Source organism: Rhinatrema bivittatum, chromosome 11 (genome assembly GCF_901001135.1).
Source record: "Rhinatrema bivittatum chromosome 11, aRhiBiv1.1, whole genome shotgun sequence".
Classification (NCBI taxonomy): domain Eukaryota; kingdom Metazoa; phylum Chordata; class Amphibia; order Gymnophiona; family Rhinatrematidae; genus Rhinatrema; species Rhinatrema bivittatum.
Genome location: NC_042625.1, coordinates 91,759,303 through 91,903,481, shown reverse-complemented (window position 1 = coordinate 91,903,481; position 144,179 = coordinate 91,759,303).

Below are 144,179 nucleotides of genomic sequence, written 5' to 3'. Positions count from 1 at the left end.
CTACCCCATGGTTTTTAAAAATCAGAAAGTCATTGTGTTAAGAAAAGCTCCATTCAGACTCCGCCCCCTCTCCCAGGATGCCTCTCTCCAAAGCGCTCATACAGGTCTCATGCCCACTTTTATCCGCATATCGGGCATGCAATTTTATAAAAGTACATTTCATACTGTGCGTGTGCTGATGTAATTTGCAGAGAATTGTAGGTTAGGGGAATACACATTTATCAAATCAAATGAAAAATAAAATACATTTCTACGGGTCAAGGAGTGTTTCAGACACGGAACTCACCGTTTCCGAACTTGCCCACCTGGTAAGCAGGCATGTAAGTTTTACCTGGACTGAGTGGAGGTGCTGCTGGGAGCAGAGCTGGGGAGGGCTTTGAACCATAAACGCATGTTCGTGCATTTGAAAAAGCATGCGGGTCACGTTTCAGGTTTAACTTGTGAGGACAGATTGGGTGGGATAGTTTTCAATAAAGCGACTTATGTGCGTATGTTTGCTTTGAGAACTGGTGCATCTTATGCTACATTTCCTGACTTTTATATGCACAAGGTTACAGAATGACCCTATTAATGGCTCTGTCCAGCACTGCATACATCTGCTGTTACACAAATGATGATCTCTTGTTTTCCCACCTGAAAGTATTTTTGGTATCTTTTAAGTTTTCTGCAAGCGATAACCGTTCCATAGGAGAATCCTTCCAGTTCGTCGTACTTCTCTTCTGCGTGCCATTTCCTTTCCCCACTCCTCCCCAGCCCAGCGAGGCGGCTGCTGTCCGGGTCTGCCGTGCACCAGCGGCGCAGCTCTGGTCACCCCGCCGAATCCGGGAGCCGCACGCGCCCTGGCTCGGCGCCTGGCCCATCTCCTTAAAGACCACGTCTGCAGCTGTAAAGTTCGGCTTGTCCCAGCCTCTGGAAAAAACAATCCAGGCATTTTCGGCTGCGGCTGTTTTCATAGAGAGCTTTGTTGCAAGGTGCAATTAGCCAGGGTGCGAAAAAAAATATTCCCATCTTGATTTTAAATAGGACAGGACAGGGGCGATAAAATTACCGGCAAATCACCTGGTAAACAAGTAATGCAAGTAGACGGGCACCTACCAGTCAGACTGCTTCGCTGTATCCCAGTCCCATAAATGCATTTACAGTCATTATCTCTTCAACTTAATTCCTCCCGCTATGCTTTTTCTTTCATTTCGGTTTCCTTTTTCCCTAGACACAACAATAACTTTTTCCAGACTAATTGAAAACATTCTGACTTTCTTTTCCCTGGAGCCCTGTACGTAGAACTCTCTCCTTCCTGCCTAATTGAATTCTATGTTGTGTTTATGATGTATTTTTAAGAACCTCCTAAATACAAACTCAATTTTTCTCTGATCGTTAATTTTGAATTTCATCTCAATTGTACAGCGTTTGTATCTGCCCTTTTTTTTGGGGGGGGGGAGGGGATGGATGAGGGGGGAGCGGTAATTGTAATAAAATCCAATCACTTCTTAATATCCGTGGAGACGTCATAAGGAGCTACAAGAACGGAGAAATGAGAACTCAGCCGTGGTAATAATCGCTGACTGATGGAAACAATAAAACCATTAATGGGCGTCTCGTGGTTCCGGAAGATGTGCCACACTACCTCCTAACAGTCCCTGGCACCGCCAAACAGGAAGCCGTCCAAAGGTTGGGAGCAGGCTGGGATCTGTGCTTCTGATCGGTGACGCCTTGGCTGGCTGGCTGGCTGGGCCCCCCCGTGACTTTAGCCACAGTCCTGCGTTGGCCCTGCTGCATGCGGGCAGACATCGGGTTTTTTTTTTGCTCATCTTGGGGAAACCAGAGCTTGCCTGGCGTGTCTCTTGCAGCCATGGCTCCCCCCGTTGCGCTCGCCGGCACCGCCAAAGGAAAGGAGAACTACAAGCGCATGAAATGGATGCGGTGGGGAGAAAACCAGGACTGAGCCAGCCCCGTCGTACAGCAAAATGAAAAAAAAAAAAAAAGGATTCAGCTGGCAACCCTGTGTAGTTGTTGGGTACTTGCCAGGTTCTTGTAGCCTGGATCGGCCACTGTTGGAAACAGGATGCTGGGCTTGATGGACCCTTGGTCTGACCCAGTATGGCATGTTCTTATGTTCTTATGTTCTTAGTTATCCAGGCTGTCTGTAGAAATGATTCTCTAGCTCCCTGATCGCCTTGACGGGGTGGGCCTGAGAATGCGTTCAGTTGCCCGACAGCGCTACGATGAGACAATCTCAGTAGCCCTTACATCACTTCACCTCTGCAGGTTTTTAAGGCCTTCCCTGTGGATTGCGCCTATGTGCCAGCAGGACTGGGAAATAAAACAGGAAACTGAGGAAAATAATTATTAATATTACATAGCTGACCTGATCTAGTTCATTTCCTCCCCTCATTAATACCTGTCAGCGTTTTCAAGAGAGGGGGGGTAGGTAACGGATCTGCTGTTTTTTCCTTGAACGACAGTGGAAAATCACAACAGCACTTCCCATCCAAAACAACAAAAACGTTCGTTTTCGCTTCACTTCTGTGTTTTAGCCTGCACTATCTCGTTTTAGCCTGCAGTAAATGGTGTGCACCGAAAGGATTTAGCGTGTGCTAAAACACAAAAAACAAAAGACTGAAAAAAAAAGGAGTAAACACAATGGAAAACTAAATGAAGCATCAGTATTTCCTATGCCTACAACTAGTAACTTTTCTCTGAATCACAGCCTTGGTCTTCCACCTCCTGCTTTTGGGGATTCTGTTATTTAAGTTATTTTTGATTTATTTTTTCCATTTAGCTCAGGCCTTTCTCATTGGTAGCTCAAGGTGAGTTACATTCAGGCGCTGGAGATAATTCCCTGACCCCCCGAGCGTACCGGAGGCAAGGGAGCCTGAAGTGACTCACCCAAGGTCAGAAGGGACACCAGCACGATTTGAGCCCTGGCTTCCCTGCTGAGGGTTGGTTGGTTTGTTGTTTTTTTTACAAGGTCTCACGTCATTTGCTTACTTGATGATTTCAACCAATGAGCGACATCCCCCCCTCCATGATCCCTCACGAAAATCTTAAAATAAAATGTGTACTTAAGTCAGTGCCAGGAATGGGGATATGGTATCACTCAGGAGCAATCTTGCAAAGTATCTACGCTTGGACCGTCAGGCTCTCAGTGTAAACTCCCTAGAGCAGAAAGCTATGTCATGCAAATGTCCATCATAAAAATCAATCGTTCTTTTGCAAAGTGGTCAATATTTATTTGGCTTTAGCATTCTTTAATTCAATGCATCAATTAAAGCTAGTGTAATGTCTAATTTGGTCCCCTGCTCCTGTTTCTATTTGTCGTTACCTCATCTGTTTGACATCAGTCATGTCTTTAAGTCTCTGCTCTTTCGTCCCCTTGCATAACTCAAGGACGGGCGTAATTGACGTGAAAGTTTTTAGAAATTAATTTCACCGCCTATGTCACTAGCGGAAAGTGCAAGTCCTCAGAATCATTTATAACTTCACGGTGATTGGTCCTGACAAAACAATACCTTAAAAACTCACGAAAGTAAATTATGGTCCAGGCAAATGGCTGAGCGGTAGCTGAGCCCAACACTTGGAACACAGCCAAGCACAAACAAAGTAATGTGCTTTTGATATTAATAAGAGAGATGATATTGATCGCTTAGCCAGTGTCACTTCTACACTCGGGCAAGGAGATTGCTTGAGGCATTTAGCCCACCGAAAGGCACTTTCCATACAGGCCCATTTAATTTTGTGAGCCTTTAATTATATGAAATGGAACCCAGTTAAAGGGCCAGATTCCCATCTCACTCAACTTAGATGTGGGCTGTGATTTAGGAAGCTGTCAAAAATGTGTGTAACTCAATTCCTAGATTTCAAAATGCAGTTGTCTTCTTAAATGTTGATTTCATCTCTGTGATATCTGGCTCAGCGCCCACTGCGCATCTGTTGCTACATGAACTCAAATTACAAGATCGTATTTTTCAAACGTCTTGAAGCTAATGCGTCTACTTTTTACATGGAATAAAAGCAGTAGCTTGGAAGGCAAGGCCAACTTTTGCTCATGCTAAGAGGCATCAGAAGGCAGGTTAGAAAAATGATATGTCATAAAAAAACACTGTTATTTTCAATTCTCCCCTTCTTTCTTCAAAGAGGCTGTCAAAGGTGATTCTCTCAAGTCTAGCAAGTAAATAGATTAATTTGCCTCATATTTATTCATAAATGGTAGATGGCACCAAGTCTTTTCTCAGGGCAGTTCCTGGAAGGACACTTAATATTTCATTGACATATCTTAATTTTGTCAGAGTGGGGGAACGGGATTGATCCAAAACATGAGTCTGATAGCTCATGAATGGTTCAAGATGCTAGCATTTTGGTCTACTCGGGCAATGGCAGACTCTTCATAGCCCGGAAAGTTTGCATGTTAAAACATTTCTTAGCTTTTTACAGGTAAAGTCAATTATGCATATAAAGCACAGGTTTAGGCACATAAATGGCTTCTTATAAAATTGTCTGGAGTTTGTGTGCATAAAAATATGCACAGAACCCAATTATGGGGTCGATTTTAAGACTTGCGTGTGCGTCCATGTGCACGCTGTTCCCGGCACACGCATGTGGATGCACCAATTTTGTAACATGCACGCACTGGCGTACATTGACGCAAACGGGTCTCCCCCAGTTCCCTCCCAGTCCGCTCCAATTAAGGAGCGGACTGGAAGGGAACTTTCCTGTCCCTTCCTACCTCTTCCCCTCTCCTCCCTGACCCCTAACTCCTACCTAACTCCATTTTTAAAATTTTTTTACCTTGCTGTTCTTCTGGAGCAGCAGTAGATTCCCCATGCCGGCTGGCGCGTTCTTCCCCAGGACAACGTGGAATGGTGCTGTCCTGGCCCATTCCCCTCCCCGCCCAGACCCCGCTGCCCGGCCCACCCCTTCTGAGAGGCCCGGCACTTGTGCGAATATCAGTGGTTACACGCGTGGCCAGGCCCTTTAGAAAATGTGCACAGCAGGCGCAGGGCCCGGCCACACGCGTAACCGCTGGTATTTGCATGTGTGGCCCTTTGAAAATCAACCCGTATATGTATACTTATACGCGCACAAAAGATAGGTGTTCCGGGGATGACGTTGGCCTAGCCAGTCTGCCCAGCCATCCAATTAATTTAGCATTATAATTCCCCATCACTTCCTTAGAGATTCCCTCTATTTATCCCATGCTTTCTTGAATTCAGATACTGTTTTTGTCTCCACCACTTCTACTGGGAGGCTGCTCCATGTATCCACCACCTTCTCTGTAAAGAAATATTTCCTAAAATTGCTCGAGTCTACTCCATTTCAACCTCATTGCATGACCCCTCAATCTAAAGCCTCCTTTCCGTTGAAAAAGGCTCACCTCCAGTGCATGGAAACCTTTGAGATATCTGAAAGCCTCTATCACATCTCCCCTATCTCGCCTTTCCTCTAGGGTGTACATGTTTAGATATTTAACTCTGTCCCCATATGCTGTGGAATGAACACCACTGACCATGTTAGTAGCCTCCCTTCAGGACTGACTCCATCCTGTTTATATCCTTCTGAAGGTGCGGTCTCCAGCATTGTACACAGTATTCCAAGTGAGGTCTCACCAGGGACCTATACAGGGGCAATATCACTTCCCTTTTTCTGCTGACCATTCCTTTTCTAAGATGGATGTCATCATATAATATTCGACTGAAGTACTGATAACTCTAATCAACGTTTGATTGAAGAACCAGTTGCTCAAGTTAGTAAGAACATAAGAACATACGAAAATGCCATACTGGGTCAGACCAAGGGTCCATCTAGCCCAGCATCCTGCTTCCAACAGTGGCCAATCCAGGCCATAAGAACCTGGCAAGTACCCAAAAACTAAGTCTATTCCATGTTACCATTGCTAATGGTAACATTGGTAACAATGGTAACATTGCTAATAGTCTTCAATATTCAAAGATTGTGAGGAAGGTTGCATAGATATTCATACTCTCACAACTTTATCTGTTGCATCAGCATGGCTCTTTCAATATCTAAAATATTATTTTTACATCATTATTAAAGCCTTGAATATTCTACTTTTACCAAAGTGGTAAGAAGAACTGCACCTTACCGGCAAAATCCTGTGTTCCTTTATGTATAATTTGATGAGTCATTTTACATGCAATACAAACCAAGTTGTGTATGCTATCATCTGCCCATGCAAATTGGTATATATTGGACAGACCAAACGGAATATTAAGATTTGTATTAGTGAACTTTTAAGTTGTATTTGAACTGGACATATGTGAGCACAAGTAGTCACACATTGGGTTGAAAATAAACATACCATTGATGATTTGATGTTTTTTGTTATTTATCATGTGACAGCGCATTGAGGCGGGGACATATCGCTTCAACTTATCCAGAGGGAACAACAGTTCATTTTTAGTTGGAAGGCCATTGAACCTCATGGAGGTTAAATGGAGTAATCTGTTATGATATTATGTGCACATCAAGTCACAATTAAAGTAGTATTTATTTATTACTATACCATTTTTTATTTCATGGTCTAATTGTTTAATGTTAACAAGGGGCTTAGTCCTCAATCAGGTTATCTTTACAAACATTCGGTCACTCTAGAGTATATAAATATTCCATGCATTTTGATGCGCTGTATATATAAAGCATCTCAGTTCTCAGTCAGGTAGAGTTCAATAGCCATGTTGATTTTGTAGATTCAACTGTTTAGTGGAAAAGACATATATGCAGTTTTCAATTAGGACCTCAAGTACAAATTTACATGTAGAGATAGTTTTGGTAATTTGATAGGATGCACACACAAATTAATTCATGCTTGCATCAGATACTGTGTGTTGAACGTATGGGTGATAAGGAGATATTTTGACTATTATGTGCATGTAAACATTTTGAGTAGATAGATGTGCTATATACATAAGGTTTTATAGTTCTCTTTCAGTTAGTATGTGATAGCCTGGTGAGCGAGTAGGCGGGATTTAGATGCCACTCGGATTTGATAGATTGTCATTATTGATCGCGACTTTCGGTTGTCCTTTTAAAACGCTGATATGTTGTTTGTGTATGCATAGCATTTTTATGCAACATAACATTGAGTTTCACCCACTGTTCGTTAATGTATACCTGAGACAAGGTTAGTATATGGGTATTGTGTATTTAAAATTTAATGCAGATTTTCATACTTATTTAATAGTCAAATATACCCAGTTATTTATTTATTTACAGATTATGATATTGGAGCGTGGCAGATTGCTATGAGTGTGAATGGTTTATGAGGCATTGCAGGATTTTGCCAGTAAGGTGTAATTCATCTTATCACTTTGTTAAAAGTAGAATATCCAAGGGTTTAATAATGATGTAAAAAATAATTTTTTAGATATTAAAAGAGCCAAGCCAAGATAAAGTTGTGAGAGTATGAATATCTATGTAACCTTCCTCACAATTCTTGAATACTGAGGAGTAACTTGAGCAACTGGTTCTTCAATCAAATGTTGATTTGAGTAATCGGCGCTTCAATCGATGGTGACATCCATTCTTAGAATAGGGGCTTATGATCATTCCCATTTTCGCGATTTTAAATAGTGGTTTATATGTATACATGCGATATACATACAAACACGTAGGTTTGATTTTCAAAGCTACATGCACTGGCTGTGCCCCAGTTTTTGCGGCCGGCAGAAAGTGCATAAGCACTTTCAACCCACGGACCCTACAGGCAGCTCTCGAAAGGGAAACTACCTGGCTGGCTAGTTAGCAGCTTCCCTCTTAAAACCTGCCACAAGACATGTGGGTGAAAAGTACCCGTGCACATTTACAACAAGGCGGGCTATTCAAAATTGCACCCCCTCTCCTCTAAAAGGAGGATATTTTCCAAGCAGAGACAGCAGGGGTTAACATTACTGAGGATGGATGCACTGTAGTGAGAAAAGGTTTACGCAGAGCGAAATGAAATGTGCCAATTAATACTAATAGGGAAACATCCTGCGTATAAAGTTGGTAGCAGTTAGAGGCTTTTCCAGCTGTGAAAGATACAACAGGTGCCCACATCCTTTCAAAGGAAGAGCTGCAGTTCGCAGACTTTTCTGTCCCGTGTTGGCAAATTTATTCTAGGTGAGAGAGAACGTGACAGATGCTGTGTTTGTTGTGGTTGTGCTGTGGTACAGTTTTGAATTGTGTTTTGGATTTCGTTACGTGCAGAACACTCGTTTCCTGATGTGGCTACAACTTGTTCTGTTTTTTTGTTTGTTTTTTTTAAGTAAAGCAGTGCAGTTGTTGCGTTAGCCCGCTTGAAGGCACAGAAATGAAAACTCAATAAAGAAAAGAAAAAATATTATCTATATAATAAATAGATATATCTGACACGCTCCAATATCATAATCTACAAATAGATAAATAACTGGTTATATCTGACTATTAAATAAGTATGAAAATCTGCATTGAATTTTAGATACACAATACCCATATACTAACCTCGTCTCAGATATACATTAACAAAGTCAATTTTAAATAGGCCTTACGCACACTGCGCACATTTTACCACAGGCCCAGCCTCGCGGGTAAACCCCGGCACGCGCCGAAGTGCCGGGCCTCTCCAAAGGGGCAGATTGGGAGGGGGCAGGGTCTGGGCGGAGCGGCGGGCCGGGACAGTGCCATTCGATGCTGTCCAGAGGAGCAGTAAGTATCAAAATAAAAAATTTGGGGATAGTTAGGTTAGGTTTAGGGGCTGGGGAGGAGAGGAGAGGAGGAGGGGGGAGGAAGGTTAGGTAGGGGGATAGGGAACTGGGGAAAAGGCTGATCATGTCACCATGCGCAATTGGAAAATTCCCCCTCCCCCCCCCCCGCACACGCGAGTCACGGGCTGCCCACACACACACGCGCGCGGATTTTAGAATCCCGCGTGCATGTGCGCGCAACCATTGGACTTTATAACGTGCACGCGCATGTTATAAAATCGGTGCGCGCCGGGAACCGTGCGCTCGCTGCTTTTCAAATCGACCCCTGTGGGTCTGGGGTCATTTTTTCAGATGAAAAAAATATAAAACTTTTTGGTTTTGTATCATTTTGGGGGTTTAATGCAAACGCCACAAATCAAGAAAGCCTAAGAAGAAAAGGAGGCAAACGTTATTGACGGGGCCCACTGCTAAGTTCAGGGTGGGGAAGCGAAATGGAGTTAGCGTGTGGGCGAAGAGGCACAGCGCAGGGCTCATGGAAACCCAACCGAATAATTTTGTGACCACCCCCACGGATCACTTGCATGCACCCTTTTCCAACGGCTTTTATTCCTCAAAATCCACATTTCCAGAGGCATTTTGCCTTCAGAGCCCGAGGACCCCAAGGGAATGAGTTCATTCCATGTGCTTGAACCCCTGGTGGACGCGAGCACTACGCTGCATCACTCATCTTGCTGCAGTACGGGGTGATCATTGCACTACCGTTTCTGTTTGTCGTGTGAGCTTGTTGGATTTTAAACAGCAGGTTTGTGGCTGTTTTATTTTTTTGTCTGACTTTTACAGTCGATTTGATTACTGCTCTCGATATATTGTTGTTTTTACACTTTGATGTCATATTGCCTTTGTGTTTTATTGTGCAATTCTTGTTGTTTTATTACTGCTTTCCCCTTTTGGGTCACCTTTTACATTTTATTATTATTTTGTCTTTCTTTTCTGTATGTGCCAGGTTGTCCCTCGCTGGGAGGGCTTTTGTAAGCCGGAGAATAACAAATTTAATAAAATGAAATCTCCTCTGCATTGGTTTCTCCAGCCTCAGCCTCCTCTACCCTGATATATCTATCATTTCTCTTCCAACGAAACCTCAAATCACTTAAGTTTTTGACTGCATTAAAAAAAAAAAAGAAATTATCTCAATCGCTTGTTATTTCTATAAGCAACAAGAGTCATAATTATGAAACGGAAATTGGAAAATGTGCAGAGATTTTCTCAAGACTAGCGGAATAAGATTTCCTTTCAGCTTCACCGTGAAGGAATAACTGCAATTTTGCATACTCACGTCCTAAAAACGAGGAAGCAGCTGGCAGGCAGTCGGAAGACAGGAGCAGTTTAGAAGCAAACAGTTTTTCACGTGACATGATTTGTGTTTTTTAAACAGTGCATTGTCCTTCGATAAACACCAGGGAGGAGGCATCATGCTGGCAGCCGTGCCATGAAAAGGAATCTCGGGTTATAGAAAGAAGCAGGATCACAGGACAGGGTTCCTGATCCCAGCTTTGCCACTGACTGCAGGTCCCTGGCCCCGTGGCTCAACACCAGACTGGCTCTGGCACCTGTACTGCGGACGCACACGCGTGGACAAAGAGTAGCACTGAGGGGAGTAAAGGAGAGGGGGTGTGACCACACTGCACACCATCCACGTTGTAACGAAGTAAGAAATACAACAGATTACCGACTTCGAGGACTCGGATCAAAAGAAGCAAACACTCAATAAGGTATTATTCTAAAGGGAAATCTCAGCTCCACAGCAAACCATTCGCCACCTCGGTAGGTAGTCGTCATATTTTAGCACTGGGAGCCACACCGTACATACAAAGCATTTCACTCCCAAGCACAGGATGGGGAAAGTCCTTTTTGGTGCATCTGGTCCCACATATACAAGCCCCTCCTTACAAGGACACATTGTGTGTTTATAAGATATTGAGGACATTTTCAAAGGGGTTCCGCACAGCACACACACATGTAAGTAGCATGTATTCACACTGATCTATTTTATAAACATGCATGTAAGAGGCACGTATTCACGATGCTATTTTATAAACATGCGTGTAAGTAGCAAATATTCACACGGTGCTATTTTATAAACATGTGTAAGTAGCACGTATTCACACGATACTATTTTATTCGCATATAAGTAGCACATATTCACACGATGCTAATTTATAAACATGCGTGAAAGTAGCACGTATCCACAGGATGCTATTTTATAAACACGCGTGTAAGTAGCTCGGATCCACAGGATGTTATTTTATAAACACGCGAGTAAATAGCACGTATCCACAGGATGCTATTTTATAAACACGCGAGTAAGTAGAACGTATCCACTGGATGCTATTTTATAAACACGCGTGTAAGTAGCACGTATCCACAGGATGCTATTTTATAAACACGCGTGTAAGCAGCACGGATCCACAGGAAGCTATTTTATAAACACGCGAGTGAATAGCACGTATCCACAGGATGCTATTTTATAAACACATGAGTAAGTAGCACGTATCCACTGGATGCTATTTTATAAACACGTGTGTAAGTAGCACGTATTCACAGGATGCTATTTTATACACACGTCTAAGTAGTACGTATTCACAGGATGCTATTTAATAAACACGTGAGTAGCATGTATCACACAATGCTATTTTATAAACACACATGTAAGTAGCACGTATCCACAGGATGCTATTTTATACACACGTCTAAGTAGCACGTATTCACAGGATGCTATTTAATAAACACCTGTGTAGCATGTATCACACAATGCTATTTTATAAACACGCATGTAAGTAGCACGTATCCACAGGATGCTATTTTATAAACACGTGTGTAAGTAGCACGCACTCACACTGTGCTATTTTATAAACATTCACAGAATGTGCCAGTTTTTTGGTTTTGCATGAACATTTTACAAAACAGGGGAATTCCGGGGCAGGGTGAAGAAGAATGTGCAAATGTTGCTGTTTATGAGAGAGACGCATACAAGTGATTGAACTTGTCCGTACACTTTTACATCTGCTAGCACAAGTGAAATCGGACTTGTCTGCAGTTTTTGGGTGGGAGGCCTGGGTTCAGGGTGTCGTGCTGGAGGGCCTAGGTGAACCGGAGCTGGACTGGAAGAAATGGCAGAGGGATCAGTGAACTGGTGATTACAAATGGTGTTTGTGCATTCTTTATAAAATGCCTAACTCCACATATAAATCAGGGTTATACGTTATATTTATTTACATGCCTAAAATATACATCTGTATGTTTGTAATATAGGTCAAGTATGCATTTCCTTGCATTAGAAATATTGGTGTGCATTGAAACATATGCACATAGTTTTAGAGCTGCACAGCTGATAAAATACTGGGATACATCTCTCTGCGCATCCCCCTCTGTACGCAAAAGCTGTACCGCAAATACTTTTGAAAGTTAAGCTCCCTGTGTAGTCAGTAAAGATTCTTTGCAGCTTGCAATAGCTTTTAGTGCAGCAAGACAAGAATTATCTAACCACATTAGGGCCTGATTCAAAAATGGATGTTTTCCTGTTCTGTGCCAGTCTTTCCCAAATGAGGCTCATTTCAATAATAATGCATAGTTTATCATAGTCTGACCCGTGCATTCAGCGCTCAGAAACTTCTCGCAGCTCTCCCACAGCTGCCTCCGGAAAAGGGGGAAAATATCTATTTGTTTTCCTTAAAGAAAGGAATTTCCTGGGAAACAATTTAAATTCACCAATGATTTTTCTTTATCCCTGCTTATTATTGAAAACCAATTATAACCCTCCTCGGCACAGGTCGTCCGTTAACACTGCTCTTTTCTGCTACACTGGACATTTCCTCCGAAAGAAAGGGTTAACTTGCTTCACCGTATTAAATATTTACATAGAAATGTCCGGGAAGGTGTGTGCAAATTATGAATAATACACAACAGTGTTGGTCTCAGTTAGAGCTAAGAGACCCAAACTGTATCATCATAATACATTATTCACATATAATGCTTCTACTCTCCTCCATTAGTGTTACTATAAAAAGCCCCTGAGTGCCAAACTCGAATTTGGAACGTTTGTAATAAATGAGAGATGAGAAAGGTAGCAGGGGGAGCGCGTGTATGTGTAGTTAAACAAGCATAAAGCGGAACTCAGCTTCATTCTTTTCCCGCTAGGTGCATTCAGGACACGCACAGGCCATTTGACACCATCGCAAGATTTCTTAGAAGCATCACGGAGGGACTTGGGTTCGATTCCTGAACTGGGTCTGCAGTTCCCTGGGTCAGCCGGGGCTGGGGGGTCGCTGTGGAGAACAGCGTTCGCAACCTCCCGGCGGTGGGGGCAAGGGAGAGGAAGCCCCCATCGTTGTGCAAGGGGGACACCTAGTGGCCAGGCTCATGATGGCAGGGTTCCAGAAGGGGGCTCTGGTGCCCGGCCCCTGGCCCAGGGCTGTCACTGCAGTGACATTGGGCAGGGAGAGGGGAGAATATAAAAAAAGAGTCAGAAATATCCCCCCCGGTAAATTGTGAATGAAAGCTCATGGTAGCAGATGCCAGCCCTGGTTCTGACTGAGCTGGAGCCTGAAAGGAGCAGGTAGATAAGAAAAAAAATCCCAATAATCATGAAAGAGATTTGTTAACTCAACTTACAGGACTTGATTCAGGCTCCTCCAGAGATCGCAAGTGTCAGCTCACCCAAGGTATTTATGGTAGACGCCAATCTTGTATCTGATGGTGTCCAACAAGGAGTTAATTTCATCATGGCCTGCATTTGCACACAAATATTGGAACATGCAACCCTGGAATCAAAGAAGGTTTCATGTCAGAAAAGCAAACAAAGAACATGGACCACCAAGAAAGCTCCCTTACAATGACCTTAACTGATGCTCAAGGACTTAAGTATTTCCCTGACAAACGAGATGCTTTCGGCCTTGTGACACATGAATGGTGACGAACCCTCCACATGATGATGACATCAGCAAGCGTGTTTCCAATAGATTCAGGTTAAACGAAAGAGAACTGTACTACAAACTAAAAGTTAACAAGCAAAAAGGGCTTTATTTAGGGCTTAGAGTAACAAGGTGAATGGCTCACCAATGAGAGGTTGGAGGAGGCATCAGAACATCTGGATGTGGCAACCAGTAGACATGTCAGAAACAGAAACATGTTCATCGGGAAGGTGGAGGAAGTGGTAGACTTCCTACAGTCAAGCCTTAGGCTCCACCCTCCACTAGTGGATTAATCTTCTATGGCGCAACCAAGCTAGGAAAGGGCCACCCATGTTTGAGGGTTAGGTTTAGTTTTCAACAGCTCGAGAAGAGGCGGGATCAGGTAGCGTAAGTAGCGTTTACTTAAGTCAGGACTCACACATTGCATTTACAGCACAGAACACTGAACTCCTGCAGGCCCGAGGCCACCAAAGGCAGTCCCTGGACACCCATAAGGAGCTCTATTTCTTTACAGAAATCTGCGGCTCTGTAGCCGTCAGTGCTGTTTTCTTTCTGAGTCTTCAGTGGGACACCAGCACTGCAAAGTTTGTGAAACAGCCATGCTCGTAATTTAAATAAGATGACAGCGTGTGAATGCGACTCTTTAGGTTTGGGTATATGGGCATGCATGGTATGAAACAGCCCTGGTGCGCGTGCCTGCGCTCCTAATCTTACGAATGAGCGCGCACAGCCATGTAACGTCGGCTCCGAGCTGCCCAAGTGAGGGGATTTTATAACAGGCATGTGTCCGTGCCATGACCAGTTTCACCAGTTCATCCATCAGTTCACCCAGTCTACAACTAGGCCCTCCACACTTCCCTGTTTCTTTAGCTTGCACCCCCACCCCAGTTACCCCAAACACCTCAGAGATGCCTGGAAATAGTTTTATTGAGACTTACATTTCCTCCATAGCAGAAGTAATTTTATGCTCAAATATTCCTGGGCGCACACCCAGGTGTGTAGATACTTGTGCACACATCTCTTGGCCCCGCCCCAGAATGCCCACACCCTGCCTCCATCCCACCCATATTCCACTTTTGTTTCCCCTGATGCGTGATATTCGCACACTGGGACTTGTGTGCACGTGTGGGTGGCTTATAAAATAGGATGGACACGCATATGCTGTATGTGTGCACATCTCCTGATTTTGGCACATGCCTGGCTTTTAAAAGTCACCTTTAAATTATTTTGTTTGTACACTAGGAATGTGTATTCGTGTGCATTTGTTCCTAACGTTTCTACCCACGTACCTCACCGACTTTCTAGTACACACGGGGAAATGGAGAGTATGTTTATCTCATTAATAAAAATACACACACCATCTGTTTTCCCGTGTGTACTAGAAAGCCAGCATGTACGTGGGTACCCGCTGAAATGAAAGAAATGCATGCACATCCCTATTGTACATCCCAGGTTAAAGTGTAAGACTTATGGTCCAGTTTCTTGGATTTCAATCAGAACTTTTTTACACTTTTTACACCTCTCTCTGAGCACACTCAGACTGAACTGGTTAATAGTAATTAGCAATGACCCTCAACCTCTTAGAACCAGTCCTACAGAATCAGCACTAAAAGTAGTGCCAAGATCATCAAAGATGGTCTAGTGTATGCACTGGTGTTAAGGTTTCTTATTGGGCAGAAGTTTGTGGAAACATCTGGACACTTTCATGTAATGCGACGGGACCTCTGATGAACATCTGCACATCCCCTGTGAGCACCCACACCTCTTCTTACCGGTCTGCATTGCATCTTTGTGTTCTAACCACTGAGGGTATAATGCCGACCCCATTCGGTTCAGTGTAGATGAACGAGATCCTCCAGGGGATCTCAGCGCTATTTATAATATTTCTGATTAAAGGAGGCGCTGGCTTCCTTGCGTGGTAACAGGAAAAAGGGTAAATAATCAAGCACAGGAGGTAAATGCACGGTGAAAATGGGGACGAAAAGCCACCAAAAGGCACGTTTTGTGCCTTAGCTGCTTTGCCTTGGTTGTGTTTGTTTCCAGTGTTGGCTTCTTTTGTGGTTTATTTTGCGTTGTTTGTTATCAAAAGATTTTGAATTACCCCTGATACAGGCAATTTGCCAAATATGGCCACATCGGGTTATTTCTAGGAGCTCTGGTTTATTTGTCTAATTTTACTGCTTTTTTACATTATTTTTCATTGCACTGCTAAATTGCCTGTTTTTAGATGCCACCTCCTTTCTGCTGGCTTCCTCTCTTATACCATTGCCACTGCACCATTGCCTGGCATTATTCCCACTCAGTGCATAGGTGCCAGTCAAAAATGGGTTTAAAGGGGCAGCCTGCAAACTACGGCAAGCATCGTTCTGCCTGCCAAAAATAACCTACTGTTTTCAAACAGATCACCTTTCATTACTTACGATAACATCTATAAACAGATACATTTCTGCTCCACCACCTGTGTTTTATTAGCCATATAAAACCATCCCAACCAGCATTCGCACATCGTGAATCAGAGACATGCAATACATTGTTCAGGCATGTGGGAAGGGCCTCTGTTCAGAAGAGCAGAACAATGAAAGGAGATGGTGTTTGGGATCTTCAGGGAGGAGGCCACCAAGAGTAAGATACTCTAGCACAAGGAGGTCCCATTGGTGCTGTCCATGGCTGACCCAACTGGAAAAATACCCAACTGAAAAGACCTATACCATGCAGACTCTGAAGGGCTCTTTGCCAAAGGCTGTTGCCAGAGAAATAAAATTAATTTGAAAGAAACAAGCAAAGACCATAGACTTCTAGGGCTATAAATTTTAAAAGATGCAAGCTTTTAGGGTTACTTAGGTTCTTTCCCCAGGCAATTAGCAACTTCCATCTCTAAATATTCCTTGGCCAAGGCACCATCACTACCCAACTCTTGTGTTGGTTTTCATTTGAATAACCGGGAATAAAAGGTTAATAAACATCTTTAACTTTATTTGAAATTTGTTAATCTCTTACGCTGACGTACTAAGTGATGTACAAAAATACAAACATAAATTTTAGAACAATACAATACAGATAGGACAAAACAAAAAAACAATAAAATATAATAAAATAAATAAGTAAAAAATAAGTTCTACACACCAGAGATTTGCTTAAAATAAACTTATTTAAATAGCTGTATTTAAAGAATTATACAATCTTCCTGCAATCTATAGAAAGAAAGGTCGGTCACACTAAAAATGCTTAAAAAATAGGCTTGTTTATAAAGAAATGTTTTTAATCAACTTTTAAAATTCTTCTCATGATCTGCCAATCAGAGCACCTCAGGAAGCAGGTTCCAAAGAGTAGGAGCTGTCTCTACCAATCTGGTCTGCATAACACATGGTAAGTCCAGAAATCCTCTTTGGGAGGATTGCAGAGATCCTGTAGGACACTAAATACGTAATCAGGCATTGTTCCACAGTGAATCATTTGGAGCTGATCAATTTAAAAACAGTCTGACCAATTTTATCCCGGATACGTTGACCAATGGGTAAACAGGATGTAAGTGAAACAAGTTAGGCAGATGTGTCTGAGGTTATCCATTTGGGAGATCAAGATCATGGGCTAGATGTACTTAGCTTTTTTTGCCATAGGCATACAATGGAAGAAATCCTTTATAGCTTCTCAGCTGGAGATCTCCATATGTGCTAATAAAATACCCTGACCAGACTCCTAGAGGGTTTTGGGCCTTGTCAGAGTTCAGCATCATGAGCTTAATTAACAAGAATGGGATGCTCTCCCACCAAATCAACCGTCGTGAATTCATGGATATCTGAATGAACGTCCACGGACCAAGAATGTCGCACGGAATGGATTTGCCAAGGACTGTGCAGTTTGATTTGGATAAAGAATCATCTCTGTCAGTCTCTAAGCACTGCCATCCAGTGGAGGCACTTTTGAAAGGCGACACAGTTCGGAGAGAGCAGTGCCTCATTACCACGCCTCCAACTCCCAGTCCAGCAGCTTTTGCCAAGACACCCAGCTACTCAACGAGCTCACAAAGAGACACTCGGTGGATATTTGCTCCTGATTCTGGTGCATTATCCTCACAGTGGTTAAGTTGTTATGCCGACCTGTTTTGATTCTGAGTCAGCGCTTCCCTTATGCCTCGAGCCACGGTTTAGAATTGCTGACTCAGCTCTCTTGCGTGCCCTCTTCTTCCCTGGATAACATTTCTGAAACAGCACAACTTCATGTCCTTGCTTGTTAGAACAAGTTTTTGTGCTTTTTTTTCCATTTCTCATAGTCTCTGAAGACAAATAAATAAAAAATGCCATATGTGATTCAATAATTCAGACTCCTGAAGGTTTTCTTCTTTGGAAACTTACCATAAATGCCTTATTTTTCCTAAAAGTTGCTCATAAGAACATAAGAATTGCCATACTGAGTCAGACCAAGGTCCACTGAGCCCAGCATCTTGTCTCCGAAAGTGGCCAAGCCAGGTCACAAGTACCCGACAGATCGCAAAGAATAGATCTATTTCTTGTTGATTTCCCAGAGTCCACCTGGCTAATAATCTGTTATGGACTTTTCCTCCAGGAACTTGTCCAAATCCCTTTTAAACCTCACTATGCTAAATGCCTTGATCACATCCTCCAGCAACAAATTCCCCAGCTTGATTATATAATGAATGAAAAAAAATACTTCCTACAATTTGCTTTAAATCTTCTACCTGTTAGTTTCTGGGAGTGATCCCTAGTTTGGGTACTATTTGAAAGGGTAAATAACTAGAGTTGTGCACATATATTTTTTTTTCTAATTTTCTTGTCTTGGTTTGCATTTGAAAACAGAAAAAAATAAAAATAGAAAATAATGTCAGCTCAACCTCCCTCCCATCGCAAATAAAATAAGCAAAACAAAACATAGAAACCCCTCCTGGACCCTCCCTTGATTCCCTCCCAGTCTCCCCAAATCTTCATATTTATCTATTTGTCATTGTTTTATATTCCGCAGTCTCCGAAACGAAATTGAAGCAGAGTACAATGTTGCTTGCCCCAAGTCTTCTTTCTTCACGGGGCAGGAGTGAGCACTGCTCACTCCTGCCCTGCTGGCGTGTTACAATTGTAAATGGCACCAGCAGACTGAGGCCGAAGCCCAAGATCCATGCCTTCCACACAAGAAAATGGCACTGGCCCTATAAATATATATATATATATATTTTAATTTATATTGCACTTTTTAATCAATATTTAATAAAGAGCTAGCAATTTCTCATGTGCCGAGATAACATACAGCACTACAAATAGTGTTTGCAACGTCAAACATGGGACAGCACAGGGAAAAGTAGCCTGGATGTTTCTGTTTATGCTACTGTCACTAGGGATGTGCATTGGTTTCATATGTTTCGGCCGTACCTCGCGGACTTTACAGTAAACGGGTAAAAACAGACGGTATGCGTGTAGTTTTAATAATGAGTTATGCGCATATTTTCCATTTTTTTACCGGTGAACTATAAAGTCCACGGGGTAGGCGGATATCACCACAATAGATGTAACGAATGCACATCCCTAACCGTGGCCGTCATAGTACAAGAACATAAGAACATAAGAAATTGCCATACTGGGTCAGACCAAGGGTCCATCAAGCCCAGCATCCTGTTTCCAACAGAGGCCAATCCAGGCCATAAGAACCTGGCAAGTACCCAAAAACCAAGTCTATTCCAAAAACTAAGTCTACAAGGGCAGCATTTGAAGTCCTTGCCTAGGTTGTCACCCCCTGCTTGTTCAGTCCTAATCCACAGCATTTGCATTGTAGCACAGCTTATGGTGGCAGCTAAGGACCCCGTGGCCCCTCCGGTCATCTACCTCTCTCGCCCCCTTGCATCGGGTCCCAAGCTTGTCTGGCTTCTGTCTCATTTTTGGCTGCTATTTCCTCTGCAGGCAGTGATTCTGGGCATCCACCGCCAGCCTCCTTTCGCCCCCTCCCCTCCCCCACACTAAAGAAATATTTCTTTGATTCCCTGTGAACCTCCCTCCTTCCTGCCGCCTAAAATCTTCCTGATATCTGAATGTTTCTGACATCCTCCTTTCTCGTCTCTAGAGAAGACCTTCTGGGTTCCCTAGGTCCCTCTGCATAGGGCTTTGCTTGCAGGTCCTGCACCCTTTTTTTTTTGGCAGCCCCCCTCTGTGTGTACTGGTGGTCTCCACCTGAAATGAAATTCATGTTATCTTCCTCTTCGTTCTCGCAGCCACACTCGCTATGGGAAGGGACAAGCCTTCGGGCTGCTGTGATGCCAAGGATTTCCTACCGCAGGATCTACCATCGATCTGATCTGCTGCTGGTGCACTCTTATATTGCCCCCTTATATTGCCCTTGCACTATTAATAAACAGCTGCCACAGCAATACAGATGCAGCTGCTAGCAGGCGTGAAACAACGCACGCAAAAGTCACCCTCTCGAGCGAAGCCGTTGTGTTCTTCGCAGGGGGACATCTTCGTAAGAAACCCGCAATGCCACGGGATGACAAAACAGCCGGGCACGAGTGGCCAGGCCTGCCCTCTGTTGTTTGAAAGGGGTCCCAGCATGTCACCGTGGGGGGCAATATTCAAACTGTCCACGAGGACACCTGCACGTGATACCAGTAATCTCTGTGCTAATTCTCAAAACTTGGAAAGTTGCTTCGGGGCCAAGGTCCTCACGGTCCCTTACACCTGCGACCCGTGCAGATGGAATTTTGCTGGAAAAGCTTGCGCGCGGAGTTGAAAAGCGCGATCCGCGTGTGCACCTTCCTCCGCTGGGGATGCCTCCTCTAAACGCGGCTACAGCCACCTGCACTAAGGAATGTCTGTGCTTTCAGCCCCATGAAGGGCGGGCAATGAACAGGCAGCTGATTTATGTTGATAAAATGCTTTTTACCCTCAGAAATTGCTTTCACATTTGTCTTCCCCATGAAGAAATTCTTACAGGACTTCTCCTATGATTTCTGCCACATCCTCTTCTCTCCCCCCCCCTCCCTCCCCCCGTGCCACCTGGGGGCGGATGTAGTCACAAAAGTGTCACTTATGACCTCATGCTGTGACATAACAGCCAACGGAGACCCAATCAGAGGCAGTAAATGTGTGGCAGCCTAGAGAGACTCGGAGCCCTCTCAGACACCGAACGGCCAATTTTCCACTGAGGGTTGTATGAGCTGAGAAAGGAGGGACAGCCCTTTAAGACCGACTTGGAAGTATTGGACTGGACAAAAGGAAGAAAACAGAAAGAATTTCTTCTAGAGCCGGGGAAACATTTTGACAACTTAATTTTTTTTTTTTTGGATAGTCTCTAATAAATCTCATTGCCTTATATAAAATCATTGTTAATTTCCTAGTTTTATCATTTTTGGTTCTATAGTGGAAACTAATTTTATACGTTTCTGCACTGTGGCTTATTTAAATGTGACCCCCTGCCCCATAAGTTCAAGCGCCTCTCTTGCCGGATGGTTGTGCATTTCTACCTTTAAGTCAGTAGGAAAGCTGGCGGCTCTCCCAGGAGCGTGTGGCAACAGTGTCAAGGCTGCATTTGTTCCAAGAAAAAAAATACTTGTTCAACGAGCCAAAAACCCTTGATGAGTGACCAACAGGGGCGTATCCAGCCTGGCAGGGGATGAAGGGCGGGCAGCTCTCCTGCTCAGCAAGCACCGGGAACGAGGATGGATTCCATGGGCCGCGCTGTGGCTTAAATATCAGGGATTATCAAGCGGCACCTGAACCCTCCCCTCAGGTCAGGGGCTATAAATATCTTCAGAACGGGAAGGACTGGTGGGGAGAGGGGAACCCTCACGATCCATTTTCCAAACGTCTTCCTTTCCGTGAACTGCAAAACCCTACAAATGTGTTCACCGTTAACTCTTTATGATGTTCCCAATAAGGCGATTTTACAGATCCCATCCAAAACAGGGGAATGCCTCCTCTACATGCAGTTAAAAGCTGCGCACGTTGCGGACAACACATGTCCTTTCAGCCATGCTGAAGCAGAGCCATTTTCACACAGATTTCTATTTACCCACATAAAGGACTTTGAAACTTGTCCTCTCTACCTTGTGCTAAAATTGTTTTAGTATGTAGTCGCTAAAAATGATTGCGTTCATGCTAGAATGTCACTTAACATGCAATTCCCTCTATCTTTTAGCGCACCTGGTAAAATTGCCCCTCAATAGAGCGCACGTGCTATTAATGTGCAAGCTAACTCAAAGGTTTAGGGCCTCCAAGCTATGATGTTTTATTTAGATAAACCTTTTAGGATAATTCTGTTGGAGGATTGACAGCAAGAGGTCCATCCTCCAGACCAGACAAGCAGGGGTTAATGTTCCCCGGCGGGAAGGAAAGGGTTACCTAGATAGGATGCAACCCATCCTCCTGCACGCGCATTGTGTCTGCTCACACTGGCACACTCCCCGAGCATGCCTATAATATTTATGGTTTCCCAGGTAAAGGGCCTTTCAGGCTGGCATGGAGCGTGCTGAGTCGCTTCTGCCTCTCGGTAAACATTTCCCCCCGGAGGTAGAGGGGGGGTCCCAAGCTGCACACGCCCAGTTCTGACCCTGAGCAACTAGATTGGGCCAGGCCGGCACCAGAATGAAGAAAATCCCAAAAATTCAAGAAAGAAAGGGCACAGCCTCAGGGAGAAGCAGCTTTGCCTATTATTATTACTATTTTAGCATTTAAGCATCCCGGCCTTCAACGTCCTCCAAAGGCTGCGATGTGGGTCCTGCATGAAGGAAGAGCTTAGGACACGATTAACAGGGTAGGGTTTGAAGTAAAAACGAGCAACTCTGGCTTCCCAGGTTCTGAAGAGGTTCCCTCATGCCCCGGTGGACATCCAGAGCTGGCAAGGGCCGGGCCTATCAGTTCCTTAACCATTTCCAGTGGCCTAACAGATTTAATTTAGACCACTCTGAAGGAAATTACTCACCTTTTTATAAACAGAGAACATCTCCTCTAGTGTTTCTAAATCCCATTTAAAGGCGGAGTTTAAAAGCCCGCCGTGCGCGCAACAATCGGGGGTTGTGCGAATAGGTTGGGCTCGCCCGCGCCAGGTGGATTTCATAAAGGGGCGGGGCGTGGACGTGATATGGGCGGAGCGAGAATCTGAGATGCACTCGTAAATACCAGCGGCGCGCGCCGAGGCTCCCCTGCTGCGTAACTTTACTTCTGCTATGGATGACGTGTAAGTTAGAAAATAAAGAAACATCGGCAGGATCTGTGGGGTTTTAATGGTCGGGGATAACTGGGGGGGAGTGATGGTTTGGAGGACCTCTCTCTTAATTGGGTGAGCTGGGGACGATCTAACTAACCTGGGAACAGCATCAGTGTACACATATATGCGCGCAGGTTCTAAAACAGCCGCGTCCCTGGGCGCGGGCCGACGCACACGAGCACCCGCATGCCAGTCTGAAAGTTACCACCCCTGTGAGTGTACTACATTGTGTATTATTTAAGAAAATTTATGTAAACCTTGGCAAAGAAGACCCAATGGAAAGCAGTGTTACAGCCTTACTTATGTCTATATAGACATAGTTCTCTTTATACATAGAGGGGCCGATTTTAAATTTTGCGCACACGGGGTACATTTGTGCTCGCTACCTGGCGCACACAAATGTACACCCGATTTTATAACATGCACACGCTGCCGCGCGCATGTTATAAAATCCGGGGTTGGCGCGTACAAGGGGGTGCACACTTGTGCACCTTGCACGCGCCGAGCCCTAGGGGAGGCCCAATGGCTTTCCCCGTTCCCTCCAAGGCCGCTCCGAAATCGGAGCGGCCTTGGAGGGAACTTTTTTTTTGGTCCCCCCCCCACCTTTTCCTCCCTTCCCCTATCTAACCCACCCCCCAGCCCTACCTAAATCTCCCCCCTACCTTGTTTTATAGAGAGTTACGCCTGCCTCTGGCAGGTGTAACTTGTGCGCGCCGGCTCACTGCCGGCGCACCAGGCCCCAATAGAGGCCACTGTGTCGGGGCACTTGGCCACACCCCCCAGACTGCAGCCACGCCACAGCCACGCCCCCGGGGGCCGCCGTCATGCTCCAGACGCGCCCCCGGACCGCCCATTTTTCGAAGCCCCGGGACATATGCGCGTCCCGGGACCTGCGCGAGCCGCCGAGCCTATGCAAAATAGGCTCGGCGCGCGCAGGGGTAGGTTTTCGGGGGTTACACGCATAACCCTTTGAAAATCTACCCCACAATTTTTAAATAGAAGTCATCTGGAATTTATATGCTAAGGGCTGTGTTTTCTTTAAACTTGAAACCTTGCGTTCTGCAAGAATTACTTTACACAAAACTTCTAACGTGGCTGAAAAACCTGAGCGTGTAAAACATAAGCGAGCCCTAGCTAGTGCCGAAGAAAGGTCTGGTGCCAGAGAATCTAACCTTGGAACAGAACGCACCCGGGTGCCCTGCTGTCAGTCATTCATGGGGACTGTTACCGGGGAGGTCCACTCAACTAGGGAATAGATTAATGCCCAAGCAGCTTCGAGGCTGGTGAAAGAGAGGTGGTGGTTATTTAGCCCTTCCATGGCCTTACAGCTTAAATCACTAATCCTGCCCTTTTTCCAAAAGTTAATTGCTCCAAGTGGCTTACAAATCAAAGGAAGACACTTGCCTCTCTTGTTCTATTGCAAGACCCTGAACACACAATACATACATCCACAAAAATATGCATAGGATTATTCTAATTCTTACAAGCAGAAATTATGAGGGCCTTCAGATTGAATAAACGAGTGCTATCATTTCACCTGGCTCACCATTCAAGGGTAACTTTCACATCGGTTTGCTGCCAGCCACTCCAAGAGGATCTCCTTCCACTTCTATTTGGCTTTTTTTCCGAAGACTCTGCAAACGATGGCACCTGGTAATAGGAGAGGGTTTTTTCTTTTTAAGTTTTAATTGCTTCTGCTTCATTTTGGGGAACTCTGGATCCCTTTCTCTGCTTAGAAAACCTTTCCTATTTTTTTTTAGTGATTTAGAAACCAGAAGAGTTACTAAGGAACCCGACGGTCATTATCTCAAATAATGAGACTTTTAAATGCAAAATCAATGTTTCTTGTAATGAAAATAGATTTCTCAGCTCCTGGAGGGCTCTCTGTGCAAATCTTTCCTGGCACTGCAAAAAATATTTAAAAAAAAATATGGCTGCTTATTTTTATCGCAATGACAACTTTTTTTTTTTTTAATAGAGGGAGAAGAAATATAACGTACAAACTTCTTGGGGTTTTTTGGGGGGTTATTTTGCAAAGAGATTTTCAGTCTCATCAGCCATATCCGATTGAATCTGAGACATTCAAAATCATTTTACTCTCTGTAGGGGGAAGATTGATGGGGTTTCTTCCAATTGCTACCACGTATAATGCTGGTCTCTTCTCATTTGCACATCCAAAAGTTACGGCAGACATTTCCCCCAAGAAACATTTAACGCACTATTTGTGCAACTGTGAAAGGGATCGTTCTGATACACCACCTTGAGATTTGGGTCGCTGTTAAATTAAAGATGCCCCTCCCATCTTATTCCCACTCCCCACCTAGGAATTTAAAAAGAAAGGCCCAGGGCAAGTCACTGGGAACAGGACGGAGGTCCCAAATTGAAGGAATACTTTTTGATGCCTGCTGCTGGTTCCTTCTCCCGCCCTCCCCTGCCCCCAATAACCTTGGCCCATTTTTAATTAAGAAACTGCCGGAGAGACTTGGACACCGGCACCAGTTGAATCCTGCAGTATCTGGGGTGGCTTTTCCCATTGTGCAATCCCACAGCACATCTCTTCTCCCCAAAGAGGCTGGCGTGAAATCTTCCAGGAGACGCCATGCGACCGAGGTTTTGCTTGCCTGCCCCCGTTCCATGCCGACCTCAGTACACCAGGGATGTTTCAGTGGTACCCGCATACCTCGTGGACTTTATAGTATACAGGTAAAAATGGACAGTATGGGGTAGGTTTTCCAAAAATAAGCCCGCGCACACATGGACGCGCGATTTAATAACATGTGCGCGCTGGTGGGCACATGTAATAAAATTCCAGGTCGGCGCGCACACAAGGGGGGGGTTATAATTTTGCAGATTTCCACGGTGACGCATCAGGGCCTTCCCCAGTTCCCTCCCAGTCCGCTCCAATTAAGAAGCGGACTGGGAGGGAACTTCCCAACCCCCTACCCTAACCTCCCTTCCCCGTCCCCTATCTCTAGCCTAGCCCCCTCCCCCCCATTTTTGTAACTAACCTTTTGCTCCTGCAAATATTTTTTGCCCTCCCAGAAAATGCCCCCGGCCTGCCCCTTTCACGAAGGCCCGCACTGGCCTTTACATGCGTGGCCGGGCCTTTTTGAAAATAAGCTCGGTGTGCGCTAGGCCCGGCACGCGTGTAAAGGCCGGATTTTACCCACGTGGCCTTTTTAAAATCCGCCCTTCTGTGCATAACTTGTTAATACAAATAAAAGCATATTATCTGCTTTTACCCGTATTTTATAGTCAGCGAGGTGCACGCCTGGATACCGCTGAAAAGGATGTAATGAATGCACATCCCTAGAGCATAGCACTGGAGTCTGAGCCCCAGTCACAAATTTTCTGGCATATCCCTGGCTTTTTTTGGGGTGTGATACGCTATGCAAAAGAAATGAGAGAACGATAAAAAAAAAAATCACTTTAGTTCTGAAGAGGTTAGGGCTGTTCAGCTTGGAGAAGAGACGGCTGAGGGGGGATATGATAGAGGTCTTTAAGATCATGAGAGGTCTTGAACAAGTAGATGTGACTCGGTTATTTTCACTTTCGAATAATAGAAGGACTAGGGGGCATTCCATGAAGTTAGCAAATAGCACATTTAAGACTAATCGGAGAAAATTCTTTTTCACTCAACGCACAATAAAGCTCTGGAATTTGTTGCCAGAGGATGTGGTTAGTGCAGTTAGTGTAGCTGGGTTCAAAAAAAGGTTTGGATAAGTTCTTGGAGGAGAAGTCCATTAATGGCTATTAATCAATTTTACTTAGGGAATAGCCACTGCTATTAATTGCATCAGTAACATGGGATCTTCTTAGTGTTTGGGTAATTGCCAAGTTCTTGTGGCCTGGTTTTGGCCTCTGTTGGAAACAGGATGCTGGGCTTGATGGACCCTTGGTCTGACCCAGCATGGCATGTTCTTATGTAGAGATTAGAGGATTCCTTGATTAGACAAATGTTAGTCAAGGTAAACAGCGTGGAAAAGTTATTTTTCACATACATAGAAAATGAATGGTCAATACCTGATCAGCCTCGATAGGCAGGACACTCACAGACTCTGAAATCTTGTACCGAATCAAGCCATCTGCAGCCATGCTGTATAATTAAAGCAATGCTCATTTAATTATCTGGTTAAATGCTGAAACACAGCATATGGTGGCAGATAAAGACCATAAGACCAGATTTATTTTTGGCACTGGCTTTGGCTAGGGGTTTTACACAGAAAAACACTCTTTTCGTTTCATTTTTTTAAAATTGGTTTTTCATTTCGTTTGATGTTTATTCGTTTTGTTCATTAGAAACGAAATAAACACTGAACCGAAAAGAAAATAATTAAGAAAAAAAAAAAAGAAAGGGAAAGGAAAGGCTCTTGCCTGCTGAAACCCCCCAGCATGACAGACATTTATCATTTTTTAAATGTCCACAGTGCTGGGTTGTTTTTTCTTTTTTTTAATTTCCAAAACTAAATTAAATTATGCTCACCCCACCCCAAATTGTGGTAGGGGTTTTGTTTTTTTTCCATTTCGTTTTCTAACTAAACAAAACAAGGTTTTTCATTGCGGTTTTCACTTAGGCCTAGATTTTCTAACGTACTGCGGCGGCATGACTCGCGCAGTACAGGTGAGCGGGGGGCGGGCCTGCAATCGCATCCAATAGCACCATCGTAAAAGGTGGTGTTACTGGGCGCGAAATTGAAAGCGAAAAGGCTCCTTATCTTTTCACTGTCCACGCTGTCTTCGCGGCATCCACCCCAACTCCTCCTCTTCCGGGGCAGACGCCGCCCCGATTCCGCCCCTTTTTAGCTGTCGCGTGCGAAACGTCCCTTTTCGCGTGCGCTAACTTTAGAAAATGACCCCCTTAGTTATTAAACAAATGCATATCCCTAGCTTTGGCTATGCTACTAGAAACTGAAAACTGCATGGCAGTGAATGGACCATACAACATGTGACACAAGCCAGTTTTCTTGTAGGCTTGTTGTTGGAGACAAGGTGTTGGTCAAGATGGACCTTTGATATGACCCAGCTGGACAATTCTTCTGCGTGCGTTTGCACTATGATAGAAACTGCTCAGGTAATGTTAGTGGTAACTTTAAATTTCCAATTGTAAGTTGACCAAGTTGTAGGTGATACAATTCTGCCCCACCTTCTAGAACGGTGTGCCCTTCATCAGGTCACTGGCCTGATAAAGGGAACTGCAGCTCTCAAAAGCTAATCAGAAATGTATTACATTTTTCCAAAAGGAAGGTCTCGTCTACAACTTGTCTGACTTTATTTCTATGTACTAACACAGCAACCACAGTACTTTATGCAATTATAAATTGCAGTAAAATGATTGTAGTATAACACTTCATCTAGACCACTTCCATACTTGTGTAATTAACATATCCATGCATATTCTAGTAACAAAATATATGCAGTTATCCAGTTGTTCATTCTGCACTGTATCAGCATATACACAATTCTTGCCAATTCATCTCTCTTAGCCTCTTGGGAGTTCCTGTGCACCACTGATTGAATTTAATATGTTTTCAATTTTTCTGAGCTTCACGCTGACGCCGCTCTTCCTGGACTGTATGGAGACCACATTTTCTGTGCTGTGGATGTCAGCCTTGTTCTCCTGTGTCGCCCCACTCTGAAGGTGGCTGGAGAAATGGTGTGTAAAATCACGGACTGTGAGAGACGTGGATGAGCAATGTGGCCTTTAACCTCTGTGTTGTTTTTTTTCTCGTCTATTTACTTATAGCTTGCATTAATGTGGTCCTCTTGACTATTTCTTTTTGCAACCATTCTAATGAAAACATGAACATGTTGGGGGTCCCAGCATGCCAGGCCATGATGGCTGACCCTTGTTTACGGGCTGTGACGCAGCGGCATAAGACTTGTAAATTGATGAAACAAAAATTTAGAACAGTTCAATGGGATCTGACCCACCGAGCCAGATGGGCACAACCTGACTTAAAGGCAGGATATAAATAAATAAATTGCATCCCTCTGCTGCTGCAGCCCTGGTAGTACACAACGGCCTGCTGCATGCAGAATTCTATGAACATAAGCCCAGCAAGTGCATTAAAAGTTGTCATGGCTGCTACTTAATTCCCATAGCTAGGCTTATTTTATTAAATTGCTCAAAATGTCTCAGGTTCACCTTGGGAATCATTTGCCTGCAGATGGAAACAGCGGCTAACATTACTATAGGTTCTCGGGTTGCAGGAATTCCCAGATGCAAGAGAGCAGGATGCCAGCATCTGACACAGAAAGCAGTGATGAAATTTACCGGCCAGTTCAAAAAAAATTCACTATGTCCCTTACTGAATCGGTGTTGAATTTTGCAGTTATACACATGTACAGACTTAGCTCCTGTGGGTTTAAGGGTTCAAAGAACAAATCCTAGTTGAATGCTAGAAATTAAAGAACCCATGAAGACACTTTTAATTCAAATCTTGGTGGCTAGATTGGATAGGCGACTGGAAGTCACTCTCACCTGTAATTCTTCCAATTCTTCCTTGCTCTCTTGTCCCGAATTGCATCACCCTGTTTTTTGTAACTTCCTCCTATACTTTTGGTTATCCCCCTGTTATGCTGTAAACCGGGATATTTATCTTGAGCATCGGTGTATTAAAAGATTCTCAATAAATAAATAATTCCTAATTACTGGTCTTGTACCCTATGACAGCATGCTTTCAGTCAAAAAGGAAAATACTGTGAAAAAAAAAAAGAAAAATCTTCAAAGAGCAGAGCATGTGTAAGCAGAGGAATTCTTTGCCTAACTGCAGCCCATGATGGGGTTGTCTCAGGGCCCAGGATACACTTCTCAGCAAAATTAGCTTTCACCATCTAAACTTCCACAGCAAAACAGACTGCAACTGGTGCACGTGTGCCGAGGTTTTGCGCTCGATGATAAAACCCTGAAAAAATGTTAGTATTTTACTGCTGTTCTGTTTGCTCGGTGCTTCTTTTTCTCTTTAATTAGTTTGTCTTCTGCCACAAAGGACAAACTTTGTGTGCCCTTGAAGGGAATGGACCTTCTGGTGCTGGCTGATCGATCCGTACAGGGGATCTGTGCATAGGCTGCCTTGTTTCCGTAGAAAAGGAAAACGAGCCAGCCGCCCGGGCGCATGTCAAAAAGAAAGACGACATGGAAAAATCCGGCAAAATCCCTGGCACCTGGCTTTCCCACCCCGCGACCCCAGTTCCCCCCCGTGCAGCAGGCGGCAGAATCTGCCGTGGCTTGTTGGAACGTTTTGCCAGCCTGGCAAAATCGGTGGCAGATTTCTTGCCGGCTGTGGGCAGATGTCTGCTGCAACACGATACTGTTCGCTGGAAATCCCCACCCTCCTCTGCCCCCCCCCCCCCCCCCCCCCCCCCGAAAAAGCCCGAAACGGACACATTTCACCCGCGAGCCCTGGAAAGGTCTTTGGATTCACGCAGAATCCGACCGCGCTCTGAATTAGCTCTGGATCCACAGAGAGGTCACTACCAGAAGCCCGCTGGGCGAGTAAGATAACCAGGGATATTCAGCTGCCCTTATCTGCACAAACGCTGTACGAGTAAATTTAGGGCAGACGTTTGTCCATACTAAATATTGTGCTACTTGGCTAAATGTAAAAGCCCCTCCCGGGAACATCCTGAACCGACCCCCCCCCCCCCCCCCCGACGTTTCTTGCTGAGCTAAATTTGTGCGGGATAGAGAATTCTGAATAGCGACTTCAGCCCAGGCCTCGCACACAGGCTGTCAGGGAAGAGGTCTGGATGGAAAGCAGCAGGCGAGATCTATCCAGGCCTATTTCTCAACTCCGACTCTGACGTGGTATCTTTCAAAGATTAAATTTAGTACAGTACTTTTCTTAAAAGCCGCACTCTCCCATGATAAGGGCAAGGGGGCTCCCTTTTGCTTTCTAATTGGAAAATGCAATCATACGATTTCGTTGCATTCCTTCCATACAAAAATATTTATCCCCACTGAAAATACTGGGCTATTTTTTTATTGATTAACAAGCAGCAGTATTTACACTGGAGGGAAACTAAACTGCCTCTGTTTTCTTTTCTTTTTTTTTTTAATAAAGGAAAATATTCAAAAGTGATTCCACATTTACATATATATTTGTACTTACACTTAAAGAATGATCCTTGTGCTCGCCCTTCATTTGCTGAAATGATTCGCTTTCTTTAAAGTTCAGTCACTGCCGTGACAGTCCCCTGCCTCCTTCCACAGCCTGGCAGGCTTGCAGAACGTAAGGTGGAAAACCAAGGAAGAGAACGACCGGTCTGCCCAGAATGAGATTCTTCATCTTTTCTGCTCTACCACCTCGGTTTCATGAGCACCCAAATTCCCATCTCCCCGCCAACCACAGGCCCGCCCTTCCTCTCAGCCTTGCTCTTCCCCTGCTCTACATAACTGTCCCAAGCATGCCCCGCTCCTTCACTTCTTCTACCTTTACCCGCGTGCTCTGTCTTTCCCCGAGTGGTTTACTGTGTTTGTTCATTCGCATCTGCCCTGGGCAGAGAGCAGGGTTTCCCCCCTCCCAACTCAGCCCAAGGTAGCAGCAACGCCTTGGCTCCTTCAGGAACACGACTGATGTGGGCCCTGAGTCCAGTTGCACAGCTGTTGCACAGTACAGCACATGCACGGGAAGCCTGTACTGCTGCTGCCTGTGCTGTACCTGTTCTGTGGTACAGCAAAGTGTGTGTGTGTGTGTGTGTGAGAGAGGGATGCTTGCACAGCTGTTGCCCATGCCCAGATGTTCTGCAATGCCTGGGATGCCTTCTCGCTCTGGGAGATGAGAGTGCTGCCCTTGTACAAGGAATCACATCAGTCAGCGCTGCCACCGGGCCACTGGATCATTCTCTGATGAGCCAAAACGTCACTGAATTTTGGCCTGAATTTCCTGGGAACTTTTCTTATCAAGCTAGATCCCCGCAAGCTGTCTAAGTGATGTGTGGGCGTTGCCATCCTGTTCATCATCAGACCAACTCTCTGACACACCTGAAGTGGGCACATAGCATGGGCAGCTGCGGAATGACCTCGAGGGAGGAGAAATGACAAGAGCAATGACCCAAAGGAGCAGGAGCAGAATGTAAGATGTATACTTATAATAATAAATAAATAATCAGAGAGCCAGTCCGGGGGCAAGTGCTGCACACTGCCATTCAGAAGACCTGGGTTCAATAACCGGGTCCGGTCTTTCGCTCCCCAGACTGGCCGGAGTCGGGACTGCTGCGGAGGCAGCGCTCACGGCCCCCAGAGGGAGAGCGTAGCGACCATTGCCCGTCAGCAGCAGCCAGCAACTGGGTCTCGGGGTCCGCGTTAATTGCGTGCCGGAAGGAATTGCATTTTATGGAAACCCCCCCCCGACTGAGGACTGCTGCCGAAATGAGTTTGGGAAAGGATATAAAACAGGATGAACCCTTCTCAGCCCAGGGAAGCTGCCAAGGAAGGCTCGACAAACCCAAGAAGAAAAAAACTTATTAAAAAAAATACATCATCCCTGAAAAACAAAAGTCAGACCGGAGACCAAGAGAAGGCTGATGGTATTTGTTGCTACAGGCACTCCGGGTAAGACCCTCCTCAAAGGAAGCAAAGCCAACGCTGCTTCTGGCTGTAAATTCCGCACAGGCCTCGCGTGCAGCAGCTCCCCGTGCGCGCGATTCAGCCCAGGCCTCGCGTGCAGCAGCTCCCCGTGCGCGCGATTCAGCCCAGGCCTCGCGTGCAGCAGCTCCCCGTGCGCGCGCGCCCTCTCCTTGCAAGGCGAGATTAGAAGGGCTTTGAATAAGGCATGCAATCACGCCGCTTCACGCAGCAAATTGCAGCCCATTCTGACATCCATCCTGCTGGGTTAATTCTCGGCCCAACTCTGCCCCGCTCTTCCCAGACACAATGAGGGGTGATTTGACACTGAAAAGGGCAAAAATGTGTAAATTGCTAGGAAAATCTTTCCCCCCGCCTTCCGCAGGGCATCTTCCAAGCTCAGGCTCAGCTAAGAAAGGACACGAAATGAATGAGGCTGTCGATTCAATACAGAAAACAGCCTGCTTCAGGTTTTCAGATCAGGTCTTTGTGATGATCCGCAGAAAACCCCCAATTTCTATATCTGTTTGAATGATGATAAAGCTGCACACCACACACACAAATCCCTACGAACACGCCGCCTCCTGTACCCCCTCCTCTTCATCGAGTTTTGGACTGGGAAACTTAGTGGCATCTCCCAGGACCCCGACCGAATTTATGTACTTAACGCCCACTTCTATTCCGCCTTTACAGAGGAAAAAACAGTGCTCAAAGCGGACACAATGCAAAAATTAGAATAAAGACTGCCATGAGCAATATGAATAACAGTCAGCACATCAAACACCCCAAACCAAAATACAGTCTCCGTGCGATAAAATTGAAAGCACCAAGCATACGCCCCCCCCCCCAAAAAAAAACAGTCAAAGACCAATGAGTAATCAATGCAAGTGAAATGCCATGAAAACCAAATAAACTTCTCGTTTCTCTGATCCCGCAACAGAGTTTGGAAAAAGAAAGAATCTGGGAGGTCTTCCCCTTTTCGAGGCTGAAATAGCAAGCCTGAGCCTGCAATAAGGAGCGAGGAAACTGTCACCACGAGGGTCATTGCTAAAGACACCAAAAAAACTAGTGACGTCATAAAAGCGGGCCGCCATGGCGGCCGGGGCCCCCCCACTGCCCATCTGATTCATGTCCGGTCCGTGTTTAAGAAAACAAATGTCCCCAACGCCAGCCACATGGGTTCCATAAAACAACTTGGTAATGGGATTTCCAAACAAGCTGCCTTCAGAGCAAGCTGCCCTCTCCTCTCCCTCCCTCCACCCCCAACTCTCACCGACAGAAGATTAAAATGCAAATGGATTCGGGGGCCACGTTCCTCGTAAACAACGGTGTTCGTTTAACCTGTGACCCCGCCGCTTAACCAGCCAGCCTGGCAATTTGTACTCTGCTCGCCGCATCCCTGTCGCTCTAGAGGGGCAACCCGGGGCAGAGAACACTAAATTAAAAAGGGGGTGACCGTCCGTGACACTCGCTTAATCGAGTCAAGGAGATTTTATGGTCATCATACTGCCTGGTTTTCAGACAGCTCACCTTGACACATCCATTACCCTCACTGGAAAATCTCTAATGAAGGAGTTTCTGCTGTACAGAACTTATCAGACCAAAAAAAAAAAAAAGCTTGATATGTATTCTTTAACCAAGGGAAAAAGATAAAAGACGCCTTGTCCGGTGCACTAGGACTTGATCTGAGGCTGGAAGGGAGTGAGGGCAAGCGAAATGTAAGGGCGGTGGATGAGTACTCCCAATGCAGATAATGGAGGTAAAAATGGAGCTTGGATTTCCAGGAGGCAGGGACCGGACAGAGAGGAATCCCCAGTGGAGGGGGCAGCAAGGGAGGAGCTGGAGATCAAAGGGAGCCTGAGGTAATGTCATGGGCAAAGAAAAGGGGCAAATCACATAAAAAATGGGTAAAACCTCTGTCCCCTCCCACGCCAATAAAGCATTACCCATCGTTGTGAACTGCGTGGAGACCTCATAAATGTGCGAGATTGAATTAATCCCACAGGATTCAGTATCAGGCAGTCACAGGCAGATATTAAAAAGATCAGAACAGAAATAATCTGTGACAAACTATGGCCGGACCTGACCTCGTTTCAACAGAAAAATCTGCCTCTGATCAAGTCTAGAAACGATGGAAAGCAGGCATCCTCTTTCTCTCTGAAAACTGCCCAAGGAAAAAGCACCCGCAGAGACCTGTACCTGCGTTTCCAGCCAAAGCAATGCAAGGGGTTCTGAAAATCCGAAACTATGCACCTCCCCCAGCCTAACACCTGTCCCACCCAGCTTACAGGGTGGGAAATTTGGCCCAAGCAGACCCTGGAAAGCGATAAAGGCACCAGTCTCAGTCTGCTGGCATCGCTTAGAATTGCAGCACTCACAAGGCAGGGACAACCACAGGCATGGCTCCTGTCCTAGGAAGAAAGGGGATACAGGGGTGGCTCCAGAAATGTTTGTGCGGGGGACGCAGCAGAGGCACAGAGAATTTCTTAGTGACAACTGCCTTTTCCTCCAACCAATCAGTCAGACTGGGGGGGGGGGGGGGGGAGAGGAGGACCAGCTCCTTGCCCCGCCACCTCCGCTCTGGAGCCACATCTGCTTGGGCTAAGCAGATCCAGGAAGGCTGTACTGGGGGATAAGAGGATGGCTGGGACAGGCTTGTGGCTTTTTGTAATCTTTTTTTTTAACTTTTATCTTTTATTCACATGAATCGCCTAAATAAAACTAGGCGATGTACAAATAAAACATACATAAAAATGCTGATTATATATAATGTAAATCTTTCAATAAAAAATATGGACAAATGAGGACCTGATAGAAAGTGCTTGCAACAGTGCCATAACTTAATAAAAGGCTTGCTTAAACACTCATGTTTTTAATAGCGTCTTGAACGTCTTAAGACTGTCTGCTAGTTGCAATGCCTCTGGAAAGGTGTTCCACATAACAGGGGCGGCAACAGAGAAAACACAGTCCCTCGTGCTGCACAGCCTGGCGTGGGCTGGTGAAGGTACGTCAAGGAGGCCTCTGCGAGTAGTGGAGTTGTTGAGTGGGGCAATACAGATGTAACAATACATTGCACCAAGAGGTGACGGAGTCTGAAATCAGTTTATAGGCAGTAACAGCAACCTTGTACTTAATTAGTTCGATAATAGGTAACCAAAGTAACTCTATCAGCTCTGGTGTAATGTGATCCTGTCTTTTCTGCCGGAAATGAGTCGAGCGACAGCATTTAGCAATAATTGCAAGAGTTTTAGAGTTACTGCAAGTAAGCCCAAAAGAACAGAGTTACAGTAGTGAACAGTAGGGAGAATGCATGCTTGGACTGCAGTCCAAAAATCGGACTATTCCAATAGGTGTTTGAGACCACACAGGACTCGAACTTTGAAGAAACCAGACTTTATGATGTTTTTGACATGAGAGCAAAACGATAGCAAAGGATCAATTAGCATGCCAAGATTCCAAAGAGTTAAGTGGAAATGAAGTGTTTTCAGTAACAATAGAGGAATGTGAAATCTTGGAATGGGTGTGTTGGATTAAAACACATTGAGTCTTAGAGATATTTATAGATAGTTTGTTAAAAAACAGCCATCTTTTAATGGTGGATAGGCACAGGTTAACCAACTCCACAGTATCATTCCAAGAAGGGTGGACGCATACAAAAAATTGTATATCATCTGCATAGAGTTTGTCCCCCTTGCACAGGGTTGCCAGAACTTTACATAGAGGTGCAAAGTAGATGTTAAAAAGGATAGCTGAAAGAACCAACCCTTGAGGCAAACCAGTAGAGATTTCAGACCAGTGTATTTATGATTGTAGTCGACATGTTGAAGTCCATCTGAAGAAAAGGAACGAAACCACTGAAGGACTAGACCAGAGATACTGCATTCACGTAGGCGGTGAAGCTTGATGAGTGATCAACTGTATCAAAGGTTGCTGTGATGTCAAGTGAATCTAAGATATAAGTATTACCTGAATCAGAGACAGTAGGAGGAGTTCTGCACCGAGTGACTTCCTGGAACCAAACTAATGGGGATCAAGTCTCAATGAAATCAGTTAATTGGATCAGGACCACTCTTTCAATCAGTTTGGCTAGGAAAGGAAATGAGGAAATTGGCCGATAGTTATTTAAATCTGATAGATCAAGACTGGGTTTTTTCAAGACAGGTTTGACAATAGTTTTCTTTAGAGAATTAGGAAAGACTTCTTTAGATAAGGAAAGATTGACCAAAATTTTGAGGGAGGTTTATTACTGAATCTTTAATACTCTTCAAGATGGCAATACTACAAGGATTATGGGTGCAGTAAGCAGGATTCAGCTTGGAAATCGCTTGGCTGAGTTCTAACGTTGATGTTGAATCAAATTCATTCCAGGAGAGATCAGGTTCGATACTAGAAGATGCAAACCAATTTGGTACTGAAGGAAAACAAGCAGTAATTTTTGTCAGCTTTGTTCTTGAAATGATTCAAAAAATCATTGCAATGAAAACCACTAGAAGAAACAGTTAATGTGCCCATGGAGTGAGCTGAATTATTAGTCAGGTATTTAGCTATCTTAAAAAGTTGTTTTGAGTTGTAACCAATGTCATGATTCATCTGAAGGTGGCCTGATTTTTTTTTAAAAAAGAAAACAAACAAAAACAAATGACTTCTGTTTTTGTTTTAAAAATGAAATGGGGAATAATGTATCATTTTGTTTCCAATGAATGTACATCCCCACAAGACTGGGATGAGGGCAGAGACAACGCAGCAACAGATGAGATGCAAGTCCTTCACTGAAGGCATTGAGTTTGAAGGTGTGGTGAGGAGGCAGCCTCTTCTCACCAAAACGTGCAGGCCCCCTCCAGGCTTTCCAACTGTGATCTCTGGCTCTCTAAGGTAGATGTGCCCAGAGCAGATGCAGAGGAAGTGGTGGGAGTCAATTTTGTGGATAAACCACATGGTGGTGGTGTTGGTTGCCTGACGACTGTTCGCCAGCACATGGCAATGGTCATTGCGGTTAATAGTCTACCAAAGACCACAGTAGGTGTTCTAAGGCATGAGCTTGAACAGGGTCTGGACCTCAAAGTCCTTTTTGTGCTCCCCAATTCTTTTAATTTGAATGTGGAGCTCCTTTCTTGAAGCTTTGAGGCCCTAACAGACTGTGCCATCTAGACACTACTGGCCCAAAACTATAGGGGGGGGGGGGGGGGGGCGGGCATCTGGTCAGATTGAGTGTGTGCTTTTGAATCAGGGTAGGCAAATTCCATCTTGGGTTGCCACCTTCCTTGTTCTATTCTTTCTCCAACCATGGCCTCTTACTTTGCTCTTTCAGGACCCTTACTGATACTGAAGTCATATGGACAGAAACACACAGTCATACCTGTTCTGTCCTCTCTTGGAATTCTCTTCTCTCTGGGGGTCCAGTAGCTCTCCTACTTCTTCCCACAACACTAGCAAGAAACCTTCTGTGCCAGGCTTACTCTGTTGCATTTCTGAAGCAAGGAAGTGGAGCCATGAGGGAAGTACTGTTTATGACCTGTTAGGGGCATATATGTTATTTGGTGCTGTTTCACAGTGATCAGATGGCAAGTGTTGAAATGCTGTAGTTTTTGGGTTAACATTCATGCTACTAAGATGTCTATGCTATTGAAGCTTTTTTGTGCTTTCAGCTAAAATTTAGTGCATAGCCAATTAGGTGACATTTTAGCATGTTCATTACCATTTTTACCTATGTGCATGCTACACCTTTTTTTAGCATAAGTTTTAGTACACTGGTCCCAGTCTATACCATGTTATATACTTTATTTACATCCCTATTTAGGCCACCAGGAATGCCCCTAAGCATTATGGGATGAATGAACTTCCATTACTCATAAATCCATAGTGCTTTATTAGATATTAATGACCCTTTCAATCTTACTGATTTTTCCTCCAGAACAGACCTTAGGCACACTGGCAGTATCTGTGTGCGTGGGAATCTTGCATTGTTACTGCCTGTCCTGTACTGGGGCACTGTGTGTTTGTGTGGAGGTTGCACTATCAAGGGGCTCCAAGCAGGTGCCTTTTAACCATATCGAGATTCAAATGAAGGTTGTACACAGAGTTCAGCCAGTCTGAATTAAAAAAAAATCCCTGAGGGGTAGGGAGGGTTTTCACCTAGGATCTCAGGGAAAAATTGGTACCAGGCTGAATTTTATTTATTTATTTTAAAGCATTTATTACTCACCCTTCCCTTGATCAGGGTAGGGTACAGTATCACATTTATAATTAACATAAAATAATCACAAATAAAATGTCAAATAAAACGCAAGTAAAAGTTACATAGCAAATTATAAGAACACATTAAAACATCATAAAAAAATCATAAAAACAAATAAAAAAATAAAACAGAATAAGAAAATAGCATCACATTAGCCTTCATAGCCGCGCGTATCTTATAAAATCTGGGGTCGGCGCGCGCAAGGGGGTGCACATTTGTGCAACTTGCGTGCGCTGAGCTCTACGCGCGCTGCCCGTTCCCTCCAAGGCCGCTCCGAAATCGGAGCGGCCTCGGAAGGAACTTTCCTTCCGCCTCCCCCCACCTTCCCCTCCCTTCCCCTTTCTAACCCACTCCCCAGCCCTACCTAAATCCCCTACTAACCTTTATCCATGAAGTTACGCCTGCCTCCGGGCAGTCGTAACTTACGCGCGCTGGCTGTCTGCTGCCGCGGCAGGCCCTAACACAGGCCGCTGTGTGGGGGCACTCGGCCACGCTCCCGGACCACCCCCATGCCCCCGAACACGCCCCAAGCTGACACCACGCCCCCTGGCCACGCCCCGACCGCCCCTTTTTGCAAGCCCCGGGACTTACGCGCGCCACCGAGCTTATGCAAAATAGGCTCGGCATGCGCAGGGTTTTTTTTTTAAGGGTTACGGCATAACTTATACGCGTAACCCTTTTAAAATCCGGCCCATGATATTCGGTGCTAATTTGTTTTGGTTTAGCCAGTTTTGCGTGTCAGACACACAATTTATCAAAAACTGCTCTGTGTGTGTGCCCAAGTTGTTTTGATTGGGAAGAAAAATTGGATGTCATCAGCGTAAATTTTATAGTGTATCCGAGGTTACCCAATATTCGGCAAAGTGGAGTCATATAGATGTTAAATAGCGTGACTGATAAGGCAGAACCTTGGGGTAACCGAAGTCCACAGAATACCAAGATGAGAAGTGGGAATCGACTTTAACCTGTACAGATCTATTGGAAAGATATGATGTAAACAATGATAATACACATCCAGAAAACCTAAAGCCTTTAGGCAGGTCAAGCGTATATTGTGATCAACTTATATTTACATTTATTAAAATTTACAAATCGCCTAGCACAAAACGCCTAGGCGATGAGCAACGAAACATACATAATCATGATAATCAACAATAAATTAACAGACAAATTCAAATAATAAAATAAATAAAATAAAATCAATTGTATCAAAGGCTGCCGAGACATCAAGAAAGACAAGGATGTAAGATGTATCATGGTCAAAGCCTCGTCCAATGGTGACAAAGTTGGATAAAAGAAGAAGTTCAGTAGTATGGTGTCTATGGAAGCCGAATTGATACTGATCTAAAACTTTCTTAGAATCAACAAACGTAATCAATTGCTCCAAGACTGCAGTTTTGAGAATTTTTTGCCAAATAGGGTAAAGAGGAAATAGGATGATAATTGGACAATTAAAGTGGGGTCAACATTGAATTTTTTAAGAGTAGGACGAACTATGGCCCTTTTGAGGGGATCTGGTATAACGCCTTCCTTGAAGGAGGCATTAATAAACCATGAAATGAAACAGGTGGGTTCCGTTTTTATTGATTTTAATAATGTTGTAGTGCAGAGATTTAATGGACATGAAGATGGAGTTCATATTTGTGACAAATTTAATTATATCTGACTCGGATATCTCGTGGAATTCAGCCCAAGTTGAGCTATCAGGTTTGTATTCATCATTAATTTTATTAGCAGGTGCAATGATTGAGTTTCTAACATTACTGATTTTATCGATAAAGAAATTTGCAAAGGTTTTGGCAATATTTATCCTAGGAGAAGTAAATGGCAGAACTGAAAAGTTAAGTTTAATGATCTGATTAATAGAGTGAAATAACTCACCAGGTTTGTTGAATGACATTGTTAATTTTGAATAAATATATGCCTTCTTAACTTTCAGAATATCAACTTGGTATGTTTGTAAAGGGTTAACTTCGAAGGATTTGGTTGGTGACGCCATTTGCGCTCTATTTTCCTTAAATTACATCTTTGTTTTTGGAGTGTTGGTAAACCATGGAGCAGTATGTTGTCGTTTCTTTTTAAATTCCTTGACCAGTATTAATTTGTCAAGAGTAGATAATAAAGCATTATCCCATATTGATAATAACTCATTTGGAGAGAATTCTGTGTCGTTCTCTAATTGTGATATAAGCTCAGAGGCAAAATCTTGAGAGTCAATAAATCCACATTTTCTAATTAATGGTTGACTATGAGTGGCAAATGCTGGTCTAAAGTTAGCAAAAATTGAGATAGAAACAAGAGAATGATCATGCCATGGTACTGTTTTGGTTGAAAACTGTGTCAGACACAGAAAAGCTAGATTTAATCACAAAACATAAATCAAGAGTGTAGCCCTTTATGTGAGTTGGAGAGGATATAATCTAATCCAAACCACTGGATGAAAAGGTGTCAAGAAATGTGCATATAGCATGAGTTAGCGTTGTTACACAAATGTGGAGATTAAAGTCCCAAGAACTATGGACTTGGATAGATTCAATTTAAGATTAATTAACGCTTCAAAGATAAGGGAAGAGTTATAATTAAGAAGCCGGGGAGGGGGAGCAGTAAATAAGACAGATGTTAATAAAATCAGATTTTAAACAAAGTAACATATTGATTAGGCATCAAGATATTATATTCTGTGAATTTTAAATGTTTCTTAAAAAATACTGCTAATCCCTCACCTCTATACAGCTGTCTCAATTTAAATACGTAGGAGTAATTTGGAGGGCAGCACCGATTCAAAATGGGAGTGTCGTAATCTTTAAGCCAAATTTCAATTATACACAAACAATCAGGAGCGGAAGTTGTAAGAAGGTCATGAATTACAGCATATTTTTTGAACATTGATTGAATATTGATTAACAGGATCAAGACAGAAGATGATACTATCAATGCAGAAGTAGTTGATAGCAAAACATTCTTTAATGCATTACGACTAGGAGTTGGCCACCACGGGTGTAATATTTTAGGTGAGTTATACCGATCTTGACCCATAATAACAGGAATTTTGGACATCTCAGTACAAGGGTCTGAACCTGGAAGGATAGTCGAACAATAGCAATGAGCTAAAATAAAAGTCAAAGCAGGATGCACGATACGACGGCGCACACGAAAGGGTGCAAAAAGGGGCAGCCCCTTTGTTGTGCCCCTTCGTGTGCGCAATGAAGGCGTGCACCCCTCTGGTGGCCTCGGGATTCAGGCAGTTCCAGCAAAGCCGCTGAGATGGCTGACAGTGACTGATGTTAAGTCCAGCTGATGGCAGGAAGCAGGACAGCGACAACGCCCAAAGTTCGACACTCCTCCGGCGTCCAGCCCTGGGTTAAATGCCTGTCACCCAAAGATGACGTCAAGTGGGTGGAGCTATTGACACCAAATAGTCTGCACATCCCTACTCACCCAAATTAACTGCTATCACGAACTATTAGATTTCCCTTTTGCATGAGGCATCCATGAGACCATGAGGAAATCCCATCCCTGTGGCCAAGAAAAAAAGCATGCAAAGGCCTTGTAGGTAATTTCCTAAAACCCTACAGATCCAGTTTATATTTGGATTGAAAATCCAATTCCCCATGCTTGTGGAAGGGGGAGGGGGTCTTAATTTAATAAAATGACACTCAGCTGGTACAAACATCCCTCTAGAAAGCAAGTCTTGTACAAAAAGTCAGGAGTGACCCTTGCAACATCTTTGGGATGACTGGCCCCGCTTTTGACTGACTGTGGGCGGTGATGAAGTTGGATGATCTTCGGTAGCCTACGTTCCATTCCATGGGCTGTGTCTGTTCTCTCTTATTCCCTGCTTGGGATAGTCAAAGCTGGCCCCCAGTGGTTGTAGCCTTTGATGCTCCTATCATTAATCTGTCCTAGGACTTCAGCTCTAAAGATTTGCTGCATGTTCCACTTTTGCTGTGTTCAGCGATGGATGTATAACAACGTGACTTCAAGTTAACTGGGGGACTGAGCTGATATCGCTGGAGCAGATGCAAAATTTCAGTACTTTTATAATGGACCCCTGGCTTATCAATTGCTTTCTATCAGTCTTTGTCTATAAGGAAAGCTTTTGATAAATCAGAACGACATCTGCAAAACTAATGTCCCTTTAAAAATAGACTTTTTTTTTGTACTTTTAAGTACATTTCTTTTCTGCTGGAAAAAAAACTCAGGAATTGGTCTTGGCATATAATTTGCTATTTTAGTTTGAATTAAGCTACTGTATGAAAGCTAAAGCAGAAAGCTTTTCCATTTCAGATGCATTTTAATGTACATTTCAATACACGGTTTGCCCACATTTAAAGTCTTTTTCAGGGCCACTTATGCTGAGTGGATTCTGTTCCCATCATATGCACTGTACTTTCTCTGTTACATAACTGAGCAAAGTTTATGTGGAATTGTTGGTAAAAAAAAACACCTTAAAGGTAACATTAACCATTCATTACCATGTTTGCTTATCTTTCTACCTCCTCAATTCAAGATATCATGTGATGTGTCCAAAGATGGGCGTGAATCCATAAGTCATTATCTTCTGAAGGGCGGAGCTTATATGGTAGGGGTATGCACAGAAAAAAATATTTCAGTTCATTTTGTTTTTTATGGTTTTCTTCATTTTGTTTATTCTCATTTTGTTTTTGCCATTTTAGTGCCTGTCTGGAGCTCACTGACTCTCGGGCCGATTCAGTAAAGTCTGTGGGAGAGCGGGCGAACACCCGCTCTCCCGGCGCGCGCACAGGCCACTCACTTGTGCACGCGATTCAGTATTTAAATTAGATCCGGCGGTAGAAACGGGCAAAAGAAGGCGCTAGGGACACTAGTGCATCTCTAGTGCCTCCTTTTGCCCCGGAGCGGCGGCTGTCAGCGGGTTTGACAGCCGACGCTCAATTTTGCCGGCGTCAGTTCTCGAGCCCGCTGACAGCCACAGGCTCGGAAATCGGACACTGGCAAAATTGAGCATCCAGTTTTCAACCCGACAGCCGCCGGCTGACTTCAAAAATTTTTTTTCTTTTTTTTTTTTAACTTTTTTTACCCTTCGGGACCTCCGACTTAATATCGCCATGATATTAAGTTGGAGGGTGCACAGAAAAGCAGTTTTTACTGCTTTTCTGTGCACTTTCCTGGTGCCCGAAGAAATTAGCGCCTATCTTTGGGTAGGCGCTAATTTCTGAAAGTAAAATGTGTGGCTTGGCTGCACATTTTACTTACTGAATTGCGCGCAAATACCTAATAGGGCCATCAACATGCATGTTGCATGTTGAGGTTGCTATTAGGTTCGGCGGGTTGGACGCGTGTTTTCCGCCCCTTACTGAATAAGGGGTAAAGGAAAACATGCGTCCAATGGCTGGTTAACAGTGCGCTCTGTCGGAGCACACTATACTGTATCGGCCCGTCTGTGAGCCGAAGTGACTGCCACTAAAAAATATGACCTTCCAGGTCAGGTACTTCACAGAAGTCTAAAGGCTCAAAGGAAACTTTCATCAACTGAATCAATACCATGCTGAGTTCCCATGACTCAGGAGAAGGCTTGATGGGAGACCAAGTCAAGCAAGCCCTGCATGAAATGATCAACTAAAGGCTAAACAGAGATGGATTTACCTTCCATGTGGTGGTGCACGGACATGAACCCTAACTAAGTTGGTCTTAAGGCCTGACTCAGATAGATGTGGAAGGATATCAAGCAATATTTGAGTGGCACAGGAGAAAGAATCTAGGACCTTTCCCTCATACCAGTAGGCAAACCTCTTCCACTTTGAACTACAGGACTTCCCCATTGAGTCCTTCCTAGAAGCCAGAAGAACACAAGACACATCTTCAGGAAGATCTAGAGATCTTAATTGACGAATGTTGAGGAGTTCCCCCACCTGACTGGATGCCTGATGGAAGAGTAGCCTAACGGTTAGAGCAGTGTGCTGTGAACCAGGGAAGTCAAAGTTATAGGATGATCGTACAGCAAACTATGGCCCTTTTCTGGAACATCTGCAGGAAGACGTATGCTCCCTTTCTACCCCCAGGCCAAATTGGTAGTGGCAATTTTTTAGGAAGAGCCAGATAGGAAAATCCAGGAATATTGGAAAATGAGACATTTCTGTTCAGAAGAGATGCAAACAGATCTATCACAGGTATGTCCCACTCACAGAAAATCTGGTTTGCTCTCCTCCTGTCCAAAACCAACTCTTCTCAGTTGATTTATTTATTTACAATCTTTTATAAACTACATATAAACAGACCCTTTTGCCAAGTGGTGTACATCAGAAACTTCTCCTTGGCACCTGACTTAGGTCCCTCCTGGTTGAGGAGGGCAGATCTGAAGTTGCACTGGAGAGGGTCTGAAGCATCGGACTGTGGTCTTTATTCTGAGGCACTGCTTACTTGACCTTATTTCCAACGAGATTCTCCTCATTGCAAGGCATGTCAACAAATCTTTCTTGAACATCCAGTCAGAGGTCTGAGGCCTGCAGCACCAATACCCACTACAGAGACTCTCGATGCCACTCGAAAACAACAGAGGTCAAGCACACTCCATACTCTGGACCATCAGTGCTGCTTCTGAAGATGCTGATATTTTTCAAAATGTCCCGCATATACTGGCTCATGAAGACCCTGACTGGGCACTATGCGGGCATTGAGTATCGCTCCCTGAAAACCGAGCCCAGGCCCGACTGATAGGCCAGGGGTGTGGACCTGGACATCATCTGGCTGGCAGACAAGGCCTCAGAGAGGAGAGCACTTGTTTGTTGGGGCTTAGACTTCGATGAACTCCTGTGCTCTGGCGAAGCTTCCTCCCCCAGAGACTGGAGACTATCGTCAGTGCAGCGGTATCAAATGTCGACTCCCTTCTAGGAATTGGTATTAGGGTTTTTTCAATGGACGTCCGTCTGCAGAGTGACCGGTGTCATTGGTGCACCAATATTCTGCATCTTTCAGTCTAAGGCTTCCTGGATTTTCCTATCTGGCTCTTCCTCAAAAATTGCCACTACCAATTTGGCCTGGGGGTAGAAAGGGAGTATATGTCTTCTTGGGATACCAGAGGTATATCCAGTGGCTGACTCCTGGATCTTCAGAGACTGATGAAATTCGTGGGATTGAACAGAAGATAAGCACTTCTCCCTGCAGGAGTGTTTTGGGGGATTCAAGTCTGTCACCAGAATGTTCCTGCTCTGAGCATTGTGCATTGATGGAAACTGATGCCAATGATTTTTGGACTTTACCTGTTGCACCTTTATTGGTACTCTGGAGGCTGAACCTTTCACTTTCCTCAGATGGGAACAGTCTGATGACATGAGGCTCCCTGGTAGTGTCAGGCACTCAATATTGAGAGGGATGGTTGCCACTCTAATGTTGGTGCACAGCCAGGGGTCGGTGCAGCTCCTAGCTCCTTCAATATTGATGCCTCCGATGCTGATGGGCCAGATTAATGAATCCTGAAGTGCTTTTCCATGCGGTCAAGCCAGGAACAGCATCCTCTAGGGGTCATAGTCACACTGACGGAACACCTGTGACTTCATGGTCCCAGGCAACAGTCATATCTATCATGGGGATCCATGACAGACATGATCCTCTCACCTGAGGGCACTGGTCAAAGCCTCAGGCTTTCTTCTTCTTCTGAGGCCCTGGGTGAAAAATTAATGCAGCAGAATCAATTGACTCAATGTCAGGAAAAAACCACAACTAATGCTGCCTAAGTGCACCAAGTGGCCACTGAAAAGAAAGAAAAACTTACAAATACACAAAAAAACTACTTAGGTGACTAAAAGGTGAAGAAAGGGGCTCAACAAAGATGGATTCCTACACTTTTAAGAAGAAAATAATTACCTAACAACAGGGGAGAAGACCCGCAACCAATGTGCTCCATGGAAAAAATATGACAGAAGAGGTCCCCGCATGGACACAAGATAGTACAGTAGGATGCAGATGCCCAGTAGGTTGTGCTTAAAAAATTCAGAAATAAAATTTCTGTGCTGGGTGCCATTTGATGATGTCACTCATGTGTGAGGACTGCAGTCCTACATGTCAGAGAAAAGCTGGTTCCGACTTAACTGGAAGCTCATAGGAGCAGGAGAAAAACAGCCAGGCAAAAAAAAAGAGAGAGAGAGAGAATTTTCAAGGGTCACTATAGCAAAGGTTAAGAGCCCTTCAACGCATGACAAGTGAACATCAGAGAGTGTTGAGTCCTGGAAGCTGCATCAACAGAGAAGCCTCAGGAACAGGGAAAGCTTCATCCTCATGTCAAGACATACATGTGCATAGAATGGTCAACCATCCCTCGTTGAGGTAGTGTCCATTTAAGTAAAAAAGAAAAAAAAAGAATTCATCATGTTGAAAGCATTTCAGTGGTGCTTTATTTATTTATTTATTATTTATTTATTTATTTATTTAGGGTTTTTTTATACCGACATTCTCGATATACATATCAAATCAAGTCGGTTTCCATAGAACAAAACTGTCGCCGGTGAGGCGTTACATTAAACAATAAACAGAGTATTTAACAAAAAACCGTGCGGCGTTACATTAAACAATAATTAGAGAATTGAACAAAAGAACATAAGTCAATAAATATTAAATGTTGAATATAAAACTATAGAAATATAAGACGTGTCACCTCTTCCCATTCTACACATTCTTACATGCATTAGAAGGTTTGGCCCCATTCGTATCATTTGCCATTCTGAGAGGATCTATCCCTGCCTCCCAACCTGCCCCGATTCCTGCCCACCCCTTTCCAGAAATGAGGCATTTCACAGACTTTTGCACTTATTTGGATATCAAGAAAGACCCAGAAAATCTATAGAGAAGGTAAAAGTAAACCCTCCCCTGCCTTCCAAAAAAAGACTAGTCGGCCACTGTCCAATCATATGTTTAGAACCAAGATACAGCCAATCAGATTCCTTCCAGAGGACATGAGCACTTCATCCAACTTAGTCTAACTACTTCATCATATTGGAACGATTTAACCAAAGCTTCACAAGCAGAGGTAATGAATTCAGCGTTATTTTTCTGTTCAAGGTGGAAGCTTTTTCTTCTGCACAATAGCTAGTATTTGCATAAAAATATAAAGTATAATGAAAAAGCGAGTAATCTGAAATATCCCTTGGGTGTTTGAGGGGAACACAATCCTACAGCACTTACAATAGAGTCGTGAGTTGTTTTTTTTTTTCCAGGTACAGGTAAACGTCGTTTAGCTTAACTTTTTTCTTAAAAAGAAAAAAAAAAACATTCCTGAAGCTTTAATGGCGTGTTATGGGCTTGCATGAAGAATGCTGACTTTCACAGAGTCCCAACTAGCTGCAAAGATGAGGTGAAAACGCATTCTAAAAAGTATTCTCTTGAAAAAAAAAAGAAAGTGTCTTATAGCTCTAGAAATGATTTCTAGTCTAGGTTTAGAAAATGCTGTTTTAGAACCGCAGCATGATACGATGGTTATGGACTGGCCCGTTTTCTCCAGCGGCACAGGAGACCTAATAATAATTAATAATAATTACTTATTTTTGTGGTGCTACAATGGTGATCAGCATATAGGTAGGATAAGTTCCTGAGCTCGTGTCTCCTGCCACATATGGACCGGGCATGTTCTGTGCACAGAGAGCCCCATGCAGAGGGATGGAGAGGTGGGGGGGGGGGGGGGGGGAGAAAAATGGGGGCGCACACACCAGCCTGAGAGCAAAACTAAAACGTTAAGTTGTGGAGCTGACCCGGGCTCTCCAGAGCAAATTGAGAACAGGGAGAAACAGGCACATACTGTACAAACATCATAACAAACAATACTGATAAGCATCCACTACATCCCAATAAACATCTGCAGCATTTTACTCCTTTAGACCTCTATATGAGAGAAGAGCATGAAACCCAGAGAATTCAGAATAAAGGGAAATCAATTAATTAATTACATAATTACAGGAAAACCGGTCAGACCAGAGGCCAAACCTTTGAATTCCCCGGTCAGATCTTAGAAGCCGTGTTGTTAACGACCATCCCTCAGGAGTTAGACCACAAGTCCAGAAACGCTTGAGTCTGGTCATAAAATATGTAATCCTCATCGTTAAACCTAACGCAATATTTTACATGGAAATCAAAGAAAGAAGGCTGCCCTCTGGGACAGAGCTTCCTGACATTTTGCAGTGAAGGCCTTATGACTCTGTTGTGTCCCTTTAGAAAAGCCAGGAAATACATAAATAATTTTTATGTCCCCAGAACGGTGCATCTTCAAATCTGAAGCATAATCTTAACACCCAACTTCAATCCAGCTCAAGAGCAAAGGTAGCAACTAACGTGGCCTTAGATGTCATCAGCTCTTGAGAGTTCACCAGAAACTCGCTACATCTCCCACCCGTGTAACTGCTAAAATGCTTTTCTGATGTGCTGTACCCCAGCTTAGCTGAATTTCTTGTTCAGTAGGGCAGGTAATCAATCAATAAATAAAACAGAGGCATCTTGATTTAAGGAATCCCGCACTTGTGTCACCTTGGAGATGCATGCATTACATTAAAGACCCGAGACAAAGTTGGCATAGCTTCTTTCAGTATTTTCAACATCTCCTGGAGATATCGCTGCCGCATATCAACTGGGGGCACAAGGGGGCACCTATAGAATTTGGTAAAACACAGATTAAGCCGCCATCTAGAATTTTCAAAACCCTCCATTTGATGGTGAGTTGCTTCCTTATCCCTAGCATCACAGACCTGTAACCCACAGACTCTCTCCTTCTCCTTCCCGTTATCTCCCCTGGGGTACCCATGTTTTTACCAGAGAAAACCCTCAAGCATGTGATCCATTTTATTCTTCAAGATTTGCTTTAAGGTGACCATAGCAATCCACTGTCACTAGCACTGCCTTAATAAGTCCATTTTACAAGAATCCAGGATTCACCTTCCTGCATGTCCTAGGTCCCCCCGAATCCAGAGACCTACATGCATCCTCCACACACTGCGACCAACTCACCACCTCCTCTCCTTCAAGGATCTCAGTCCCTCCATGCTAAGCCACAGACACTGCAGCGCCTACAGCAGCCACCACCTCTGGCAGAGTGTGACCTATTGATCATTTCCCAGACAAGGGGGGGGGGGGGAAACTCCCAGCTCCAGGCTCAGTGTCACTTCTGACAATGATGGATTTTGGTTTCTACTGCCCCTAGGCACTGTTGCTGCTGTCACCCTTTCTCCCCACAACCTCCCTGCTCTGGACAGGAGGGCAGGGATTGCATTAGGCAGAAGAGCAGCTTTTCTTTCCAGCATCCACCCCTCCCCTCCTGTTTTCTGCACGTTGCCTGGGAGGGGCTGGAAGAGGAAGCAGAGGGCTGTTCTCCACTAAGTGAGATTCAGAGCAATTGGGAGGCAGTACATCTTCATCCCGCCTGATGCCAAACCCCCCCCCCCCCCGCCCCCCCCCAGTATTTCACTGCCCAAGGCAGAAGCTTATGAGTAAATCCAAGCCTGACGTCCGAATCACGGGAGGTGACCGTTCCAACACGTTCCTTTTACTTGTTATTGTTTTACCTTTTTTACTCATTTTTTTATATTTTTCATACTTGTGTACATTTTTATTTGTATGTTTTTTATTTTATGCTTTTAATGTTTACTTGTATACATTTATAAATGTCTTATTTATTTAATTGATTTATTTACATTCCACTTTTAGGCACTTCAAAGCATATTACATTCAGGTACTGTAGGCATCTGTAAACCACTTTGAAACTTTGACAGGCGGTATAAAAATGTTTTACATAAATAAACAGCAAGCCCCTTCAGCAGAGCAAGGCCCGCTTTCTCTGCCACTGAATGTAGCCTGGGAAAGCCTGCGGGGCAGGCAGCACCTATGGAGGATAGGAGCAAACCTTCCCCTTTCTCATTCACATGACGGCAAAAGCCAAAGGCAGCTTCCTGGCACCTCTCTCTCTGCAATTGCAAAGTTTGGCACCTCACGTCCGAATCAAATTCCATCTTGATCTTTCCTAATTTTAGAAATCAGAATAAGCCACTAAAGCCAATGGTCAAAGGATGGACTGACTGCCAGGTGCTAATGTCTGAGAAAATATTTGTAAATGTACCTTGCTAAATGTTTGTAAACTGATACGACGGTATAGAAAACCAAATAAACCATAAACCATATTCAAAGGAAAGTTCTGCACCCAACTTCAGCTGAAAATTTGCCAAAGAGTTGGGTTGAAAATTCACCTAATTTTAGGCCCCTCTTCTGCTATGTTTGCGCTTACATTTAGGATTCAGAGCTAAATTACTTCCTATAACTCCTGCCCAATTAAAGAAATCAAGCACCTAAGTTTAAGTGCCCAACAGGAAGATTTTCATTTAGGAAGACGTAGGTGCCTAACTCCTTAAAGTCATGATCTCTTGTGTATCAGCCCCAGTATGTTTAATGGCAGATGCTCAGTTGTGATTTAGCTGTAATAAGGCTGTTCCTGCACCCCTGTCCACATTCGTGCATGGCGTTCATCCAGCGATGGCTGCATATGCGCTTCAGTTGCAGCGCGCACTGCAACATGCCATCCATGCCAAGTGCAAGCCAAATTATTGTTACATACTGCTGTTGACCCGCAAGCAGTCATATTTCTCACTAACGCGTGAAACCAGGACCCAGGCCCTGGTTTTACTCGGGCGGCCTACCCTTCCGGCCTCCTGTCTGAGATTCTGCTGAGCACCATTAATAGAGAAAGCAGAGAAAGGTTTCAGCTTCCTGCTTCCTTTCTCGTTCTGCTCAAAGACGCTTTCCCTGCAGCCCGAGATCCTGGCGACGTTGGAGGAATGTGGGCGGCCAGGCTCCTGCGTGGAGCCCCACGAGGCTTGCACTCCTTAGGTTCTCGCTGGGTGTGCAGGAAGCCTCGGGGTTATTCCCCCTCCCACACAAGGATCACGGCGGGATCTCGCAGTGCACCTGTGGTGTCGGCCGCTGGAAAAGGATCGGGCGGCCTCGGACAATTTCTTCCCACGCCAGCGGCTCCTGAAAGCACGGGCGTTTGTGAGGTTGACTGGGCCCTGGGGGTTATCTGTGCTTGGAAACAGCGCGTGCTGCTCGCTTTTCGGGGAACACTGGTCAGCCGCACACCCCCACCCACTTCCTAGACTTGAGACATTTTTGCAGTAAAAGAAAGCAAAGAGAAAGTAAACACTACAGGAGGGGAGCAGAAAAAGGTAAATAGGGCTTCAGAGCTTGCAGGAAATGTCCTGATATGAAATAAAAGGCGGTAAACGCTTTGAAAAAAAATGCCTGCTTTTAACCCCCCTTCCCCCTCCCCAAATAACACAGGAGAAAGTAATGACACCATGACCCCAGAAACAGAGCCCCAAAGCCTTATAGGACCTGGATTCCCCCCAGGGCCTAGAGTTTTAGGCTTAGGGCAGAAGAGGGGGCGAAAGAATAAAAGTAAAATATGGGCGGAAAGCAGAGGCACTAATGCTGTGATGGGTCTAATTCCGAGCCTTTGTTGCTGCTAATTATCCCAGACAAGGCGCTTTATTGACCCGTATCTTCTTATCGACATTAGAATGCGCCAGCCGCGGTTGTTGTTTTAAACGCACTCATTAGCCCCACAAATCAGCCCCCGTTGACAGAGCACTTCTGAATTAAGCATCAGGCCGCAGCCATTGGGCAAAAACCAATTTAGAGTGCCATTAGCAACGCCCGCGAAGGTTACAGGCATCAAAAATTGTTCAGCTGTAATTATTCTTAATGGATACAAGGAATAAACTGACGCAGGACAGACTTTTCATTAGCTCTCAATCATGGCTGATGGCTTGGAGAAATGCACGGTGCGCCGGCTTTAGGGGGGAGAAATAATGCTATTCCAACACCTTTTACAGGGAAATGCTCTCCATAAAACTTCAGTTTTAATGACTTTAATTTGATCTAATTAAAAAACAAAAAAAAAACATTCTGACTTTGTTGTTGAAGCCCTTATGGCATATTTTTCTCTCTCCACCTTTGTATAATTTAACCCCTTGCTGAACCTGAAGCGCTCCTTAGGATGCAGGCAAATCTTCAGTCGTTTTTGTTTTTTTTTGGTGAGCATCCAGCAGGTGAGGATTTCAGGGATTCTTCCACAGGGAACAAGGCTTTCTCTTACCGGTCAAAGCCTCCAGGCACGGCCATGCAGCCTCCACTGACTCCAATAGCAGCCACCGGCACAGCCACCACTCCTGTGTCAGGGTCGGTGCTTTCATGAGGCAAGCTAGGTGGTTGCCTAGAGTGTCAACGTTTTGAGGGAGGTAAAATCTCACCAGCAAGAGAATTAGGGGCCTAAAATGAGGTGAATTTTCAACCCAACACTTTGGCAAATTTTCAGCTGAAGCTGGGTGCTGTGCTAGAGCCACTGCCACCAGTAAGAGAGGACGGGCGCTGTGCTGGAGCCGCTGCCACCAGTAAGAGAGGACGGGCGTTGTGCTGGAGCCGCTGCCACCAGTAAGAGAGGACGGGCGTTGTGCTGGAGCAGCTGCCACCAGTAAGAGAGGACGGGCGTTGTGCTGGAGCCGCTGCCACCAGTAAGAGAGGACGGGCGTTGTGCTGGAGCCGCTGCCACCAGTAAGAGAGGACGGGCGTTGTGCTGGAGCCTCTGCCACCAGTAAGAGAGGACGGGCGCTGTGCTGGAGCAGCTGCCACCAGTAAGAGAGGACGGGCGTTGTGCTGGAGCAGCTGCCACCAGTAAGAGAGGACGGGCGTTGTGCTGGAGCCGCTGCCACCAGTAAGAGAGGACGGGCGTTGTGCTGGAGCCGCTGCCACCAGTAAGACAAGACGGGCGTTGTGCTGGAGCAGCTGCCACCACTAAGAGAGGACGGGCGTTGTGCTGGAGCCGCTGCCACCAGTAAGAGAGGACGGGCGCTGTGCTGGAGCAGCTGCCACCAGTAAGAGAGGACGGGCGTTGTGCTGGAGCAGCTGCCACCAGTAAGAGAGGACGGGCGCTGTGCTGGAGCCGCTGCCACCAGTAAGAGAGGACGGGCGCTGTGCTGGAGCCGCTGCCACCAGTAAGAGAGGACGGGCGCTGTGCTGGAGCCGCTGCCACCAGTAAGAGAGGACGGGCGTTGTGCTGGAGCCGCTGCCACCAGTAAGAGAGGACGGGCGCTGTGCTGGAGCAGCTGCCACCAGTAAGAGAGGACGGGCGTTGTGCTGGAGCAGCTGCCACCAGTAAGAGAGGACGGGCGTTGTGCTGGAGCAGCTGCCACCAGTAAGAGAGGACGGGCGTTGTGCTAGAGCCGCTGCCACCAGTAAGAGAGGACGGGCGTTGTGCTGGAGCCGCTGCCACCAGTAAGAGAGGACGGGCGTTGTGCTGGAGCAGCTGCCACCAGTAAGAGAGGACGGGCGTTGTGCTGGAGCAGCTGCCACCAGTAAGAGAGGACGGGCGTTGTGCTGGAGCCGCTGCCACCAGTAAGAGAGGACGGGCGTTGTGCTGGAGCCGCTGCCACCAGTAAGAGAGGACGGGCGTTGTGCTGGAGCCACTGCCACCAGTAAGAGAGGACGGGCGTTGTGCTGGAGCAGCTGCCACCAGTAAGAGAGGACGGGCGTTGTGCTGGAGCAGCTGCCACCAGTAAGAGAGGACGGGCGCTGTGCTGGAGCAGCTGCCACCAGTAAGAGAGGACGGGCGCTGTGCTGGAGCAGCTGCCACCAGTAAGAGAGGACGGGCGTTGTGCTGGAGCAGCTGCCACCAGTAAGAGAGGACGGGCGTTGTGCTGGAGCAGCTGCCACCAGTAAGAGAGGACGGGCGCTTGCTGGAGCCGCTGCCACCAGTAAGAGAGGACGGGCGTTGTGCTGGAGCCGCTGCCACCAGTAAGAGAGGACGGGCGTTGTGCTGGAGCAGCTGCCACCAGTAAGAGAGGACGGGCGTTGTGCTGGAGCCGCTGCCACCAGTAAGAGAGGACGGGCGTTGTGCTGGAGCAGCTGCCACCAGTAAGAGAGGACGGGCGCTGTGCTGGAGCAGCTGCCACCAGTAAGAGAGGACGGGCGTTGTGCTGGAGCCGCTGCCACCAGTAAGAGAGGACGGGCGTTGTGCTGGAGCAGCTGCCACCAGTAAGAGAGGACGGGCGTTGTGCTGGAGCAGCTGCCACCAGTAAGAGAGGACGGGCGTTGTGCTGGAGCAGCTGCCACCAGTAAGAGAGGACGGGCGTTGTGCTGGAGCCGCTGCCACCAGTAAGAGAGGACGGGCGCTATGCTGGAGCCGCTGCCACCAGTAAGAGAGGACGGGCGTTGTGCTGGAGCCGCTGCCACCAGTAAGAGAGGACGGGCGCTGTGCTGGAGCAGCTGCCACCAGTAAGAGAGGACGGGCGTTGTGCTGGAGCAGCTGCCACCAGTAAGAGAGGACGGGCGCTGTGCTGGAGCAGCTGCCACCAGTAAGAGAGGACGGGCGTTGTGCTGGAGCAGCTGCCACCAGTAAGAGAGGACGGGCGCTGTGCTAGAGCCACTGCCACCAGTAAGAGAGGACGGGCGTTGTGCTGGAGCCGCTGCCACCAGTAAGAGAGGACGGGCGTTGTGCTGGAGCAGCTGCCACCAGTAAGAGAGGACGGGCGCTGTGCTGGAGCAGCTGCCACCAGTAAGAGAGGACGGGCGTTGTGCTGGAGCAGCTGCCACCAGTAAGAGAGGACGGGCGCTGTGCTGGAGCAGCTGCCACCAGTAAGAGAGGACGGGCGTTGTGCTGGAGCAGCTGCCACCAGTAAGAGAGGACGGGCGTTGTGCTGGAGCCGCTGCCACCAGTAAGAGAGGACGGGCGCTGTGCTGGAGCAGCTGCCACCAGTAAGAGAGGACGGGCGCTGTGCTGGAGCAGCTGCCACCAGTAAGAGAGGACGGGCGTTGTGCTGGAGCAGCTGCCACCAGTAAGAGAGGACGGGCGTTGTGCTGGAGCCGCTGCCACCAGTAAGAGAGGACGGGCGCTGTGCTGGAGCCGCTGCCACCAGTAAGAGAGGACGGGCGCTGTGCTGGAGCCGCTGCCACCAGTAAGAGAGGACGGGCGCTGTGCTGGAGCCGCTGCCACCAGTAAGAGAGGACGGGCGTTGTGCTGGAGCCGCTGCCACCAGTAAGAGAGGACGGGCGCTGTGCTGGAGCAGCTGCCACCAGTAAGAGAGGACGGGCGTTGTGCTGGAGCAGCTGCCACCAGTAAGAGAGGACGGGCGTTGTGCTGGAGCAGCTGCCACCAGTAAGAGAGGACGGGCGTTGTGCTAGAGCCGCTGCCACCAGTAAGAGAGGACGGGCGTTGTGCTGGAGCCGCTGCCACCAGTAAGAGAGGACGGGCGTTGTGCTGGAGCAGCTGCCACCAGTAAGAGAGGACGGGCGTTGTGCTGGAGCAGCTGCCACCAGTAAGAGAGGACGGGCGTTGTGCTGGAGCCGCTGCCACCAGTAAGAGAGGACGGGCGTTGTGCTGGAGCCGCTGCCACCAGTAAGAGAGGACGGGCGTTGTGCTAGAGCCGCTGCCACCAGTAAGAGAGGACGGGCGTTGTGCTGGAGCCGCTGCCACCAGTAAGAGAGGACGGGCGCTGTGCTGGAGCCGCTGCCACCAGTAAGAGAGGACGGGCGCTGTGCTGGAGCCGCTGCCACCAGTAAGAGAGGACGGGCGCTGTGCTGGAGCCACTGCCACCAGTAAGAGAGGACGGGCGTTGTGCTGGAGCAGCTGCCACCAGTAAGAGAGGACGGGCGTTGTGCTGGAGCCGCTGCCACCAGTAAGAGAGGACGGGCGTTGTGCTGGAGCCGCTGCCACCAGTAAGAGAGGACGGGAGCTTGCTGGAGCCGCTGCCACCAGTAAGAGAGGACGGGCGCTGTGCTGGAGCCGCTGCCACCAGTAAGAGAGGACGGGCGCTGTGCTGGAGCAGCTGCCACCAGTAAGAGAGGACGGGCGTTGTGCTGGAGCCGCTGCCACCAGTAAGAGAGGACGGGCGCTGTGCTGGAGCAGCTGCCACCAGTAAGAGAGGACGGGCGTTGTGCTGGAGCCGCTGCCACCAGTAAGACAGGACGGGCGTTGTGCTGGAGCAGCTGCCACCAGTAAGAGAGGACGGGCATTGTGCTGGAGCAGCTGCCACCAGTAAGAGAGGACGGGCGTTGTGCTGGAGCCACTGCCACCAGTAAGACAGGACGGGCGTTGTGCTGGAGCCACTGCCACCAGTAAGAGAGGACGGGCGCTTGCTGGAGCCGCTGCCACCAGTAAGAGAGGACGGGCGTTGTGCTGGAGCAGCTGCCACCAGTAAGAGAGGACGGGCGTTGTGCTGGAGCCACTGCCACCAGTAAGACAGGACGGGCGTTGTGCTGGAGCCACTGCCACCAGTAAGAGAGGACGGGCGTTGTGCTGGAGCCGCTGCCACCAGTAAGAGAGGACGGGCGTTGTGCTGGAGCAGCTGCCACCAGTAAGAGAGGACGGGCGTTGTGCTGGAGCCGCTGCCACCAGTAAGAGAGGACGGGCGTTGTGCTGGAGCCGCTGCTACCAGTAAGACAGGACGGGCGTTGTGCTGGAGCAGCTGCCACCAGTAAGAGAGGACGGGCGCTGTGCTGGAGCAGCTGCCACCAGTAAGAGAGGACGGGCGCTGTGCTGGAGCCGCTGCCACCAGTAAGAGAGGACGGGCGCTGTGCTGGAGCAGCTGCCACCAGTAAGAGAGGACGGGCGTTGTGCTGGAGCAGCTGCCACCAGTAAGAGAGGACGGGCGTTGTGCTGGAGCCGCTGCCACCAGTAAGACAGGACGGGCGTTGTGCTGGAGCCGCTGCCACCAGTAAGAGAGGACGGGCGTTGTGCTGGAGCCGCTGCCACCAGTAAGACAGGACGGGCGTTGTGCTGGAGCAGCTGCCACCAGTAAGAGAGGACGGGCGCTGTGCTGGAGCAGCTGCCACCAGTAAGAGAGGACGGGCGTTGTGCTGGAGCCGCTGCCACCAGTAAGAGAGGACGGGCGTTGTGCTGGAGCCGCTGCCACCAGTAAGAGAGGACGGGCGTTGTGCTGGAGCCGCTGCCACCAGTAAGAGAGGACGGGCGCTGTGCTGGAGCCGCTGCCACCAGTAAGAGAGGACGGGCGTTGTGCTGGAGCAGCTGCCACCAGTAAGAGAGGACGGGCGCTGTGCTGGAGCCGCTGCCACCAGTAAGAGAGGACGGGCGTTGTGCTGGAGCCGCTGCCACCAGTAAGAGAGGACGGGCGTTGTGCTGGAGCCGCTGCCACCAGTAAGAGAGGATGGGCGCTTGCTGGAGCCGCTGCCACCAGTAAGAGAGGACGGGCGTTGTGCTGGAGCCACTGCCACCAGTAAGAGAGGACAGGCGTTGTGCTGGAGCCTCTGCCACCAGTAAGAGAGGACGGGCGTTGTGCTGGAGCCGCTGCCACCAGTAAGAGAGGACGGGCGTTGTGCTGGAGCCGCTGCCACCAGTAAGAGAGGACGGGCGTTGTGCTGGAGCCGCTGCCACCAGTAAGAGAGGACGGGCGTTGTGCTGGAGCAGCTGCCACCAGTAAGAGAGGACGGGCGTTGTGCTGGAGCCGCTGCCACCAGTAAGAGAGGACGGGAGCTTGCTGGAGCCGCTGCCACCAGTAAGAGAGGACGGGCGCTTGCTGGAGCCGCTGCCACCAGTAAGAGAGGACGGGCGCTGTGCTGGAGCCGCTGCCACCAGTAAGAGAGGACGGGCGCTGTGCTGGAGCAGCTGCCACCAGTAAGAGAGGACGGGCGTTGTGCTGGAGCCGCTGCCACCAGTAAGAGAGGACGGGCGCTGTGCTGGAGCAGCTGCCACCAGTAAGAGAGGACGGGCGTTGTGCTGGAGCCGCTGCCACCAGTAAGACAGGACGGGCCTTGTGCTGGAGCAGCTGCCACCAGTAAGACAGGACGGGCGTTGTGCTGGAGCAGCTGCCACCAGTAAGAGAGGACGGGTATTGTGCTGGAGCAGCTGCCACCAGTAAGAGAGGACGGGCGTTGTGCTGGAGCCACTGCCACCAGTAAGACAGGACGGGCGTTGTGCTGGAGCCACTGCCACCAGTAAGAGAGGACGGGCGCTTGCTGGAGCCGCTGCCACCAGTAAGAGAGGACGGGCGTTGTGCTGGAGCAGCTGCCACCAGTAAGAGAGGACGGGCGTTGTGCTGGAGCCACTGCCACCAGTAAGACAGGACGGGCGTTGTGCTGGAGCCACTGCCACCAGTAAGAGAGGACGGGCGTTGTGCTGGAGCAGCTGCCACCAGTAAGAGAGGACGGGCGTTGTGCTGGAGCCGCTGCCACCAGTAAGAGAGGACGGGCGTTGTGCTGGAGCCGCTGCTACCAGTAAGACAGGACGGGCGTTGTGCTGGAGCAGCTGCCACCAGTAAGAGAGGACGGGCGTTGTGCTGGAGCAGCTGCCACCAGTAAGAGAGGACGGGCGTTGTGCTGGAGCCGCTGCCACCAGTAAGACAGGACGGGCGTTGTGCTGGAGCAGCTGCCACCAGTAAGACAGGACGGGCGTTGTGCTGGAGCAGCTGCCACCAGTAAGAGAGGACGGGCGTTGTGCTGGAGCCGCTGCCACCAGTAAGACAGGACGGGCGTTGTGCTGGAGCCACTGCCACCAGTAAGAGAGGACGGGCGTTGTGCTGGAGCAGCTGCCATTAGGGGAGTTGCTTGGACTGAAGGTTCGCCTAGGGTGCTAAATTCTCTTGCACTGACCCAAGCACACCTGCCTTACCTCGTAAGCTAAGCCACTTTCAGAAGGGCTGGCAAGGTGGAGAAAGGAGAGTCTATCTCACAGACTAAAGTGGGGATGAGCTGCAGAATATCTACCTACCCTGGGCTTTACATTAAAATGGGAGGGGAAAACAAAGAGCATAAGCTATGGAGCTTTTGAAGCTTTCTGAAATTTCACAATGAAACTGATTTCAGAAGGGCACCCTCAATGGTCGTACTCTGGTGTGTGTACACACACATTACATATGTACATGTTCACACACATGTATGTATTTGTACAGTATTCACTATGCAGTTTTTGACTAAACACAGATAAATGTATTTCAATGTTTTAGTTTTTCTTCTGCATTTTATGTCTCCTCTCAGAAAAATAAACGGAAAACTCAATGTAGATCAGGGCCAGTGAAGGAAGCGACTGCAGGAGAGCTTCTGCGGAAACAGGGAACAGAAGATGTGCTGGCGGCTGGGAGGAGGACGAGCTCTGCGTTACAGGCAGTAGCTTTGCACTTTATCCACATGCACTCAATGGTTCCACCAACCTATTTTGAAGAAGTTCACATGCATCTGTTCTGCCACCCCCACCGATGTCAGCAAGGATAGGAAGGACTGGGGACAGGAACAGATCACCGCCCTGGATGGGTGGGGCTGGGGGTCAGTAACAGAGAGATGAGAAGTGATCAGTATCCTAGACGGATGGGGATCACTGTCCTGGGTGGGTAGGGTTGTAAAATCCATCTACAACACAGTGGGTGACTAGGAAAAAAAAACAAACCAGATACCAAAACAGTAGGACCAATGCGTGTTCAGAACCAATGCACACGGGTAAAACCCCCAGCACCTCAGTACTGCATCCTGTACCGAGCTGGTGCACGGATACTGCAGATTATAAAAAATAAGTAATAACGACCTCAAGGTAATGACAGAAGGAAATTCACATCTAAATCAAAGCTCTTAGGAATTTTGGCCTGACATCCTAATAACGTTAGATTTATTATTCTTAATGAACTTCTCAGGGAAATTAAGCAATTCCTGCTGGTTTGTTCAACATAATCAAAAGTTTTCTTCTAAGTATGGAAATCTTTCTTCCCTACGGCCTTTTTATTTGTCACATCTGGACCACGTGCATGGCTCTAGCCATGGGTGAGCAGAAAACGTTCTTAATGTTATCTAATAAAGCGCAGAGCAGCGGATACAAAAAATAATGAACCTATAGTCACAAACTGAGCCAGTGAAAGGTAAGGCTCGGTGCAGGGAGCAGCCCAGCCTGCCCTGCTGTGTCCAGGACCCGGCCTCCATTTCCCTAGGTTTGATGGGTGGCAGATGTTACGGGGGGCCGTATCCACAGGAGAGGGGAGTCATGGTCGTTTTGCAGTGGTCGACGTTAGCCAGGCCCCAGAAAAAGAGTCCTGGGCTTTGGCACCGAGGACGGTCACTGATATGTCCGGGCTCAGATGGGGAGCTTGCGAACGGGGGCGGGGAAACAAATGTAGGCTCACAGAGCTATGGCCCAAAAGAGGTCAGATCTGACTGAGCTGGGGGTCCAAAGGTGCCTGAGGAAAGTGCCAGACTGAAAACAGAGAAAGGAAAGAAGCAATGAAAGAGAGATATAAAATCAAAATTGAATTTTGACTTTGCTGATCGTCTCCGTAGGGACAATGGAACGCCTTTGTTTGGAATATACAAAATCCACATCCTATCGAAAAACATCTGGGCTGAAAATCTTTTATCAAGCCTTTTTTTTTTTTTTTTATTAGCTGTATTATGCAGTGTGTGACTGGATCAGGCATACATTTTCTTAAATTCCTGGGGATCCTGGCAGTAATGAACAGCTACAGTTTCCTTATCTTCATCAAAGTGCTCACGCGCCATTACTCTTCTCTCACCTTCACGTCTCCGTCCAAGACGGCAGCTCTCGCCCCTCCCCTCCCCCTTCCCCCGATTCAGGACCAATATCACCACAAATTAACCAAGGCAGACAGGCAGCAGCCAAGAGGCTACGGAAAGATGGGCCAGAGATGTCTGATAAGGCAAGCTAAATACATTTGAATTTCCAGTCTACTAAGTCATGGGGCTTCCAGGCAGGGGATTATTAACCCCTTCTGAATCTTGCAGTGTGCCAGTCAACAGTAATTCTTAAATGATGCGCCAAGTTTTATATTTCTAAGTGTGAAGTACCGTTCCTCGCTGCCTGGAAGTGGCTGCCCCATAGAGCACTGTATATATAAGTATAAGAGTGTGTTTTTTTTGTATCATCTTCTCATATCCATACATGGTTGTGCGGTACAGGACAAAGCAGATTCTTGCTCATGGAAAACATTGCCACATCCTTGTTTCCTATGTGAAATTCTATCCTGAGATGCACAGCTAAAAAAAAAAACCCCTGCTTTCATATTTTTTTCCCTGCAATGGTGTCTGCCATTGCTCTAACCTTTTCGAGTTAGTCTAAAAACGCAAAGCTGATTCTTGAGAATGAAGAGGCTGCAAATTTCCAAGAACACAGAACAGGTACAGCGTGGGCAGCAACAGTGCAAGCTCTCCTCAGACCGGAACCAGAGAGTAGGAATAAATGGTCAATTTTCTCAGTGGAAAAGGGTAAACAGTGGAGTGCCTCAGGGATCTGTACTTGGACCGGTGCTTTTCAATATATTTATAAATGATCTGGAAAGGAATACAACAAGTAAGGTAATCAAATTTGTGGATGATACAAAATTATTCAGAGTAGTTAAATCACAAGTGGATTGTGATACATTACAGGAGGACCTTGCAAGACTGGAAGATTGGGCATCCAAATGGCAGATGAAATTTAATGTGGACAAGTGCAAGGTGATGCATATAGGGAAAAATAACCCTTGCTGTAGTTACACGATGTTAGGTTTCATATTAGGAGCTACCACCTAGGAAAAAGATCTGGGCATCGTAGTGGATAATACTTTAAAATCATCGGCTCAGTGTGCTGCAGCAGTCAAAAAAGCAAACAGAATGTTAGGAATTATTAGGAAGGGAATAGTTAATAAAACAGAAAATGTCATAATGCCTCTATATCGCTCCATGGTGAGACCACACCTTGAATACTGTGTACAATTCTGGTCGCTGCATCTCAAAAAATATATAGTTGCGATGGAGAAGGTACAGAGAAGGGCAACCAAAATGATAAAGGGGATGGAGGGCCGTTCAGCTTGGAGAAGAGACGGCTGAGGGGGGATATGATAGAGGTCTTTAAGATCACGAAAGGTCTTGAACGAGTAGATGTGAATCAGTTATTTACACTTTTGAATAATAGAAGGACTAGGGGGCATTCCATGAATTAGCAAGTAGCACATTTAAGACTAATCGGAGAAAATTCTTTTTCACTCAACGCACAATAAAGTTCTGGTATTTGTTGCCAGAGGATGTGGTTAGTGCAGTTAGTGTAGCTGGGTTCAAAAAAGGTTTGGATAATTTCTTGGAGGAGAAGTCCATTAACAACTATTAATCAAGTTTAAGAACATAAGAACATGCCATACTGGGTCAGACCAAGGGTCCATCAAGCCCAGCATCCTGTTTCCAACAGTGGCCAATCCAGGCCATAAGAACCTGGCAAGTACCCAAAAAGTAAGTCTATTCCATGTTACCGTTGCTAGTAATAGCAGTGGCTATTCTCTAAGTCAAGTTAATTAATTGCAGGTAATGGACTTCTCCTCCAAGAACTTATCCAATCCTTTTTTAAACACAGCTATACTAACTGCACTAACCACATCCTCTGGCAACAAATTCCAGAGTTTAATTGTGCGTTGAGTGAAAAAGAACTTTCTCCGATTAGTTTTAGTTTAGCCACTGCTATTAATTGCATCAGTAGCATGGGATCTTCTTGGTGTTTGGGTACTTGCCAGGTTCTTGTGGCCTGGTTTTTGGCCTCTGTTGGAAACAGGATGCTGGGCGTGATGGACCCTTGGTCTGACCCAGCATGGCAATTTCTTATGTTCCTATGTTCTTAAACATACACACAAACTTCCCCGCCACGGAACAGGCACAGCACAGGCCTGGAGATGGGTTCTATCCATACCGCCCCACCAAGTGCAATGTCAAACAGCCTAATGGGGCATGCGTAGCGTAGAAGGGAGGCATTTAATGTGTTTATTAGTGGCTTGCATACAACTCTGACAGTGTATTTGGCAATGTATGTGGTGGGGGGATCACACAAAAAATATAGGGTACCACTCTAATAGTTGCTGTAGGCCAGGACAGGACAGGCAGTGGAAATGAGTCCTCAGGTCTGAAAGGCTAAGGATCTGCAAGATGCTAGCACAGGGAGGTTATCCCAGTCCATCTGCATGAGGTTAGCAGAACAGAGATGGGTGGAGAGATTGACACAGTGGGGTCTGGTTTGTGATGATGTTTGGCTGGTTACGCCCTCAACTCTGATGAAAACTTGGGAATCGTGATATTCAAATCTATTTTTTTAACAACAGTAAACAAAGTTGCCTTTCCTTCTTAGAGACCTTATGTGGTCTTGGACACCTTACCAGCATCATACTTGGCCCAATAAAATGTATCAGATCCTTAAAAGGGACACGTTTCTCCAAGTACTGCTAGAAGTGGAAGATACTGCAAATCAGGGCATGACCTGTCAGCCGGAAAGAAATATCTGGAGATGGTACCTGTGAGATCTCAAAAGCTCATGCATATTATCGCCTTTGGATAATTCTTATTTTGCTTCACTTTAAAAGTTTCACAGGTTGGGAAGAATTTGTTCCACTTCCCTGCTTTGACTATGTTTTGTGTCAAGATCCTTCGATTAGGATTGGCCATCTGCAATCACAAAACAAAGTAATGGCATCATCCGGAATCTGAAGGTCACAATCAAGGATCATGTTAGGTTGGGACCATGATCAGAAGAAAAAAAAAAGACAAATGCTTATTTAAAGCAAACCTATCACAAAGCGTGGCCCTCTGGAACTGTGGGCTGCGAATGGTGGTAAGTCTTCCTCCAGAGGGGTCTGAGGAGTTAAGAGGCATGAGTGGATTCAGCTGGTGTGTGGGAGACAGTGTCAAAGCAGCTTGACAGAGAGCCTGCCCTATAAAAATTGGCTTTTAAGTGGGATTTAAGGATGGAGAAACCTGCGTTAAAGTACAACCATCCCAACAGCATACAATTAGAAAGAGGAAATAAAAAACGCAGAGCTCAAAGTCAATGGATCACAGCTCCATTGACCCCCGGTGTTAATCATTTTGAAAATTAGTTTTCTATGGAAAAATCTATAGGCTAATTAACTCAATGGCATTTATAATGGGTTTAATATAGGGCCTCTCTGAAAATACTGAATTGTTGCTACTTAAAATTCCATCTCATTAAAAGGTAGCGGGATAGCAGTATTTCCTTTATCTTGCCAAGTGCTCCCTACAGCAGCTTAAAGGTGTAGCTGCCGGGGCCACCCAAGAAGAAGGACTTGATGAGCATCCACCAATCGTTCACCTGAGTCGAAGTTTATAGAGCGTCGGCATTGTGGGGAAATCGTCGCCCAGGCCTTAAATTCAGCCCCTGCTTGCAGATGCACTACTCCTAACATCCCTCCAGACTTGAACAGGTGTCAGCATGCCTGGGGAGGGTTTTCCTCCCCCTCGGAGGTTTGAAATCTGACTATATGGAGAGAATACTTGCACGTGGTAAAGATGCGTACAGAAGGAATTAATGTGGATTTATTCATGGTTGCCGAAGTTCAGTGGAAAACAATTTGAAGCAAGTTTCTGCCCCTCCATGATGGATTTTGCCCCTGACTTCACTTATTATTTTTTTTATTTTTTTATAAAAAATTGAGGCAGATATTAGTTACCACTGGCAATGCAAATCCATGAAAATTCCACAGGAGCTGCAAAACGGATCATGATGCAGGATTCCCCCTGCCCCCCAGCCCCCCTCCACACATACACACACACACACACACACTACCCCATTCCAGAACTGAGGCAGCACGGACAGTGGCAATGCAAGCTTCCTTCCCCCTCCCCTACCCCAGCACAGAAAAGGTACTGCTGCTACCACTTCTCACTTCTCTAGTGCTACTCAACATATGCAGCACTGTACAAAAAAGAAACACATAAGACACAGTCCCTTCTCGGTAGAGCTTACAATCTAATCAAGTCAAACATACTGAGCAAAAGACACTTTGTAAATGCACTTCACAGATTTAAGTGGGCTTTTGAAAATTAGTACAGTATATGCCGTTGAATTGTCCCTAGGACATTCATGTGTGAGGGCACTTTACTCTGGAAAATGGCTTTTGACAGTATGTTGCATGTACACTGTAACTCCTTTTAAAATTATGTCCTTTGGAAATTTTATTAACGTACAGGACAGGCAGAGGCAGTGCACGTTTTACACACACACACACACACACACACACACAGCCTCAGCACGGAACAGGTACATCCAAGCAATGGCAATGCAAGCTCTCTTCCAGCCCCGTCACACACACACACATGCACTGTCCCAGCAAAGACAGCAGCAGTGCAAGCTTTCCACATGGACACATAAGCCAGGGTTGCAAAAAGAAATTAGATGCCACGGTCTTTTCCAAAAACTTTATTGAGGTGGAGACGTCTAAAATGTTACAGCCCGACTCTGGCCGAGTTTCGCCGTTATCAAAACGGCTGCCTCAGGGGCTACAAGTAAATCATACACAACAATAAATAATTAATAAATAAATAACTTAAAAACATAAATATTGATATACAAAAATCGTAAAAAACATTTCTCATTAAAATAACTAGTGGTTATATAAAATCGTATTACAATGGTGACATTTGGACAAATAAATTGTTTAAATCTTGCAATATTGAAAGTTGTTCTTTGAATTGATTAAATTTGGCAGTTCAAATCTGCCCATAGTGAAAAATTTTTTTCTAAGAATTCTTTCTTTAGATTTAAATAATCTAAAACAATTAGTTTAACAATCTTTACCTTTAATGCTTATGGACAATTTTCAATATTGCGAGATTTTAGATCGCCTGCCTTCTTGTTTTTTGGGACCTTCCACATAAGCCAGGGTGCCACAGTGGTGCCTTTTTGAAATGGCACTTGTGCACGCCTCTAAAGTGGGAGAAGGCTCCTCCTCAGTCCGGGCATTTGGCACCTTCAAAATTTGGTGTCCTAGTCAACTGCCTATGTTGCCTGTGCCTAAATTCAGGCCTGGCAGCAACAGTGCAAGCTTCCCCTCACAGAGAACACGACGTGCCTGGTGATTGTTCTGCAGGGACCACTTCCAGATCCAGCCCGTTCAGCACTTCTCCTCTCTGCCCAGAAGGATTCCATCATTTGCGCCAAATATGATGGGGGATCTAGGCGACATAGTGGATAACGCATTTAAATCATCGGCCCAGTGTGCTGTGACGATCAAAAAAGCAAACAGAATGTTAGGAATTATTAGGAAGGGAATAGTTAATAAAACGGAAAATGTCATAATGCCTCTGTATCGCTCCTTGGTGAGACCGCACCTTGAATACTGTGTACAATTCTGGTCACCGCATCTCAAAAAGGATATAGTTGCGATGGAGAAGGTACAGAGAAGGGCGAGCAAAATGATAAGGTACATGGAACAGCTCCCCTATGGGGAAAGGCTAAAGAGGTTAGGGCTGTTCAGTTTGGAGAAGAGACGACTGAGGGGGGATATGATAGAAGTCTACAAAATCATGAAAGGACTTGAACAGGTTGATGTAAATCAGTTATTTACTCTCTCACATAACAGAAGGACCAGGGGGCACTCCATGAAGTTAGCAAGTAGCTCATTTAAAACAAATCAAAGAAAATTATTTTTCACTCAGTGCATAGTTAAGCTCTGGAATTCATTGCCAGAGGATGTGGTTACAGCAGTTAGTGTAACTGGCTATCAAAAAGGTTTGCATAAGTTCGGATAAATCCATAAACTGCTATTACGGTAATTAATAAGCAATAGTAGCTTGTGATCTATCTAATGTTTGGGTAATTGCCAGATACTTGTGACTTGGATTGGCCACTGTTGGAAACAGGATACTGGGCTTGATGGACCCTTGGTCTGACCCAATATGGCAAGCCTTATGTTCTTATATTCTTAACTGACCTACAACCACCAACATTTCAGAGTGGTCATTAGACTGGATCTTGAGCTTAACTTGAATCTGGAGGTGAACTCCCCCTTTCCATTTGAAAAATTAGAGCAAAAGCAAAACCTTTTCCACCTCAGGCTCTCTGCTTTCTATTTACAACAAACCGAGAGTTGTAGAAAGAGAAAAGAAAGGCTAATGTATCATTAGAATAGGTGCTGCACAAATGATCTCCATGCTAAATATTTTTTTTTATTTTACACTGGAACTTCTTGCTTCAGCAGACTGTTTCCTGAAAGCCATTAATGTGTCAGATCACGGCAGCACCTGACATACAGACAGGCCTGAGAGAGAGCGCCTCCGCCAGGGCCGTAAATCCTCCCTGCGAGCCCCAGTTTCCAGATTTCGCCAGATTCAGAGAAGAAATTCTCAGGACGGCCCTTTTGTCGCACATTTTTCACAAATTAAAACACAAAACTGTCTTTAAACATCTTTAACGAGCCATTAAGACTCGGCAATAATCTGGGAGCCGGGGAAAGGGAAGGAGGAAGGAAAATGGTCCCTTAATGGGTTATGGCATATGTTGCGAACGCAGCTAGCACCCCCATGTTTGAGTGGCTAATTTGAAGCTGCGAAGAAGGTTCCTGCTTTTCAGTCTCTTTCCTGAAAGTGTTGCTCAGATGCAAAAGGCAACGGGCAGAGATAAGGCCTTAGCCCTTTACATTGCCGTTGTGAGGCTGACTGACTGCAGATTAAGGGTGCACATGAAAAACAATTTTGTTTCCTGATGTTACGTCGTTTAAGCTTTATGACATTCCCATTGATCTTTTTTTTCTTGTGTACATCGCGTCATTCATTTCGTTCTGTTTCAGCAAGTGCTAGGTTTTTTACAGTGCGTGGTTTTGTTTTGGTTTTTTTAAGATGTGCATACTTTACTAACAGTATGAGCCAAAACAGTCTAGGATGCATTGGAAATCTTTACAGGTGCTAAAATGAAGTAAATTCATGAATGAAATTGTTCGTTTTTGAGTCGTTTCAGATAGAAAACAAGACAAAACGAAATAACTAAAATTGTTGGTGTTTTCATGTCTTTATAAAAGGTCTGGAAGTGTGTTAATCTCTTAGAAAAATGTTTTTCCTCATCCTCAGGTTCGCCAAACCCTGTAAAAAAAAAAAAAAACAATTCCATAGGCTGTAAACTCAATATACATTTTTTTTTTTAAGGGGGGTGGGATGGGCGCTGGCCCAGTGTGTCAGCAGCAGCGCTGTGCACTGCCATGCGGAAGATCCGAGTTCAATCTATGAACTAATTTGAGTAAAAGGCGCAGGAGCCAGAAGAGCGCATCTCTCTCTGTAAATTATTTGTGGTTTGGGAGCGGTGGGGGAGGGGGGTTATTACTGATTTATTTTTTTTTGTATGTGACTGATGAGCGGCCTACTTTACACACACTCAGAGTATCGCCCCAGTCACAGACCTTGGTGTGCAACCTTCGCCCCTCCCATGATGTAACAGCAGGGGTGCCAAAACACTCAGGGGTGGGGGGGAGAGGAGGAGGATAGGAAAAAAAAGGACAAGAAAACCGCCTTTGTTCAGTGCAGGCAATACAAGGTCACGTTGCCATGGCAGCGGCAGCCATTTCCTCTAGTGCGGCCTAGTGGAGCAACTTTACCCATGGCCAATTCCCTGGGAAGCCAACTCCAGACTTCAGGTTTGTATGCCTGAGGTGAGAGGTCAACGAGAGCAAAACAATAGCCCCGTCCAAAGAAAAAGAAAACAATGATATAGGGTAATCTTAATCCTGGTTTACCAATTGCAGTTGGGAAGCTGAGGCAGAGTGGGGGGGTGGAGATGGGGTTTTGCGGGGTTTCTCTTCCACGCACGTTAACTCTTCTTCTAATTGTTCATCGGCAGTGAATTGCAGGAAGAGAAAAATGACAAAATATCAGGGAGAACTTAAGAGCAGATGAAAGAAGAGGGGGAAAAAAAAATCAATTTAACAGATGGAAAGAGAAAGGGAAGGGAGAGGGGAAATATTGTAGACTTCCCAAGAAAAAATCTCCCTCTCTCTCTCACACCTTCTGATTACTTTCTTTTCGAATTATTAAATAATTATCCGGTATCCTGTAAGGCACCTTTCTGAAACCCAGAGTCAAACTACGAACCTGTTGAATTGGGCTAGGCCTCGGTTCACCCGCATACTTCAGCTCGTTGCCTCTTTTAATCGGGGCACGGCCTCTGAATGGGATACTTGTAGACCAAGCAGGGGGCAAGGGGGGGGCCTGTCATGAAGTCTGTGTGAATGTCTGTCCCATCGTCTCCTACATCCATTTTATAAAAGCTCCAGCCGGCAATCTTTGGGGGGGGGCGTTTCTCTTTGATGATGGGGAATTTGAGCCCCTGAAACGCTTACGAAGGAAGAGCGCGGGGACGCGTTCAGAGGGCACGCGCCGACTGGCCAGTCCAACAAGTACCCTTTCTGTGTGTGTGGCTAAACGTTCAGGGCGCACACGGTCATAACCACACAAATGGGAAGTGGGAAAACACTGCTTTACAGAAATACGTTATTTTTATTCTCGTGTGGGACTTTCAGGGGGCAATTTAGATTACAGTCCCTTAGGTCTGTCCAGTTGCACCTTTCGCCGCAGATCCTCTTTGATCTCTGGTCTTGTTTCTCCCTCGCCCTTACCGTCTGCATTTGTCCAAAGCACCCCTGAATCCTGTCAACAGTTCTGGACGCTGCCACCTCTGCTGGTAGATGATGGCAAATGCCCATCACTCTCTCGGTAAAGTATTCTCTCTGAGCCTTCCTCCAGATCAATGGCCCCTTCCTCCTTCAGCTTGTTTCTCTATCTATTATGTCTTAAACTGCCAATTAATTAAAAAAAAACCAAAACTATGAGCATGCAACAAAGCTGCCTAGTCTCACAAGTTTAATTCAATCTAAGTGCAGCAATCAGAAGTCTTGGACTGGGCTACTTTCACCCACTTTTTATAGTTCAAGGAAACGCATGAGTGAAAGGTTCAGATAATGCACATGAAAAAATGTCACTCCCTGTTCCTACGGCCGTTTATTTTGACATCATCCAGCACTGCACATGGAGAGTCACAAAACAAAATGCAGACTGAGGCTTGCCCTTTCTTTGCCCACAAATGCCCACTTGTTCACTTTGCGTGCCCTAATTACAGCCGAAGCACGAGTCTCTTCAATAGAACTTACTGGATAGGTTTATGGATCTATCCCAGGCTTGCTCATCACAGATTGCATCTTAAAATATCTTTTTTTTTTATTTGCTTTTAATTTCCAAGTTGCAAGCTAGTCCCTGCATGGGCTTGTACGGACACAACATATCTCAGAAAAGACTGCTCATAACGCAGCTGAAAAGCAATTGAAACCCATCATTCAGATTTACTGATTTATGAGTTACAAGGGCCTGTGAATCCAGATGAACAAAACAAGCACATTTTGTCACTCAAAAATTGAAATTCACATGTTGTCTGTGGGTTTTGTGAAGGAAGCAAAAGATTCTTGTCATAGGCAGTATTAGTAAATTAAAACTTCTAGTCTGCAGAAACCTGGTTTTTTTTTTTTACATGTCTAGTATGCATAATATGGGAATAGATGGCATTTAGTAGAAGCAATGCAGGAATCAATTTTTAATGTCTAGGTTAAAAGAGCAAAAATTATTTTTTTTCTGAGTCCTCCCGGTGGACTGTTGTGTCTATAATTGAAATAATAGTCTGAATATAACTGAAATGGGTTAATCAGTTGCCAGCAAAAAGGATTGAATGAAAAAGGTACTTTATTAGCCTGATGTGGAAAAATAGCTCGCTCAACACACATCTTCATCACATAAAATGTTAAGTACGAGCACACATTCATAAATTAATTCCATTTTCATGGGTAGCATGCCAGGAACTCACGAGCCATGGGCTGGTCCATGAAGACAACCTATATGTATGAAGCAGCCATGGTTGCAACCCTAACAACAGTGGTCCAGCTGTGTCAGGCTTCTGGGAAGGCTAGATGAACCTGCAAGGAGCGGCCATGGTTATAACCCTATCAACAGCAGCACAGCGGCATCAGGTTTCCAGGAAGGCGGGAGTAAACCGCATGCAGCAGCCATGGTCAATGAGCATGGGGCAGCCACATGTTTGGACTACAGCCTCACTAGATTTGGGAGTAGTTTGCATTGTTACGAAACTCTGGGAGAGGGTCTGGGTGTTGGATTAAGTATGGCTTGTGAGAATGTGGGGAAACAGCCTACAAGCAGGAGGTTGAGAGAGGCCAGAATTGAAATATGGCTGGCATTGATATAGAGGGCAGGAATATGGCTGAGAGGCTGGGGTAAAAGACATGGGGGGCAGAGGGAGCTGCTGTTGGTTTATGCTCATTTATCCAAAGTGGGTAGAAAACTACAGAGAAAGACAACTGGGCAGACTGGAAGGACCAATGTTTCTTTTGCATATCGAACCCCAGTAATCTCCCTTCTTCACCCTTTTCATCTCCAAGTTCTGCATCTGTCCCAAGAATGCTTGGACTCTACTGGGAAGCAATTCCAGGCAGCAGGAAAAAAAAACATTTCAGGCAGTGGCGGAGTCCTATTCTGTCGCACATGAAACCGAAAATCAGTAAAAGAAAGTTTACCGTAAAGGATCTCCCCCAGCACCACCCCTGCCTGCAGCACTGCCCTGGGAAAGCCCAGATTCCTCCATTACTGGACGTTAAACAGGGCCAAACCTGGTTAACATCTGGACGGGGGACCACCGGCACCGTGGTCCAGAGAAACCACTGCCGAGAATGTCACAGGCGCCATGGTGGCGGGGCCAGCATCACCCGAATCTGTGACCGACAGGGAATCCACTGCTCCCCTGCCAGCGCTTAATCCCAAATGTCCTAAGAAGAACGCCGATGTCTGCCTCAAAAGTCTTCTAGTGTCATTGCTCTGTCCGTCCGCCCCTGTATCTTTGCTTTTATTACCGCAAAACAAGCACGTAAAAGCGAATGCATTGAATTCTTTCTTTAAAAGTGCTGCCATGTACTCAGCACTGTACATTCGCCTACACAGCAGGAGCATCGGATGCCGGTTTGGCCGACACGTTTGGTAAAAGTGTTGCGTGCATTGGCTGTCGGCTGCTTGAAGCATTTTCTCAAAGGCTTCAAAACTCCATTGGGTCAAACTATAAAAAAAAAAAAAAAAAGAAAGATAATTGATGTCAGTCTGGGGCCAGATTTCTGCTCCTGCCTCTTCTGCTTTCAGTCGCCGAGCCCGCCAGATGTGCAGGAGTCAGCAGGAAGAGTTTATTGATTAGCCATCAGTAACACTGTTTCACCCACGTGGGCCCACTGTTATTGATCAGGTGGGACTTCACTCGTGCAGTTCAATGTGCGCCTCTTGGCTTTGTCTGCAAAACTGGAACAATTTAATGAGTGGCCTAGTGAGGGTTGGGTGTGCGGTGGGGGCTGCCAAAGAGAGATGAAAAAGTCTCCACGACAAAGAGTTAAGGGGCAGCTGGGCTTAATTCCTAGACTGGGGGAAAACAGAGATAATCCACTAATCCAACACAGAGAGGCAAGGAGCATGTTTGCCACCCAAGCTGGACTGAAGCCCATTTGCACATAAATAAGGAGTCGCCATTGCCTTTGACAGATAAGGTCATGGGGTTATGTGGCTGGGGATTGGTTGAGGAGAGTTCTTTTATTTGCCCTCCCTCGCACCCATTGGCTGACACCTTGCTGTTGCTGATGCTGTACTGAAAGGCCGGGTTTCAGCCAGATTTCCTAGCAATTTGAGAGCACATGCAAAGCGGCATTAAAATCAACTTAATGCAACAGAATTGAGTAAGGTAATTCCGACAGCGCCTCTTGCATGCACCTCGCAGCACCGTTAGGGGACTGTGGAGTCTCTGATGACTTCTTTACGAAGATCAGCCTTCTGAAAAGGGAGCCTTTGGTGTTACAGGTCACTCTGGGTTGTTTACATGGGACCACTGTGCTACTCGCGGCTCGTCTTTGCTTGCTTTTCTGGTGAAAGGGGGGGGGGGGTGGGGGGAGGCATCTGATAATCCCGCAGATTTTGCACAAGGAAAAAGGAATGCTGAACTCAATTGCGCCGATGCCATCGGGTGGCACAGAATCTAATGGTTCCCATGTAGGGATGTTCACAGTCTCCTTGCTCTTACAGTACAAGAACAAAATACCTAAACCCCAAAGCAGGGGACGTAGCAAGCAGCCTCAGCAGATAGTACCAGAACCCCCATCAAACCACAGCAAGAATGAAATCGTATGTCGAGCAGCCAACAACCAACTGCTCACAATTTCCTGGGACATTCCCATCTGCAAACACATGAAGTCATGTTCTCTTCCTGTCCGGTTTTAATGCTAAATGTTAAAACCACAATCCGGTGATGCACCAGGCACCCATGCCACTAAAAGACATTTACTAAAAATGATAATCTGGAAGCCTGATGTAGACACAGGTCCTTCAAAGAAACCAGAGTGAAAACGGGCCAACTCCCAAACTCTGACACTGGTTTTGGGATGTTACTTCCTAGGGGGAAAAGATTGAAAGAAAATGACGTCACAATGGCTGTGAACAAAGGGATTCCCCCAAAGGCTGGGAATGCCATCGCCACAACATGCCTAGCCCCGGCTGGCCCAGGGAGCAGAAACCTAACCTGGGAATTACACCCAGGTCTTCCTGCTGGCACTGAGCCACCAGCTCGGCCATTAGCTCAGACTTAAAAAAAAAAAAAGGCACATTCAAATCCTGCCTCAAATCTCACCTTTTTGAGGTTGCTTTTAAGTCTTAAGCCCTGACTGTCCCTGATCATAGCCTTGCGGATTGTAATCATGTTTGCTGTAATAAATAAAGTTCCAGAGCCTCTCAGTTTTCTTGACTAGATAGTAAGCTCCACGTAGAAGGAACAATTTCTTAGGTGCATAATTGCGGCGTTGTATGTGTTTAGCAGCACTAAAAGAGGTAAAAATAAAAAAAAATGGTTGCAGGAACAACTTTGGAAGTGAAATGCTAAGAAAAAAAAAAAGGAAAAAAAAAAATTAACTCTGAAGCCAGAAAGTCGAGCTTGGCTCCTTTACGTGATTGCGATGTTTAATTAGAATCTGCAAGTAGGATAATTAGCATGCACCTGTCTGAGATTGCACTTCTTACAGATGATTATTCACCGTACTAATTTTCATGATTGTAGGGAATTGCGGGTTAGTTAAATTTATATTCCCTTATAGGATAAGTACAGGACTATCAGATCAACCCAATCAGGCAGAGAAACACTCTGCACGCATTATCCCTCTGCCACAATATTTTCACCAGGAAACGACAAGCCTAAAATTTCAAGGTGCTTTTGCTTGAGGGGGATATTTTTTTCTCCTATTTAATCAAAGTTACTTCCTAAAAGGTACTGTAATTAAAAGAACTATACCCAAACCAGAATAGGATATGGATTTGGGTTACACTTGGATCTTTTTCCTGAGAGGTTCAAATTCACCAGGATGCCATTATATTAATATCTACTAACATGCAGAAACAACATTTGGAATGGGAGTGGTAAACTGGCTGAACATTTGATGTTATTGATCTTTAGTAAATCAGTGCCTTCACACTATTACTGGTGAAGTGTGTGCTCCTAAAACAAATCAGTGCTTCTCAATGTTACTTGGCAGTGTGTGTTCCTGAGATAAATCAGTGTCTCTCAGTCTAGTTACTGGTGCAGTGTGTGCTTCTGGGATAAACCAGTGCCTCTCAGTCTAGTTACTAGTGCAATGTGTGTTCCTGAGATAAATCAATGCCTCTCAGTATAGTTACTGGTGCAGTGTGTGTTCCTGAGCTAAATCAGTGCATCTCAGTATAGTTACTAGTGCAATGTGTGTTCCTGAGATAAATCAATGCCTCTCAGTATAGTTACTAGTGCAATGTGTGTTCCTGAGATAAATCAGTGCCTCTCAGTCTAGTTACTGGTGCAGTGTGTGTTCCTGAGATAAACCAGTGCCTCTCAGTCTAGTTACTAGTGCAATGTGTCTTCCTGAGATAAATCAATGCCTCTCAGTATAGTTACTGGTGCAGTGTGTGCTCCTGAGATAAATCAGTGCCTCTCAGTATAGTTACTAGGGCAGTGTGTGTTCCTGAGATAAAACAGTGCCTCTCAGTCTAGTTACTAGTGCAGTGTGTCCTACTGAGATAAATCAATGCCTCTCAGTCTAGTTACTGGTGCAGTGTGTGCTTCTGAGATAAATCAGTGCCTCTCAGTCTAGTTACTGGTGCAGTGTTTGCTCCTGAGATAAATCAGTGGCTCTCAATGTAGTTACTGGTGCAATATGTGCTCCTGAGATAAATCAGTGGCTCTCAGTGTTTCTTGTGCAGTGTGTGCTCCTATGATAAATTAGTGCCTTCTTAATATTACTGGTGCAGTGCATGTTCCTTTGGTAAATCAATGCCTCTCTGTGTTACTGGTGTAATGAACATTCCTATGATAATTCAGCACATTTCAGTGTTAGTGATGCATACACCTTCCTGTGATAAATCAGCCCCTTCTCAGTGTTACTGGTGCAATGCATATTCCTGTGATAAATCAGTGCTTTCTCAGTGTTACTGGTGTAGTGTGTGCTCCTGTGGTAAATCAGCTCCTTCTCAAAGTTACTGGTTCAGTGTGCCCCTGTGATAAATCAGCCCCTTCTCAGTGTTACTGGTGAGTGCATATTCCTGTGATAAATCAGCTCCTTTTCAGTGTTACTGGTGCAGTGTGTGCTCCTGTGATAAATCAGCTCCTTCTCAGTGTTACTGGCGCATTGCATATTCCTGTGATAAATCAGCCCCTTCTTAGGGTTACTGGTGCAGCGTGTACTCCTGTGATAAATCAGCCCCTTCTCAGTGCTACTGGTACAGTGCACATTCCTGTGATAAATCAGTGCTTTCTCAGAGTTACTGCTGCAGTGTGAGTTCCTGTGATAAATCAGTGCTTTCTCTGTGTTACTGGTGCAATGTGAGTTCCTGTGATAAATCAGTGCTTTCTCGGTGTTACTGGTGCAGTGTGTGTTCTTGTGATAAATCAGTGCTTTCTCAGTGTTACTGTGCAGTGTGAGTTCCTGTGATAAATCAGTGCTTTCTCAGTGTTACTGTGCAGTGTGAGTTCCTGTGATAAATCAGTGCTTTCTCAGAGTTACTGTGCAGTGTGTATTCCTGTGATAAATCAGTGCTCTCTCAGAGTTACTGGTGCAGTGTGTGTTCCTGTGATAAATCAGTGCTTTCTCAGAGTTACTGTGCAGTGTGAGTTCCTGTGATAAATCAGTGCTTTCTCAGAGTTACTGGTGCAGTGTGTGTTCCTGTGATAAATCAGTGCTTTCTCAGTGTTACTGTGCAGTGTGAGTTCCTGTGATAAATCAGTGCTTTCTCAGAGTTACTGTGCAGTGTGTATTCCTGTGATAAATCAGTGCTTTCTCAGTGTTACTGTGCAGTGTGAGTTCCTGTGATAAATCAGTGCTCTCTCAGAGTTACTGGTGCAGTGTGTGTTCCTGTGATAAATCAGTGCTTTCTCAGTGTTACTGTGCAGTGTGAGTTCCTGTGATAAATCAGTGCTCTCTCAGAGTTACTGGTGCAGTGCACATTCCTGTCATAAATCAGTGCTTTCTCAGAGTTACTGTGCAGTGTGTGTTCTTGTGATAAATCAGTGCTTTCTCAGTGTTACTGTGCAGTGTGAGTTCCTGTGATAAATCAGTGCTTTCTCAGTGTTACTGGTGCAGCGTGTACTCCTGTGATAAATCAGCCCCTTTTCAGTACTACTGGTACAGTGCACATTCCTGTGATAAATCAGTGCTTTCTTAGAGTTACTGTGCAGTGTGTGCTCCTGTGATAAATCAGTGCTTTCTCAGTGTTACTGGTGCAGCGTGTACTCCTGTGATAAATCAGCCCCTTTTCAGTACTACTGGTACAGTGCATATTCCTGTGATAAATCAGTGCTTTCTCAGTGTTACTGTGCAGTGTGTGTTCCTGTGATAAATCAGTGCTTTCTCAGAGTTACTGCTGCAGTGTGAGTTCCTGTGATAAATCAGTGCTTTCTCGGTGTTACTGGTGCAATGTGAGTTCCTGTGATAAATCAGTGCTTTCTCGGTGTTACTGGTGCAGTGTGTGTTCTTGTGATAAATCAGTGCTTTCTCAGAGTTACTGTGCAGTGTGTATTCCTGTGATAAATCAGTGCTTTCTCAGTGTTACTGGTGCAGCGTGTACTCCTGTGATAAATCAGCCCCTTTTCAGTACTACTGGTACAGTGCATATTCCTGTGATAAATCAGTGCTTTCTCAGTGTTACTGTGCAGTGTGTGTTCCTGTGATAAATCAGTGCTTTCTCAGAGTTACTGGTGCAGTGTGTGTTCTTGTGATAAATCAGTGCTTTCTCAGTGTTACCGGTGCAGCATGTGCTCCTGTGATAAATCAGTGCTTTCTTAGAGTTACTGTGCAGTGTGTGCTCCTGTGATAAATCAGCCCCTTTTCAGTACTACTGGTACAGTGCACATTCCTATGATAAATCAGTGCTTTCTCAGTGTTACTGTGCAGTGTGAGTTCCTGTGATAAATCAGTGCTTTCTCAGAGTTACTGGTGCAGTGTGAGTTCCTGTGATAAATCAGTGCTTTCTCAGTGTTACTGTGCAGTGTGAGTTCCTGTGATAAATCAGTGCTTTCTCAGTGTTACTGTGCAGTGTGAGTTCCTGTGATAAATCAGTGCTTTCTCAGAGTTACTGGTGCAGTGTGAGTTCCTGTGATAAATCAGTGCTTTCTCAGAGTTACTGGTGCAGTGTGTGTTCCTGTGATAAATCAGTGCTTTCTCAGTGTTACTGTGCAGTGTGAGTTCCTGTGATAAATCAGTGCTTTCTCAGTGTTACTGTGCAGTGTGAGTTCCTGTGATAAATCAGTGCTTTCTCAGTGTTACTGTGCAGTGTGAGTTCCTGTGATAAATCAGTGCTTTCTCAGAGTTACTGTGCAGTGTGAGTTCCTGTGATAAATCAGTGCTTTCTCAGAGTTACTGGTGCAGTGTGTGTTCCTGTGATAAATCAGTGCTTTCTCAGAGTTACTGGTGCAGTGTGTGTTCCTGTGATAAATCAGTGCTTTCTCAGAGTTACTGGTGCAGTGTGTGTTTCTGTGATAAATCAGTGCTTTCTCAGTGTTACTGTGCAGTGTGAGTTCCTGTGATAAATCAGTGCTTTCTCAGTGTTACTGTGCAGTGTGAGTTCCTGTGATAAATCAGTGCTTTCTCAGAGTTACTGTGCAGTGTGTATTCCTGTGATAAATCAGTGCTTTCTCAGAGTTACTGTGCAGTGTGTGTTTCTGTGATAAATCAGTGCTTTCTCAGAGTTACTGTGCAGTGTGAGTTCCTGTGATAAATCAGTGCTTTCTCAGAGTTACTGTGCAGTGTGTGTTTCTGTGATAAATCAGTGCTTTCTCAGTGTTACCGGTGCAGTGTGTGTTCCTGTGATAAATCAGTGCTTTCTCAGTGTTACTGTGCAGTGTGAGTTCCTGTGATAAATAAGTGCTTTCTCAGAGTTACTGTGCAGTGTGAGTTCCTGTGATAAATCAGTGCTTTCTCAGAGTTACTGTGCAGTGTGTGTTTCTGTGATAAATCAGTGCTTTCTCAGTGTTACCGGTGCAGTGTGTGTTCCTGTGATAAATCAGTGCTTTCTCAGTGTTACTGTGCAGTGTGAGTTCCTGTGATAAATCAGTGCTTTCTCAGAGTTACTGTGCAGTGTGTATTCCTGTGATAAATCAGTGCTTTCTCAGAGTTACTGTGCAGTGTGTGTTTCTGTGATAAATCAGTGCTTTCTCAGAGTTACTGTGCAGTGTGAGTTCCTGTGATAAATCAGTGCTTTCTCAGAGTTACTGGTGCAGTGTGTGTTCCTGTGATAAATCAGTGCTTTCTCAGAGTTACTGGTGCAGTGTGTGTTCCTGTGATAAATTAGTGCTTTCTCAGAGTTACTGGTGCAGTGTGTGTTCCTGTGATAAATCAGTGCTTTCTCAGTGTTACTGTGCAGTGTGAGTTCCTGTGATAAATCAGTGCTTTCTCAGTGTTACTGTGCAGTGTGAGTTCCTGTGATAAATCAGTGCTTTCTCAGAGTTACTGTGCAGTGTGTATTCCTGTGATAAATCAGTGCTTTCTCAGAGTTACTGTGCAGTGTGTGTTTCTGTGATAAATCAGTGCTTTCTCAGTGTTACCGGTGCAGCGTGTGCTCCTGTGATAAATCAGTGCCTCTCAGTGTTATTGATGCAGTTTCTGCTTCTTTGGAAAATTGGTGCCTTTTCAGTGTTATTGATGCAGTGTGCATTCATAGATATAGATTGCTAAATAAGTGCTATGCTGGGCCACAAATAATGAAATTGGTTGATCCCAAAGTAAATACACTTATGCCTTCAGAACAGTAAGAGAGTAAGACATAAACTTATTGACAAATCACAGATGACAGCAGGGCCGGCTTTATCTCTTCGGGACCCCTAGACGCTGGAGCCGATGGTTGGGGTTCCCATCGAAAGATGCGGAAACCAGGGGTAGGGGATGGAAATTCCCCCAAGATAGGCCACACTGAAAGAACACCTTCGTCTATGTCCAAGCAGCCCTCAGTGCTCGATCTATGCCTCGCGGCTTCTCCTTAAGTAAAAGTGCTACCAAGATGAAGGCGGAGGTAGGAAACGCAGGCCTGGCTACTAGGACTCCTCGTCTCCTTTTTGCTTTGGATGCTTTTCTTTCTAGAATGAAAATAATTCTCAAAGTAATGCTTCTAATCCGTAGAACATAAAATCTGCAGTGATATTCCCCCTCAAACTCCCTTTATCTTCTGAGCAGATCTAGGCCAGCACGGTCAGAGGTCTCCCTGCAGTCAGGAAATCTTTTATGCTAGCTCTCGCTGCTCTGGGCTACTCTTCATGGCACAAAGCTAATTTAATGTGGCATTTGTATCCTGCCCTAAACCAGGGTGTTTTACCTAAAATTACATACAGATAGAATAAATCCCTGCCCCACAGAGCTTACTATCTGAGAGGGGGCTGGGGGTAATCCGAGAGAAGATAAAATGACTTCTCCAAGCTCATGATAAATGGAATGGAACTCAGGCCTCCTGGATCCCCGGTCCTTACGCTAACCACAAGCCCACCCACCTGCTCCTTAATTGCCCTCGATTCGGTGACAGGGCAGAGGTAGTTAATAAATTAGTGCTAGGTGGATGGCAATGCCCAACTGAAGAAAGAGGCCCCAGAAGCAGAGGTAGAAAAAACATAGGGGCAGGTGGAAGGTTGGGCAGGTGTGAGTATGACCAAGGCAGGACTTTGGGTATCATGATGGAGCCTTAAACTGGCCTAAGCTGGCTGTAGTTCACGATTGTTCCTTGGGGGTGAACACAAGACCTGCTGAGAACAAAAGGTCCTCAGCCACTGGCTTAATAGCTCTCATCAGCCTCTTGTTCCCTGCCAAGTTTGCAATCTAACCTGCCTAAGTAAAATGCTATATGTCATCCATAGTGGGTATCCAAAATGCATATCCTTGCTTGTTGTCTATTTAATTATACAACACATCTTCATGGGGATTTCTGGCAGAAGCTTGGATTTTTCCTTTGTACTCCTATTATGCTTAAATCTACATCCATTCCAACTTTCAAACTTAGGTTTATCTGTATATCCTTGATCTGCCCTTGGGAAAGGGAACTTCTTCACACAATACTCCTTCCTGTGATAACCTACAGGCAGTAGGATCTCATGCAGGTTCGGACACTGGACAGGTGGACATAGATGGAGAGGCACATATGGATATGGATCAACCATTGTACGGATCAGAAAACATCCTGCACTTATGGATACGAACAACTGCCTCCTCACTGGTATATTGTGAGTCCGGCTAATTACAATAGATGGAAAACAGTGGGCCGGCTGTTCGTGGCTGTGCAAAATGCATGACCCCACCACATGCTAACCGGCGGGGTATCCACAAAACTAACTGGAAATGCATGGATTAGAAGCTTCAATCCCTGAAACACCCATAGGATTGCATGTGCTATTGTGGAGTTTGTAACACACTGTACACACACATTTAAAATTGCCGTTTGTATCTCAGTATCACGCGACAGAATTATGAGAGGGTACGACAGTGCTGAGATACTGAAGGAATGATGTCTTGGGTGTTATTGGTTGCCGGTTTTAAATAAATAAAGCTGCTGTACCTGTACATGCAAAACTAAGTGACTCTTCTATATGAAGAAGGACGCTCTTAAAATATACCATGCCATGTCTGACCATGTCTGACCATGTCCATTTAACAATGCTATCCATTGTTAAATGGACATTTTTTTCTCTTTTTTGGACTGGGTCCCAGCAGTGTGTCTAATATTTTCTGTTTAGAGTGGCTAAATGTTCCAGGCATCTCCTCTTTCACATTAATCACACAACAGAATTAGAATATTCCAACTTTCCCTACAATTTTCAGGGATGGTCCTCGCCGACAGGGGAGGGAGAGACCTCCCATCTTCCACCTGCTTCCAAGGCAGAGATGTGAGACAATTTTCCCTCCACTAACTCAAAGAAAAAATTGTGAAAATTACTTGCAAACAACATGCCACGCTACTGCTCTTAGTAAACCTTTTCCCCCATTCTGTGCTTATGGCGGAAAAAAACAAAACGTAGAAGCAGATTACCTAAATTCTTTGAACTGTTGAAAATCTGTAATTTTTTTTTATATATTAAGACCAATCAGGTATACTCAACATTTAAATAAAGACTTCATCAGAGTCCGATATGAGCAGGATTGTAGCTGATATCAATTATTCTGGTTAAATTGAAGTCAAACGTTTGGAAAATCCTAGTCTGGATTGGAAGCAGGCCAGAGAAGGGGTTTTCCCAAGCTTTAGCTTCTATAGATTTCATGTCACTGCATAGACTTTTGCTGAGTGGTGCTAAAATGAGAGGCAAATTTGAATTACAAGTCCCTGTGTGCAATGGCCAGGCTCAGCCCGGCACTGATGGCCTCCTGGAACCGTCTTGTAATCCTTATCTATATAGACTGCAAAGCTGCGTCTTTCTGGCGAGAGACACAGGTTTCATCAAACGGCAAAAAAAAACACAAGTGTCACTTTCATGGCGTGAGGAAGATTTCCAGCTGTGCTGAATATGATTCATTCAGTGCGATCTCTTCAATTATTGCCATTGTTTGTTTGAGTGTCTACAAGTTCAAACATCCTGCAATTTAAAATCTGATGGGTTCTTTTTTTTTTCACAAGGATTGTCACTGACGTGGGGCAGAAGAAAACCTTTTGAAACAGGGGACCCTTTTGTTGCAAACCTAACTCGTGAGATTGCGATTCCATTCTTTCAACTGATTTTTTTTGACCTGGCAGTGTCCTCCTCCTTTGAGGACGCTGGCCTGAGTTCCAGCTCAGTCAGAACTAGCCGTGGCTGAGCTACGGCACTATGAGAGCTACATATTATTTCCCCTACGTTTCTACCTGCCACCTTCCCCTAGTCCCGTCACTCCATTGACAGCCCTTGACTAGGGGGCCACAATCTACGGCTCCGTTCAGAACCTGGTATGCATCCAGCCTGCGTCTGGCCACTAGGTGTCACCATTGTGCAATGATGTGGCCCATTCTCCCAAAAAGGCTGCCTCCACAGCTTCCCCAGCTAGCCCAAGTTACAAGAAGCTAGGTCTCAGAGCCGCACTTACATCTTCCTGGGGGGGGGGGGGGTTTTAGTGCTTGTTTCCTAGCTCCCGTCCAAAGACCTCATTTTTAAAATAAATCAGTCCTGCAGAATTGACCAGAGACTGTTTAATATCAGTGCCACAGGATATAACCTGAAGCCTGAGATACTCACACATCTAGTGAATGGTTAAAAAGTATCTCACTGAAAGGCAGGACACCAGGCACACTTTGTGTTAAAACACATTCATTATTGGGTATTCTTACCTCGCCAGACAACCCTGTAGCCACTTACGACCAGAAAGAATCAGGTTGGACGTTACCCACGGGAAGTGGGTTTGCCGAGATCGGTCTCGGGGTCCCATCATGGAAAATGTCACCGCGCTGTGGAACAAATGCATCATTCAGCACAGCTGGCAACTTCTGCTAGGGAGAGACCCAGGTCAAAATTGGAATAGCAGAAGGATAGGGGAGCAGCTCAAGACTTGATGCTCATTAACAGAGCCTGCTCAATGTTCAGTATTTAAACAGAAGGGGTGGGGGGAGGGTGCAGATCAAGACTTGACGACATCAGCGTGGAAGGCGTCGGAACTATTTCCAGACCCTTGTTACTGGATCAAAAACTTACTAACCATAAAATATGACTAAATTAAGAAAAATAGTCGGTGGTGGCTATTAGTGCATGGTAACATCTCTTTTCACTGTCAATACTCAATCGGACTACAGATTTATTGCTTATGTAAATGCCATTAACTACAAGGCACATTGATTTATCTCTTAGATAATTAGTAAACTTCAATAATTACAAAGAAGCCTTTTAGCTACCAGTTGATATTTAATTAACACACAATAAGTGTCTTATTAAATCTAGATTAAATACCTATTGTAGTCACTTTATTACGTGGTTATCTGCTCTCCCCTCTCATTTCCTTCACTGCTCAGTCACAGATGCAATCTGTGTAATCTGAAGTGGAAGACTGGCCTTGTTTTATCTCAATGGATAACCCAGCTGCAAGATTTGGTACAGAATATTCTTTTCTCAGCTCCTTTTGTGGATTTTACTAAAAAAAAAGACAGGGGTTGCTTTTCAGAAGGCATTCGACAAAGTCCCTCATGAGAGGCTTCTAAGAAAACTAAAAAGTCATGGGATAGGAGGCGATGTCCTTTCGTGGATTACAAACTGGTTAAAAGACAGGAAACAGAGTAGGATTAAATGGTCAATTTTCACAGTGGAAAAAGGTAAACAGTGGAGTGCCTCAGGGATCTCTACTAGGACTGGTGCTTTTTAATATATTTATAAATAATATGGAAAGGGGCATGACAAGGGAGGTGCTTACATTTGCGGATGATACAAAATTATGCAGAGTAGTTAAATCTCGAGCGGATTGTTATAAACTGCAGGAGGACCTTGTGAGACTGGAAGATTGGGTGTCCAAATGGCAGATGAAATTTAATGTGGACATGTGCAAGGTATATCTCAAGAAAGATATAGTTGCGATGGAGAAGGTACAGAGAAGGACGACCAAAATGATAAAGGGGATGGAACTGCTCCCCAATGAGGAAAGACTAAAGAGGTTAGGGATGTTCAGCTTGGAGAAGAGACGGCTGAGGGGGGATATGAGAGAGGTCTTTAAGATCATGAGAGATCTAGAACGGGTAAATGTGAATCGGTTGTTTACTATTTCGGACAATAGAAGGGCTAGGGGGCACTTCATGAAGTTAGCATGTAGCACATTTAAAACTAATCAGAGAAAATTATTTTTCAAGCATAATTAATCTCTGGAATTTGTTGCCAGAGGATGTGGTTATGACAGTTAGTGTAACTGGGTTTAAAAAAAGTGGATAAGTTCCTAGAGCAGAAGTCCATAAACTGCTATTAATCAATAATGATTAGTAGCTTGAGATCTGTTCATTTAATGTTTGGGTACTTGCCAGGTACTTGTGACTTGGTTGGCCACAGGATACTGGGTTTGATGGACCCTGGGTCTGACCCAGTATGGCATATCTTATGTTCTTATGACAGGTTACTCTTTCCTTATCACAGCTCTCTACTCCCCAGACTTCTCTGTTGTCATGGAAGCTTTGCTATGATTACACACTATCATAAAGCACCAGCAGACCAGATCTGACATTCCCTGATATGGTGACTGGCACCCCATGAGCTTATTTGCTGCTACACTTTGGTGCCTATTCACCCTAACTTGCACTAAAAATGTTTCAGCATGCATATTGGTAAAAATGTCACGTGTAATGCAATATCACATAAAAAAAGACTGACACAGAAGTGTACCCCAAACACACTGTTACAAAATCAAATATACCCTCACCTGTCTATGCAAAAAAAAAATTGTTTTTTTAGATTTTAAGTTTTATCTTCAAATATTACTTTACATATCATAAGCAACTTAACAGAAGTCAATCATCTTGCCCTGTATTTTAAGCAATGGTAGAAAAGGGGGAAAAGCTCAGACAGCGCACCCATTTAATGTCAAAATGACAATTTCTAACGTGCATAAAGCCACTTAGAGCTGCCATCACTGGGGGGGGGGGGAAACCTTATATATTTGTCCACTTCAACATAGCCATTGCTTTGACCAAGCTCAGCAACTCCTATATTTGCTCATATTTACTTTTAGATCCAAAAAAATGGCTTCCTCTTCTAGTTGCAAAGCAAACTCTGTGTGTGGTTTTTTTTAAACATAATACAGTTCAATCTTGTATAACCAACATCATTCAAGCACCTGTACTTATCTTATCAAGGCTTATGTAGACTTCTGGAGAACAAACAATGCCGACATGGCCATGTTTCGCAATTTAAAGCACCACTTCAGGGCGTTCTGTTTGCTTACTTCATTTCCGGCCATTGCTTAAAATACAGGGCTAGCTGATTGACTTCTGTTAAGTTTCTTGTGATATGTAAAGTAATATTTGAAGATAAAAATTAAAATCTCAAAACAATTTTTTTGCATAGACAAGTGGGATTGTAGGTGTAATGCATTAACAGCACTTAACAGGAGATGCACTGAATGGTAGTGTGTGCAGAGAAAAAGTACTTTCCATAGCACATGAGCACTAGTAGCATGCATGCTAACCCAGAAAACCCATACGTCCTTTGCACTACACCTGTGTGCTAAAGAACATGTACACACTGCACTGAGCATGGCTCAGCACCCTTGCTGTAAACCTGTATGGAGGTGAGCCTGACACGGGCAGCTTGCCGTGAGTGCTGAGGGCAGAAGCAAGAGAGCACCCGGAGCCCAGGAGAGGAAAAAAGGTCAGTCACATTTCAGAGGTTTGCCAGGGAGGGGGAGCACTGGCATCAGAAGGAAACTTCGCCAGCCTTGGCACTGATTCCAGGTGGCTCGTCTGCCAGCCCTGTGTTAAGGAGGACACTAGCATCTGGTCATGCCCCCTCTGATGTCTGGGCAGTAATGGCACGCTGTGCAGATAAACCACAGAAATAGTAGCAACAGCCATTGCCACATGCCAGCCGAGATAGATCAAGCTGACTGACAATACCACCATGTACCCCCTTCCCCCGCCACATCCACTCCATCCGTGCCATTCAGGAGCAGCCGTCTCCCAGGACCATGGACAGCGCTGGGAAAGGCTAAAACCATGCATCCAACCTTGAGTAGGAATAGAATACCTGGCGAGCATCCCTCCTCGTTCCCACAGTGTCTTCTGTGAGGATTTTATGGCTGCACAAAGTCTCAAGGGGTGGCAGTGAGATTTGAAGCCTGGTTTGGAGCTTGAGGCTGTAGCCACTGGAGCCTTTATGCGTAACAGTGACAGCAGTGCAGAAGAATGTCTGAAAGGCAGTACTCACCGATCATATTATTGAGCAAATAGCTAGGTAATCTTTTTAAGTGCTCAAGTGTTTATTGGTGCCTCTCCTCCCTCTCCCCCTTGTCCTCTATTCTATACCCCCCTCCACCACACTTTCTGCATAACAACCCCCTCTCCTCCGTCAGTAACCCCCAAGGCTGGCATACAGCTGTAGGCCTTAGTGAGCATGCGGAAGCAATCCTACCACGCCATTTAGCACACACCGGCTAAAGCCTCTTTTGCATCTGATTTTCCTTCATTTCCCTGGGCATACTTTCTAATTTTAGAGTGCGCACGCCGATGCCTTTTCGATGGTTTAGTGCAAACGCTAGGGCCTTCAAGCATAGCTTGCTGCTTTTGTGCATACTAAACCCTGGAAAAGTCGTCTCTGATGTGAGAATCTTGCATCCTACAATATCTCTGCCCAGTTCTTATCTTGCCGCCAGCTGCATAAAAATCTTGTTTCCTCCAGGATTAATACTACGTGTCCCAGGAAAGGCGGTTAAGGGTGGGTGATACTGTAAACCTTGGTAGCGGTTCTGATCAAGAAACATGCACAATTTTTGTTTTTCGTTCAGTGTTGTAATGGATAAACCAATCCGGTCCACATTAAATCCCTCCCCCACCCCCATTGCATGGATAGAGAGACAGTGCTGCTTTACTTATGGAAATCTGTAACTCTATGTATGCAGTGGGAGGGGAAAGCAGAACTGGATTAGCTTTGTCCTTTGTTAATGATGTTCTCAACTATGTGGGGAGGCAGTTGGATCTGTCCTCGCCTCGTTGTTACCATTGGAGAACAGATCAACGACCAGGGTGGTTGACTGCTGCCGCATCAGCTGCTGGCAGGAAAGCAAAGAGTTAAAATGCCCGTCCGATGTGTAGCAGTAGCATGCGGTGTTTATGCATATTCCGTTTACCTACATACATAATGCGGCGGCGGAAGATTAAAGTCAGCTCTTGGAATAACACGCCTTGAGTCGGGACTTGGGAGACCTATGGTAGCTCCCGGGGGGGGGGGGGGGTTGACCTCGTCTGCTGCATTCAGGTGGTGGGGGGGTGGGGGGCTCGCTCCTCCTCTCCACGTGGGCCATTTTCTGAATTGTTAAGCATATGTAGAAGGGTGAAATCAAATGACTGTCTCAGATGTGACAGAAGTGCTGAAGTAAGAGCTGTCCGTTGTCCTCCACTGAAGGGCAGAGAAGGCTCTCAGTTGCACCTCCAGGCAGGCAGCCTTCTCCAGGAAAGACTGAAGCAAGCTTTGCTAAAGATAGAAATTGGTATAAAAAAAAAAGAAGAGAAAGCCCGGTTCATAACACATCCGGGTAAGCCAAACGAGCGCCTACATTAGATAGCTTGCCACCGAGGAAGAGAAATGGGTTTCTAGTAATTTAGTGACTGGTAATGTGTGCATACCATATTATCTGTGCATTACCCTGGTTTCTGACTGCTGTTGCTAACAAATTAGCTTGCTTTTTCTTTAATTCATTTCAATGTGTGAGTGTGGTGCCAGCGACAACAAAACTGAAGCAAATAAGTACTTAGCATTATGATTATAATATATATATATATATATATATATACAGTGTAATGGTGCTAGAAACAGCCGTGTGGAGATAAACAGTGATAACAAACAAGCATGCTAAAGCACTGTTAAAACTATAGCAAAGAACAGGGAGAAGCTTTCCCCCCGCCCGCCCCAGTACAGATGCAAGCATTAGGATGGCTCACATTGCAGCGCTCCTCTCCTCTAGACCAGATTTACCCAAACTGCTCCTTCTCCCTCCCCCATCTGTCAGATTTTCAGGATGTTCTTCCATATATTGCAGGCAGTGTGTGGAAATGTAGTTCATGCATATTCATTAGGAATATCCTGAAAACCCAACTGGCTAGGGGTGAGGCAGGGCCAAGCTGTAGTTTGAGCACCACTGGTCTAGACTACCAGTTCAGATTCAGCTAAGGCTGATAGGGACCAACGATCGCTGTCCTACGAAACGAACTCATGTACAGTGAGCTGCTTTCAGCTCATTTCCCTCTGGGGGCAGGTGTCCACTACCATTACCTGCATCACTGGCACGTTAGCCCCCATCTGTCATGTCCGTCCTAATTGTAATTTACACAGAGAACACCCCCTGCCCCCTGGCTCAAGACTCCAGATCAGAATCAAACAAGACCATTCAAGCAAATGAAAACCAATTCTGGAACTGGACATAAGAATAAGTTCTTGATCCTGCAGATAAGCATTCAAGATCCCGGATAGTTTTGCAATCAGGGAGTTTGTACATCACCTTGCTCAGCAATGTTGCAAAGGCATTTCATGAATTTTTTAATTCAATTAAATCTCATCCGTGCCTTCTTCCGGATCTCGAAACCAAAGCTGCCCAGTTTGCATGGCGATTTTTTTTGGGATCCTGTTCTTATTTATAGAGATGTATGAACAATTTGAAGACAACCCATACAGATTTTGGCCTGGCTCCAACTGGATGGAATTTTGCTGATTCACTGCCCCTCCCCTCCCAAGATCCATCAGGGGAAAATCTATCAAAATCTCCCACTGTCCAGCAAAGCTAGGGAAACTTTGCTTTGGGTTTCAGATCCACGCTGGGTTATTTTTTTCATATTTTCCTTTAAAAAAAAAATGTGTCAAGTTAATTTTACAAATCTTTGCCATTTTCCTGGGTTTGCTGAATTCTTTAAGATGAACTTATTTTAAAGACATTTGCACATCTGTACATATATATACATCCTTATGAAGGAATGGCCCTTCAATGATAACATGACCTTTTGCAACTTCCTTGGAATAAATGTATTTATGTGTCTATTGATGTGATATAAGGCCAATCCTTGACTACAACGTGAGACTTCAAATGATACAAGTGACGCCTACAGTTGGAGGAGTTGTACAGTTGGGCGTTTCTTCTCTCATTCCTTTTCTATGATGCCTGTGTTCGCTTAGTTTCCAAGCACCGGATGGCCAAGTGGCAGAGCTGCCTCCATCTAGCCCTGTCCAAGGTCACATCCTCCCGACTAATGAGGCCTGCCTTGCAGATTTTAAGAAGGTTGCCCTTGCAAGTGTCCTTGAATCTTCCCTGTGACCTCTGCCCACATTTCAACTGGCCACAGAACACAAGTTGATATATATATATATAGAACAAGTTGATATATATATATATATATATAGAATAGTTGTAATATGTTTTCCAAATATCACTTTGCTATTTTATTCCATTCCTTCAACTGCCAGGCCTGTCTCTTGGCTTTACTCTTGGACTATTAGATGATCGAGGGGTTAAAGGGGCACTTAGGGAAGAAAAGGCCAATCTGGAAAGTCTAAACAAATTCTTTGCTTTGGTGTTTACTGATGAGGATGTTGGGGGGATACCCATTCTGGAGATGGTTTTCAAGGGTGATGATTCAGATGACCTGAATAAGATTGTGGTGAACCTGGATGACATAGTAGGCCAGATTGACAAACTGAAGAGTAGTAAATCACCTGAACCGGATGGTATACACCCCAGGGGTCTGAAAGAACTAAAAAATGAAATTTCAGACCTATCAGTCAAAATTTGTAACCTATCATTAAAATCATCCATTGTAACTGAAGACTGGAGGGTAGCCAATGTAAGCCCAACATTTGAAAAGGGCTCCGGGGATATCCAGGAAACTATAGACCAGTGAGTCTGACTTCAGTGCCGGGAAAAATCATGGAAACTATTATAAAAAGGTTTGAAATCGGGTATTTTCAGGTTATGATATCTTTTAGAGCAATTTGGAATGGAGCATTCTCTCGTATGTGAGCTGTAGTTTGGGTTATTATAAAAATTGAAGATACGGTGGGTGTCAGAATTGCCTTTTCCCCTGATGAAGACATGATGGTGAAACAAGGGCCCCTTGTAGGGTGTGATTTCATGGAAGTAATGGGGTATCCAAACTTTTAGTGATGGACATCTTATGAAATAGCCAATTGATTTCTTCACCGTTATAGAAGAATCGTGAAGAAGTGGATCTTTCAAAAGATGGGATATTTAAGCTATGAAATGATGACAAAGATATGAAACTGCTAATTGACCAACACATCATTATAGAAGGATAATGAAGGAGTGGACTTTTGAGTGTGGAAATTATGTGAAAAAAAAACCTCCCCATTCTGTGAAAGAAACATTCTGGAGAACCATTTTGTTGGAGTTTTGTTATTAACCATTTATTACATATTGAATATTGCAAAACTCTGTGTGAATTATGATGTATATGATTATTGTTTCACTTTTAGTGGTGATGGGATGTTTTTAACGTATGAGTGGGTATGAGTGTTGTGTGTATGAGGTAATTTGTTGGTGTATTTTTTAAGTGATATTTTGGTAAATAAAAATTGACTCCCATTCATGTGATTTGGTATTCAGTAATATATGAGTCTTGTGTAATTCCACCCACATTTTGCTACCTCACATTGTGTCACTTGCCATTTTATACTATTTTTTAATAGGAACAAAAGTGTCTTGTTCCCCATCCTTCTTCCAAAAGTCAGCGTGCCCCTCGGTTCATTGATGCATCACTGAATGAAGAAATCATGCATTGGAAATATCTTCTCTTGCACTGTTTAGTCGCAAATCCAGTGGGACGTGGTCTTCGGTTTCCTTTCATGCAGAGCAGAATCGAGCTGTGCCAGCCCTTCTCTGCCTCATGCGCTCCATCACCGGCATGCAGCAGCCTGGGCCAGCCTCGAAGCACCACCACTGCTGGCTCCTTCCAGAACAGAATCAAACAGATTTCTGGTGGCAAAGCAAAGCAAACGTGACACAGAACATAAACAAGGAATATATCCCAGCACTGACCAGCGGCGCAGCCATTTGAGGTCTTTACCCCACAGTTACTCGCCTCCTCTGACTCCCATTTTAATTCATGTCTGCCGTGGTTTCCCTCTTGCTTTATGGCTCACTTTCGAACCATTACGAGTTACCATTGTTCCGGGGGCCAATCATCCATCATGTCACGAGAGTCCCTTCAAGATACACGAGGCGGGTTTCTCAGACAGGAAGAGCCATACCAACAAAACCAGGGTGCACTCCAGCAGTCCACTTCGACCACAAGAGATAAGGAAATATTAGAACAAACCACACTATAATCAGCAAAACCATAATGAAGGATCCCGGGCAGAGGGGAGACAACTGGAGGCTGTTAGGAGCGAGCGTCAGGGCCGCAGGCAAGGCATGCGCTGTTTTTAAATAATATGCTCCGTTTTCCTCTGCTATCTTCTCCCCCCGCCCAGCTTGCATTCACTTTGAATCAACTTGGGGTGAAAATGCAGCACTAAAGTGAAAATGATTCATTTGTCTATCATCCAAACAGCAAGAGGGTTACAAATCACAGCACTTTGGCAATATTTGTTCTGCAGCCTCCTCCGGGGTGTGAGGCCATTTCTCGAAGGGGCAGCCTCCACCCCTTGCGCTGCTCTGCCTCCGTCTCCCTGAGATGTCCAGGGAGTGAAAACTATTGCCCTTGATGACCGAGCTGTGTGCAAGGAGCATTCGTTGTTATAAAAACCCAATGCGCTGTAAGGGCAGCAAAACCAGATCATTCTGGGGAAATCTTGAACCGAATTCTAGCCGCTCTCAGTTTTGCAGACTATTTTCTTACATAGCAGGGTTTTCAAGGCTCCTGTTTCTGTGAGAACAACTTTGGCTATCCATTTTCTGCTGATGGCTCTCCCATACAGAGCCTGCTGACCTGCTACAGTCAATACTGGGTTTTCCAGAATACAATCAAGAACCTGGAAAATATATTCAAAGCTATTTGTTGGAGGTTATTCCAGCAAACTCCACCACATAGAGCGGGTTCAGCTGCATGTGTCTTAAGTAACCAAACAAGTGTGCCATCCTTCTCATTTAAAGCTGCCTTAGACTTGGAAATAAGTCACTAATCTGATCGATGTGCATATACAGAAGATGCAAGTCAGAGGGAGAGGGGAAGTCAAGATTAAGGATTCACTCCAGGGCTATTTTCCCAGCCCGGCTCTGAAGACAGATCTAAGGGATCTTGCTTTCTGAACAGCTACGGGAAGATGCATGAGATAGATGTGCATGCACTGGAGAGCCAGAGGTCAATATTGAAAAGGGGTTTTAAGCTGGACAAACCCCCGAGGTTTAACTTTCCCTCCCTGCTGAACAGTTATGTTTTAGCCGTGGAGTCTTTGCAAGACTGAAACTTAGCTGGATAAAAAAAAGAGGCAGGAAGGAGGTGTCCTTGGGCGAGCTTTCAATTTACCCGGCTAACTCTGATTGGGAAAAACCCAATCCTAACGATAGTAGGATAACTGCAAATCCTCCTTCCCCCCCCCCCCCCCCAAAAAAAAATCCACAAAGAAAAAAGCGGCTGAGTAGCAGCTGCTGGGCTCCAAGTTTAATGTGGAGCAGATCCCTCAAGTCCTGAAAGGGGATCCAGTCATTTCACCTATGGCTGCCAGCCAAGGGACCAGTCAGTGGCTAGTGAAATGCAGAACCAGCGAAGAAGGAAAATGCCCCGCTAGTGGGTGGGAGTAGGAGGAGGCTGTTCCGCTCGGCCCACGAGAAATGGAAACTGAGTGACATGGGAGAGGGAGACTCGCCTGCTGGACGCTAGTAGGGTTTTTTTTCCCAGCAATGTTCAGTGAGCCTGCCAGTGGCAAAGTTACTCGGGTAACTCTGCGACTGAATATCCAGGTGACTTTACCTGGATAACTGCTGCTGGGCTGACTTATTGAATCCTGACCCACAGGGGTATGTAAAATCTCTCTCTTGTTTATTGACGGTGGCTATGCAGACTACCAGACTGCTGGTGTGGGCCTCCAGCAAAGGACTACAGGACCTCCGGACTTCCCTAACCTGCCCCACAGCTAGTTGGGTTTCCAGGATATCTACAAGGAAGATGTATGAGCTGTATTTACTTATATTCAGTCTGCGATATATGCCCTTTCATCTCATGCATATTCGTGGTGGTTATTCTGAAAACCTGATGGGCTCTGGACAGGTTTGGGGTGCCAGACCCCAAACCCTCTCATTGGTTAGTGCAGAACACTTGAAATCAAGCAGCAGACCAGCAGGCATAAGTTGTACCAGCAGATCGCTGCATCAGGCCAGGAAGCAGCATACAAAATGCACCATTCGTTATATGCAAATCTATCTCATGCATATTCATTGTGGACATCCTGAAAACCAGAATGACTAGGGAGCACTCCAGGACCAGTGGGCACCAGAACGCCTACAAAAACCTGGCAATCAAAAATAAGAGTCACTCCGTGGAAGAGTCATCATGTAGGTGTGGAGCTTCCACTGGGGAAAAGCACCAAACAAGAGTTTCCGGGCTCCTTCGGGGGTAGCGTGGGAATTCACCTCACCGCCAGAAAAGTATAGGAGCCCGGGCTGTGCTGACACTACCAAAGTACCTTGCAGTCACCTGCGAAAAGCAGCAGTGAGAACCATCTCTCCTCCGATGGCACCGATTTAGCTAAGAGAAGAGATGGTCACTCTTCCTCTGCAGAGTTCTTTCTCCGGCTTCGGGATGACTCCCAGCACCACTCCCTGAAACTGGAGTCCAGCCTTGGTCCTTCTGTTAGCACAGCAGACAGCTGCCTGCCACTTGATTTTCAGTTAGATTTCTTGCTCCGTCCAGTTGGAAGCAGGATTACAAACCCTTCTACCTGCACTTATAAACCAGGTGAGCAAAAAAGGAATGTGAGCTCTGACGCAGATTTGCAATCAACGATGAACACTTCCATTTCTCCTCTCTGTATGGTTCTCTCCCTACAATTTGATACTTAAGGCTTAATAAAACGTACAAGCAAGGCGTAACATAAAAAGATACACAGATCCAAATCTTAATGTGAAAGTAGAGCATCTAGTGCTAAAAGGCATTATTGAATTAGATAAGAAAATCCCATGTAGACTTTGTTAATGATTCATAATCAACTAATAAGATCATCTCTATAAGAGAATAATGATCCATGACCCTTTTAGCTCATTTATCACTGTGTTTTACAACATTGGCAAAGAAACTAATTAAACCTCAGCATCACTATAAAGAATTCCTTTTAACAGAGAGACAATGGTGCACAAGAGACTGCAGACAGCGCCTGCAAATTGTATCAAGAGATTCCGGACAACGGCTTTTAATTAACATGTAAGTGAGATGCTCGCTTACATAACTGCCAGTTAGGAAACATCTGTACAGCCAGCAAGGAGGCGGGAGGTTTCAGGGAACAATGGCATTGATATAATTTTATAGCTATCATAAACACATCTTGGAATGGGAAGCAGGCTCGCCTGGCACATTGCGTGGCCAACTCACTAGCTGGATAATAATGTTTATTATTGCACAGAGAAAATTATGCATACAAAGCACAGGGAAATTTCACACCCGTTAACTTTCCCCTCGCACTCTGTTTATGGGCACAGGGAGCTTAAGTGACTCACTCAAGGTCACACAGTTACCGGTAAAGTGCGGAATCCAACTGAGGCCTCCAGGTCATCTGTACAAGGCTGGGTGTGTGGATGGCACCACAGGATTAATGAATAATAGTAATTTAACAATTTGATAAAGCTGGAGAAATGTCAACGTTTTGTCAACTTTTTTTTTTTTTTTTTTTTTTAATGTTTTAAAGAAGCCATGTTGGGATTTTCCTGAAAACCAGCTTCAGATGGCCTTTGAATCTCACCCAGATCTGCCAGAGGGTGACTGCCCAGAGCCTTCCCCAGCAGATGTGAGTGAAATCCAAAATTTCCAACAAACTCAAACCAGGCCAATATACGCCTGGTTGCAGTTTGACGGAAAACTCTTTGCTTGTCTGCAGGATACAATGACAACAAGGTTGACTTGTTCTGTCCTTCACCCAAGAGGTGAAGTGCAGGTTTGTAATTTTTAATTTGGATTCTAGTATACCACAAGATCTGATTGTAATGCCTATAATAAAATGGTAAACTGGTCCATGGGTCCATACAACTGGATGGAGAAGGCTCCTACCAACATTATTTCACTTTTTCTCTCTTCCTTCGACCTCTAAGGAGTAATTTTCAAAGGCATTTCCATGGGCAGAACAGTGCTTAATCCACAAAAATAGACTTTTAAAAATGTTCATACCCAATAGGCGGGTACACTTAGGTGCATACTGCCCGTTCATATGTAAGTTTAAAAACGTTCATACTCAATAGGCGGGCACACTTATGTGCATACTGCCCGTTCATATGTAAGTTTAAAAACGTTCATACCCAATAGGCGGGTACACTTAGGTGCATACTGCCCGTTCATATGTAAGTTTAAAAACGTTCATACCCAATAGACGGGTACACTTATGTGCATACTGCCTGTTCACATGTAAGTTTAAAAACGTTCATACCCAATAGGTGGGTACACTTATGTGCATACTGCCCGTTCACATGTAAGTTTAAAAACGTTCATACCCAATAGGTGGGTACACTTATGTGCATACTGCCCGTTCACATGTAAGTTTGCCTGGACTGAGTGGGGCAGGGGTTTGCATTTACGCATACACGTTTGGATTTTCAAATGTATGCGTGTAAACCTTCCCCAGCGTTTCACACGCAAATAGCAGCAGGTGTAACAGTGCGGGGGCAAATTTGGTGGGATAATTATCAAAGCAGATTTACGCTCATATGTCCGCCCTGAAAACTGGTGTAACTTTGCGTGTGCTGCCAAACGTTTGGTGGGCTCTTATAAATGCACATCAGACCAACACAGAAGAGGGTCAAAATGCTTCTGTTTCAATAGATTTAAGCTGAATTTATTTTTATTTTATTTAGTTATCTAAAATGCTTCTGAATCGCTTGACTCGGCAAATCTTACTAAGCGTTTTACATATTAAACATAAACATGAATATAAACATACAATTCTGTCACTTCTGTAAATTCTTAGGTGAAAGCTTCTGGGGCTTTTAAACATTTTCAAAACACTTTAATATCTGCTCTAGAACGTAAAGGGAACGGTAACTCGTCCCAAAGGGAAAGACTGATAAAAGAAAAGGCCTGATTCAGAGTTGCAGCTAATTTAAAAAGTGTGAAAGACGGGACACTTAGTTGCATCAAACCGGAAGAACATAACTCACGAGCAGGTTTGGTAAATTGGTTACAAATTTAACAAATAATTTGGACCCACATGGTTGAGTGCCTTGTACACTAGAACTATAATCTCAAACTTTATACCTTGAATTACTGGTAATCAGTGATGCTTAATGCACACAGCGGGTGCTATCACTGTTAAAACAAATTGACTCTCGTTATGACGTCATGGCAAACCGTTACACAAACTCTTGTAAAAAAAAACAGAAATCATTTTTGCTTGATTAGTTGCACCACTGTCGCCTACCATGGTGTTTCTTGTTATGTGTAAAACCTTTAAGACATTTAAGTCACTGAGAGTGAATTCCAGCTCTTTCCAGACTCCATGTGTGTTTCCATCCTTCTTGTAAGAATTATTTGGAGACAATGTTGTCCATGAATTTTCGAGAATGGATGGGCATCTTTCCACGGTCCAGAAAGTTTGTGCAGCATCAACTGCTCAAAATGATTCTTAAGAACATAAGAAATTGCCATGCTGGGTCAGACCAAGGGTCCATCAAGCCCAGCATCCTGTTTCCAACAGAGGCCAAACCAGGCCACAAGATCCTGGCAATTACCCAAACACCAAGAAGATCCCATGCTACTGATGCAATTAATAGCAGTGGCTATTCCCTAAGTAAACTTGATTAATAGCCATTAATGGACTTCTCCTCCAAGAACTTATCCAAACCTTTTTTGAACCCAGCTACACTAACTGCACTAACCACATCCTCTGGCAACAAATTCCAGAGCTTAATTGTGCTTTGAGTGAAAAAGAATGTTCTCCAATTAGTCTTAAATGTGCTACTTGCTAACTTCATGGAGTGCACCCTAGTCCTTCCATTATCCTAAAGTGTAAATAACCAATTCACATCTACTCGTTCAAGACCTCTCATGATCCCCTCAGCCGTCTCTTCTCCAAGCTGAACAGCCCTAACCTCTTCAGCCTTTCCTCATAGGGGAGCTGTTCCATCCCCTTTATCATTTTGGTTGCCCTTCTCTGTACCTTCTCCATCGCAACTATATCTTTTTTGAGATGCGGCGACCAGAATTGTTGCATCGGCCCAATGGGAAGGATTGCAACCTGCCAAGGATCCTGAGCAAGACAGTTACTAGCAAATTCACTGTGGCTCTCTTTAGCCATCAAAACCATCCCCACCCCTTGAGCTAGAATGCTGAAGTGTGACACTAAGCATATGCCGTAGCTTTAAAATGAGAGGAAAACATCAGCTAGACAGGTTACATCATTCTAGGTCATTGCCCATCTGAAACAGGAATAACAAAATATAGTTTTTGTCAGATTAGCACAAGCCAAAGCATTCGGCGCATGATATTTGCAAAATTGCCATAGAATTTACCATTCTGCTATAAATATAGTGGAATGATGAACTGCGGCCAGAAAACGAGCGGGGGGAGCAACAGTGTGCGGCCAGCCGCATCACGGGGGTGCGTGTTCGCCCACCATGGTTGCGGCCGCGCCACACCCTATCGCCCCCATAGCACCACTGCAAAAGGTGTTGTTATTTCCAGCGCTCCTGCCGGCAATCTCCTGCAGTGGTACTGGCATAACATTTTTTTACCCCGCCCTAACCCTGCCCCTGTTAAAGTTGCGATGTGGTTGTTATCGCGTGGGTGCGGTTGTTATCGCGTGCAATAACGGCCCATCGCGATTTGAAAAATGAACCCCATAGTGAGCCTTGTAAAAAAAAAAAAATACCACATGCGGAAAAATGGGAACAAAAAAAGGGACAGAATATTCTTTTGCATGCACCCCCCTGCGTAGGAGTTGCATCGACAGCAGCGCCTCTTGGCTTTTTCTTAGCAATAAGACAGGGTCTGTCTTTCTGATGGGGCTTGCACAATTTCCTCAGCATGGGACGAAAAAAAAAAAAAAAGAAAACCAAAGGAAAAAAAAAAAAAACCCCCGAACGTCAGCTTGCACTTCCTGCCCTCCGCTATGCTTCATAAAGCACACTGAGGAGATTTCTTCCGACAAGCAGCGTAATGCAGACCCTGCGACCCTCTCCCCACCCCCACCCCAGCTCCTGCCTAGCGGAGCCGGCGGGACGCGGCTCCGATTAGTCTTAGTCGACGCGCATTACGCTCATTGTCAGCGGCTGCGGTTTTTCCGGCAGCAACCCCTGCAAAGGTAAAGGTGCTGAGAGTGCAGAAGTCTCCCTGTGCTTAAATTAATTTCAAGGATGAAAACCTGGGCGAGGAACCAAGAAAGGCCCAGCAGAAAGGGGGTCTCAGCCGGAAAAGGTAATTAACCGAAATAAAAAAAAAATAATAATAATAACTCCACTAAGGGTAGGCAGAGCCTCCAACTGACTTCTTGTAATCGAGTCCTGGAGCTCCCTAAGCAGGGGGGTTTCCCCTCTTCTTTCACAGCCATTACCTTCTATTCTAACCTCTTTTGGAGGAGACCCTGGAATTCATCTTCCTACCATGTAGGTCTCTTGGGGGCAGAAAGGGCTTTGGTTCCAGGAGAGGGGCATAAATAATACAGTTCTGGGCTGTCAGGCCCCCTGGGCAGGGAAGCCAGGAGCTGCTCTGAGGTTACTGACCAAGTCCTCCTGCATCCTGCTGCACCTTCGTCAGGGGCTTCCTTCTGGGCTCGGATCCTTATTTCTGGACCCCGGCAGTGAGGACGTGCAAGAGCCGCTGAGGCCCCATCTGCAGATGGGAAGAGTTCGAGGGGCTTTAAACATCCTGCCCTGCTGAGCAGCACAATTTTATCCTGAAAAGAAGCAGGATGGGGCTTGACTTTAGATGGGAAGCATTGATACTTAGCATGTACCTTGCTACAATTAGCCTGCATAGCATGTTTTTTACAGATGGGATATAACATTGTAAAAAAACGAAAGGTATGTCTGGTTTGACGATCACTGCCCAAAAGTTATTTATTTGTTTGTTTGTTTTTATATACCGATGTTCGATCTGGCATATCCCAACGGTTTACATTACAACAGTGTTCAACAAGAGTTAGAGTTAGGCTTCTTATTTTACACTGAAACTTTGTATCGTCTATAACAATATAAAAGTAGTAGCAACCACACGGCTTAGAATCGGGCAAGAGTAACAAGTGGCAGGTAACAAGGAATAGTAACAAGTAATAGTGGCAACGGGGTAACTTTAGCTGGATACTTTCAGAGGCAGACTTGTTCAGGTAAGGCCCGCTCACTGATCCCTCTATATCAGGGGTGGGCAATTCCAGTCCTCGAGGGCCACAAACCAGTCTGGTTTTCAGGATACCCCTAATGAATATGCATGAGAGAGATTTGCATGCACTCTGCCTCAGCTGTATGCAAATCTATGTCATGCATATTCATTAGGATATCCTAAAACCTCGACAGGTTTGTGGCCCTCGAGGACTGGAATTGCCCACCCCTGCTCTATATGGATCTCTAAGGGGCAGATTTTCAAAGGGTTACGTGCGTAACATACGCGCGTAACCCCGAAAACCTGCCCCTGCGCGCGCTGAACCTATCTTGCATAGGCTTGGTGGCGCACGCAAGCCCCGGGACGCGCGTATGTCCCGGGGCTTGCAAAAGGAGCAGGGTGGGGGTGGTCCTGGGCGGTCCAGGAGCGGGGACGTGGCCGGAGCCTCCAGGCACAGCGGCCGTTTGCCGCTGTGCCCAGGATCGCGGGCCGGCCATCGGCTGGTGAGCGTAAGCTATGCCTGCCGGGAGGCAGGCGCAACTTCTCTGACAAAGGTAAGGGAGGGGTTTAGGTAGGGCTGGGGGGTGGGTTAGGTAGGGGAAGGGAAGGGAGGGTGGGGGGAGGCGGGAGGGAACGGAGGAAGGCTGCGTGGCTCGGCGCGCGCAAGTTGCACAATTGCGCACCCCCTTGCATGCGCCGACCCTGGATTTTTATAGCATGGACACGGCTGCGCGCGCATGTTATAAATCGTGCGTAGATTTCTTTGCGCTGGGTTGCGTGCACAAATCTACGCCCGCGCGCAGGTTTTAAGATCTGCCCCTAAGTGTCTGTAAGTAGAGCAGAAGCTCTCTGCATACTCCACGCTAGTTACTTAGAGCTGAGCAGCTGCCTCCCAGAACGGTCGGGTGAATTTTCTCAGAGTTAAGTGGGACTTATGTGCAAGAGCCTATAATATTTATTTTGTAAACTTCCAGACTACGCATGCACTTGCAATACTGTGCACACATTTTAATGAGTGAACAAAGAGCTTTTCTGGTGCACTTCAAGTTGCCATTTTGTGGGCAGTATTCTTGCACACGCTTTTACTCCTGCTGGCTCACGCAATTGAGATCACCCATTTCTGGGTGGGAGAATTGGTGGGGGGTCAGTGTGAAGTCCTGGATGGTGTAGGTGAACTGGTGAGGATCTGGGTGAACTGATGGAGGTATCGGCGAGTGGATGAGTCCAAGTGCAAGTGGAACGAGGTATTTTCAGAACAGTGTATGTGAATAGGTCATAAAACACCTGCCCCTGCATTTCATTCTGGGCATTTATTATGCTTGCATTGTTACAATTATTTTGTGTGTAAAATGTGCACGTATATTAAAAAAAAAAAATGGTTACAGGAAGTATGCATGTTCCAGCATTTCAAAATATATGTGCGTACTTGCAGGGCAGTATTTTATAAACTGTGCCACTACTGCCAGACAGTTTATAAAATCTAGCAAAAGTATCTGTGGTTATTTACGTGTGCGTGCCTAAATAATACGCTGGATGCACTGGGTTAGAGCTCAAAGTTAAAGTCTTTACTGTTCACACTCTTGCAAATGACACAATAAATCTGATTCCGGCATGATGTGTTTCCGGCATGATGTGTTTCACGAATGTCGGTAAATAAAAGTTAATAAATAAATAAATAAATAAATAAATTCCAGCACCACAGTCTTTAAGCAGGCAAAGGATCCATCCACCTTCCTGGATGAGGTGAAATGGTGGGTAATCCTGGGATGGTCGGGAAAACCCCTTCCAAAGGTGGCCAAAATCCTCTCTCTCTCTCTCCAGGGGGTGAAGACTCTGGATGGGTGTCCTCCAATGATTTTTAAAAAGTCTCTTACTCAGAGTTAGCAGATCTTTTCTTTTTTAAGGAACCCTAATTTGGGGGGGGGGGGGGATGGGGAGATCCGAGATGGAACTGCAACTTCACAGGACAACAGATGGGTAGGAAGAGGGGCAAAAAACACTTCGTCCCAGATCTTCTGGTCCTCCCAAAAGGAAATAACACCGGAGTTACCCCTCAGAGGGCCGGTCTTCCCTATCCCTGGGTGTCCCGAACACAGGGCTCCCTGTTCCCTGAGTGCAGGAAAAGCTCCTACCACATAAAAGTCCAAAATCCAATGATTCCCAGGACAACCTACAGCAGTGGAGCCCTCCACCTGTCCGGAAAGATCCCAGGTCCCCCGGGCAGGCCAAAAACACAACCTTCCTCCAGAACCGCAAATGATACTGCCCCCTAGAGCTGTAAGCACAGAGCTCCTATAAAACCTCTGAAGTGGGACCTCCATCCCAGCACATGAACGGGGCCATCTTTACGCAGAGGCAGAAGGCACAACTGCACCGGGAGCCGCAGCTGGACAGGCCCGGGGACGGCTGCACTGCACCTCCCTGACATGGAACAGCTCACACCAGCTCTCTCCCAAAACAGGGAAAGCTGCTGAGGCCACTCATGGACCTGGCGACCAGGAGAACAGGTGGGCAGCAGGTTGTCAGTGAGCACAGGGCCCTGCTCCGATGGCTCTCTCTCTCTCCCTTCTCACTCGTTCTCTCTCTTTTTGGCGTGCTACTGCTCATAATAATATTACTGCAGCTCTTCATTCTTTTAAAATATAGGGCCCAATATTGAAAGCGCGTTCAGTGCTCGATAGCCATTCGATGGGACTTATCCAGCCATCTAGCGGGCTGGCTATCTTTTAGCTGGTCAGTTTGTGGGTGGGCAGTGGGCGGATCAGAGCAGCGCTACTTATCCAGTTAAGTTAGATTAGCCATACAGCTGTTCTAACTTAGCTGGAATCGACTTATCTGGCTAAGCAGCGAGATATATGCCGCTGAATATCCCTTGTAACTTAGACGGATAAGTCATATTCGGCCAAGTTATTTAACCAGCCAGAGCTCAATATTGGGCCCATATACGTTTGCATTCTTGAAATGACGCTAAAGCTACAGTAAATGCCTTAAATTTCTTTGATTTTAAGGCTTTTTTTAAAATCCTGGAATGGATGAATCTCACTATTATGCTTATTCCACACGGTCAGCGCTCTCTCTCTCTCCCTCCCAATCCATGCACGACCTTCCACACACGTCCAGCAGTAAAGCAGCCCGGGAAGATCACAGTGTCTAAAGGATCATAACAAAATAACTGAGAAACAAACTGTGCTGGAGCAGGAGGAATGCACAAGAAACAGACAGGGCCTGATTTCCTATGGCTTTTCTCCCACTTTGTGTTTATGGAAAAAAAATGCTTAGTAAATGAGGCCCAAAGCCTGCAAGGTCCTTCTCCATCTGCCCATTCTCCCCTTTCTCCTGCAATACATAAGAACATAAGAACATGCCATACTGGGTCAGACCGAGGGTCCATCAAGCCCAGCATCCTGTTTCCAAAAGAGGCCAAACCAGGCCATAAGAACCTTGACAATTACCCAAACACCAAGAAGACCCCATGCTAATGATGCAATTAATAGTAGTGGCTATTCCCTAAGTAAACTTGATTAATAGCCGTTAATGGACTTCTCCTCCAAGAACTTATCCAAACCTTTTTTAAACCCAGCTACACTAACTGCACTAACCACATCCTCTGGCAACAAATTCCAGAGCTTTATTGTGCATTGATGAAAAAGAATTTTCTTCGATTAGTTTTAAATGTGCCCCATGCTAACTTCATGGAGTGCCCCCTAGTCCTTTTATTATCCATCCAGCAGGAAATCTTGCCATTATGAACTAACCAATGTTTCTTTTGAAATATGCTTTTTCTTTTATTTTAGTTTGCAGTTCAGGAGCTGAAGATGCACTGAAATAAGCGGAAGAGAGCATTTTCATGTATTTTGATTAATCAGATTACAGATCACTCAAATGGAGTGCTCTACTTACTGAATCGTGTTAACTCGCACTTTTAATTCTTGTCCTCCTTAGTTCTCTCGCTCACCCACTATAGACCCGCCACGACAGTAGTTCATGCTTTAAGGGGGGTGGGCTGTTTAGGGGTTTCTAGTGGGTATCTTAATAGAAGAGAAAAATGCTGAAACAGCAAAATCATCTGTCCACGTCCAAAGCCCCTCCTTCAAGATCACCTTCTTTTTTTCATTGATCTGCTGAAATGTAATTAAAGGCTCCTCTGATGGTACCAATTAAAGAGTGAAGGCACCGAAGCTGGAGTTTGCATGATCACATGATGCAGAGCAGTGAGGCTGTAAACATCCATTAGCCATTACAGCTCTCATTAGTCCTTGAAAAACAACTCATTACTGTCCTTACAACTGACAGATAAATACAACTAATGGGACAAATCTATCAATAAATTCATTGTGTGCAAAAAAGGAGTTTATGTCATTGTTCTGCATAGAGGTACAAATTACAAGGTTAGATATGTTGTGCTGCTGGCTAGGTTTTAGGTGTGTGTGGGTGGGTGTTGGAGCATTAGGTGTGTGTGGGTGGGTGTTGGGGCATTAGGTGTGTGGGGGTGTGTGAATGTGGGTGGGTATTGGAGCATTAGGTGTGTGTAGGTGTGTGTGGGTGGGTGTTGGAGCATTAGGTGTATGTAGGTAGGTGTGTTGGGCCATTAGGTGTGGGTGAGTGGGTGTTGGGGCATTAGGTGTGTGTGGGGGGGTGTATGTGGGTGGGTGTGTTGGGGCATTAGGTGTGTGTAGGTGGGAGTTGGAGCATTAGGTGTGTGTGAGTGGGTGTTGGGGCATTAGGTGTGTGTGGGTTGGTGTTGGAGCATTAGGTGTGTGTAGGTATGTGTGTGTGGGGGGGGTGTATGTGGGTGGGTGTGTTGGGGCATTAGGTGTGTCTGGGTGTTGGGGCATTAGGTGTGTGTGGGTGGGTGTTGGAGCATTAGGTGTGTGTGTGGGTGGGTGTGGGGGTGTGTGTATGTGAGTGGGTGTGATGGGGCATTAGGTGTGTGTGGGTGGGGGTGTGGGTGGGTGGGTGTGTTGGGGCATTAGGTGTGTGTTTGAGTTGGAGCATTAGGTGTGAGTGGGTGGGTGTTGGGGCATTAGGTGTGTGTGGATGGGTGTTGGGGCATTAAATGTGTGTGTGTGTGTGGGGGGGGGGGGGGGTTGAGGATATGTTCATTGGGGTACATGCGTTGTAAAGCACAAAGCCCAATCCATTGTGAAGAAATGGTAAATGAAAACAAAAAGTAATAAAGACATCCAAGCTTGTATTTCTTCATTAGGTGGGTTCGGTTCAAGTTCGGGATGCTATGAACCCTCACCGCTGTTTATCCTGTGCTCAGTTTAAGAACGCATATGAATTTGTTTTCATTGAATTTTTGGTTTACAAGGCTACACAAATTGGATGAAAGCAACTCAGAAAATGACTGTTTGAAGGGCCATTGTTTTCTGAATTTCATCTCCTTCATTTCCCAGCCGCTTGATTTTAAAATCCCACTATAACAACTCTTGCACGGCTGAACCACCAGTCAAGCAGCAAAAGCCCCAGACTGGCCCAGTGCAGACAGCATCACGCGCTACAACTTATCTGAAAGCATGAAACCAATAACAAAAACCAAAGTACAGATGCCGTCAGCATCGATGCAGCCATGGAACTGAATGTGAACTGTCCTTTCTAATAATCCTGATAATAGAAAGAGATGGCCCATCCACCCAACCAGCTTAGCTTTACAATTGCCATCGCTCCCTCAGAGCTCCCCTCTATTTATCCCCTGCTTTCCTGAATTCAGATACCGTTTTAGTCTCCACCACTTCCATGCATCCACCACCCTCTCTAAAGAAATAATTAATTCCTAAGATTTCTGCTGTCTGCCCCCTTTGCACCCTTATCCGGTGACCCCTCGTTCTAGAGCCTCCTTTCCAATGAAAGAGGGAAACTCTGAGACCTTTCACCCTTCCTATGCTGCTAAAGATAAAGTTTAATGTGATGCAGGGGCGAGACGATGTTTCGGCAGAGATGTCCTGTAAGAAATACTGGAACATGACACTGGAAGCAGGATGTAAGGGACAGACACAGATCCGGAGGCGGAGGGAGGAAGACGGGTGGAGCATGAAATGTTTTCATCTGGAGAAGAATCTGTTCCTTATGAAAGAGAGCCAAGTATCCCTGACAGAAAGGGTCATTTTATAACTGCGCGTTGTCGGGTGAAGGCTGCATAGACTTTACCCTGAAGTTTCAAAGAAAACTTATGTCCATAGGTTTGGCAGATAATTGACCCAATATGTACACAGAAAAGCTCACAAACCGTTACACCTCCTCTCTGGAGGACCTAAGGTCACACGCAAACTTTTTAATTTCTAACGGGCCAATATTCAGTAAGGGGTAATAGCGCGTCGAAAACGCACGTCCAACCCCCCCGAAACTAATAGCACCTGCAACATGCAAATGCATGTTGATGGCCCTATTAGGTATTCCCGCGCGATACAGAAAGTAAAATGTGAAGCCAAGCCGCACATTTTACTTTCAGAGATTAGCGCCTACCCAAAGGTAGGCGTCAGTTTCTCTCGGCACCGGGAAAGTGCACAGAAAAGCAGTAAAAACTGCTTTTCTGTACACCCTCCGACTTAATATCATGGCGATATTAAGTCGGAGGTCCCAAAAGTTATAAATAGTTAAAAATTAAAAAAAAAAAAAAGTAAAATGGGCCCGCGGCTCGCGGGTTGAAAACCGGACGCTCAATTTTGCCGGCGTCTGGTTTCAGAACCCATGGCTGTCAGCGGGTTTGAGAACCGACGCCGGCAAAATTGAGCGTCGGCTGTCAAACCCGCTGACGGCCGCCGCTCCTGTCCAAAAAGAGGCGCTAGGGACGCGCTAGTGTCCCTCGCGCCTCTTTTTACCGCAGGCCCTATTTTAAATAAATTAATTTACTGAATCGCGCGCACGGGAGAGTGGCCTGTGCGCTCGCCTGCTCTCCCGCGATTTTTCCTGTATCGGCCTGTAAGAGGGTAACTTTCAAACCGGCACGTGGGCGCGCCTGTACGCACGTGCGTCGGCCTGCGCCCAGGGCTGTGGCTGCTTTATAACTTGTGCAAGTGTATGTGTGCGTGTTGGAGAACAGCCTGGCCTCGCGCAAAAGCGCGCCAAACGTTAAGTGGGCGTGCACGAATACCGTGGGGGCGCTATTCACGGTTTTAGCAGTTTGTTCACCCGGTTAAGAGAGAGGTCCTCCAAACCCCCTTAGTTTAACAGCCTTCAAGCCCCCGCAGTTAACGCCAACGTTTAAAACCCCACAGATCTGCCTCCTTTTCTTTTCTTTTTTAACTTTCACGTCTTCTAGAGCAGAAGTAAAGTTACTTTGGCGCAGGCCGGATAGCGTTGGTATTTCTGCGCACATCTCAAGTTCATGCCGCGAAATGGCCAGGCCAGGCCCACGCCTGCCTCCTTTCGAAACCTTCTGAGATGCGAGTGCTCCGGGAGATAGGTGCGAGCCTCGACAGCTTTTAAAACCCGCTCGGCACGCGCGAGCCCAACATATTCCTGCATATGCCTAATTAATGCGGGCGTCGGGCTTTTAAAATTCACCTTTAAATGTCCTCGCCCAAGTTCCAGCTCCGCCCCATGGAATCTCTCTTCCTGGTTTACCAAAACGTCTTCACGTCCCTTGCGCAGCCGCCGCGTCCCAGGCTATTCTCTGACAAATACGGTTTTATGCGCCCAAATGGCTTTGAAAATCCATCGTTCACAAAAGGAATCCTAAGTCTGAAAAGGCTCCATTTTCAAAAGCTGAGGGGCTAAATTTCGAACCTATTCGCGAACAGAGCATTTATGCGCGATGATAAGTGGACGCATGGAGATTTTCCTTAGCATTTCATGAGCCATGCGGCGAGAGTTGCACAGTTTTATAAAATACTGCATAGTCCTGATCTGAGAATATGTGGCGTATGTTTCAGTCCAGGCGCGTACTTTCCCCACCCATTATATAAACGTGTGCGTACATTTTATGTGCAAAAGAAAGTCTAACGGGTACAAGTAAAACTCTGATTTATAAGCGGAAGTCGGTATATTTTAAAATGTGCGCGCGTACCTGAAATCTCCAGCTTGCCCATGCCTGCACCGGCTCGGCCAGTCCATCTCCAGTTCTCCCAAACCCTCCTAGCACCTCATCCTGAACTCCTCCCCAGTTCACCCAGACCCTCCCACCCAGCAATGGCACACAACTGGTATCAGTTCTGCTAGTTAATTAGCAGGCGTGAAATTGCGCGGTTCCCTCGCGTGTCCATGAAAATCTCCTACAAAATAGCAGCTTTCACGAGTGCCTCTTAGCTCCATCTGGAATGCCCCAAGCCGCCTCTTTTTTTTACGCAGGCAACGTGCGCGTAATACCAGAAATACGCGCGTACCTTGATAAAATGGCGCATGTGCGAATAGAGGCTACCTATGCGCGCCGATGCTAATTTTCCATGCATAACTCCTTTTAAAATGTACTCCTGGGCCTGGCACCTTATTAGTTTTAATTGTCTACATCTGACAGGCATTTAAGGAAGATTTAAAAGCCGATTTCTGCCTACCTAACTCATTAAATATTTAAATTTAGGAAAACTGAAGGTATAGTTTAGATTTAGATACAACTGAGGTACTTTTCAGTATTAACCTAGCTTACTACATCAGATCCCTAATTCAATATAACTTCCAGATGCTAATACTGATTACATTCTGTCTATTTTATTTTTATATGTTCATTGCCTGCTTAAATACATAGAGCCCGATAGTCAAAAACTGTAGGCCCCTACATCTGACAAACAGAAAATTCCCCCTGTGGAGCAGCTAAACTTAGGGATTTAGAGTTAGATACCTCATGCTGAAAATCCTAATTCTACCCTTGTAGCAACTCACGCCTGGTGAAAATAGGAGCTTAAATTTAGGCATTGTCCTAATACATTTCTAAAAGGGCCAATTTAGGAAACTAATTCCCAAAATGTGGCACCAAAGCCTTTGAAAATTGGCTTTGAAGTGCCTAAGTGGGTGCGTCCAGGGGAAGGGGCAGCATCGGGAGAATAAAATTAGGGGCTTAACGCTGGACGCCTAAGTTAGGATAATTAGCACTATCCCAAAATGTAGGTGCCTGTTCAAGTCTAGATTCAGCCCAAAGTCACCTGAAGGTTTGGCTATTAACCTGGCTGAGGGCAAAGTCTGCTAAGGACTGAGCCATTTAGAATCAAATCAATCTCAACAGGGCAATTTGCAATTCTACTGTGAGGATCCAGGAAGGAGAAGGCACTTAAGAACATAAGAAATTGCCATGCTGGGTCAGACCAAGGGTCCATCAAGCCCAGCATCCTGTTTCCAACAGAGGCCAATCCAGGCCATAAGAACCTGGCAATTACCCAAACACTAAGAAGATCCCATGCTACTGATGCAATCAATAGCAGTGGCTATTCCCTAAGTAAACTTGATTAATAGCCGTTAATGGACTTCTCTTCCAAGAACTTATCCAAACCTTTTTTGAACCCAGCTACACTAACTGCACTAACCACATCCTCTGGCAACAAATTCCAGAGCTTTATTGTGCGTTGAGTGAAAAATAATTTTCTCCGATTAGTCTTAAATGTGCTACTTGCTAACTTCATGGAATGCCCCCTAGTCCTTCTATTATTCGAAAGTGTAAATAACCGAGTCACATCTACTCGTTCAAGACCTCTCATGATCTTAAACACCTCTATCATATCCCCCCTCAGGCGTCTTTTCTCCAAGCTGAACAGCCCTAACCTCTTCAGTCTTTCCTCATAGGGGAGCCGTTCCATCCCCTTTATCATTTTGGTTGCCCTTCTCTGTACCTTCTCTATCGCAAAACAGAAAATAGGGGAGAAGGTGCGCAACAAGTGGCAAAAAGGTGCTGTGCAAAAATGGGATTGGTGACAGAAAGGTAATCCAGGTAAAAATGCCCGACCCTTCCTTTTCCGATGCCCTGGCCCCAGGAGTTTAAAACTACTGGAAATGTACAGAATCAGACTGCAGGAAGTGAAGCATATAAACAAAATCTAGCAAACTACCTTGTTGAACCCATTAAGAAAATTGCTGGTTTGTCGAATTAGTTCAGTGATCTTTTTATTTCTAATTTAAAAAAACCCCCAACCTATGCAAATTCCTCAAACTGGGAAATCTGCATCAGATTTTGAGCAGACTCCTGTGACTCGGCGAAGCCACAATCAATCTGGTCTCCGACTGCGTCAGATATTCCTCCAATTTGCTGAGAAAATCTCACCAAATTTCCTCAGGAAGACTGGAGGAAAATCCAAAAATTCGGTCGCACTCAAACTGGGCTGAAATTCGCCCTGTCTGGGTGCTGCCTAGAATTTTCTGCTCACCTCTGCTCACGGTTACAGAAGAGTTTTCTTTGCTATAGGCTGGGTATGTTATGGACCCGGCGATTTAATCAGGCCGTTCGTCACTGATGCTACATTATTCTACGCTTGCATGCGTTGCTTATCTTTTAGCGTTTGTTCATTTCCAATTGGGTTCTGTGGAGTGGGTCTGAGCACTTCTGAAGAATGCTTGAATCTCTGAAAGCATTTCAAAGCAGTGCTTCTCATTCCAGGTCCTTTTGGTGGACTTCTGTCACATTAGGAAAAGGAACATCATGGTTTGGCGAATGCAGGGCACAAATCAGTGCCACTCAAAAGGCTAGTGTACCGCAGAAGTACTTGCCATTCAATAAGAGACATTTTTCAAAAGCCAGAGATCACAGTCATTGGCAACTTCCTGCAAAACTTCTGCAGATTAAGCATATACCCAATACGGAAACAATGTGCTAGTTGGTAAAATGTTTGCCAATTTTTTTTTTTTCCATAAGCGATTTCCAACTACACACGATATTCTGTCCTATCATTCTTGTCCCTTGTCTATGATCCATACGCTCTCACAGAGGGCACTAACATAATTGATTTTAGATTTAAAGTGACAAGAAGTCCTTCTATTAAAAGGAAGCAAGAGAAGAACCACTTGTTCATTAAAATGTCAGCTCGGGCATCCCTTGCTAAAATTATGATTCATGGGCATCCCCCTCCCTCGCAGGCCATAGTGCTTGACATTTCTGATGTTAATCAGGCATTTACATACATGTATCACTTGCAGTATTTGTTTTAGTTTTCTTTATCTGAAGTATTGTCGGCATGTTCATCCAATACACTGTGTGCAACTTGCATTTTCAAGCACATTTTTCAAACGGGCATAATTATACCAGGTTAAGAGGGGACCCAGAAGTCCGTCCCTTATTTAACAGCTGAGGAAAGGACCTCTGTGGTCTTGCAAGGTCCATGCCCAACACCTTCTTAGGATGACTCTCATGATCCCCCAAGAAGAGGCATCACAGCCAGCAAAGAATGAATTAATAAGACAAGCAACACCCCCCCCAGATGAAGGCGAAATGGGAGGTTACAGCCAAGACCTCCAAGTAAATGGAATTATTAATAGAAAGGAGGCTTGGAAAAGAAGCAGAGCGACGGGAGAGTAGGAAGACATGCAGGAGGAGTGCACACCATGAGCTGAAAGGAAGGTAAAAACCAGAAACAAAATTGCATCCAGAGATGTCCTCTGTATTCTACAGGACTGCCTAGGGGGCCAAATACCCCGGCTGAAGAGGAGCCTGCTCCTGTCTGCTTCAGGGCTGTGCAACAATGCTGCTTCTCAGAGGCACCGCCGTGGCTCTCCGATCTCTGGGGGAGCACTCCTGCCCAGGTAATGTAATTACAGGATCCTTCACTATAAAAGGACCTCCTCCCCCACCCATAAGAGCATAAGATATGCTATCCCAGGGATAAGCAGTGGATTTCCTCAAGTCCACCTTAACAATGTTTTATTAACTTTTCTTCCAGGAACTTGTCCAGACTTTGTTAAAACCCAGCTACACCAACAGCTTACACCATGTCCTCTGGCAACGAAGCCAGAATTGAATTATGCATTCAGAAAAAAATATTTTCTCCTATTTCTCTTAAATTTATTACCTAGTTACTTCATTGCATGTCCCTTAGCCTTTGTACTTTTCGAAAGAGTAAATAACAGAGTCACATCTACCCGTTCTAGACCTCTCATGATTTTAAACACCTCTATCATATCCCCCCTCAGCCGTCTCTTCTCCAAGCTGAAAAGTCCTAACCTCTTCAGCCTTTCCTCATAGGGGAGCTGTTCCATCCCCTTTATCATCTCGGTCACCCATCTCTGTACCTTTCCTTCCCAATTTTCTCTTTCTTTCCTCTTGTGATAAAAAGATTTGTAGCCATCTTTGCTCTTTCTGCTGGACAATCAGGCCATTGTTCATGATTTGGTGCGAACCATATTCTCTGAATATATTAAAAGAAAAGACAAATTCAAGTTAAGCAACGGAGAACAGCTGCTTTTTTTGGCAGCCTTGATGTTTATTTCTTTATAAGAAAGACCACCCACATAAAGTAAAAATACAAATATCACAAAAAGGGATCATTTTACAGGTCATCTACAACTGATGAACTGCATAAATAATAAGTAACAAGCATGGCGGAATATCTTATGAATATGCGCTCCAAGATACTCGCAGAACAAAGCCCCAGCTGCAGAGGGAAGGTTTCTGCTTGGCATCTAAGTTTTCAGCGGCTGCTTCAAATACTGGGCCCCTGTCCCCAAGCCACTTTAAACATTAAACCCCCTTATCTTAGCTGGACTGGTAACCTAACCAATGCAACAAGGGGGCAGTGCTCACTGCTCCTGGCTCCCCTAAAATCAACCAGTAATCCAGCAATGGCAAAACAAAAGCTTGAACCCACCACTCGAAACACAGCCCTTTACAGAAACCCCTGCAATTTCTTTCACAGCCTAAAATAAAATTTTTAAAAAACCCAGACCTTTTGCACCACCACTGAAATATGAAAATCAGAATTCCACATGTCTCCCAGTTCTCTGCCCACTACAAAATTCTGCCTCATCAATTTTCAACTTTAAAGAGCCCACCAAATTATCCACTGTCCCAATATCTAACCACTACGTTCTTCCCACATTCAAAATCTGTTTATTCTTCTGAAACCACTGAGATATCTATCTTAAACCCTTCGTAACCCTTTCATGTGTAACCTCTGGGTCTTTACCTGCTGGAACAGTCAAATGTACATCATCTGCATACAAGAACCCCTTAAAAACGGGAATCTAATAAAAGTACCCAATGGCCATAAAAAAAACAGTTAAACAGCAATGGGGATAACAGAGAAACTTGGGGAACCCCACACTCCAGGCGAAAAGGGTCAGAAAATATTCCTTTCACCCGTAATGACCCTTAGCCAAGAAAGTACCAGCCCACTCATTCCTATTTCCCTGAACCTTTCCAATGAAATCTCATGGACAATTAAATCAAATGCATTAGACAGATCTAAAAGAATCAAAACACTGACTCAGCCCTATCTCTACATCTCAAAACGTCTTCCTGCAAGGCTGCCAAAACTGTCTCCATGCTATAACCCTTCCTGAAAACCCACTGACATTTATCTAACCTGAGAGCACTCAACTCTCTCCATGACCTTTGCCAACAGAGGCCAACTGTTGGCCTCAGGATGGTAACAGGCACAACTTTCCCTATCCAAAGAAGGTTTCTTCAAAAGGGGATAACCACAGAAGGTTCCAGGTGTCCCAGCACACAACCTTTATTTGAAGAAAAGTTGACAATTTGCTGTAAGATTAGCAATAAATGATCCAGGAAAGACAATCAGAAAAAAAAGGCAAGGGTCAAACTGGCACTAGGACAATGTACAGGGTGACAAAACCCCCACCGGATAGAACTCACCCAAACCCAAACTCTCATCCTCCCTGATAACCGAGTAAAAGCTCCCACTCTTTCACCAGGACCCTGAACCCAATCACTCTGGTCAGCGTACTTGAGCAAAAGGTCTACGACACTTTTGAACCCAACTATTACCACTCAAAGTCTCAGGAATAACCACACCTGGTCACCATTCACCTCCCAAGGATGATTTCGCAAATTCAAAAAATCTCCTTTGTTCTATTCTAAGACATTACAATTCTTTCCTCCCAAAAGCATTTTTTGACCTGAATCCCATTAACAAAAATCACTACTAGCTTCTTTCTGCCACAACAGCCTGTCTTCCCATCAGTGAAATTTACTCCAACCTTTCTCCAATTTCTTAACCTCCTTGCATTGAGCACACAAATTTTGGGAGAATCAAGAAGCAGAAGGTCCCAATCTCAACCCTCCTACTTTTTCCACAGCCACTCTATCTAGGGTCTGATCCACTAATCCACTAACTCCTCTATTTTATCTAAACCAAACTCAAAACAGAACAACTCAGAATCTGTTTTATCCCTCTATCTCCTACTACAGTTACCCTTTCTTCCCTACTACCTTCAAAAGATCCGAAAGAAAAATGCACCAGTTTATGATCTACCACAACACTTCTCTATTCCCATTTATCCTCAGCTACTCCTTTGGCCCTTCCTATGTATAAAGTGTACCAACTGTGACAGATCAAACCTGCCGCAGCTGACAAGAACCTCTCAGCCAATGTACATGATAAATCTAAATTAAAGTCCCATATCCCAAAGAAGGTTTCTTCAAAAGGGGATAACCACAGAAGAAAATCTTAAGTCTACTTCCCCTATAAATTCAATTAGGTCCTCAATCCTACTAATCCTAAACCCTGATGCAGAGTAAACCACTAAAATCCCCAATATCGCCTTCTCTCCTACCCATAACAGAGTGACCCTGTTTTCCCCCTTTAAACCTGTGCAGGTCCAGGCATGGGGCCTGGTGCACCTCAAATCCCACAGAGGGAGAGAGCTCTTTGGGTGGGACCCCAGTAGGGCTGGGATAAGAGTGCAAGCCCAGCTGTGTTCAGGAGGCACCCATGCCTCCAGGAGGAAGGCAGCTCCTGTAAAGCCATCTCTCCAAAGCAGAAGGGCCTGAGTGTACGCTGACCAGAGGCAAGGCAGTCTACAACCTCTGTGCACGTGTGTAAGTGACTACTGCTAAGGTAGGAAGTCCATTGTGAGGTTTTGTGTTTACTTAATAAAGTTTTGACTGCACTAGATAAAAGGCTGCAGTCAGTGTGGCTTTCTGTCTCCAGCCAGGGAAACACCGCTCGCCCTCCCACACCCCTTTCTCGAAGAAATAGTCACAGTCTAGGACAGGACGCAACAGTATCTGATCTAAACATCAAGCTGCTTTATAAATAATCACCCACCCCTTCCCACATCCCATGGTAACTAGCAGGACAAAGCTGAGGCAACAGTGCCACAGGACCTTCCGTTAACTAAAAAATCAGCGTCTTCTTCTAAAATGAAAGCATGCACATAAAGGCCTTTCTTACAAACAGATCTAGCATTCAGTAAAACACATTTCACAATTCTCACTTTAACCCAATCCAAACGTTTCTCAATGGGAACCGCTCTCACCCACTGCTCCAGACCCTTACCCTCAACTTAAATGTCACCCCATGCTTCCCTTTCCTTCCTATAGTAACTATCAGCAAAACCCCCAAACACATAACCAACCCCCAAAATTAAAATAAAACTCGTTACCCACAAAGTCCCACAAGGCCTCTCCGAGGTGCTCACTAAGGGGCATCCCCCATTGGCACGCCGCAGCGGCACAGCAGTGTCTCAGGCAGAACCTCCCCAGTGAGGAAGGGGGTGGAGCCAATAGCATCAGGGCAGAGGCCTGGTTCTCTTCAGTCCGCAGCTGTCACGGATTGAAATATGGCCCAAATAGCAACCCTCCTCTCCCTTCCCCTTCCCAAAACACTGAAGAGAGTCCACTATATATTCACAGATAGAAAGCTAAGCATTGAACATGCATATATTATATATATATATAGTACCTGAATGTAATCTGCTCTGAAGTGTCCGAAAAGTGGAAGGTAAAGCAAATTTAAAACAAAGATATATATATATATATATAATTATTATATGTATTTATTTAGTCTTGTTGATTGAATTTGAAGTGAATTTGGGATGAAGAAGAGAGCCTTAGATTTTTCCACCAAAGTAATTTCTGAAGGCGGAATCATTGCTTAAGTTACTCTCTACAGATTTTCCATGATACAAAGCTAACAAGACACTGTGATAATTTTCTTAGAAACTGGCCTCATTCCAAGGTGGATTTTAAATGCAGATTATCAAGCAAGCACCATCCCCCACAAGTATTAGACAAGAAGAAGTAACAGAATGGGGGCTGAAGGCATGGTCTCTATTGTGGGATCAGAAGCTGTCAATCAAGCCGCTTGACGGGCGGGAGAGATTGACAGACAGGCGCTCTCTTGACTTCAGTTATCAGGGGGGAATGGGAAGAGTGTACTGCTAGAAGATGTTAAATTGCCAAAGTCATTACCAGTCACCAATTACCAAAGAAAAGATAACAAGGTGTATTTTAGAAAAATCGATGCAACAACACGCATTTCAATAAAGCTAGTTTTTTAGAACTTTAAGAAACAAAATGAACTATTTAGGGAATACACGATGAGTTTTCGTGAATACCAAGCACTGCAGAGCAGCTCACAAGCTTTGTAGATTCATCACCGTTCTCTTTATAGACCAAAATGGATATGGGGGGGAGTGGGGGGGAGGTCAACCAGTATTTTCACATCTTTCTCTTCGTGTCTTCCTAAAGTTGATCCAAGTTAGAAATGATGTTATCCTAGTCCTTAAACTGAGCAGGCAAGCTTTGCACAGATTGCTTTGGGTCCAAACTACATTTCTTTGGCTGCAGAGTCAATTACACACAAAACACAATGACAAAAGCTGAGGAAGGAAGGAAACCTACTCAGACACCATTTGCACAAGGATGCAGCGTTTCTACATTAAAACAGTGCAAAGATGTCCGGTCCATACTGAGCTGACACTGTTATCTTTCTATTTAACCTAAACTTATTTGGTGAATCCATTGGATGGCTACGTAGGAAGGCACTTATGGAAGGATGGGTGAATTTGGATTGTGTCTGAACCCTGGATGGTGGTGCAGTAACAGATCACTCAGTCTTGGGGGTTTGGACCTGTATCACATCAGAATTACCTCAACTTATCCCACTTTTTTCCTGTACTTAATTTTGCGGGTGACGGGGAAAGGTGGCCAGGCTGCAATTTATAGTAAACTGTTAAGTACTGGAAGTCTTGTCATATCCACGGAGACTTTGAGTTGGTGCAGTCTATCAGGGTAGTATAGCCTGTGGCCTGAAGAATCAAAATGACGACTGGGATCAGATCACCTCAATAACAGAGAGCCAACCCCCCAGGCTGAATTTACCTAGCAAATGTTTGACCTGGTTCTGACATTTTTACGTCAAAGATCTAATAATGATTGAGGCGCAGTGTCGGTGATTGCAAAGTGACAGCAATCTGGGGAGTCCCATGGACTGGTGGGCTCCATGGACTGACAGACCTGCAGCAGCTTACGGGGGTGTCCTTGTAGATTACTAGCACTGCAAGTGTTGGCCTTTAGGATCCTCAAAACAGGCTGCCCAGATGGGGTGGTTTCTTTCAGGTTTCAGATTTAAAAAAAAAAAACAAACAACCCCAGATTTAGAAAAGTTCTTCTGGGTTGTAGCAAACTCTCCTCTTATCCACGCATTCGGGTTTAATGTGAACCCCTGGTTTTACATAGCAGCTGGCTGACCGGGGGTGGCAGGGTGAGCATTTTTACATCTTGGCAGTAACTCTGGGTGCTAGGAAAAAGCAAGGCCAAGCCTGGATTTCCTCTCTGGGTTCCTGTGCCCTGCAGTGAGGAAACCGCGTCCTATCCCGCATGGGTGATTCTTACTGGCAGAAAGGTCCATGGTGAAAGTGTCTGCTTTTTGCTTATGCCGATGATTAAAGATCTAAGCTCAGAGCCCTGATGCCTTGTTACAGAGGAAGTGGGGAGACCTCTGCGAATATTGGCAATGGTACAGCAGCAAACAAAACAGATAATTAATAAAAGTGACAACCATTAGGGAGAGGAAAATGAAATTACTAGGAGATGCCAGAACTGATAATCAGTCAGCGCGAGGAACTGGATCAGATGTGGTGTAATGTGTGCTTATGAAACAAATAGGAAGGTATCAGCGCAGCACATCCTCTGTTCTCTTCCACAGTCCAGACGGCACCAGATCCTGCTATGGTCCACTGCATGCTCCAAGAACCACTGAGGAACGAGCAATAAGAATTTCATTCTCCTCTCACCTCTAGAAGGTTTGGGGTTTTTTTTTTCTGGTGCTGACCTCTATTCCATAACAGTCCAAAAACATAGGGAATAAAACATTTAGGAATGGGAAGGAGACCAAGGAATAAGACCAAAGGGCAGCAGGGGAAAACAAGTCACCAGACAGGATGACAGGGAAGCACTTCACCTTCATTTCCAACCACAAACCCTCAGTCATTTCATGATGTTGTCAAATCCAACCTCTCTCCCATACAATGGTGAAAACATAACAGGTTACAGCCAGGAAAAAAAAATGAAACATTCAAGGCAGTTCAAAGCTAATTAATTTCTATTACAAGCAAACAAAAAAACCACTTAAAGTGTCTTTTCATATTGAAATTACCATGGATGGCACCTGCATTTCTTATTCTGGGAAAATCCTGCTGGAGTGCCGGGTACATTATGTCAGCCTGCGGGAATTAACATTGCAAGAACAATCTCTGGCTACAATGCACGGTGAAAGGCCGTGGTTATGATGCTTTGTTAAACGGGCCAGCGATGCAGCGTGTATCTGGTTAATCCCTTTGCTGCAGTTGTAAACGTCTGGCGGGTAAAATGGCGTCGGTATGCCCACGTAAGGACCGCGTCCCCGCGCGCGCGGCAGGTCGCTTCGCGTTGTTATGGGAACAATGCAGCACTGACGAACGGCGGGGTGGCCTTCCTTTGTACCTGTGCAACAGAGGCGCCCCTGGAGGATGGGAGAGGGCGCACCGCCCCCTTGGTCACACCAGCGGCAAAACTTGCAAGTGATGCATGAAAGGTACCAAAGAGTGAAATCGCGATTAACACCCAAGCATGCAGTTACTGCAAATGTGAAGGAGCTCTCACGGGAAGCGCGGAAAACAAGTAGGGTGAGCATAAATCTCCAAAATTAAGAGAGACAAGCTCAGCCAGCCCTGTTTTTACGCCCTAGGATGGTAGAAAACCAAGGAAGAACTGACTTGGACAAAGAGTCACATCCCACAAGCAATCGGGCTTCTCACCAGGATAAATCCTGAAAGCATTGGCCACAATAACTAGGCCGACTGGATGGGCCACGTTCCCTAGCCAGCATGGTTTTTAGGATATCCACCATGAATATGTATGAGATTGATTTGCATGGAATGGAATCCACCTAATGCATATTCCTTGTGCAAAACTTGAAAATCAGACCGGCAAGAGCAGGGGTGGCCATCTCTGGTCCTCAAGAGCCACAAACAGGCCTGGTTTTCAGGATATCCATCATGAATATGCATTAGATTTGCATGCAATGGAGGCAGTGCATGCAAATGTATCTCATACATATTCATTGTGGATATCCTAAAAACCATGCTGGCTAGGGAATGTGGCCCATCCAATCGGCCTAGTTATTGTGGCCAATGCTATCAGGGTGTATCCTGGTGAGAAGCCCGATTGCTTGTGGGATGTAACTCTTTGTCCAAGACAGTTCTTCCTTGGTCAATTCTTCCTTGGTTTTCTCTCATGGAGTCAGAAGGGAAAACGAGTGAGTGTAATTTCAATTCCTCCCAAGGGAGTATCTATAAAATAAACACAGATCTGCCACCTCCAAAGTCTCTTCAGCCTCAACAGAATTTGGCAAATCTAAATACTTTGGATGATTATTAGAGAAACCTATTCCTCGCTTTGTGACCAAAATGCAGCTTTTCCTCAGTGTAAACCAACCAAAGATTCCCCTTGAGCGTTCCACTATTATTGTTTGGTGCAACAGCACTTCCACTTCCCATCCATCATGTGTAGCACTATACCTAGCACTATGCATTATTCCTAGGGAACCATTTTGATTCAGATAACTGCGTTGGGGCTCCGCTTCTTTGCCTGCGCATCTCCGGACCTGCCATGGGAACACGGCGTTCTCCCTCCTCCAGATTTTGTAGCTGATGCAGAAGATGCTTTTCCTATGTCCTGATAACTTGGCCTAATATTCATCACGAGGGGCTTTCTCCAAATCTGCTTTCCAGGTTGTCCACAAACTGCGGGAGTGCTAATAAATTAGGTGCCGCTGAGTGTCAGATTGTATCGGCTGCCGTTCTGCTCTCGCTTGGTACCTTGCAGCCGAGAAGAGTCCAATCAGACCAGCCGAGCGCGCGTCACCATTGCCCAATCTCATCAAACACTTTAAGAAAAACTCTGGGCTCTTTCGCTTGGGATATCATGCACAATCCAAACGGGTAAAATCAGACCTTTTTTTCTTTGAAAATTTCAGATTACTCTAATATCTTTAAAGGCTCTGGGTTTTGCGCTTCTTTGGGTCTCTGTAGGAATGGGAAAATATTTAATTTGCTTGGTTCTGAGTAAGGTGTGTATACTCCAGGAACAGGCAAATCCTTAATTCATACTGGGAACTCCTCGGATAACCTTTCTTAACGTCAGTTCCCGTGGCTCCCTAAACAGGTCTGGCTTTCAAAATAGAACTGGAAGCTCGGGATGTCCATGGGCAATTAACCGATGCTGTCCTTGTCCACTGACGGCAGCAAAAATAAATACAATAAAATAAATGCATGACCTTCATGTGCCATCTGAAGTCTGCAGCAAGTGCCTGTGTGAGGATATTACCCAGAGCAGACCTGAGCTGGAAGTCACAGCCACACACAAGGAAGCCAAAGGCTGCAATTCTTTGCACTGACTTACACCGGAGGGGCACTCGGAAACAAACAGTCCACGGATTCCTCCCCACGCCCGCTAGTAACCTTGTTCTTCTTTATGGGGGCAATAAAGGAAGGGATGACCGATGCTTGTCTGCTGTATTTCTGAGTCTTGGTTATAAATAGATCCTGACAGGCGCTCTCCTGGCTTCTGGCAAAGCTATGGTGCAGCTATGCCTAACAGCCAACATCTGAGCCTTGGCATAGAGCAGAGAGAGGAAAGGAAATAAAAAAATGCTGAGATTAGAACATAAACATGATGCTTAAAAGAAACATCATTTCGTTTGCGTTTTTCCTTTGCTGTCAGCCTGCTTGGACGTGCACAGGAAAGAATGGTGCCCACCTGCCAGACCTGAACAGAAGCCACCGTGGCTAGCAGCGTGCTGACCTCAGAGGCCAGCCAAACCTTTGCAGCTTGTGATCAAGATTCTGTCCCTTTTCATTAGAGCCATAAGTCCTCGTGGGGGCAGTCCATCGACTTTGCAGAGGAATTGCGCCTTCATGGAAAAATAAAAACTGAAGGGTTACAGAGAGCACTGCATGATGCATGTTCAAATCCAGTCGGGTGCTGCTGTTGGCTAAATCATTCATTACTACACTTTCTGATGGATGGCAAAGCAGAGTGACTAGCTGGCTCAGTTTTTTCAGGGAAGGTCAAGCCAGTCCTGCTTTTACCCTACTACATAGCTGGACTTTTGGCTCTGCGTTTCTTAGGGGGAGAAGTGAAAACTGCGAAGTCCCTTCATGCAATGTAATAAAAAGAGGACTGGATCAGCATGTCCTGAAAAAAAAAAAATAGAGCCTCACCGGATGCTAATGGTCCATGGACTGGCTTGTCTACTGCCCAAGACATCCTCCACATAAATCTTTTTTGCTTCAAATTTCTGCATTTGTCATCTTCTGAAAGGTTTTGCAAAACACCAACTCAAAGACCCAGAACAAACCGGGTTGCAATATTGAATCTTTACATTAGGGGCCAAGTTTCATATTTCTTTTTTTTTCTGCTTTTTTCATCTATGCTCCAATGTAAGGCTATTTTACAAAGAGACTTCCAAGGGTAAAAATAGTGCTTTACAGGAATGGCCCTCCAGAACATTGCACAATTGATATGCACAGAGATGAGAGGTGCACCAGGGCACAAAGTCTAGGCGAGGTTGGGACTTTTGGATTTTAAAAAGTCTGGATGTCAGGCTAAACTACACATGCCAAATAGCAAGGGTAATTGTGCGTGCATAGTTTTGCTAGGGTAATTCTCAAAACTGATTTATGCATGCACCGCATAAATTACACTGCTTTGAAAAATGGTGTAATTTATGTGAGATGTACAAATAAGGGTAGTTTAGTAACCACAGAAATGTCTGTATTTCTCCACATTTATATTTTGTACTTAATCTGATTCCAAATCTGCATCTTTCTACGCTCTCTTCCTTTATTTGAGTTCTTTACTGTAAAGTATTACCAAAGGGGAAAGAAATATTTGGCTTATTTCTGTTTAAATTACTTTTCTATCCATACATAGTGGTATGGTATGCTTTTATCTCTTAGGTACCTATTTACTAATGTGCATGAATGCCTCCTGCACAAGGAACTCCAACCTCAGCCTCACTGAACCTGAACACAGTCCCTCTGCAGAGCATGCTCACTCACAGCAACTCCAGGCCGAAGGCACTCCCTCTCCAGAGCATGCTCACTCACAGCAACTCCAGGCCGAAGGCACTCCCTCTCCAGAGCATGCTCACTCACAGCATCTCCTGGCTGAAGGCACTCCCTCTGCAGAACATGCTCACTCACAGCAACTCCAGGCTGAAGGCACTCCCTCTCCAGAGCATGCTCACTCACAGCAAATCCAGGCCGAAGGCACTCCCTCTCCAGAGCATGCTCACTCACAGCAACTCCAGGCCGAATGCACTCCCTCTCCAGAGCATGCTCACTCACAGCATCTCTTGGCTGAAGGCACTCCCTCTTCAGAGCATGCTCACACACAGCAACTCCAGGCTGAAGGCACTCCCTCTACAGAGCATGCTCACTCACAGCATCTCCTGGCTGAAGGCACTCCCTCTCCAGAGCATGCTCACTCACAGCATCTCTTGGGCACTCCCCCTCCAGAGCATGCTCACTCACAGCAACTCCAGGCTGAAGGCACTCCCTCTCCAGAGCATGCTCACTCACAGCAAATCCAGGCCGAAGGCACTCCCTCTCCAGAGCATGCTCACTCACAGCAACTCCAGGCCGAATGCACTCCCTCTCCAGAGCATGCTCACTCACAGCATCTCTTGGCTGAAGGCACTCCCTCTTCAGAGCATGCTCACTCACAGCAACTCCAGGCCGAAGGCACTCCCTCTACAGAGCATGCTCACTCACAGCATCTCCTGGCTGAAGGCACTCCCTCTGCAGAGCATGCTCACTCACAGCATCTCCTGGCTGAAGGCACTCCCTCTGCAGAGCATGCTCACTCACAGCATCTCTTGGGCACTCCCTCTCCAGAGCAAGCTCACTCACAGCATCTCTTGGCCGAAGGCACTCCCTCTGCAGAGCTTGCTCACTCACAGCATCTCTTGGCCGAAGGCACTCCCTCTCCAGAGCAAGCTCACTCACAGCATCTCTTGGCCGAAGGCACTCCCTCTGCAGAGCATGCTCACTCACAGCATCTCCTGGCCGAAGGCAATCCCTCTGCAGAGCATGCTCACTCACAGCATCTCCTGGCCGAAGGCACTCCCTCTGCAGAGCATGCTCACTCACAGCATCTCCTGGCCGAAGGCACTCCCTCTCCAGAGCATGCTCACTCACAGCATCTCTTGGCTGAAGGCACTCCCCCTCCAGAGCATGCTCACTCACAGCATCTCTTGGCTGAAGGCACTCCCTCTGCAGAGCATGCTCACTCACAGCGTCTCTTGGCTGAAGACACTCCCTCTCCAGAGCATGCTCACTCACAGCATCTCTTGGCTGAAGGCACTCCCTCTGCAGAGCATGCTCACTCACAGCCTCTCTTGGCTGAAGGCACTCCCTCTCCAGAGCATGCTCACTCACAGCATCTCTTGGCTGTAGGCACTCCCTCTCCAGAGCATGCTCACTCACAGCATCTCCTGGCTGAAGGCACTCCCTCTCCAGAGCATGCTCACTCACAGCATCTCTTGGCTGTAGGCACTCCCTCTGCAGAGCATGCTCACTCACAGCATCTCTTGGTTGAAGGCACTCCCTCTGCAGAGCATGCTCACTCACAGCATCTCTTGGCTGAAGGCACTCCCTCTCCAGAGCATGCTCACTCACAGCATCTCTTGGGCACTCCCCCTCCAGAGCATGCTCACTCACAGCATCTCCTGGCTGAAGTCACTCCCTTCTCCAGAGCATGCTCACTCACAGCATCTCCTGGCTGAAGGCACTCCCTCTGCAGAGCATGCTCACTCACAGCATCTCCTGGCTGAAGGCACTCCCTTCTCCAGAGCATGCTCACTCACAGCATCTCTTGGCTGAAGGCACTCCCTCTGCAGAGCATGCTCACTCACAGTATCTCTTGGCTGAAGGCACTCCCTCTGCAGAGCATGCTCACTCACAGCAACTCCAGGCCGAAGGCACTCCCTCTCCAGAGCATGCTCACTCACAGCATCTCTTGGGCACTCCCCCTCCAGAGCATGCTCACTCACAGCATCTCCTGGCTGAAGGCACTCCCTTCTCCAGAGCATGCTCACTCACAGCATCTCTTGGCTGAAGGCACTCCCTCTGCAGAGCATGCTCACTCACAGCCTCTCTTGGCTGAAGGCACTCCCTCTCCAGAGCATGCTCACTCACAGCATCTCTTGGCTGTAGGCACTCCCTCTCCAGAGCATGCTCACTCACAGCCTCTCTTGGCTGAAGGCACTCCCTCTGCAGAGCATGCTCACTCACAGTATCTCTTGGCTGAAGGCACTCCCTCTGCAGAGCATGCTCACTCACAGCATCTCTTGGCTGAAGGCACTCCCTCTGCAGAGCATGCTCACTCACAGCCTCTCTTGGCTGAAGGCACTCCCTCTCCAGAGCATGCTCACTCACAGCCTCTCTTGGCTGAAGGCACTCCCTCTGCAGAGCATGCTCACTCACAGCATCTCTTGGGTTCCCAACCTCTGGTGCATACCTTGTGGCACAGGTTCTACAGGTGATTGGACTCCCATTGTAAATTACCCATGAGAGGGAAGAATCCTGGGGAACAGGGTACGAGAAGGTCCAAAGCCATCAAACAAAATCAGGAATAAGCAGCACACCTTTAAACATCTTTTAATGCGTTAGTAAGTAAACCCTGGCTTTCTCAGTGGCATTCGTTAATGTTAAGTCCAAATGCTTACTACTACTAAGCTGGAATGGTGTATTCTCCTTGGTATTTGTGGAAGCAGCTTGTATATAATTTCCTATATAATAATAATGTCAGAACAGTTGTAGAATACAGCTTGGGAGTTGTCTGCAACTCTTCTAGTCTTGAGAACAAGGAAAGTGTGCTTCCATAGAAAGGACTGCTTATCTCTGACTCCAAGGGCTTTCACCAGCTGATTGACCACTGATGTAAGGAAGTCCAAGACCATTCAAGCATTCCCCCCTCCCATGCTACGGTTACACTAATGAGCCCAGGAACACGAGATTAGAGGCACAAAGGGGGCAGTGGTAGGACAGTATGTGGGGGCTCTTAGCAGGCACACTCTATGGAACTACTTGGGTAGTTTCCCCTTTTTTGAAAGTTAGTGTAGTATATGTACACTAAAAATGTCCATGTACTTAACTTAAAATATCTGTACTCATCCTAAGCGGGTTCCTTAAAAGTACACTATAAAACGGATGTAACCCAGACCTTAACTAACTCATTGGGAGAATTAAACTATCACTTGTGACGTGCTGGACTGCGAAGTAAAGATGACTACAAATCTCTAACAGCCTGCTCAAAGAATTCCCCTTTCATTAGCCGCTGGGCTATTTCATGCAGTGCACACTTTTGAAAATACTGCTTACTTTTGTACGGGTGCCAGCCTCCTCTCCCTGAGCTGAACAGGCCACCCCTCCTCACAATTTGACCAAAATTACCAGTTGCTACAGGCGGCCATTTTCAGAAAGGGGAGTCCGTATAAACATGGCTAGACAGCTTTGAAGATTGCCCTCACCTTGCACTGATAATCTGCACAAATCCAGAGATGAAAGGTGGTGCGCCAAAGGGCAAGCCTGTGCCCTGCTGAACCAAATGGGAAAGTGAGTGCATTTTCCCTGTGCACTGTTTTTGGGGCCATTTTCCATTTCAGCGATATTTAGGTGTGAAGCAGGATATTTTTAGCTGCATAGTACACACTGAGCTGCCCGTACGCTGCGACCTGCTCCTGATTTTCCAGTTTTGCCATCTGCTGTATGGCACATGCTATGGATGTATCCAGCAGCTGCACGTTACAGAACCAGCATGCAGGCGCACAGGCAATCCAGGTTATCCCTGATTATTTTCTTCTGCATATTACCCCCACCCCCCCCCCCAAGTCAAATTTCCCCCTGGCGCAGACAGAGCTGTGGTCCCTCCTCCTCCCCCCCCCCCATCTGTTTTATTGATGTGAAGTTATTGCCTGTTCCCCATATAAGGACAATCCTACAACACATTTATAGTATCTCAGCGCTGCCATAATGGGATGGGGTCTTGCTGATGCACAATACGACCCTTCGCAAGAGCCAAAAGCTTGCCTGGGCCCCCATGCTGGCATCAGGCAGTCAGCAGGCTGTTGAACAGACTTTGAAGTGTGAAGATCTACCACGCAAGGATATGGCATGAGGACGGCTTCCAAGGAAAGGGAAAGTAAGCCCAATTACGATACAGGAGGAAATTGTAACTGTGCTGCGGCATCGCTTGGAGCCAAGTAAAACAATCGTTCAGAGGTAGGCAGCTCTGGCCCTGGAGAGTTACAAATAGGTCGGGTTTTCAGGATATCCACAACGGATATGCATGAGGTATATCTGCGTGCCCTGCCTCCGTCCTATGCAAATATATCTCGTGCATATTCGTGGGGCATGTCCTGAAAACCCGATGTATTTGTGGCATGCCAGGGCCAGAGCTGCCTACCCCTGCAACAGCTGTTCTCCTCCTAGAGAACAATCACATCTGGTCGTAGCAGCTCATATCACACTACGGCATCCCTTCTCCAAAATATCAGGACAGTGGTGCAACCGATGCACGTCACAACTGCATTCACTGTGTGATAAAGGAAACCCGAAGACTGGCACCCACGTGCATGTGCTGGGGCTTTGGATCTATTTACCGCCCTAGATGACACCGCTAAATCTAGAACTCAACAGCAGCAGGGAGAGGTGAAATCCAGAAAACACTACACACCACAGTCTGACGTGTTTTTGTTTCCTACATTTGGCTGCTCTGGCAGCAGTAAGTGGTGCTAAGGGGAGAGCACAATTCTGTTCCACGTCTGTAACACCCATGTAAGACATGTCCTCCAGTCTCTTGGAGGAACCGGCAGTATTTGCTGATCTTCCACACCAGGCACTCCAGATTTGGGGCATGAAAACGTATTTTCCTTTCCAAGACAGGAGGGCAGCTGGAGTGCGTGGTTGGTGCAATCATCCCAGCATGGGGAGGGATGCCTATAGCTCTGGGTGTCGAAGTGGCAGCAGAAGGAACCCAGGCTTCAGCAGTCTGTGCTGACTCCAGAGACGCAGTGAGGGAGGACTTTTCATGACTCATCCATGCTTGGGGCCCATATCCACTCTGAGCTCTAATCCAAGCAGATCTCATAAGCTGATCAAGATCAGACATCATGAGTGCTTGGATGGGAGACTTCTGGTTGATGCATGAAAGCAGGTGGTGGCCTAGTAGAAAGCACCTGTACATTTGAGACTGCACCTAGTGGGATATGCATCCCTCTGAGGCAATGCTGAAATAATCCTCAGGCACCGTGGCATGAATATTCAGTAAGCAGCAAGGTGGCCAGCTAGATTTAAGAAAATCTGGATAGGGTGCAGTGGAAAATTCTCCTAAACTTAGCCGGCTAAATGTATGCCTGCTCTTCCTGTGCTTAGACATGGTTAGCTAAGCTTAGCTGCCTAGCACTGAAGATTTAAGTTAGCTGGCTACGTTTCTTCCCAGGAATACTACTTGAAAGTGGATAAATAGTAAATACACCTGCTTAAGCAAATACAAGAAGCTGCTCCGTAGGAAGGGAACAGGGGGAGGATTTTTTTCAGCCACCAGGACTCCAGAGTTAGGTGGCAAGATCCTTTAGAAAATTGACCCCAGTTTGCTTTCACCTAGTCTCAAACATATTTTTGAAACTGCAATCAAGTCATTTTGTAGCATGAAGCAACCTCTGTACATAAGCGGTATCCTTTTATAAATATGCTCTGCTTTCTCCAACAACATTAAAAAGGAAAAAAAAAATTTCAAATACCACAATTTGCAAATTAAGACCTTTAAAATAATTGAATGAGTGCAATGGCATGGGATTATTAGGATAATGTGATGTTTAAGTAGGGCTTTTTCCTCTCAAAGGACTTGGTGCAATTCTGCTGAGCTCATTTCACTAGAGACCCTGGCAAGATCAGTTACGACTTTTATTAAAGTCAAACCAATATCTGAATGTGCAGAAGCACAAGATATTTCTTTCTGTAACTCTGATTGAAGCTTAATGGGAACTACAGAAAGGAAATTTGCTTAACCTGCTCACCCATCTTTTCCAGTGCGGAGGTAGATTTATCATGTGATCTGTTCTCCAGAGACAACATCAAAAGATAGCACTTCTCAATTTCATACTATTTTCCTTTTTCATATATGCATATTCTCAGTAGAAGAGAGAAGGCAGCTACACCATCTGTAACTGGTAGGTGATTTCGCCACATGTTAACCCTTTCTCCCGTCACGATGTCATGGAATGATGGTGCCGGAAGGCAGGGCAGGAAGAAATCCATCTAGCCCATAATTCCTGCTCCCACACAGGGTTCATTCTCCCTAAATGACTGCAGGCAGTCGATCGCCTTACCTGCTGTCCCGACTTCCCCACTGCCGCCCCGTGTAACTTGTTCCGGCACTTAGCGCGCCCTACACTCAGGCAGCCACCTCCGACAAACGTTATGGACCCGTCCGATATCCGCTAAAATTCCAAAGGCACGAATTAAGGTGCCCACGTACAGCTAGGTATCTAAACAAAGATAACTCTAAAGAAAGACATCACCCCCCAGGCACAGTGACCCAGTTTTCAGTGTGTTAGAAATATGAAGTCAGCACCCAGTCATAAGAGCAATGGGCGGAGAATTCGGGAAGCTGAAGTTCAAATCCCCCACTGCTGTTCCCTGGGATGCCGGGCAAGCCTCATCACCCTCCACTGCTTCAGGGACAGACTTAAAGGTCTAATTTACCAAGGCTTTTTCTTCACCTTGAGCTGCCAATGAAAAGGCCGGAGCTAAATTCAAATAAATAAAATTAGAAACGAAGATGATTTTCCAAGGGATTTTCATGTGAGGGAAAACTGTTTTATCCCCGTTAACCTGAACGCTACCTGAACCCTGCTCTCCCTCGATGTGTCCGAAAGTTCTCCCGCGCGTGGATTTTCAGCCGCCCCTAAGAGCGGACGCTCCCGGCAGCACGGTCAGCTTGAGCGGGAGGAAACGTGCGCGTGCAGCTTGGATTTTCAAATCTTTGCATGTACGTTTTCCAGAAAACGCAGGTGTACGTGAACGCCCCTGCGGTCTTCCTCATGAAAGTTTAAAAGGGAACGTACAGACGTACGGACTTTCGCTTTGAACGTTGGTGCAAAGCCCCATAACTGCACGCGATTTTTGTCCCAACTCAGTCAGTCTGAAAATTGCCCTCTGCTTGCCTACGTGCCCCATTGAGGCACCTAATCCAATATTCAAATCCGATTTCAGAGCACTGTAAAGACTCAGATATCAGCTCTCTTGTCCATGTGCAAACACCGGATCACCAACGGCTCTCCCACGTCCAACCACCCCCGCTGCAATTCAAGCCCAGTGCCAAAGCGGAGATGGCTGATTTGAACACCCAAATCATGGTTCACCCTGCCCCAATGCACCTCAGGTGAAATCTGAGCCAGCCAAGTTTCAGCAGAATGAAATCAGAACTGTCTTCACCTCCACCCAAATTACCACTTTCTATTTCTGACCAGGCTTTACAAATAGAGACCAGGAGTCCAAGCTGGGTGCTCACGTGGCTTCTGGCCAGGAGAACTTGATCCTGGACCTGCATGAAATGTGTGTGTGGAGCTCTACTATGTGCTACTTTATAGCTTAGATGTGGGGTTTTTTTTTTGTTTTTTTTTTTTTAGGAAAAATGGATTGTGAAAAAGATGCATATGCATACCCCCTATACAGTGAAAGGTAGACATCCGCACGCACCCTTCTACCAGAGAGCCTTCTGTGGCAGCTGAAAAACTTTACCTTGCATGGTTTGCTGTAATAAACTATAATCCTTCGTTTGAAGGAAAACATATTGCAAATTAGCAAAAATGCTTTAAAAAAAAGAACTAGAAGACATACAATAAAAACAGATTTCAATGCACCTTACTTACATAGGTAAACAATTGTTTAATATACAGGCCATAAGCTCTCCAGGGATGAAATGATACATTACCGCAAATCATTTTTCTATTCAAGGGACTCGAAATGTACAGCAATTAAGCTTTGATATTCATGTGTGAGAATCTGCCGCCATTTATATATGCTTATTAGATGCGTAAAGTACATTCCACTCAATAATAACAATCATCTTGCTATTTAATTCTGCAGTGATAACGGAGGTTTTGTTCGGTAGTCATCCAGTATGCTTTTTAAAATCTTTATCATCTTCTGCAAATGAAAAAGAGAAGTAACGATGGGAGAAAAATAAGCAACCAGGCTAAAGAAATTTAAAGGAAAATAGCTTCTAATTCAGCAAGGAATGTTGCTCCTTTAACTCAGTGGTAGATTGCTGGGTTGGAGCCCGAGAATTTAAAATATAGTGCCCGAGATTGTCAGCTGGAAGTTCCATCCAATATTTGCAGGACACCCAGGACTGTCACATGTGGTGGCAGCAGTGGGATCCCAAACATAGCTCGGATCAGAGAAGGTGGTGAGCAAATCTGAAAAAAAAAAACCATTTGCTCCCTCAGGCCTAGATTCATCATTTTGCTATAAATATATCTAAATATAGTGGATTGATGAGCCGCGTGAAAAAAAGAGGCAGGGAGGCGATATCGAGCAGGTGGCCACATCACAGCGGTGTGTTTTCCTAAACCCTGCCCAAACTCCTCCCCTTTCCCTCATTTACATTTTCAATTCGCGATAATGGCCCATTGCGATTTGAAGAACGACCCTATCAGTTAGGTGAACGTGACTGGATTGAGAAAAAGGATGCGGTAATAAAAGAGGCCAGTCTAGGAAAGACATAGCGACAAAGCCCGGCAGGAATGCAACAGCAGAAATAACTGTAGTTATACATGGAGATCATACCTGCAAGCAAACCTCCACCTAAGGTGCACAGGAAACTGCCAACGCCTTCCTCCCTGCCAGCCCCGGGAAGTTTAAATCATAGGACGGTTGGAATGCGCCTGGAAGCCATAATAAAAGAGACTGTAATAGGGAAAACCATCCCAGCTGCCCTAGAGAAGCTCCGCTAGATCAATGGCAGAATCTTGCTGGGTCTGAGGCCTGAGCTCTGGCACTGAAGACCTTGAGATTCCCGTTTGGGAAGACAGAAGCAGGTCATTTGGCAGCACTGCAAATTTTTTCAGCGTATGGAGACAGGGCTGGTCCAAAGTTTGTGATTCTCAGACCAAGGCCCGTGAATATCATGCCGTAGAGATGGGCAGCAGATAAGCGAGAAGCACTAAGCAGAAGAAGGCTTAAGTCAAATGCTATCCTTTCTGTTAAAAATCTATTCTGGTCATCCAGGAAGTACAAATAAAGAGGTGGGACCCATACATTTTTGCATCCACAGATCAACTTTTGTTTTTTGATTTGTGATGCCGACCACTGACCACGATTACCAAGGGTCATGGCTTAAGAGTGGGTTCTCTCTAATACTTTGCAGTGCATGTGGATTGGGAAACCATTCACACCTCATTTTCTGCCTCTGACACGTAAATAGTGGGGTTCTGACCTAGCAAATGGACCTGTGGTACTTTCTAGATGAGACTGGTAAAATGACACAGGTCGTATCTTCATTGTGTCCCCAACAGGAGTTGGGGACACAACCCCTCCATCCCCCTTGTATAGGTTCTCAGTCAACAAGCAAAGGAACCATCCTCAGCTCATGACTCTTACTCTGTGTTTGGACCTTAGCAAGAAGCAATCAAATACAGACCTTTTCTGTGGAGAGGAAGAGAAGAAAGGTATAGCAGTCAACAGCTTGCACCCTCATTCCCTGTTGGCTCTTCCCAACATTTCATCATGTGGGCCCTGGCACAAAACCGAATCATTCGTGCTTAAATAATGACAACCACATGCGATGCTCCTCCACCAGTCAATTCCATCCTCCCCCAACAGAGAAGAACCAAGCCACAGCTTTCTTTGCTGTGCTGTGCTGTGCTCCGGACTCACCTCATTCCCTCATGTCCCTGAATGGCAGGGGCATCCAGTCCATCGTCACCTCTCTCTCCTCTTGGTTCTCCGCATTGGGACGGGGAAGAGCTGGAGCAGGAAGCAAAAGGCTTTTCTCTGCTGAGTGAGATTCAGCACAGCTGGCAGGCAGCAAATCTTGAGCTGGCCTGCTGCCGTCCTCATCCCTTGCTGCCCTAGGCATAAGCCTAGTGCGCCCACCGGCAAATCCAGGCCTGAATTTCACTCCAGCATTGCATTGCTTGTTAGCATTTCGGCAGAGCACCGAGTGGGAGGAAAAAGAGGCTGCTTAACATTGGCTCATTTAAAGTAGATTCTGCATCTTCCCACTCAGAGCCAACAGGAGTAGTAGAAAATTTCAAGAGTTTCCTACCCTTAAAATACAGCTGACAATGACTCATAAAGTAGTGAAGATCGTAGTGAGCAAACATTAAAGGTTCAATGACCTGCTGTGTGAATGAGCTTTTCTTGTATAACATGAGGCAAATGTCCTGCCATATGCCGACCCTGGGGGGGGATGCATGGCCATGCTGGCTCCCCTCCCTTCTTCTCTCTCCTCCCTCTACCACACATATTTTCATACCATTCCCTTCTCTCTTCCTCCTCTACCTCTCTGGCCTGAGTGCGATCTCCTCTGCCATGGCCGTCCCACTGGAGCAAGCCTTCCCCCCACCTCCATACCCTCAAGGCAATCCTATTCCCACCAGCAGAAGGGAAGCACTGCTTGCTGCTACCATGCATTGGCCAGCAAAGGGGAAAGGTATCTGAGGGGAAGAACTGGGGCAGGGGGGGGGGGGGAACCTCACCTGGAGCTGAAAGGAGAAGGGGTCTGCCGCTCAGTTGTAAAAGGAGGAGATGTGCATTAAGCTCCTACTGATCCATCCTCAGGCACAAATCAAAAGCATCTTCCAAAAAGCTTCAATATCAAAAATCCTTTACCAACATGAAAAAAAAGTAGCACATAGACAAATGGTTAGTCCCCTGACATGGTGGTGTTTCGCCCCGAGGCTGCGTCAGGAGGGATAATCCAACCTGTGACTCAAACAAATGTGTCATAAAGGACATATCACAGCCACATTTTTAAAATCAAGATCTCACCAGAATTAAGGATGCTCCTACATAGAAACGACGGCAGAAGAAGACCAAACGGCCCATCCAGTCTGCCCAGCAAGCTACGCAGTTTATCCATTTTTTTTTTTAATCTTCCCCCCCCCCCCTTTTTTTCTCCCCCTCCCCCGTCACTATTGGCTTCCAGCACCCTCCGGCCCCAATTCCCTTCCACCCCTCCACCAAGGCAGAGAGCAGTGCCGTATCCGCATCCCAATGAACATCCAGCTCAATCAGGGGTAGCAACTGCCACAATAAACAGCCACCCCCTGCCCCATACTCTTACCCACCTCTGTTTTGTTTGTTTGTTGTTTTTTTGTTTTGGTTTTTTTGTTTTTTGTTTTTTTGGAGATGGCAGCCCTCCAACCTTCCGCTCCATGAAGGTGGAACACAAACCACTGGCATCCCGCTCCGTGAATGCCTCTGTGGCTACTGCCGCTCCGTGCAGTATTTTGCTGCCTGAAGGTGGAACAACTACTGGCCACTGGCATCCCGCTCCGTGAATGCCTCTGTGGCTACTGCCGCTCTGTGCAGTGTTTTACCACCTCCTCTATATTTACGCCCACTAGACTTGATGGATCCACAGTGTTTATCCCACGCCCCTTTGAAGTCTTTCAGTTTTAGACTTCACCACTTCCTCCGGAAGGGCATTCCAGGCATCCACCACCCTTTCCGTGAAGAAATACTTCCTGACATTGGTTCTTAGTCTCCTGTAATATGTGTCGTATTTGTGTTCATTTTATGTGGTCCTGCTCCAGAAACAAACACAAAGAAGATTGGAAATGAAGCAAACCTCAATCAGTTTTTGGGAAAGTGCGTTTGTGAGGAGCTAACTATAAAGCAATGGGGCCAGATGGGCCATCTCCAAGGGTATTAAGAGATAAGTTCTGGCAGCTCCACTGGCTGACCTGTTAAAATGCTTCTTTAGAGTCGGGAGTAATTCTGGAGGACTGGAGATGGAATGGATGTGGTTCCTTTTCACAAAAGTGGAAGTAAGGAGAAGAGTGAGATTTACTGCCACCAATTAAAAGGTGCCATCAGAACCTTAAAGTTAAAGAGCTGAGCAATGCTATAAAAACAAACAACAACAGTATGCAGAAAATTTCAAAAGTACTCTATAGCAGCACATAATGGAGAGACAAAGCATTAAGAATCATTAAGAATCAAAACACTGCAATACTTTACATCACAAAGTAGTCAGATAAAAAAAAATAACCCAACCATTCAATATCATGCTTTAATCCATCTGCATACAGAGACCATGTCAGGGGACTAACTATTTATTTGTTTATGTGCTACTTTTTTTCATGCTGATATTAAAACTTTTTGGAAGATAATTTTGATCTGTGTCTGAGAACACATCTGAAGGACTCTCTCCACAGTAAGGACTTTGCCATGGATGAACTGAGCGGGTGACACGCTGGTTGGTAAGCGCATGCTTATCAGAGTACAAGGGACAGTCAAAGAGTGGGGCTTATTTATATGGTGGCCCCGTTCAGCCTACAGTAGTGGCAGTCCTGCCCTCACCCGCTCAGTCCCACTATACGAATCATTGCAAGTTTTTCAATAAGCTGATACCATAACGTTTTATTTTTTAAGTACATGCCATATATATACTGCACAGTGCTCTCTAACAGCAGTACCACATATGAAACAAGGCAGGGGTATTTGCCTTTAGTGACAAGTGGGGTCTGGGGCCCCTTGGGAAGGAGACAGGCAAAGCAGCTTTGATATAAATAAGTGACCTTCACTGTTCCCTAACTGGGAAACGTAGGCACACACAGAGCAGATAACTCGGTAGATCAAGATTACAGTCCTGATCTGACCTCCAGCAGTGCCCCTGAACGTTGGGCATCATCTCCCTGGTCTGCAGCTTTCTGTGAGCTTCCCCAGTAAGAAAATACTTGGGATTTAACATGTCACCTGGAACCAGAGGCTCAGAGGAGAAAACGTGAGGGAGGGAGAGAATGGAAAAATGTAACACCCCTACCAACAGCACCGAGCTTCTCTCCCTGGCCCACCAGAATCCTCCCTCTGAAAGCAGTTTCTAATGCACTCAGTGCAGAGGCTGTCAGCTCTGTGGGGGCTTGAGGACCCCAGACATCCAGGAACCTCCTTTACTGTGCACAGGGAGGGGTAATTTATGATAAGTTTAGCAACCCCAATCATTTGGAAAAGTTGTCTCCCGTGACTCAGCGGACGGTGGCAGAACATTCAATGTTCTTTTCAAACTGATTGGATAGCAGTGAGAAATGTGGACTTCTCACTTTGAAATAGCACCATAAAATGTACACTAAAATGAGGGCTCTCAATGCAGGTATACATTATGGTCTAGGTTTTCTGTATTCTCATTACTGTGCATATGTATTCTAGCTTGATCTCTCCAGGGAGATAAAACCTTTCCTTTTAATGTATTTCATAGCTGTGGGCTAGGAGCTGGAGCGCTGTGCGGTTAAAAATGCCTGGAAACATATCCATCTTCTCTAAAACTGCAGAAGATAAGAGATAGGCACCCCTAAAATCTGAGAGTTTAAATTGATTACCTTAGACCAAAGCGAATACCCACAGTGCACAGCTCTGCCGCTCGTCTCCCAGAACACGATCAAATATCTCTGCAGGCTGGCTGAGTGAATATTTATTAGCAGGGCTGGAAGAGGCAGGCTCTTTATTAATCTCCTCCTGACAAGGAGGGAAAGCCAACAAGAAACCTGTGGAGTAAACAGTGCCTTTACTTTTCTTAATTCGGCAGGTAAGGCGTGAGTCAGCTTTTCACAGGGGCATTTGCTGCCTTGCAAATAGGAGACGCGCAGTTGCTGGGATGGTGCCTGTTAACTATCTAATTGGTGCATCCGGATGTGGAAAACATTTAAAAGGGATGACCATAAGAAGGGATAGGTTTCGGGAAGCTGGTGGTGACCCAGATCTTTTTCCAACTTGTGGACATTTTGTCTTGCTACATTTATCTTCCTCTGTCACTTTTTTCCTTCTTACGCCTTCCCATCTGGTTCTCATCAGGAAGTAACCATCAGTTCTTGGTTACAGAGAGGCTACTTTTTCCAATTTGATCCAAACTTGACTACTTTTCAACCCATCGTCTCTTCAAAGTTCCTTTCCTCCAGTCCATGCCAATAACAGATGAACATAAGTTGACCTGCCCCTAGGGAGGTGCATTCGTTTCAGTGGGTACGTGTGCACCTCGCCGACTTTCTAGTACACATGAAAATATTAATATTATGCACTCATTAGTAAAAATAAACCCATAATGTCCATTTTTTGCATGTACTAGAAAGTCAGCGAGGTACGCAACAAATGCACATCTCATTCTCTACCTGCCCCTCTTCTCCACCAAATCTCCCTCTCAAAGGGGTTTTATGTTTAGATGTACACTGTGTACCTGCATTTTCTAATTTTTTCCTTACCTACTCCTATCCCATATAGAAGCCAACAAAACAGAAACACAAATCTTTCAAGAGCAGTTTCCAAACAACATTATGTATGACCCTAAAACCGAGCCTGGCTCAGCCATTGCATACATCCCAGAGGCTGAAAGAACTGAGAAATGAAATTGCGGACCTGCTATTGGAAATTTGTTAACTAACAGAAACATCATCTAAGATACCTGGAGGGTTGCCATTGTAACGCCAATTTTTAAAAAGGGATCAAGGGGTGATCCAGGAAACTTCAGATCAGTGAGTCTGACGTCTGTGCCAGGCAAAATGGTAGAAACTGACGTAAACAACAAAACTGCAGAACATACAGATAAGCAGAGTTTAATAGGACACAGCCAACATGGATTTAGCCAAGGGAAGTCTTGCCTCACCAATTTGCTACATTTTTTGAAAGTGTAAATAAACATGTGGATAAAGGTGAGCCAGTTGACATAGTGTATCTGGATTTCCAGAAAGCATTTGACAAAGTCCCTCATGAGAGACGACTTAGAAAATGTAAATGTCATGGGATAGGGGGCAGTGTCCTATTGTGGATTGCCAACTGGTTAAAAGATAGAAAACAGAGAGTAGGGTTGAATGGTAAATTTTCCCAACAGAAAAAGGTGAATAGTGGAGTGCCCCAGGGATCTGTTCTGGGACCGATATATTTATAAATGACTTGGAAATGGGAACAACAAGTGAGGTGATCAAATAATAATATCTCATGTCAAATATTAACAACAGCTAATAGTGTGGAAAAATTAGAAGGGAGAATATCTACAGTTGAAAAAGATGTAGCTGGAAATATACAAAAGTTACAAACCTTGGAGGTAAAAATGGAAAGCATGAATAATTTACAACTTGGAATGATAAAGGAGAATCAAGTACTCCACTAGAAACTGGAGAACCTAGACAACCAGTTTTCAACAAGGTACTTGAGATGCATTAATTTTCCCAACTTGCCCTATATGACCCCAAAGGAGTTATGGAGAAAATATAACTTGGAAATTTTAAAAATTACAGAGGAAACTTTACCTATCATCTCCAAAGTATACCACATTCCTCCGATGAAGAAAACTGGGATTGACTCTGACAACTTTCAAATATTGGCACCTAGGGAAACACCAAATTTGGACATTCAGCCGTCTTTGAACAGTCAGAGGAGAATAGCTACACCATCTACTGGAACTGTCGCATTCTTACTCGAATCCGATAGAGAGTGGGTTTTTAAAAAATATTTCTCCCATCATACTGAATTGCTTCTTGGTTATAAAGTTCAGATTTTTCCTGACCTTTCGAGGTTGACGCAGAAGAGGCGTCAATAATTTCTCTTGTTGAAACCGCAAATTTTGGAAATGGGAGGTTTATTTTTGTTAAAATTCCCCTGTAAATGTTTGATTAAGTTTCAAGGCAATTCTTTTTTGTTCTTTCAACCGTCCCAGTTAACTTCTTTTATAGTTAGTAAAAAGAATACAGCAATTTGATTGTATACTTCTAAAAGTGTAACTATAGGTCTATCATAAAGTAAATATGCACCCCTTTATCAGGTTGTTGTTAAATTAAATAAATTCCTAAGGTTGTGTGAGTTTTGGACCCTTGTTTGAGGGCTTAATGATATATAATCGTGGATTTCTCCCTTGTAGAATTTATTATTGTTGTATTACATTTATAACGTGAACGAGAGGAGGATAATAATCCTTTATATTTTGGCTATTTTGTTTATGATGATTGTTAAAGAGCTACGAAGCATGCATTTCATTTCAAGTAATTCTTGATATATTTGTAAAATGATAAATAGAAAATTAAAAAAAAAAAAAAAAGAAGCTCGTAGCAATCCTGTATCCTCTTCTTGATCCAGGAAAAGATAGGTCCGATGGTTGTAACAATGAAAGGCCTTCGTGACTCAGCTGCCTAGATGGACTAAGAGGAGCGGACGAAGGTCTCCAAGCGCTGAGACACAAAAGTACTTTGCCGCTAAAAATGAAACATATCCAGAGTACGCTGAGAAGAAGTGCGCAAGGCAGACTCACTGAGGTGAGCTTGAAAACGTTCTGTCCACTTATTGCCCATTCTTAAAAGAGGAATCCTTGGAAGCAGACAGAAAACCCTTCCCGAGGGGGCACGCTCCTCCGGCGAGTGGCTTCGGTGTGCCGCAGGACAGGCTCTTTTAAAGGGAAAGGAGTCCCCTTCTGATGATGCAAGCTGGCCCGATTCTCCTCTGCCCGGGGCTAAGCCGTGATGTCAGGGGCTTCCTCTCCCCGTCTTTGTAATTTTTGAAAGAGTAAATAACGATTCACATCTACTCGTTCAAGACCTCTCATGATCTTCAAGACCTCTATGATATCCCCCCTCAGCCGTCTCTTCTCCAAGCTGAACAGCCCTAACCTCTTCAGCCTTTCCTCGTAGGGGAGCTGTTCCATCCCCTTTATCATTTCGGTCGCCCTTCTCTGTGCCTTTCTCCAGTGCAACTGTACCTGTTTTGGGACACTGATGCGTGTGCGTCGGTGCGCGCCCAGGGAGGCGGCAGTTTTATAACACACGCACACATAGGCACGCGTGTTAAAAACAGCCTGGGCGCACAAATGTGTGCACAGCTGCACACATCAGGTTTAATCCGCGCAAGTGGGGGAATTTGATAAGCGAGACGTGTCCACGCCATGGCCAGTTCCACCAGTTTTCTCAGCGTAGAGATAAGTCCTCCAAACCTGCCTGGTTTAGTAACCTCCAGTTATCCCAGATCCTTAAAAAACCCCTCCTGATTTGGCTGTTTCTTTTAACTCCGTAGAAGAAGTAAAGTTACCTGGCACTAGACCTGGGCGAACATTTAGGTGAGAAAACACTTTCATGCGCTTCTCCTGGCCCCGCCCTGCAAAGCCTATGCCCCTTTTTCATTAGGAGGGAGATAATATTCCTATATTGGGAAATGTGGCTTTTGATATCGGGAGGACACGTGCATTTCCTTACACGCATGCACATCTCCCGATTTTGTCACGTGCCCAGCTTTTAAAATTCACCTTAAAGTGTGGCCTCACCATGGAGCGATACGGGGGCAATTATGACGTTTGCCGTTTTATTCTCCATTCCTTTCCTATTCCTAACGTTCTGTTTGCAGTTTCGACCACTGCCGCTCACTGAGCCGAGGATTTCAAAGTATTGTGCACTGTGATGTGCAGATCTGGTTACCACCGAAGCAAATGTTCAATTTCACAATAACGTCGCCGGTTTGCTGAATTGCTTAAGCTTTTGCGTGACGTAACAGGCCCTTCACGACCTGAGAATCTGCTCTTCGCCCTTCCGGTTCTTGTAGCTTCTCAGTCCATTGCTAAGGAAAGAAGTTCTGCCTGATCTCATCAGGTTTGTACCAGCACGAGGAGAAGCCACAGTGACGATGCCAAGAAAGCACAACACCCAGAGGAACTGGGGACCAGCAGGCGTGGCAGATGGAGTCTTAACCCAGAAGAAACAACATTCACTGCAAAGTTTTGATTTTCTGTTTTCAGCATATTGAAATAAATCTTTACACTTTCTTCAGATGGCAACAAAATACAGGAATGGACAAAAAAATATTTGAAAGAATTCTGTCAGACTTATTACAGCTATTACCCAACTAAAAGTCTGAATGTAAAAGTGAAATTATGTGACATTAGAGAAAGTTCTGGAGGCCCTTTGATCCTGATTAATCAATAAGCTCCTAGCAGTGCATGGCCTTTACTATCCATCTTGCTTCCCTTGAACATAAGAACATAAGAAATTGCCATGCTGGGTCAGACCAAGGGTCCATCAAGGGTCCATCAAGCCCAGCATCCCCTTATTCAGTAGGGGGTAATAGCGCGTCGAAAACACACGTCCAACCCCCCCGAACCTAATAGCGCCCGCAACGTGCAAATGCACGTTGCGGGCGCTATTAGTCATTCCCGCGAGATACAGTAAGTAAAATGTGCAGCCAGGCCGCACATTTTACTTTCAGAAATTAGCGCCAACCCAAAGGTAGGCGTTAATTTCTGCCGGCGCTGATGAAGTGCACAGAAAAGCAGTAAAAACTGCTTTTCTGTGCAACCTCCGACTTAATATCATGGCGATATTAAATCGGAGGTCCCGAAGAGTAAAAAAAGTTAAAAATTTTAAATGGGCCCCCGGCTCGTGGGTTGAAAGCCGGACGCTCAATTTTGCCGGCATCCGGTTTCCAAACCCATGGCTGTCAGCGGGTTTGAGAACCGACGCCAGCAAAATTGAACGTCAGCTGTCAAACTCGCTGACAGCCGCCGCTCCTGTCCAAAAAGAGGCACTAGGGACACGCTAGTGTCCCTAGCGCCTCTTTTTACCGCGGGCCCTAATTTAAAATAAATTAATTTACTGAATCGCGCGCACAGGAGAGTGGCCTGTGTGCTCGCCCGCTCTCCCGTGATTTTTACTGTCTCGGCCCGTATGGGAGGCCAAGAGCAGCCATTCCAGCTTGGGAATATCCCAGTGACGGGGCTGGACAGCCTTCTGCTAAAGACTAACCGCACGACTAGAAACAACAGAGGTGTGTGGTTGATGCTCAGAGATTATGGCAGTGTCCCATGACACAATGAAAAACTTCAGGAATGAAATGCTTGGCCTCTCTCTTGGTTGCACTTGAGTAATACTTTTCTTACCAAAACCGTACCTCTTGCTGCAACTTAAGAAATGATTTTATTTCTGTTATTATGCTTGATGTACTGTGATTATACGGTTGAAGAAGCAAAGACACGGGGGAAGACAATTTTGAAAGACATGCATCTGGGTAAATAATCATTTGCCCCTGGTAAAATGGCTTAGCTGAACATTTCCCTGCTGCCCGGATAAAAGTCCGAGCAGACTTTCATTAGTGTGTGAGCGTCTAGCTGGACGGCAGGTTTAGGTGGCTGGAGGAAAACAGCACATGTGCATGATATTTTCAGAAGCACGCGCATTACTCTATCCCTCGAGAGCAGAGCAAAGCACGCGGCACTTTTAGCTTGTGCACTTTCTGCTGAGTTTTGCAGAGAAACAATGCGGATAATTTCTCTTTGGAAACTGGTGTAAGGTACCTGAGGAAAAGGCGCCGAGCACTGACTATTTGGAAATTGTTCACTTTATTGTGGGACAAGCAGAGAGGCAGTGCTGAACCAGCAGGCGAGTACCAAACTGGATTCTGCGACTTTTTTTTTTTGTCTGCTTAATTTAAAACTAAATCTGGTACAAAATATAGGAGTGGAGCCCCGAGGGCCTGCTGAAATCTCCAAACTGACATTTTCTCATTCGAAAATGAATCAATGAATAGAGAGAGAATAATTTTTTGGCATTCTGCTCAGCCTGGTTTGCTCGTAGGGTTACCAGGTGACGACAACTCATCATGAAGAAGCCAAACTGATCCTGGTTTGTCCCACACAGCTTTCGTAGCTCTGGGTTGTTGTATTTTCTCTACAGCTGTTAAACGAACGCTCATCTGTTCAACTCTCTCCTCGACTTCTTTACATTACTATCAGAGTTTATTCAAGCAAAAAAACTTGAGAATATGGAAAATGTAATGAAAGCGTTGAATCTGTGGGTTATTAACTTTCATTAACTTTCCTTATGTTAAACAGACAAGCAGGGGCGGACTGGCCTAATTGGGGATCGGGCATCCCCCGGTGGGCCGGTCGCACTAGTCACGTGGTCTGCCGAGCGCGGCTGTGACAGAGCCGCGCTCGGCAGACCATGTGGTATCTCCTGGGCCAGCCCGGGCGGCGAATCCCCGGGCCTGTCCGTCATCGGGAATCCGCCCCTGCAGACAACACCTCTTGAAATGTTTAAATCATATCTTACTCAAATTTTGGGATTTCCTGTAGAATCTTTTCCTGTTATTTCAAAAATGTATTATTTACCGATGCTTGAGCAAGACAGGGAACAACTTGAAGATCAACAGACAGAAACATCTTTAAATCTCTCGGATGTATTAGAGCTTTCTAGAGTCACAGAACTGAAGAGGAGGTCTACTTTGTTGGTATCATTTACATTTGTATCAGATAAGAATGCAGTATTAAGATTTTTCTTGCGAAAGCGTTCCAAGTTGTTTCATGGCCAAAAAGTGTGGATCTAGCCAGATCTTGCAAGGGTTACACAAATGCGTAGAGAAACATTTCTTGAAATGAGTGGGAATTTTGGCTAGAGGAGCAAAAATATTGTTAAGATATCCATGTAAATATTTAGTATATTACTCTGGAAATAAGTATGTGTTTTATGAACCCTCGCCGTTGCATGTATTTTTAGAATCGCACTCCTGACAATCTCTAATGGAATGGTGAAGTAATCCTGGGTTCTGTAAATTTCTTTGTTAAACCGCTTGATTTCCTTGCCTCTCCCCCTATTTCCTTAATAGGAGCCTACTATATTGAATAATATAATATGTTACTTATTATAATTCTTATGAATATTCTAAGTGCTCTGTATTTTCTGTGCAAGAGGATTCTTGTATGTTTGTTATACGCTTAATAAAAATAAAATAAAAAAAAAAAACAACAAACCCCCCCCCCCCCCCGCAAACAGAAGCAAATCATTGCTAGAAGGTCTACAAGATCCTGAATGAAACTGAATGAGTGTTTGAAACAGAACAGAGACAACTGGATGGGTTCGGGCCCTTCAGTTACTGCAACTGCTAATTCGTGGCCTGTTTTTTGAGACACGACACCGCGGACGTTCTTAGCAGTTCTCAGCCCTATATAATTCTCTTTTTGTGCAATGCTTTTAGAAACATTGAAAAAGTCCTATTTACATTGCAGTCTGGTATTTTTAGTCCATAAGCACCAAAACACATCTGGATAGGTGACCTGTACATAACAAAGAAGCGCCAAACATACCTGACTGCACATATCGTACAGACCACTAGGGCCGCTGTCTTCTTCAAACACCAGAAGATCAGTGCATGATTAACTTTGTGTTGTTTCCAATCCGAAACACAGAATTTAAATTGTGTTTAATCATTTTAGCACATTTTTAAATGGTTTTTTTTTTGTGCATTAAACAACGTAGTGCGCGTTAAATAAACGTGCTAAAATGACGGCACTAAACAAAAAAAAAAAAAAAAGGGAAAACCGAAACAAAACCCAGAAGAAGATGCGACTTTTCCCAGGCACACCTCTGTTCCAGTTGCCAACTGTTGGAAGATTTCAACCAACACAAATATTGCAGCCTACTCAAATATTGATGACTCCTCTCCTCATTTCCATTCATATGGCATCCCCCGCTTATGCAAGATGTCAAGTGGCTTCTGTT